General features: G+C 32.1%; 7 protein-coding genes and 2 long non-coding RNA genes across 22 annotated transcripts in view; 2 read left to right on the forward strand and 7 right to left on the reverse strand.

The window, feature by feature from the left end:
* LOC105434384 (lupeol synthase) overlaps window positions 1-10164 on the reverse strand; it is a 17813-nt gene extending 7649 nt beyond the window's left edge. The window contains exons 1-14 of one of the 2 annotated variants that reach the window (XM_031885555.1): window positions 9854-10164; window positions 9493-9696; window positions 9278-9367; window positions 6291-6479; window positions 5949-6200; window positions 2807-2995; window positions 2568-2681; window positions 2331-2450; window positions 2130-2252; window positions 1933-2040; window positions 1779-1838; window positions 1485-1531; window positions 987-1389; window positions 802-885 (exon numbers count right to left, since the gene is read on the reverse strand). In XM_031885555.1, the coding sequence (XP_031741415.1) occupies window positions 802-885; window positions 987-1389; window positions 1485-1531; window positions 1779-1838; window positions 1933-2040; window positions 2130-2252; window positions 2331-2450; window positions 2568-2681; window positions 2807-2995; window positions 5949-6200; window positions 6291-6479; window positions 9278-9367; window positions 9493-9696; window positions 9854-10054 (2184 nt within the window). In that variant the 5' untranslated portion in view covers window positions 10055-10164. The remainder of the gene's footprint in view (window positions 1-801; window positions 886-986; window positions 1390-1484; window positions 1532-1778; window positions 1839-1932; window positions 2041-2129; window positions 2253-2330; window positions 2451-2567; window positions 2682-2806; window positions 2996-5948; window positions 6201-6290; window positions 6480-9277; window positions 9368-9492; window positions 9697-9853) is intronic. The other variant, XM_011657927.2, reaches the window with a different exon arrangement.
* An 8949-nt stretch (window positions 10165-19113) lies between these two features.
* LOC105435682 lies at window positions 19114-22951 on the reverse strand. The gene is made up of 3 exons (XM_011657928.2): window positions 22567-22951; window positions 19521-19600; window positions 19114-19167 (listed from the first exon to the last, which is right to left on the reverse strand). The coding sequence occupies exons 1-3, from the start codon at window positions 22949-22951 to the stop codon at window positions 19114-19116; spliced, it is 519 nt and encodes a 172-aa protein (XP_011656230.1).
* A 1407-nt stretch (window positions 22952-24358) lies between these two features.
* On the reverse strand, window positions 24359-35782 carry LOC101207746 (beta-amyrin synthase). 3 transcript variants are annotated; one of them, XM_011656990.2, is made up of 15 exons: window positions 35371-35782; window positions 33486-33671; window positions 33277-33366; window positions 32816-33004; window positions 32163-32417; window positions 31798-31983; window positions 31591-31704; window positions 28306-28425; window positions 28068-28190; window positions 27753-27851; window positions 27486-27545; window positions 27332-27378; window positions 25245-25647; window positions 24875-24958; window positions 24359-24779 (listed from the first exon to the last, which is right to left on the reverse strand). In XM_011656990.2, the coding sequence occupies exons 1-15, from the start codon at window positions 35569-35571 to the stop codon at window positions 24669-24671; spliced, it is 2268 nt and encodes a 755-aa protein (XP_011655292.1). In that variant the 5' UTR covers window positions 35572-35782; the 3' UTR covers window positions 24359-24668. The 3 variants fall into 3 exon arrangements, with proteins under 3 accessions (XP_011655292.1, XP_031741417.1, XP_011655291.1); XM_031885557.1 differs by having other exon boundaries at window positions 24359-24784; window positions 24879-24958; window positions 31798-31986; XM_011656989.2 differs by having other exon boundaries at window positions 31798-31986.
* A 622-nt stretch (window positions 35783-36404) lies between these two features.
* Window positions 36405-46943, reverse strand: LOC116403845. 6 transcript variants are annotated; one of them, XR_004216740.1, is made up of 6 exons: window positions 46842-46943; window positions 44971-45119; window positions 43805-44884; window positions 42200-42306; window positions 36911-36931; window positions 36405-36757 (listed from the first exon to the last, which is right to left on the reverse strand). XR_004216740.1 is itself a non-coding variant. In XM_031885559.1 (6 exons), the coding sequence occupies exon 6, from the start codon at window positions 39246-39248 to the stop codon at window positions 37959-37961; it is 1290 nt and encodes a 429-aa protein (XP_031741419.1). In that variant the 5' UTR covers window positions 39249-39281; window positions 42200-42306; window positions 43805-43875; window positions 44192-44884; window positions 44971-45119; window positions 46842-46943; the 3' UTR covers window positions 37018-37958. The 6 variants fall into 6 exon arrangements, 2 of the variants coding, with proteins under 2 accessions (XP_031741419.1, XP_031741418.1); XR_004216738.1 differs by having other exon boundaries at window positions 36911-36994; XR_004216737.1 differs by having other exon boundaries at window positions 36911-37011.
* A 2365-nt stretch (window positions 46944-49308) lies between these two features.
* On the forward strand, window positions 49309-51909 carry LOC116403846. Of its 4 annotated transcripts, none has more exons than XR_004216743.1 (4): window positions 49309-49428; window positions 50039-50183; window positions 50335-51099; window positions 51670-51902. It is a non-coding gene; the product is annotated as an uncharacterized LOC116403846 (long non-coding RNA). The 4 variants fall into 4 exon arrangements; XR_004216744.1 differs by having other exon boundaries at window positions 51678-51902; XR_004216742.1 differs by having other exon boundaries at window positions 50039-50209; window positions 50335-51909.
* Window positions 51910-64581: 12672 nt separating this feature from the next.
* LOC105435683 (beta-amyrin synthase-like) lies at window positions 64582-72610 on the reverse strand. Its single transcript, XM_031885556.1, has 15 exons — window positions 72233-72610; window positions 71270-71473; window positions 71082-71171; window positions 70811-70999; window positions 69723-69977; window positions 68724-68912; window positions 68116-68229; window positions 67887-68006; window positions 67627-67749; window positions 67436-67534; window positions 67172-67231; window positions 66843-66889; window positions 65593-65995; window positions 65285-65368; window positions 64582-65086 (listed from the first exon to the last, which is right to left on the reverse strand). Exons 1-15 carry the CDS (start codon window positions 72431-72433, stop codon window positions 64976-64978), a joined length of 2289 nt encoding a protein of 762 aa, XP_031741416.1. The 5' UTR covers window positions 72434-72610; the 3' UTR covers window positions 64582-64975.
* Window positions 72611-74546: 1936 nt separating this feature from the next.
* On the forward strand, window positions 74547-75449 carry LOC116403940. The gene has a single exon (XM_031885884.1). The coding sequence runs from the start codon at window positions 74547-74549 to the stop codon at window positions 75447-75449; it is 903 nt and encodes a 300-aa protein (XP_031741744.1).
* Window positions 75450-79935: 4486 nt separating this feature from the next.
* Window positions 79936-82224, reverse strand: LOC105435513. 2 transcript variants are annotated; one of them, XR_004216576.1, is made up of 3 exons: window positions 81959-82224; window positions 81580-81680; window positions 79936-80604 (listed from the first exon to the last, which is right to left on the reverse strand). It is a non-coding gene; the product is annotated as an uncharacterized LOC105435513 (long non-coding RNA). The 2 variants fall into 2 exon arrangements; XR_969563.2 differs by having other exon boundaries at window positions 79936-81310.
* A 9398-nt stretch (window positions 82225-91622) lies between these two features.
* LOC101207992 lies at window positions 91623-106865 on the reverse strand. 2 transcript variants are annotated; one of them, XM_004143738.3, is made up of 7 exons: window positions 106351-106864; window positions 105781-105923; window positions 105432-105484; window positions 104807-105342; window positions 103868-103948; window positions 102884-102946; window positions 91623-92169 (listed from the first exon to the last, which is right to left on the reverse strand). In XM_004143738.3, the coding sequence occupies exons 1-7, from the start codon at window positions 106402-106404 to the stop codon at window positions 92113-92115; spliced, it is 987 nt and encodes a 328-aa protein (XP_004143786.1). In that variant the 5' UTR covers window positions 106405-106864; the 3' UTR covers window positions 91623-92112. The 2 variants fall into 2 exon arrangements, with proteins under 2 accessions (XP_004143786.1, XP_031741775.1); XM_031885915.1 differs by lacking the exon at window positions 103868-103948 and having other exon boundaries at window positions 106351-106865.
* Window positions 106866-117097: the final 10232 nt, after the last annotated feature.

Here is a 117097-nt window from a genome sequence, read left to right on the forward strand (position 1 = left end):
TCCTACTTGCTACAGTCAGTTACATAGCAAGTTCATGCTAGTCTCTACTATACCACCTTGAGCTTAAGGGGATGTTAATGTAAATGTAATTTGTTCTGATTTGGTAATTTGTTATTATTTGTTACTTTTGTTAATTTGTTGTTAGGTTGTTGGAGTCTTGTGTTAACTGTTGCTCATAAAAACTTCCTTGTACTTTACTCAAAAAAATTCAAGAAAAATACAATAAATGAGTTGAATTCAAATAAATGAAATGTTATTATATGAATTGAATTGATTCACGAGTTCCAACCAACCTAAGTTATTATTTATTTTAGAAAGTATGTATATATATATATATATTACTTATGATTCAATTGTTGATGTGTGCAAATTTAGTTTATTCTATTCTATTTGATGACTTTTAAACACCTTGGAAAGAAAACTTCATAAGGTAAATTGAAATGGAGTCGCTAAATCATATTTCAATAATGGAAAAATAATTAAGAAAACATTTTTACTCATTAACATTACATTCTTCTAAAACAAATATTTAAAAAAAAATGCACCGCCTAACTCTAACTAACCAATACAAATATTGCATGGAGATACGTTGATTTGGTTCATTTATTTTAAACAAAGGTGTATTATGTTTGTGTTGAAAAAATTTACCATCCAAATAACTGGATTTGTTCTAAAAAAAAAAGAAAAATAGTTTTTAACCTTTTTGATCTAGCAAATATGTCAATTCAAAAAAATATCAAACAGATTAAATACTAATTAGACACAAAATCAAAATACCAAATAATCAATTAATTAACCAACCTGTTGAGGGTAATCACCATCATCCAATTGAGAATTGATCAATAACTTTGCAGCACGATGAAGAGGAGTTGGGTCTCTCTTTCCCTATATATATATTATTACATATACAGCCACTTTCTTGATTAATTATATATTGTATATACTCATACTATAATTTAAAAAAAAAAAAAAGTTAAATTACAAACCTGTTGAGAATGGATCAAAGCCATCAAGGCAAATGAAGTTTGAACAAGATTGGAAGCATTGTTTGGAAGATGAGTATGTACTCTTTTAAAACAAGAAATATGGCTTTCTCCCCATCCACCATCTTCACATTGAATTTTAAGTAGAAACTCCACAGCTTTTGATATTTCCAAGCAATTATCATAAGTGTTTCCAGTCGCTACTAATCCTTTAATGGCAAAAAGAGTAGCATAAATGTGACATATTCCCCAATTTCCATACCATGATCCATCTTCTTTCTGTAATTGTTTAATGAAATTTTCTGCCTTTTCTATGAAATTCTCAATCTCCTTCTTCCTGTGACTTGGAAATAGCTTCTTAAATAGAACTAGAGCTTGTATTGCTGATGATGTGCATTCAACGTATCTAATTTTGGTCATTGTTGCACTATTAATCAAATGGGAAATGAAAAGAAAAGATATAGTTTTTGAAATAATATCATTATTGGATTTTATACTTACTCACGCTCCAATAATGTATATTCAAAGAATTCCACTGGATTCAGTTCCTGAAAAGTTTAAGATAAAACAAAATAATTGGATTTTGTCCATTTTTTCTTTCATCTTGCAAGGAATTTGTGAGAAAAAAGAAATCAAACAGTTATAAGACAAAACCTAAGAAAAGTTTTTTTTCTTTCTTTTGTTTCATTTTCTTTTTAAATTTTGTTTCGAATACAAATATATTTTAGAGGGTGAAAGCTCAAATAACTATTATCTAAAATAAGGAGATTTTGTTTTAAAAGAAATAATTATTACCTCAAGCCAAGAGGGCAGAATGCCAGAAGGTTCCCAAGCTGAGACTCCACCATTTTTGGCCTATTTATTGAGTAAAAAAAATTTACCATTTAGTCACTCAGTTGAAAAAAAAAAAAAAGAAAAAACATTAAAAGACAATAATATTCATAATTACAATAATTACTTGGAGGGATAGTATGAAATTCACTGCTTCAAAAAAGCATTGGGGTTCCATGGCTTCTCCTACAACGTGTGAAGGCATCGTCGAAAGTTTTAAACAACACTGAGACATCATTTATACATTATAAATGATTAGTAATTCATTAGTGATTTAAATTATTTTATTGAAATTAAAAAAGAAATACAACATACCAATAAATTTTCTGCTGTACAATCAGAAACTCCCCATCCATGATCTCTATCAGAGAATGTCCAACTTCCTTTTGACATATGACGATACATACTTGGAAAATCACCACCAGGGTTTTCTCTAATCTTTTTTAATTATATCACAGTTTATTAAATGAATAAATAAAAGAACAATTGCGTTGACAATTGAGTTAATAATAATACCTGGGATTGTTTAATGAAGTCGTGCCCTTTCTTAAGTGTGTCTGAGAATTCATGGTGGAGATTTGTTGCAATTATGGCTTGCATGGCAAAAGCAGCATCCCATGATTGACTACCAAAACTCTGTTTATGTATACGTTTCAATATATATCAACCCTTTATATATTTCTCAAATAGTTTTGCTATATAGAATAAATCTTGCATAGTCAGGTCAAATAGTTAAGAATGAGTAATACTCACTTGCATCTTCATTCCATCTTCACCAACCCATAAGTAATCTTTAATTCTTGCAAGATGTTTCTTGTAAGTTTCTCCATTAGGATCATCAATCCAACTAATAAGTGTGAACAATGGCTGCATGTTCCAAAATTGGCCTCAAAACAATAACAATCATTAATAAAATATCAAAACCCTCATAAATAATAATAATAATAATATTTTTAAAAAAAGGAAGTTGCATGAAAAATATATAAAGGGACCTTTTCCACACATCCAATGGTAATGAAGTGACTATTTTGGTCTTCATAATGAATATAGCCTTTTACTATTTGGAGTGATCTATCTCTTAATCTGTTAAAGGGCCAACTATTAAAAATGGGTTCTCCAATGTATTGAAAAACATCCCATACTGCCTTCTGAAGTATCGAACGTTCAAAGCATTTGTCTTCCTGCATCATGTTATGTTCAATTTAGGTGAGTTTAATTCTTAATTTTTAAATTGTTTCTAGATAGAGAAAATTATTTTTTAAAAAAGATGAAACATATACAAAGCACTTAAGAAAACATGCCATTAATTTAAAGGCTTTCTTAGATAAAAAAAAAAAAAAAATGATGGGTTTGGTTTTGTTTAGTTTTGAAAATAAGTTATTTTGGAAAAGAAATTTAATTGAGGTGTTTCACAAACTATATATATATTTTTTTATAAAAATACACTTTAAATAAAAATGTATTTTTAGTCCATTTGAGCATACATGAAATAGAAAAGTACTTAGGAGAGAATAAGTTAAATTTATAAAAAGATAAGTTAATAATCATTAAAAAAAAATACACAGCTTTGTACAAAAGTAAGTAGCAATTTTTTAGTAGTGTTAAAGGAAATAGGTTAAATAATCCATTAGACACAAAGTTGTAAATTCAATTTTATGTTTAAGTAAACAGAAGAGTGGTAAAATATTTATCGTTCATAAAACAATTTTAAAAAGTCTATTAAAACTGATTATGTTTTCAGAATTTCATATTTGTCTTTACTCGTTGATAACGATTTTTCAATTTCGATTCTTTCTCTCCTTTTTAGTTTTTTCTGCATCATTCTCTATACTCTCTTATTCATGATGTTCGACAGTGTTAATTTTTTGATCGTCTTTTTTATCCACTTATGCAATTTTTTTTCTTCTTTCCATCGTTTTCTTCTCTTTTTCTACAATTTTTCTTATATTTTTTTTTCAAATCATTATTTGGTTCAAAATCGTGTACCAAATATACGATATTCTTTGTAAAAAAAGACTTTCAAACTGTTATTTGGTTATTTAAATCGTGTGACAAATATAAAAGATTGTGACAAAAGATCTCTAGGATATTGGATAGTCAAATCTAAACGATCGTGTATAGTGAAATTTAAACACCAAACAATTTTTTTTTAAAAAAAATCGTTTAGATTTGATCAGATTTGACTTTTCAGATTTAAATGATCAAATCTAAATGATCGTGTACAAAAATAACCAAATTTAAACGATCGTCTATCAAAGAATATTTAAAAAAATCGTTTAGATTTGGCTGCCCAAATTCAAACGATCAAATCTAAACGATCGTGTAAAAAATAACCAAATTAAAACGATCGTGTACCAAAGTACCTTAAGAAAATCGTTTAGATTTTGCTGTCTCAAATTTAAACGATCAAATTTAAGCGATTGTATACCAAATATAAACTATCATTTTCCACAAAAATCATGAAAAAAAATCATTGAGATTAGGTAACCCAAATTTAAACGATAAATCTAAATGATCGTGCACAACAAAAACTAATTAAAAATTTGTTTAAATTTAGATTTGATCGTTTAGATTTGACTTCCTAAACGATCGTGCTTCCTAAATGATCGTTTTCCAAATACTAAACTATGGTTTTCCAAATATATTACGTATACCAGATACCAATTAATCAGGAGATTTTTAAAATTTTCTATTGTGGCCTATGAGTTTTTTTTTTCGTTTTAAATTATTCTATACAGTGTAAATATTTTGCCGCTTTGTTTTATTTTTGAAAATACCCCTAATATGTTTGTAATTTAAAAAATAAAATCGAATAAATCAAGAGGTTAAATTACCAATCAACCTAAAAGCTTAAGTTGATGGATCATAATAAACTTAATTATATCTACTTATATTCTCTCAAACGTTTACATAAAAGTTACCCAATAATTAAGAATGAATATCAACTAAAAGGATTAGTGTTTAGGATTTAGGGTTTAAACATAGCAAAATAAATTAAAATATTTACAAGCTATAATAAAATTTTAGATTCTATTACTAATAGTCTTTTATCACTGTAGCATATCAATGACAGAATTTGCTATAAGTTATAAATATTTTGTAAAATTTGCTATTTTTAAAAAAATTTCTCCTTAATAAATAACGTAAACATTCCACGTGTCATCCCAAAACACAAAACTTCATGCCTTTGAGAGGTTCCAATTCATTAACCATCTAGATGTGTCCAAAAATAATGCTTTTTTTTGACAAAAACAATTAAAAGTATAAATTAGTAAACGACTTGACTTATGGACACCGACGGATTGTGAGTCTCCCTCAACTTTATCGTCTTTATATAATATATATATAAAAAAACTATTCAATTCTTAATATATAAAGAAAAAACTTTTTTATTTTTAATATCTATAGTTAGCTGAGTGATTAGTGTGCATAACAACCCCTCCCAACTTTCAAATTCAATTGTAATTTATTTATTTTTCTTTTTTTCTTAAATTACAACTCTTCGATTTAAATCTATTTATGTTTTTATAAAACTTCATTTTATTACTTTTTTATTTTTATAAAACTTCTTCCGAGCTTTTTCTTCAATTTATCTCCTAATGTATAAGCTAAGTTTTGTAATCTATTTTCTTCTTTTATCGAGTTTGTTATTTTATCTTTATGCATTTGGTTTTCATATTTCAAATCATTTCTTTTTTTATTAGTTCATTTGTTTTATACCTATTTTATTAATTCTTGTTGAACTCTTTAAGTTATATTTTTGTTATACGACAATATCTTTTTCATCTATTCTCATTTCAATGTTATATTATTGTAGATTTAATTTAAAATATAAATTGAAAAATATTTTAAAAGACAAATCGACAGAGTCATCATCTCTTTTGAAGAAGTAATAATAGTTTATGAGAGGTACTATATTACTAAACTATAAGCTAAAGTTTATAATTTGTGTACATTTCATTTAGTAATCTTTTGATTTCTTAGTTTTCAAAAATCAAACTAAAATAATATCAGCTATAACCGACTTTTAAATTAGGCTTGAAAATCAACTCTTTTACTAAAAAAAATTATAAGAATTAAAAGAAAAAGGAATATGTACTTCTCAACACCAAAAGAATAGAGAAAAAGAAATACCTTTGCACAGAAATTGCGAGCAGGATTCCATTTGATGTCATTGTAAGGTTGGATATAGATTTCATGACGCAGTTGAAGAATGAGAGGAGTGAGGGGTCCCGCAAACCTCTTCGCATATAAATATGACATAGGAAGGAATGTCAATCTTGTGTAGCATAAGAACCCTCCGAGATTCAGAGGAAGTATTTTCCCAAACATCCAAATTTCTGGAGGCATAGGGTTTGTTCCCTCCCACTCGTAAACCCCCAAAATCTACACACATGTATATATCATAATATTTGGTATATACACACCTTTAAATTAGTTAGATTTATATGTAAGAGAGAGACATATAGTACTCACACATAGCCAAATCTTTCCCCAAGAAGGAGTGTAAAGAGCACCTCCATGATCCAGAATCCATTTTCTACCTCTATCACATGCTTCCTTATCAGCTTCTTCTCCCAATAAACGAAGTTCAATATAGTTTAGGACAGTACAGAGCATGCAGCTTTCTCCCACGATGTTTAGTCCCCATCCTCCATCTTCGTTCTAAAATAATCAAACATTCAGACGTTCATCTTACATGGCGTTGTAGATGAAGTGATGCATTCATAAGTAAATCATTCATCTTATTGGGGAAAGGATTCTTCAAGAAAACATTTTTTGTGTTCGAATTAACTCTTTTCAATGTTTCTTTTTTCTAATATAGCTTGCTTTTAAAGAGTGAAAATATTCTATCGTATTTGTTGATATTTATATTTTTATTAGTTTTTTCATGATTTCGATTGAGATAATTTAATACAAATAGAGACATTTTCAAATATAGTAAAATAAATAAAAATTTTACCGATTATAGCAAAATTTTATTTTCTATCCATCATAGAAATTGATAAACTTCTATCAGTGCTTATCAATGTTACTGATATACGTACCAGTATCTGTCGATGTCTATTATTGAAAGAATTTGAAATTTTACTATATTTTGTAAATAGTTTGTTAAATTTTTCATTTTTTAACAACTCTCTTTTAAAATATTGATATGAATAAATATATATAGTTTTATAATTATTAAATTAGATGCAAAAATATTGTAAATATAGTTGAATTTTATTTTTATAAAATAAACAAAAAATTAAAAATAATCAAAACTTGTTTTGGGCTTTGAGAAATAGAAAACCAAAAAAAATGATCAAATAAATGTGATTTTAGTTTTGGATGTTTGAAAACACAAAACCAAAAACAATATAATTACCAACCATGTCTAATTTCTGTTTTTCAAAAACAGCAGATGAAAAGTAAAGTCAAGAGATCAAAAACAAAAGATGAAACAGTTATCAATTATTATAACAACGCTCGTATAAGCTTCCCTTATCAACAAACATATGATCTCTTCAACTATTATTGTATCCTCAAGCTATGGGTCAACGAGCGTTATATTTAAGATAAAATCGGTGAAAAACGGTGTGTGAAGCCTCTAGCTATTATGAAATCAGTATGCTTTGATTCGCTATTGCATTCTCAACCTGATTGTGCACTTCATCCCACATTTGTTTTTCTTTTTCGTAATTTGCTTTGAAGCCAATTTTTTTGTAGGTATAAAATTGTTAAGAGGATTTTATAACAAGAATGTTAGGCTTTGGAGGCTGTATTACTAGACATCATTGTTGGTGCAAATTATTCTTCTTGTACATCTTTTCATTTTTTAGAAAGTTCTTCTGTTTACGCATGAAGATGGATTTATGATTTTGATTTGGTCCTAAACTGTTAGTTATTTGGATTTTCTTTCCATGGTTTGTAAGGTCCCAAGAATTAAGAGTTTTTGGGTGGTTAGATGGTTAAAATGAAGAGATACAGGGGAATGAGTTTATTGGTGGAAGAAAATGAAAGTTGGACGGGAGGTGGAATGTTGAATGGTAGCAGATGGTACGGAAGGGTGAAAGGGAGGGATATAAGGTTAATGAATTTATTTGTGGAAGAAGATGAAAGTTGGCTGTTGCTTTTTTTTATTGTTATATGATTCACATGTGGTATTATCTTATGTTGATATATTGTAATTTGATTGCTTTGTAGATATCCATTAATATGATTTTTAATACTTTGAATATTATTGAGGTTGCAAGTAAACTAAAAATAAGAGAAATGCATGCAGCCAAAAAATAATTAATGGAATAACAATCAGTAGAACAAATATGATAATAACACTAGAAATTCTGATAGTCAAAAACAAAATTTTATTGATTTTTCTTTAAAAAAATTAAGCATATCACAATGGTGAAACTATTTGGATTTTAGTTGCACATATTTAATTTGCCTATGATCATTTCACAACCCAAAGGACTTTTTAATTTTGATTTGATTGCTATTTAATTGCATGATTTTGAGTACCTTATGGTATCATTGCTATCTGATTCATCTTATTTTCATTAGATATTTTGTAGACTTACCATTTAGGATTATACTTTCTAATTTTTGTTTCATTTTCATGTGATTTTTATGAGATGTTTACAGCTATTTTGTGATTTTCTATTTGATTTTCATTTAATGCATTTTTTTTATTTATATTTCAAATTTCAAACTACAAGTTAGGTGAAAAAATATATAAGCTAATTATATAAGAATCAAAAGGTAACTAATTTATCATGATAAAAGGTTTTTAGATGATAACTAACAATCGAACGCGATAAATTCTTTATTTATTTATTTTCTACTAAGCAACGTGAAGGCTTGATAATTAAAATATCCAATTTTTCAAGTCAAACCTTGAGAAAGGGTGATTCAACATTCGATATTGGCAAAAGAAATTGAAGTTATGTAAAGTTAAGAAAACTAAACATGTATATGATTTATATCAAATACAAACAAAACAACCACTATCAAATAAAAACTAAATATACTATAAGAATTAAATAACAATCAATATCAAATAGCATTTAGTTGTGTCACATACAATATAAGCTAATCAAATGACAATTAAAAATTTAGTATGAATTCACTCAAGATCATTCTAATTACAAATACTCCACCTGTCCGACACACTAATTCGAGTCGTTTGAGCCATATAAGAATTTGTGTGACATTATATTGTTTTTCCTTTTCTTTAACTACAATCAAAAGGAAAAACTTTCTTTTTGCTTTTAAAATATAAAAATCAAATTTCTCAACTAATATATAATTATGTTCCTTTTTCATATATATAGGGTAGAAGTGAGAGTTGTAAATTTACCAATGTAACATTGCCTAAAGTAAACAAAATTTAGTGATCCTTCTGAATCATTAACGTACTAATTCTTAACTTAATTAACATTTATAAATGAAATTAATTAGTTATCCAAATCCAACCATTTTACCTGATGACAGTATGCATAGCGAAGGATTTCCTTTCGATACTCTTCTGTGAATATGATGCCAAGATGTCCTGTAATGTACAATGCAAATACCTTTCCCCCCCCCCCAAAAGGTTAATTATTATTTTGATATTGGAAAACAAAAATAATAAATCAGAAAATTTAATATGGATAAGAAGTAAATGAGAAAAATATGAATCAATAGATTAATAGAGTACCAATGGAGGGAAATAAAACAAGGGGCCAGAGTTTTCAGCAGGCCAATGGCCATGGTCACTTTGTAAGGCTGCAAACAAGTTCGTGGCTCTCCTCATTGCATTGCTGGCTGTTTCCTTTGTTATTCTTATTTCCTCATCACCATCTCTTCCTTCATTCACTCTCACTTTGGGAATTGTTTGTCTAAACTTTTTCTCTCTTAGAAACTGCACCCTCCCAACAAAATAAAGAAAATTAATTATTTTACATCCCATATGTTCACATTTTTTAAATTCAAACTAGATTTCTTAACTGTTTACTTTTTTGAGTCACAACCGCAGCAATCAAATTTATTTTATATAGAAGTGAAAAGAGATGTAGAACCTGAAATTGCCAAAGGAAGTCGCTGCTGCATGGGACATTGAGGCGATTCTGGTAATAACTAAGACGTGCTTCTTCTATTTGAGCTTGTTCTTGATGAGTGCCTTCATTAGCCTTGAAGACCCATGTTTGTCTTCCCACAAAGTTATTGGAACTGAATAAGTAACTCTCATTTTCTCCTTTTCCCATCTTAAGTCTCCACATTTTCTTCACTTCTCACACTCTACTCTCTCCCTTTCTGCACCACTTTCTTCTCTCTATTTATAAATACACTATTGCATTTATTTTAAAAGTAACGAAGGATATTGAAAGGTGTACTCAAGTGTTTTATAAAAAATACTGCTACATGACATATTTTGATTGGGTACTAGTCGAATTGCAAAAAGAAAAAAAGACATTTGTATAACATATACTCAATATCTACCAGTCAAAAATTTATTTGAAAGCAACGTATGGTGCAAGAAAATTTATTGTAGGTCTTGATATGTATTATATGATCTGTTTGTGGACTCTAGATTTTTCTTTTCCAAATGATAATTATTTCTAACATGGCCATTTTGATTATTGGATAACTACTTAGACAGCAAAAGTATAGCAATAAATTCACACCCCAAAATCTTGGTTCGTATCTACCAATTTAATTTATGGAATGAAGAGTACTCGGAGTATTTTTTTCCTGTGAAAAATTGTACTGACGTCAATTTTAGTTTAATGCTTTGTTTAGATATGACCAAAAAAACAATTTCAACTCGATCAAGTGATACAATTGATATATCCACTGTGTACTTGATACACTACTTCATATATATTATATACACTTAGTATAACTGATACACCTTATATATATTAAAAAAAATTAATTTAATGACATTCAAGTAAAGGGGTATTTTCAAAAATAGCAAAATAAGTAAAATTATTTATATGTTATAGCAAAATTTTGGATTCTATCACTGATAGTCTTTTATCACTATAGTATATCAATGACTATAGTGATAAAATTTGCTATAGGTTGTAAGTATTTTGTAAAATTTACTATTTTTAAAAAAAAATCTTAAGTAAATATGCCTAATAACATTTTGGTAAGTAAATAAATACGACATTTTTGTAAATAATTTGATCTCTATCAACATTAAGATCAAAAAACGTGAAACACACTTTTAGTAGTTGTTTGAGGCAAGAAGATGATAATTATTGTTTGATGGGTAGATTAATTTAAAGTTAATTTTATAAATATAACAAAACACAAAAATAATTATGACCCGTGTAACAAAATCTAAAAGTTCATAAAGCGTGCTATTTTTTAAAATATTGGAGGTTTGTTCTTTCTGTCCATCTTTCTTCTGCAATTTTTCTTTTTACGTTTTAAATTGTTATTTGGTTTAAGATCGTGTACCAAATATAAAATATCTATTTTTAATTTTTTTTTCAAACTGTTATTTGGTTGTTCAAGATCGTTGCCAAATATAAAAGATTGTGAAAAGTAGTTGAAACATTAGATAGTCAAATCTAAACGATCGTGTACAAAGAATCTTTAAAAAAATATTTTAAATTTGGTACAATCTATACGATCTAATTAATAAAGAATAGTCAAATCTAAACAATCAAATTTTGAAAAAAAAATCGTTTTGATTTGACTACCCAAATTTAAACGATCAAATCTAAACGATCATGTACTAAAAAATCTCTAAATAACAATTGTATACCAAAGAATTTTGAAATAAATCTTTTAGATTTAACTACTCAAATTTAAATGATAAAATTTAAACAATCGTATACTAGAAATTTTGAAAAAAAATATTTAGATTTGGCCACCCAAATTTAAATGATTATATACCAAAGAACTGTGAAATCTAAACGATCGTGTAACAAATAATCTTGAAAACAAATAATTTAGATTTGGCTTAGATTTTGGTAGCCGCCAAATCTAAACAATCAAATTTAAACAATCTCGTCGGAAAAAATAATCAAATCTAAATGTTTGTTTACCAAATATATTATGCGCGTTAGGTGCCAATTAATCACAGGGGCATTTGGTATTTTCCGTTTGTTGACGTGTGCGTTTTGTCGTTTTTGAAATGGTTCTATTTAGTGTAAATATATATTTTGTCACTTTGTAATATTTTTTAAATAACTCCTTAATTTAATTTAGTTTGAAGTATAATAGTATGTGTTCGTGGTTTACTTTTTTACCACAAATATATATTTTTATTGTGTTTTTACCATGGGTAACACATTTCACATAAAATACTAAGAATATTGAAAAATTTTTAACAATTGATAAATATAGTAAACTTTTTATTTCACTTTTATATATTTCTAAAATACTCTAATTTAAATGGTTCTTGCAAAAAAAAAAAAAAAATAGCAAAAAAAACTTATGAAAATAGTATCCATGTCAATACATTTTATAAAAGAAAAATTGTATTAGATGACAAAAGAATTTAGAAAAAAAAAATAGTTTATGACACCTCTTTTTGCATAATGCCAATTTGACAAATATGACGGTAATCTGCTTTCAAATTTGTTATTTTTGTAATTTTGAAAATGTAAGTGACATGTAACCCTGAAACCTCTTTGATAATCATCTGATCTCACTAATTACTTGTCATATTTGTCATATTCACAATATGCAAAAGAAAAGATGTGTCATTGACTATTTTTTCTAAATGTTTTTGTCATCTGATGCAATTTCCCTAATTTAAATGAAAAATATCTCACCCAATTTTCCATTATCATGTGTGATTGTCTTCTCCATCTCTAACACGATTCTTTTCTCCTCTTTACGATCTTCTCCTCATTGTGTGAGATCATTTTCTCCATGTTCTCAAATCAAGCAATATTCCTCCATCTTCACAATTCATCCTCTCCTTTTCCTTTCGCAATTTTGTCTTTGCCTCAAACAAGTGGATTTTTATTTGATTATCTATCTACCTCCAACTACGTTGATAAAGTGGTTGATTATTATACAACCACTTACCCGAGAGCAAAAGAGGTAAAATTATTAAAGGTTCTAGTTCTTTTACTCTTTTTATTACTCTTTTTATTTCAAGAGTATTGGTCAAGTGTATTTGTAATTGAAAATTCTATCTTGATATATTTCTATCAACCCTAGATTATTCTTTATGTGATTTAAGTCTATCAATGATAGGTTTTTATCTATGATAAACTATTCTTAGATCTCAGTTATATTTGTGATTGAAGTCTATAAGTTCTAGGATATTGATAGTTTCTATAATTCTTTTGATTGGTATACTAATACTGATATCTACACAAGATTAAAGATAATGATGAAGAAAAAGACAAACAAAGTGAAAATAAAGGTAAAAAATGGTGCATGACACATCAAACAAAGTGAAGGCATTATAATAATCACATTTGTTGTTTTCTGATCTAGGCTCAATATATATTTATAAACTCTAATTCAATAATCTCATTTCAGTTTGTAAAAAAAAAAAAAAAAAAGGCAAAAATGAAAATTATGGAGATAAAGAAGAATTTCGAAAAATGTTAGGCTGAAAGAAATAACCTAAGCCATCACAAAAATGTTGGAAATGAAAATTAACAAAAAAAAAAAAAGAATGAAATGGTTATCCAAAAAAAATCGAGACATTCTTCTACAATAAAGGATTTTGCTTCTAATTTTTATTTGCAACTCTCTCAGTGAGTAAATGGATACTGTAGTACATTAGTTTTATGGATATTTGTGATAGAAAAGAAGAATGACAAACTTCACATTGACTTTGTACTACATTAGACTGTACATTGTGAATTATGTCTCTTGTGTTCTTAAATATAGTTGTAACTCTTCCATGAATGCTAAAGTTGATAGAGATTATATTTCTGATGGACTTCATAGCTGACATTACCTCTTCATATGCAGTGGATTCTAGATAACTTTTATCCAATAAAGAATTTAAAAAGTGGAAATAATATTTCCGAACTTAGAATAAAATTTGGGATGAAAACCTAAGAGAAAGAAATGTGAATGAATAATAGAGATGAGAAAGAGAAAAAAAAAAAAGTAATGAAAGAATAGGAGAATTTTGAAATGGTGGAGGTGAGAGATGTTGAGAGAGAAATTACAAGTGAATGTGTAGGTTTTACATTTAAATTTAATTTAACAATTAAAAATTCACTCCGTAAATTGACCAAACAACTAAAAATATTACGAAAAAGAATAAAATTTTAGATTTTATCGAGAATAGATTTTTTATCAATGTTCAATCATGACATTTATAGAAATCGATAGACTATCTATTATTGATAATATCTAAATTTTTGCTATATCTTATAAATATTTTGTTTATTTGGTTACATATTAAAAAATGTTCCAATTGTCCAAAACAATCTCTCTTTCTAATTCGCTCTTTGATATATTCAATGAATTGTATTCGTTCATCATAGGAAGGAGCAACCTACATAAATTAATGATGTAGATTATATAAATACTTAACTGTTTTTGGATATACTTTCAACCACTTACTTTGGTTTGCATTGGGGTATTGGTTTTAAATCCGAATCAAACTTCCTTTTAAATCAATCATCTGTTCACCTTTTTTTCAATTTCGTTTTGTTCAACCATATCTATATTCAACAAATCCTCATCCTTTTACGATATGGAGACTAAATCGTTATGAATGGTAAAATATAGAGACTAAATTTGTTATTAATGACTTCAAAAGCTAATTAAATTATTACAAGTTTAAAATTACAAGAACTAAATTGTTATCAACTAAAGTTGAGGGGTGGATGCATAAGAACGATTTTGCCTTCCAATATCACCTGAGATTGAGAACTATCTATGCCTAACAGTGAAGTTGATTTCTTATCATTTTATTATTACGGTAGAAAACGTAAAGTTAGCGTTTTTTAAAGTATTTTCTAATATGTTTCTTACTAGAGTAACTTAACTAAATAAAGAAATTAGATACTTATTCAATAAATATAGTTTCTTCGAAAGAAAGAGAGAATAAACTATGGTGGTGGTAGTATTATCGACAACAAAGTGATTATAGATTATTATCAATAATTTTTCCTATATATGTAATTTTGATAGAAGTGCCAAATTCCCCTTTATTAATATACATATGATTTCTGTGCTGATATGTTTTTGTGGCACAACTTAACTTATTACATAGCAGATATTAAAGAACATTCATACTAAGTATGGAGTCTTTTCCTAAGTGGAATGGTATAAATGAAAACTTTTTAAACTTATTTATTATTTTAAGACTTTAGAAGATAATAACAAATGAATTAATAAAAAAAAAAGACTTATAGGGTTACAAATCAACCCATTAGTACCCATAATGGTCCAAGCCAAATAGGTAGGTCTTAGATCACCTTAAACATTAGGAATCGCTCAACTAGGTAGCCCCATAATTACTATTCCCATGAATATAATTAACGAAAATGGTGATGGGTAGAAAATTTGGGAGAAATTTTGTATTTCTCTATTTTGTACATGTTTGATTATACACCACTGGAAAAAAGTCTGAAAAATGTTATCGTAGATATTTTATAGTGTTTTGCAAAAACCTATAAAATGTATGTTTTAAGGACTTTTGAAAATTGCTTTCCTTATATCTATTCTTTTGCAAGAAGATGTACCTTTTGATAGTAGATGAGAAATGTCGACGAGCTTTTATTTACAGTTGCAAGAACTCTGGGTTTGTTGTACATGTACTATTTTATTAAATATCAATGATGTTTTGTTATTTCAAATGAGTTTCATTCAGTGTTATGTTTGTTGGTTGTGTCTATTCCGCTTACTGGGGTTCTGCGTGCTATCTCGCAGAGAGACTCACGTGGAATGTCTAGGTGGTCACATCTTCATTTGGTTGCATAGAGTGACTTTTGGAATGAGGTGTGACAAGTTGGATGGAGAACAATTGTCCACAACATCCAAAACTTCAAATTTTGGGAAGTAGGAGGTGGCAAGGTTGGACATGTAGAGAGCCCTATAAATAGGTCACTTTCAAACGAGGGTTACTCTCAATTCTCTCATGCATATTATCTCTGAAACTTATCTTAACAATTCATTGAAAGAGTGTAGTTTGTGAAGTGAGGCTACTGAACAAAGGGGACACAAGGAAGATTTTTATCAAGATGAAGACAGAGAGAAAGGTCATTTTTTAAGGGATTCTAAGAAGTGTGGATTTCTTGAAGTTTATAGAACACATCACCTCGAATTTGAAACTGAAATTTTGAGGTAAGTTAGTTATGAAATTTCTAAGCATGTTTGAAGAAGGAACTTTTTTTTTTATTTTGATAGCTAAATGAAAAGTTATAAGCTGTAAAGAATGAATGAAGATTTCTAGAAAATTTTCAGTTTCTTGGTAAAGGTTAAAGGTTGTTCAAGTATCAGAATGCAGGGCTTAGCATGCTTGCGCATTTTGAAAGCTGAAAAGTTATATGGGCTTAGTAGCATGCATGCGGTAGGAATGACAACGAACAACCAAGCACATTGGGGCACACGCCTAGGCCATGTGCATGTAGGATGTTCGAATGTGCTCGCAAAGGGGAGGCACAGCGCATGTCATGCGACAATGAGGTGCGCGACATGCCTAGTGTGCAAGGCTAGCATGTGACCAAACACTCTGAGGGCCTATGCGCACTCGTGTGCTGTCTATTGTCCATGTCTAGTGGCAAACTGTGTCTCGTCATAACACCATTTTTGGGCTATTTGGTTTTTTGAGAATTTTGAGTTAAATTTTGATGTTTTTTGATTTTATAACATTGTATTGGACTTGAATTCTCTAATTTTCCGACAACAAGTGATTGAGAAAATTTATAGGCCAATGAGTTTGTTACCTTTTATGAGGTACAAAAACAAGCTTAAACCTAATTTTTAAACTTGTTTTTATTAAGTTGATGTTTAAACCATGTTTTGAGTTAAATGTTGAGCTAAATTTGATTTAATATACTGATTTCCAAAGCATGAGTTTAAAGTTTAGAAATACTTGAAAATCTTAAAGCATGTTGATAAGTTTACTAATGAGATTGATAAATAAGTATGATAAGCTATGTTTCCACTATGAGTTGAGAATATTTTTAGCAAAGCAGGATCTGTATAAGATATAGAGATTTGCTTATGCAAATAGTTACATAAACACGATGAGTTTGAGTTTGAAATGTTTGTTGAAATCATGAGATATTTTAGCATGTTTTAGTCCAAACACATGAGATATTATGAGATATATATGTTAAAAGGTATATATGTTTTAGTATGTACCGAAAATATTTTACTATATGCACATATGTCCATAGATTAGGGTATTTAGTAGATGCCTAGAGTTCCTAAAAGTTAGAGAATTTATTATGTTCATCCATCCCATTTGATGTTTTGCTAGCTGCTAGACTCTTTAGTTGATGCTAAAAAAAGCTTAAGTTGTCAATTTTATTGATAAAAATATGTGAATGGTTATTTTATCACATCTAAGTATATGTGAATGATTATTTTATCACATCTAAGTATATGTGACTTGCTTTTAAGTAAGTGGATATGAATGTGTGTTTGCTTATTTGTTTCTTAGGAAGATTTCGATATATATGTGACTGGCTCATGGAGTTTTGTTATTTGGTGTCATACTACATTGGGATATGAATCTTCTTGCAATCAAATAACTGTCGAAGGTGATTATTTACTTGCGTCCTTGGTTCACTAGCTTTTAATGTTTAATATATGGATTGGGGATTAGAGATGTAGGTTTTAGCATTGTGCTGTCTAATTGGTTTTTGTAATTCAGTACTGCGGTCTTCCAAAATATGGACAGCTTTGTCATACACATGGGATAATGTTGGGCACTTCATTCCGGTAAGAAGCTATAGGCCTAAATTGCCGCAAGCCAACAATGAATGGTACGTCGATACATGTATGTTTTGACACGAACCCTTCATTCCCTGCAGCACTTTTTTCATTCATGAACCTGAGTACTTGTTGTAATCTTCCTATCCGTTTTAATAATCTAAGAGAATTGGTGCATGATTATTCATAGTTCATCTTTATTTGCGATGATTGCCTAATACAAACTGTTCAACTCTAAGGATTACAAATTGTCATACATGTATTGTCGTAGCTTTTTTGTTCTAAGGACTAGGAACGACCCAAGAAGTTGTTCAATTTGCAGTGGCCATTTGGTTGGACGTTCTTCTTCTCCTTGATCTATTTCTCTTGTGCTTAGGAACTTCATTTTCATTATCAGATTGGATATCCATTACCATATTATGTTTGACATCTGTAATATGAGAATCTGGTTCTTCCACTTCTTCTTGTAGTGGCCATTTGTTTCTTATCATTATCAGCTATATTATTGGTCAAGTGAGAACTCATATGACATCCCAAGGATCTCCCACAAGCAAAACTCTTATTACAGATCTTGCAAACATGTCTTGACCCTAAATTAGCTTCCATTGACGAAAGTCTTTCAACCAGAAGAGAAAAAAAAAACACCAAAGGGAGAGATGAAAAAGCTAATGAAACTTCAAAATTAATCCAAAAGCTTGAATTGATGCTGCAGCTCGTGATCTCATAACACTAAATACAAGATCCAATACACAATGAAAACAGAAAAACAAATCCAACCCATATCAGAATTTCAAGAGGGACCACCATGAGTGGGACGGTTTAGAGAGGGGGGACCATAGTGAGTGGGGGAGTAAAATAAATAGAGAAAGGGAGAGTGAGAGGGGGTATGTTTTTGGTCTGTGTATTCTGGAGAGAAAGAGTAGCAGAGAGACCCTTCAAAGGCATTCCATCACTTGTCCGGTCTTCCAAAATCTGGTATTCCATCATTTATGAATTGCTAAAAAAGTTCTCTTCATCCTTACACTTAAAGAAGAGTGGTAATTTGATGTGACAACTGAGTAGTTGTACTTCTCTGAGAATAGATTTTGAAAATTTGAACAGAGAGCCTTCAAAGGTATCTAAGTTTTCATCATGCCTTTTTAACCACAACCCAATCCATTTTGGTCCATTTTGACCACCCAAAATAGTTGGTAAAGAAGTTCCTTCATCTTGAAACTAAAGGGATGATGCATATGTCCATTTCTTGAAGTTATCTGTTAGTGAAGAGTTGCAAGACACTTGATTATATGATTTCCCACTGTTGCTGGAACAAACAATAAAGATAAAAGTAAAGGGTAAGAAAAGTTAATGGAGCAGAAAGTTCAAATCTCAATGAAAAGAAAAATAAAGTTAATTGATTTCACATTTTCAGAATATATGTTAAACCCCCAATTTATGAGGGAATCGGGCCAGAGACTCAATTTGTTCCCAAATCAAGGACCTTAAGTTTCTTCAATAATTCGAAATGTCTCTACAACATCAAACCGAATTCAGTGTCTTAGATTCAAGCAATTATAGCTCAATACAGAGCAAAATAAAAGGAAAAAAGAAATGTACACTCACAGCTTTATAACATGACCTTCAGATATTTGATCTTTGAAGGATTTAAGAGCCGATCTAAAAGCAAAAACGGAAGCATGATTTTATCAAGTTGCTGATCCTACTACTTCAGTCACTAGAACTCTGCATCACTTCACAACACATGATTTACTCAGAAACTATTATTTCCACTTCAACCGACTATCTTTGATAAGTCAATTCTAAAAGAAAACTAAGCATATCATCTCTTGAATATACCCTTATAAAGAAATTTAGAAAATATACCAACAAAAGATCAAGAATATCAAGCAGAGAAGTCCATCTACCTTCATGCAATGCAAAGGAATCACTAGTCACAATAAGAACTGCAGAGATCAGACAAAAAAATTGGACAGAAGCAAAATATCTCATTCTCTCTCAGTTTTTCGAAAGAAGTTTTGTAGGCTTGTGAAGGTTCACACTTTTTAACATTATGTTTTGTTCATACTTGTTTGGTTTACTTTATTAGTGTCTTAGAAGTTGGTATCTTTAATTTTTGTTCTGACATGGATGGGCTTTAGTTTGGATCTTAGTTTGAATTAGCTCACAAAATAGTGCCATGTATTGAGTAGTGCTAGTTAGGCTTAGACAAAAAAATGGTATGAAACACTGTTTCATCCTTCTTGACTCCTTGTAGCAATGGTTATTTTGCTCTACTTTAAACAATGCGAACTTTTCATTAATGAAATTTGTAACCCTTGGACAATTTTTTTTTTGAAATATTTTTCTTACCATGGACAACAGTGCAGTAAGCCTAGGGAGGAGGGAACTTCTTCTTTGGCCGGTCTCACATTTTTCAATGTAATAGGTTTTAACTTAAGAGTAGAGTATGTACAGATTCTCAGAGCTAGTATTTACAATGGAATGATAAACTAAATTTCATCATACAAGAGTTAACCAAAGAATAGCTAACGTTTGTTACTATATTTAAATTTGAGAGTTTTATTGCAAGAAATAGGGGTGAGACAGTGCTTTGCATTCTTATACTTGAAGCTTCGATCTCATCTCACTTCTTGCTTTTCTGCTTGTCATGCTAAGCTTCGTTCTCATCTCACTTCTTCCATTGTGTACATGTCTGAAGAAACCTCAAACCAAGTAACTAGGAAAAATTAGTTTGTGGGAATTACTTGTGAGAACAAGATTATATATTTCATGTTTGACATTTTGCAATTGACATTTTGCACGTGCAAATGAACACCATCATTTCTATTCATGAAAAATATTCAGGAGTGGTTGTATATATACTGATTTGATGTGCCTTTGTTTATAATGTGTACTTGCTAACCTATCTAGTGCTTTATGCACACATACACACACACTTAAACTCTCTGTATTTGTCTCTTTTTGTCTTCATGAACAATGAGAAGCCAATACAAACAAATGAATTCTATGTTTGGTTCTCTTTCTCTATCTCAATGTTGGGGAAAAGATAAATATTTAAGGCATTGATTTCAGAAATTGGTGCAAGGGTTTGATGAAGAGGTTGCTGCAGATGTTGTGGCAAGACGATTAACTTCTCTTTTTTGGAGATGGAGGTATTCTTAATTGCTTATATCCCTAAAAATGCTTATATCACTTATATTTATTCGTTTACGTCACCAATAATTCTCTTCAAACATTTTAAACTGCATTGCTTTGGCTTCGGAAACTGAAAAAAGAAATTGGAAGACGACTCTAAGGTTTAGGAAATTTTATATAGGATTCCTACCTTTAAAAAGTTTACTTTGTCATGTGTGTTGAAATTCACGCATTCCTCTATTATATTTATTCTAAGGTGTTATTTTACAACATAAGCTCGCTCTTGAATTAGTTTATAGTTTTTGGTTGCTGATATTAAATTCTACAAACGCTCATCAAGTACATGGTTAGGAAATAAGTTCTTGATTAGAAACAAGATTCCTAATATATATAATGGTTCTTTTACATTCAAATTACTACATCGTAGTCCTCCATTTTCTTCTTTGTTGTGGTAATGTTGGTACACAAATGTATGTGTTATGGATGCTTATATTCATGTTGTCTTTGTAGGTTCAACTGGAGTCGACAACTTCATGAGTTTTCTTTCAAAGAACATTCCAAAGACGAACATTCTCGGTTGGTCGTTTATGCTTCTGTAGAAAATCTTGTTAGATGTATTCTAATGCTATTTAAAATATTTTTTGATTAAGGGCTAGGATTCCGTACATGTGGATTGTTGAAACTTGTATGGAAATGTACAAATATTATAAATTGTATTATAGTGTATATATATTAAAGTGTTGGCTATTTTTTTCTACATGGGTGTCAATATTATAAATTCAAAATTGTCATTCTCAGCTACATTATTGTCATTCAAATGGTTCGTGTAATGGTGGAGCGGCAAGGAGAACAGGAAAAAACTGTAGTAAATTGAGAAATGTGCAACAAGAAATAAATGACGTAATAAATGAATTTGTGACAATTATTACTTGTTGTAAATTGGAAAACGATGACATTTATTTAACAAAATAAATTGTCACGATTGCCCTATATGTGACAGGAAAAAAATGTCGTCAATAGATAAACAATGATAATTTTTTTAAAAAAAGAACTGTCACGATTGCAATATATTTGACTGCAAAAAAATGTCATCAATAGCAAAACAATGACATTTAACGTTATCGAAAAACTGTCACAATTGCACAATCGTTGACTGGAAAAAAATGTTGTCAATAACTAAACAATGACATTTAAAAAAAAAAAACTGTCATGAATAACATATTCATGACAATTAAAAAATGTCACAATAAATGAATTTGCGACATTTATTTAACCGTCGTTAATACACAAATGATGATAGTTATTTGTTGTCATAAAATAAAATATGACAGTTATTTGAAATCGTTGAATGCTGATTAACGACATTTATTTGATGTCATAAAATAACCTATTGCGATAGTTTTTAAAAATTGTCGTCGAAGAATTTTCCATGACTCCCGCTTCTATGACTGAAAATAACTGTCGCGAAATTTGTTTACGACAGTAAATAACTGTCGTCGTAGACCACTTTTCTTCTAGTGATAATTTACATTTTCTTCAACTCTATTTCTGCATTCCCAAGAATAATTGCCAAATTTATGACAATTATAACATTCAATCTATCTTTTGTCATACCTCTTGTCCTTATTTGATCTTTCTCCATTTGACCTTGAATAATGTTGTCTTCCACGACCCATTAATGAATTTGAGTTTGAATTACTCTCATCAAATTTTCTTTTACCATAGTTTCTTCAACTACGACCTCTGAAATTATCACGTCCTCTACCTCGATTACCTTTTTCTAGGTTATTTTTCTTGTCTTTTAAATTCAAATTTGACTGAAGAAGTTGCTTAGTTGTCTGCTTGTTCTTCTTAAGAAGCTTCTCTTCGTGGACTTGTAAAGAACCCATAAGTTGATCAATAGACATTGTACTCAAATCCTTTGATTCTTCAATAGCTACAACGATGAAATTTAATTTTTCATCCAATGAGCGAAGTATCTTTTCTACTACTTGCTCATCACTTATTGTCTCACCATATCTTTTCATTTCATTTACTACTCCTAGCAATCTTGAAGTATAATCTGATACCGATTCAGACTCCTTCATATGCAGTGATTCATAATCATCGCTCAATTTTTGAAGGCGAACCTTCTTGACTCGATCTACTCCTTTATACATATTCTCCAAAAATTGTCATGCTTGATGTGCAGTAGTTGCTTCAGAAATTTTCTCAAAATTTGAATCATCAATGGCTTGATGAATGATGGTGAGAGCCTTTCGATCTCTTTTCTTTGTATTTTGTAAATTTTCTCGTTGAGCTTGACTCAAAGGCGTATCACTTTCTGGTTCTTCATAACCATTATTAACAATGTCCCACACATCTTGTGAACCAAGTACAGCTTTCATTCGAATACACCAGCAGCTATAATTTTCTTTCGTAAGTCGAGGTGCTTGGAAGAGAACTAAATTGTTGTTTGCCATTTGCAAAAAAAACAAACAATTTTTTTTATACTCCGAACTCAAGCTCTGATACCACTACGATGAACACCCCAAATAGATAATTACCAAATAGAATACTTAAGAGGAAAAACAAACTTTATTGTAATACTCTAACTTTTTTATGTGTATTCTAATCACACTTGGATGATATAGATTACAACATTTCAATCCTATTTATAGGATTGTCATGAGCATAACTCATACTCACACTCACACTCACACTCGAATGATATAGATTACAATATTTCAATCCTATTTATAGGATTGTCATAAGCATAACTATACCATAAATTAAACACAACAATTTAATACCTACACTTAACTAATATGGAACTCTTACTAAATTAACTCTAAACATTTTAACTCACATCCTTTAACTTTTTCTAACTCTCATGCATCAATTCACATATAACTTATTTTACCTATCAGCCGCTACTTGGGCTTGTTTGATTGTTTCTTTAGCAGCCGTCATCTCGTCCCCAGGCCTCAGAATTTGATGCCCAAAAGGACTATGCAGGTCAGGTTTCAAAGGTTTGTAAATTCCTCGCAGGGAAACCCCTATTGCCTCACCCAAATAAAATTAAAAAACCCACATCAATGAAATCATCAACTTTAGACCAATGATTAAAGAACCTAAAGGTCATCACCCACCGACTAAGCTTCAGATCAGGAAAGAAGAAAAGGGGGCATTGATCACAGATTACCTACCGAATTGCCTAGACCCTAGAAAGCGGTCTAGCAGATAACCAACCTCATTAATCGGACCCTATCAAGTCGCAATAGAATATTCGAACCCTTTAGTTAACTAGTTCAAAGGTACCAGTTCACTTGCACAGTCGCCTCTAATAAATCAAACTCAAAAATAGCTCGGTTAAAATCTTCCATCTCACAGCTATTAGGATTACACCCAAACTTCTTAATGATTCCTGATAGCATTAAAATCACACAGCACCTAAAGAACTCCATTTAGAGTCGATATTGACTAACTGACTCCATAGAAGGCGCTTGTCATTAACATGATTAGACGCATAGTTACACATAACATGCAAACAAACAACCGAGTTAAGCTCATTAAGAGAACAATAATAAATAATTGCTCATCCACCATAGAAGAAACAAAATCAAACAGGGCTCCTTTAGACTATACTAAAATAGCCCAACCATAATTTAAAGTTTCCAAATCCTTGAACTATAAAAATTAAATGGTATATCCACGCAGTGATAGCGAAAGACTTCAAAATTAAAAAAAAAATATATATATATATATATATTATATATATATTTTGTAATTATCTATGCGTGTGACATATTTACAAGCATGTCACCTTATTTTGTACCCATTTTAATTATCCAACACATAAATATTGTTGGCCACGAATGTAGGAGGAAGAGACTTTTAAGGTAAGGAAACAAAGTTATAATACTCTGCAAGTGCCCATAGTGGAAACACATTCCTGTACAATGCATAATTTAGCATGCATGTGTTCATAAAAACTCCCGTTATTTCCTGCCATATAAACAACATTTTTACATAAGAAATATTTTATAACAAAATATTTATTTATCTATTAAATAATTAAAGTTAAGTAATTATCATCCCACCTGTTGAGGGTAATCACCGTCTTCCAACTGAGAGTTAATTAGAAGCTTAGCAGCACGGTGAAGAGGAGTTGGATCCCTCCTTGCCTGCAACCATTATTGTAATCTCATACTTATTTTTATATGCACGTACCCCCAAAATTGTATCCTTTCAAATATTTGTAAATATATCAAATAGTTTGATAAATCATAACGTTAATATGAGTTTCTACGATTTTAGTAGCGAATATATTTTGCTATAGTTGTAGTTCTTTATAAATTTTCTTCTGTACTTAATTACCATCCTTAAAGTACTATGCATGAGAATTACTCTATTACTCTATATATATATTTTTTTTTGTAAAGAATATAAATTCAAGAAAAAGAAACAAACCTGTTGAGAATGGATCAAGGCCATCAATGCAAAAGAAGTATGAACTAGATTGGAAGTATTGGCTGGAAGAGGAGTGTATACTTTTTTTGTACAAGAAATATGGCTCTCTCCCCATCCCCCATCATCACATTGAACTTTAAGTAGAAATTCCACACCTCTTCTAATTGTTGAGCAATTATCATAAGTACTTCCAGCTGCTACTAATCCTTTGACGGCAAAAAAAGTAGCATAAGTGTGACATATTCCCCAATTTCCATACCATGATCCATCCTCTTTCTGTGTTTCTTTGATGTAATTTGTTGCTTTTTCTATAAAATTATTGATCTCTTTCTTCCTCTGGCTTGGAAATAGCTTCTTAAATAGCACTAGGGCTTGTATTGCTGATGATGTGCATTCTACATACCTAAATTTAGTGCTTTCACTCATCAAACAACAATTTTAAAAGAGATAAAATTGAATTCAGCTATTAGAGGTAGAGGGTGTGTTTAGATTGCCTTCAAAAAGTCATACTTATAAAATTTTTAGGGTTTGGGTAACCACTTGAAACGAAGGACTGGACATTTTTTTTAACAATATTATATTAATATTCTATTCCAAGTCGAGATTTCTATATTGGAAAGATAGAAATGGAAGCTCCGTTATAAACTCCTATTTGAAGTTATGAATTTGGGATCTAAGTGAACCCATGTTTTAGATGTAATCGAGATATTGACAAAAGTGGATTTGTCGATATCTTCACACGTGTGGCGCCACCGCTGCCATATGGTTGATGAATGAAATAGTAATATATCTTTATCTTATACGTTTTTTCTTAAACCAAACGTCCAACGATTTTAATTTCAATCGTTCTTTATTTATTCTCCATCATGCGTAAAGCATTATGGATGAGATAATGTGACCTTAGAGGTGTTACAACTCAATATCTATAAAAAGAACTTCTCACAGTAGTGTATTCATATAGAATGTTTGTCTTTACGAAGAAGACTGTTGTTGACATGTTATTCAACAATATATGAGAAGTCAGATTATAGTGTTTAAGTGGAGCCTAATCACATTTTTAGTGTTGGAGTTGAATAATCTAGAGGAAGCCTGGTTTTAGGAAGGAGCATCCAATCAAAGTATTGACTACTTGGGAGGAACCTTAGTGATCAGCTAACTTAATCTTGTCGTACCTCAAGATTGCCTACTAAAGCTAAGTTGAATACTTGTAATCTATTTTATATACTCTAGTGAACATATCTTCTCAATTGGACCTGAATCCCGCCAGACATAAGTGTATCTCACCGAAGTGGTTTACCAAGTGTCTTGTGTTATTTTCTCTATACTCTCGTGTACGTAACTATTAACTGTCTTGTTATACTATTAAATCCAACATTGTTACACTAGTCAACCTCTATTGTTTTGTCCAAGCACCTCACTCTAGACAATAACAACCGCCCACATATCACCTAATCCTTGAAAATGACTCGTAACGATCTTTCTACTAAGCACTAAACATTTTCGACCAGTTATGGTCTTTGACTTACAAATTTAACAACCGCCCACCTATCACCTAATTCTTGAAAATGAGTAGTAACGATCTTTCTTCTAAGTACTAAACGTTGTCGACCAGTTATGGTCTTTGACTTACAAATTTGAAGTTACTAATTGTTTTAAAGTAATTTGACAATTTGTAGAACCATTTTATATGGTAGAACAAATTGTTTTAAGAAAAATCCAAAGGTTGAAACCATTTTGAGTAAAATGTAATCAAGTATAAATGAATTCTTTATTTTAATCCAATTTGTTCAAAAGTAGATACAATTTTAAAAAAGAGTTTTGTTTTTTCAAGTTTTAGCAAAAATCAAAAGTAAAATTCCAAAATCTATGGATGATGAACACTAACATACTTCTATTAATATATATCAATCACATTGATAGACCTTAGTAGATTAGTATACCTATCTTTAATAGATTCTTAAATTTTGTTATATGTTTGTAAATATGTTCATACTATCGTTTGAAATAATGAGAATAATGAGAATGTAAACGGAGGATGTAATATATTTTGTTTTTTTTCAAATAATAACCATGAAATATTTACATACTCTTTCTCCAGTACTGTGTACTCCAAGAATTCCACTGGGTTTAGTTTCTGAAAAATGTAGAATAAAGAAAAAAAAATACTTAAGTTAATATAATATATATATATGTATATGTATCTTCTACATATATATGTATCTCATAAGATTATTTGTTTACCTCTAACCATGCAGGTACAGTACCAGTTGGCTCCCAAGCTGCCATTCCACCATTTTTTGCCTATTTCATTAACAAAAACTTCAAGTTTTGTTTAAGTTGTTAAATTATGTGATAAATAGCTACACGATCGAGTACCAAAGGAAAAAAGATGACATATGTATTATTATTATTATTATGTAGAGCCCAACCATTGAATAATACATATTAAAGTTTAAATTAAACATGTCTATAGAAGTATTTGAAACTATTTTAAATAACAATGAATACCTGTAAGGAAAGAATCAAGTTAACTGCATCAAACAAGCATTGTGGTTCCATAGGATCTCCCACAATTTCTGGACACATTGTTGATAATTTCAAACAACACTGAAACATTATGTATGTTTAAGAATTAGCAAAATCATAAAATACATCTAACGTAACTTTCACAAATCCTTAAAAATCTTTATAAATATAACAAAATATCAGTTAACTATGCTAAACTACTTGTTTATCAAGTTTAATTCAGCACATATTAAAACAATCATATATTATTATAGATGTCTAACAAATTTAATTTAATGAACATTAATAATAAATTACCATTAAATTTTCTGTTGTACAATCAGAAACTTGCCATCCATGATCTTGATCAGAGAATGTCCATCCTCCTTTTGATATGTGACGATACATTTTTTTGAAATCTCCATGAGGATTCTCCTTTATCTTTGTATATATATCGAGAGAGAGAATTTAAAAGAGAAAAAGGAAAAATAAAGTCTACAAATATTTATGGAAATGAATCAAATGCTCATTATTAGGACCATATGTACATATGTACCTGTGATTTTTTTATGAAGTCGTGCCCTTTTTTTAGTACGTCTGAGAATTCATCATGAAGATTAGTAGCAAGAATTGCTTGAATGGCAAAGGCAACATCCCATGATTGGCTTCCAAAGCTCTATATGTGAGAAATATATATGTTTAATTATTTGGGTTTCTTTGTAAATGAATTAAAATAGAACTCAATATTAAATATCACAATATTCATTATTCAATTTTTCTTATTAAATTTATTTTTCTAATTTAATTTGATTATTTATTAATCAAAATTATCCCTATTTTTTTCTATTTTTAAAGTCTTGAGAAATAAAAACACATATATAATATGTTATTAAACAAATTAAAATAATAATAATAATAATGGAGAGCAATTAAAGCTTACTCCAATAATAATAATAGTAATAATAATAATAACAACAATTGAAACCATAAATGCATATTGTTCATGTGGGTAATTGAATAAAAACTTTTAGTATTCATGGTAAAAGTTAAAAAGAAAAAATAAAATCGTAAAATAAACTTGAAAAAAATTATGGTTCGATTTCAAATTAAATTAAAAAAATCTACCCTCATCAAATTAAGAAATTGTTTTGTCTTATTAATATCTTATTAATTTAATCTTATAAAAGTTTTTTTTAAGGAAATTAGTTTTATTTCAAAATTAATAAATTATTATTTTTAGGTAATATAAATAAATATATACACATATGGTGAATAAATTACTCATATATTATGATCTTTTAATTTTTTAAAGTTGACTCAAAAATAAGAAAAGTGACTTTAATTAGCAAAATTCAAAAATAAATATTTAATATATATACAAATAAAGAAAATTTAAAAATGAAAAATTGATATTAATTTTAATAGAAAAATGTAGAATTTAAATATTTAATATATATATATATATAAAAAGAAAACTGAAAAGTTGATATTAATTTTGATAAGAAGATATTTTTAAATTGAAATATTTAATATATATATATATATATATATATATATATATATATAATTAAGTAAGGAAGAAAGTATGGGACCCGCACATATATATGAAATAAAAAATAAAAAGAACAATATGTGGAACCCATATTTAATATAAATAATAAATAAAATAAAAAAGTATAGAACCGACGTGTAATATATATATAAATAATGAAAAAATAAGGTGTGAGAGCTAAAACTACTCTATATTTGTCAATAGTTTGGCTCCAACATTATTTTTGTCATTACTTTCTCCGTTCACCTTATTTGAGAAAAAAGTTCCTCCATATTACACACAAAAGTTAATTAGGAATTTTTGTTTAATATATCAATTATTATGAATGATCTTCCAAAATCCATGAGTTCACATTTGATGTAACTTCTTTTTGGTATTTTTAAAAGAGAAACTTTCACTTATATAAAAAATGTCAAACAATTTATAGAAATAACAAAAGAAAAAAATATATAAATAGATATTTACAGACTTCTATTAATGATAAACGTGTATACGTTTTTTTCACTAATAGTATCAAAATATATTTCTATTAGTGTTTGTTACTATCTATCAATGATAAATTTTTATCAGCTTTTATTACTAATAGACATTAATAGATCACTTCTATATGCGTCTATCCATAATAAACTTGTATTAGTTTTTATTGATGGCAAATTTTTATTAACATCTATATCAGAATTATAAGGAATGTAGAAAAAATTGTTATAACTTGTAACTAGATTGGCCTATTTTTTATAAATTGACGAGTCAATTTCTTCTTAATTATTATAACATTACTCAAAAAGAATATGTTTGGAGACTACTTGTAATATTTTAAAAGTTAAAGGCCTTAACAAACTAGTGTTAATAAAACTATAAGAAACTTAAAATGAATATTTGAAAAAGTTCAAAATATATGGATAAAAGTAAGGGATAATATTTGCAAATATAACAATTAGATTCATAACAATTAAGTGTATATAGCAACATTTTTTAAAAATTGCAAATATAACAAATTCTGTTAAAATATATTAATGTTATGAGTCATCACTTATAGACTATGTAGCAAATATTGATATATTATTGATAAACCATCAGAGTCTATCATATAGAAGTCTATCACAGATAGACTTTCATACATACATTTGCAATTTTGTTTAAAATATTGCTACATACTTAATAGTTATTTTAAAAATTGCTATCCATTATAATATTATATATCCTAAAAATAAATCAAAGAAAAATAGTAGGTGACAATGAGAGTTTAGTGATTTGCATGTTTATCACACACATTTTTTATTTTGTAGATATGACGAAAAAAAAAAGTTTACCCAAAGATACACTTGATATTGATAAACATAATATACCTAGCTAATATACACTTAATACACCTGATATACATCTAATACACATATTTATATATATATACACATGAATGTTGAAAAAGAAAAAATAATATTAAAGGTTTTTAATCTAATGGTAGTTAAGTAAATATGTCTAATGATATTTAAGTAAATAAATCAACATGACGTTTGTTTTTTAAAAAATAAGTTGATCTTTATCAACTTTAGGGCAAAAAGAAAAAAATGAAACACCATTATAGGAGGCGTTTTAGGCGAAGAGTGAGTTATTATAATTGGATTGTAATAATTTGTATATGACGTATAGATTATTTTAGTTTGAGGTATAGATTGTTGACCAATAGTGTTTTATAATTAATTAATGTATCTTTTTTTCTAAAAAAAATAGTTTATATATTCACAATAAAAATATGTTTCTTCTTTCCTCCATCTTTTAACAAAAATTCACAATCTTTTATTATAAATCCAAGTATTTGATATACCAAAGTATGTATAAAGTGTATATCAAGCGTATCAAATGTGTTTCACATGTGTATACAAGTGCATATTACGTGTATCAAATTTGTATGTAGCATATCAAGTATATTTTGGAAGGATATTAAAGTGTATAGCAAAAGTGTATCAAGTGTGTAGCAAAAAAAGGTATATTAAGTATATCCAAGTGGATATCATACTTTATCAAGTGTGTATAAGTAGTATATTGAGTGTATAAGTATGTATTACTAGTATATCAAAGATGGTATATCATATATATACATCTTTGTGTGTACGTAAAGCGTATTGCATGAGTTAGACTTTAATTTGCTCCATTTTCATGTAAAAGCAAATAAGTATGTTGCTTTGAACCTACTTTTTTTAAACTTATTTTTTCAAACATACAAGAAGTTCAAAACCAAGACTATTGCGTGTGAACTAAAATAATAATGAAGGAATGAATTATAATACTAACTTGCATCTTCATTCCATCTTCACCAACCCATAAGTAATCTTTAACTCTAGCAGCATGTTTCTTGTACGCTTCACCATCAGGATTGTCTGCCCAGCAAGCAACCATGCATAATGGCTGCATGTCAATTTAATTCATATTTATTTAACCCTATTTTGAATTGTAAGCCAAATTCTAGAAATAAATTGTGAACAAATAATTTTTACAAACCTTTTCGACACATCCAATTGTGATGTATCGACTACAATAATCTTCATAATCGATGAACTGCTTGTTTATTTGGATAGCACGATCTCGAACTCTTCTAAATGCTCTGCTACTCAGAATAGGCTCTCCAATGTATTGAAGAGCATCCCATGCTAACTTTTGAATCAATGGACGTTCAAAGCATTCATCCTTCTATATATTGTGAGAGTTCCATAAATAACATAATAATATCGAAAATCTCTACACAACATTACCTAGGTCATTGTAGTTTTAGATCCGGTCCATTTTGTTTCCTATATTTTCAACTAATTTGATTTTTCTTCTGTCAAAAGTGAGGCAGTTCGTATTTAAGGCTATTCAATAAATACCTTTGCACAGTAATGTCTCGCTGGATTCCATTTGATGTTGGAGTAAGATTGAGTGTAGATTTCTTGACGAAGTTGTAAAATGAGAGGAGTGAGAGGTCCCACAAAGCGCTTTCCATATAAGTAGGACATTGGAAGGTATGTCAACCTACAATAGCAAAAGAGTGCTCCTAGAATTTTACCCACTTTTTCTGATCCAAACATCCAAACTTCTGGTGGCATTGGGTTTGTCCCCTCCCATTCATACACTCCCAAAATCTATATAATATCCGTATGGAATTACTCCAGTTAATACAAATTTTGAAAAAAAATGATGTAAAACTATCTTATACGTCTCTAAATTTTGATTCGTTTCAATTATAGGTTGCAGCTCTCTTCCATGCTTATTGTATAAGAGAGTCTTGCTTCCCTTTCTCTTCCACAGGTCTTTCAAATATTGTTTCACCTTTTTTAGTGTTAAGCTTTGAGTTTGAGTTATGTTTCATATTTTCCCAAAATAATCATTTTCATTCACTTCTCTTATCCTAACAATTATGATTCTCTTATCCTAACAATTATGATGATGGATCATATCAACCAAAATGTAAAGGTGGAACAAATATTTTTTTAAAAGAAAATAAATAAAATTTTGTAGAAATTAAATATGTAGTACTCACAGCAAGCCAAATCTTTCCCCAAGAAGGTATGTAAAGAGCACCTCCATGATCAAGAATCCAATTTCTAGCTTTAACACACGCATCCTTCTCAGCTTCTTCTCCCAACAAACGCAATGCGATGTAGTTCAGGACAGTGCAAAGCATGCAACTTTCTCCCACAATGTGTAGCCCCCATCCACCATCTTCATTCTACTTCTCGGATCAATTTAAGATTAGCAACAACATAATTAAACAAACAAATGAGGTATTACGTCTTTGATTAGGAAAACAAGCATGAACTAACTGGATAAAGATATCGATTACAAACACAAAGTTCATATACTTGACTATTGACATCAAACATAAACTTATATATACCTCCTATTTTTATATTCTTATGCATTAATTAAGTTTAAGGGAAATTGTTTTAAACAAAAAGCTAACTGTGAAAGCATATGAAAGTAGTTATGTAATAATATCACCTGATGATAATAAGTATAGCGAAGGGTTTCCTTTTGATGCTCTTTTGAAAATATAATATCAAGATCTCCAGTGATGTACAATGCAAATACCTTTTCTCCACAAAAAAAGAAAGAAAAGAAAAAAACATTGGAGGTTGTTAATATAAAAAATATAAAAAGGGAAAGTATAAATTTACAAATGGAATAAAGGTTTTTTTTTTTTAGCTTACGAGAGGAGGTAGATAGAACAAAGGGCCAGCATTTTCTGCAGGCCAGTGGCCATGGTCGCTTTGTAAAGCTACAAAGAAAGTCGCAGCTCTTTTCAATGCAATCTTTACAATTTCCTTCTCATTTTCTTTTCCTTCTTCCACTACCACTTTTGGTATTGTTTGTTTGAAATCTTTCTCTCTTAGAAACTGCCATGGCACCCCTTTAAAATTAGTCTAAATTATGCACCACCTAAATTTAAATTCTACCAATTTTGCTAATAAAAAATCTTCACTAACAAAATACATATGTTTATTGTTGTTAATTTTTTCAACAATAAACATATTTTACTTCACAGGGTTGTTTTCTCTGATTAAGATTAGAAAAATAAATGCAGAGGAACCACGTAATTTTTAAACATTATTCTTCTACTTTAAATTCTCATATAACCTTTTGAAATAATAAGTTGTTTTAAGTTTAATAAAAAATGATAGTCTATTACTAATAGAAATATTTTGAGTAAAAATATATAAATATTTGAAGATTAAAAATATATATATTTTGAAAAGTTATTTTGTTTCATATTTTTAAATAATAAAATATATTATAGTGATTATTAGTACTAACAATTGAAAGAAAAAAGATGGAACGTTTAGGAGAGGAAGTTATATCAATTAAACCAAGTTATTTTCAGTAAGCATTTATTATTTCTTCTTTGGGCATTTATTATATGTTCTTCTGGAAAAGTAGTGCTTTGTACTGACCCAATCTTGTAAGTTATATTTAGGGCTTTCCTTCTTTCTTTTTTTTGAAAAAAAATGAACTTTGTTTTATGTTTTGAGATTCATAGTCTATTTCCAAAAATGGTTTACAAATTATGTGATAGAAACGATATAAAACGAAACCTTGTTTTATGTTTTGAGATTCATAGTAAAGTGCATTTTTAGTCTAAAAAATTTTAAAAGTTGTATCTATTCGGTCTTTGAAATTTCAAAATGGATACTTTCAAGAAACGCTTCCAAATATTACTTGAGTTCATTTTGAGTGAGTAGAAATTTTTATAAATTTTATATCATTTTGATTTTCTTATATGTTTTTATTTTTCTCTCTTTCTTCTTTCTTCTTTCCCTTCTCCATCCTCCTATGCATCTCTCTCTAAACATGTGGCAATCTTGTGTCCATCCAACCAATGTTTGAGGCACAATTTTACGACAAAACAAATTAATACGAACCTTTGTTTTCTCCCGCCGGTAGCATAGTCTCTAAACAAATTCTCAATCTTCATTTCATTTTTCTTTGAGTATGAAAACTCCCCCAGGCCCCAAAACTTACAGCCTAAAAGTCAAGACTACAACAAAAGATGATGGATTTAGGATTTGTTTTCACATAAGGGGGAAAGATTTTGAGCTTGGAGTTAATAGTTCCACGATTAAACAGGTTGAAAAAAAATGGATGATGAAGGAAGCTATGCGGTAAAATACCGAACTCTCATGCGTAAACTTTAAATCTTTGTAAAAGTATATTCAAATAAAATTTTAGTAAGTAGATAATTAATGGTTTAAAATTGAGATACTGAGTTCTCGTTTAAATTTATACAATTATTAATTATTAATTTAAATTAATAAATCTCTAAAATTCAAAATTTAAGTCTATAGAGTTTATTAAAGTTTAAGATTAAAATTGATACAATCGACCGAAAAGAAATATAAATTGAAAGTGTTGCCTAAACAATGAAAAAACAAATTAACAAGAAATGAGAAACACAGATCATCGGTAAAGGTAGTTTTTTAGTTCTGAAGAAGAAAAAGACAGAAAGAGTAAGAGAAAAACTAAGAATGAGAAAGGGAAGCATCATGGAATAGATTTTGAAACCAGGTTGTAATAAAGATGGGAATGAAGGAAGAAAACCTGAAATCTCCAAAGCAAGTCGCTGCTACATTGAACATGATTTCGATTTTGGTAAAAAGATTGACGAGCAGCTTCAACTTGGGCTCGTTCTTGAGGAGTGCCTGCACTTGGATCAAATTCCCATGTTTGTCTTCCAACAAAGTTGTTAGTACTGAACAAATATTCCTCCTTCTCTCCCTTTCCCAACTTAACTTTCCACATCCTTTCGCTATACAGTTAATTAATTTCTCCTCCCAAAAACAGCAACTGAATTGGCTTTTCACACAAAAGCGCCTTGCCTTGCCTTGCCTTGCCTGTGTGTATACAAGTGATAATATAAAACACTGTGAAATCCAACAAAAAAAATAAATAAATAAATAAAAGCAACTCTAAGAGATTTTTTTTGTATGGCTTTATTTCTCTAACTAATTTATCAATGTAAAGAACTATAAATATAGAGGTGTGGTTGAATCAAAATATCTCTTATTCGAGAAGAAAAAGCTATCACTACAAGAAAAGTGGTCTACAATGACAATTATTTTTTGTTGCGAATAAAATCGGTGACAATTATTTACAGTTATAGAAACGGGAGTCATGGAAAGTCATTCGATGACAGTTTTCGAAAACTATCGCAATAAGATTTTTCATGACAGAAAATAAATGTCGTTAATTACTATTTTATGACAACAAATAACTGTCATCATTTACGTATTAACGACAGTTAAAAAATGTAGCAAATTCGTTTATTATGATATTTTTTAAATGTCAAGGTTATGTCAATCGTGGCAGTTTTTTTAGAAATTAAATGTCATTGTTTTGCTATTGACGACATTTTTTTTCTGTCAAATATAGGGCAATCGTGATAGTTTTTCTTATAAAAAAATGTCATTATTTTAATATTGATGAAAATTATGGAATGCAACGAATTCATAAATTATGACATTTATTTTCGGTTGCAAATTCTTCAATTACTATCGTTTTTCCTTGTTCTCCTTGTCGCTCCGCCATTATACGAACTATTTGAATGACAATAATGTTATAATACATAACACCCATATAGAAACAAATTGTCGACACTTTAATATATATACACTATAATACACATTGTAATATTCGTATATTTCCAATCAAATTTGAACAATTTACAAGTATGAAATTACAGCCCTTAATCAAAACTAGCGTAAATACCATCATAATACATATAACATGATTTTTTGTACAAGCATAAACAACCAACCGGTAATCCTTCACCCCTGAAAATATTCTTTGTTGCTTGAACCATGGTCCCTGAAAATATTCTTTGTTGCTTGAACCATGGTCGAATCCTTCATTTCTAAAAAAACCAAAAAGTGTTATATCAATCAATTGCTCCAAGTTGGATTCATTGCTCCAATAGATTCTTCCAAACCTAGTAAGAAAACAAAATCTCATTTTAGAGTATGACTAAAGAACATCTCAACCCGTCATTCCAGCCCCCCTCCCAACACAATAAAAAACAATGAAACCAACTTTCCTCTGCAACTAAACCCCAAAGAGCGAAGGAGAAAGAAAGAACCCGTACTTCCCCCTGCAGCTACTGCAACTGCACAAGGTGGATGAAAACATGGTGGGCTTTGGAAACCGTTGCTCAATTCAGTGCAATACTCTGTAAATAACTTGTGCCTAAATGATAAAATTATAAACATACATAATACATATATATTTCAAAAGAAAGATGTGATTAAAGTACAAACCAAAAGATAGACAATGACCAATTGGTCTAAAGTTTAACAATGGGGGGTCTCAAACATCAAAATCAACAGCTTAACAATTACACTACTATTATACAATCAATATGAACTATAAGTAGATAAAAAAAAAAAAAAAAACAGAAGAAGACAAGAAACATTATTACAAGTTGCAACATGAAGACACTAAAGTCGCATGGCTAACAACATCTAACTTCTCAAAAGAATGAAGATTAATCAAACCAGAGGTCACCCATTCAATCATGTGAAGAATCATTAACCCAATAAAAAGAGTATAAATAGGGTCATTTACCTTACTCCAAATTCCTAACAAAGAATGTAACAATCTAACAACATGAGCATTTACTGGTGAGAAAATGGTGCACAAGTCTTCCATGAAAATTACCATTACCATGAAAACAACTGTCAGCAGCACCATAGTATGTTATTAATATATCCTCAAGTACTTTTAAACTGAAGCACGATGTCATATGTTATTAATATATCCTCCAGTACTTCTAAACCGAAGCACGATTTCATATTTCTATATTAGTACTCAAGGTAAAGCCAACAGTTGAAGAGGAGAAAAAAGAATGAAAGAAGGTGAAAAACAAGTATGCAACAAGAAATTCTATTTATTCTTTTCTTTTTTCTTTCAAAATATAAAAGTAAAAAAAAGGTGTAGTTAAACCTTTGCTTTAGTATAAGTCCAGTTTATTGTGTTATTAATTATTTCATATCACAACTTGTTTGAGAATTGAGATGCTTTTACTTGAAACGTTTACAACGACGAATATTGTTGGAGAGTAACATTGCAATTTCTTACAATTAATGACAAAATTGAACAAGGTTAAAGTAAGTAAACTTGAAATTCCATACTTATTAAAGTATTTGAAGTTTGGTGTTAATTTGTGTCCTCTTACTAAAACCGCATAGATTACCGTATGCTGGAAAATCGTTGATGGTCCATAATAAGACAGCCCGCAGTGTGAAATATTCTTCCTTATATGCATCGAAACAACGAACTCCATCCGTCCACAACGTTTGTATATCATCAATTAAAGGTGCGAAGTACGTATTGATATCGTAGCCCGGTTGCTTTGGACCTGATATTAAGATTTTCAGCATCAAATGTTTTCTTCTCATACACAGCCAAGGTGGAAGGTTGTATATTGTAGTGATGATGGGCCAACAACTGTACGTCGTCGACATATCTCCAAATGAGTTAATTCCATCAATAGACAAACCCAAACGGAGATTTCTCGGTTCTGACCCAAAGGTTGGCCACATGTGGTCTATCAACCTCCATGATGGAGTGTCAGCCGGGTGTCTCAAAATACCATCAACTTGTCTATCTATCGCATGCCAACGCAAGTTCTTAGCATTTTCAGATCTCTTGAACATTCTTATAAATCTTGGAATTATTGGAAAGTACCACATCTGCTTAGCAGCCACACCACTTTTTTCCTTTTTTGAGTTCTTAGCGATCTTCCACCTTGACAAACCACACTTAGGGCACTTGGTCAACTTTTCATATTCTTTTCTGTACAAGCAACAATCATTAGGGCATGCATCAATCTTTTGGTAACTCAGTCCTAGGGCACCAAGTGTTTTTTTTGCTTCGTACAAAGAACATTGAATTTCATTGTTATCAGGTAATAAATCACTTATTATGGACAACAATTCAGAGAAGCTAGTATTCGTCCAACCATACTTAACCTTCAGGTTATACAATCTCACGAGGGCTGATAACTTTGTGAATTTCTTACATCCTGGGTATAAGGGTTTCTTCGCGTCATCAAACATAGTGTCGAAGGTATTTGATGCATTACAAGATTGTTCTTGAACAGATTGAACCATATTAATTGTATTAAATAAATCGTCGTTTTCATCAGTTTCATCCACTGTATTTTCCATCGTGTTGGCAACGTTATCTGAGTTCAATTCTTCACCATGCCAGAACCATACCTTGTAACTCTTATCAATTCCATTGGCATACAGATGATACCGAACTGTTGAGACATCCTTAAGTAAACGATTGCCGCAATTCAAACATGGACATCTAATTGAATTAAGACCTTTGGCATGACTCAACCCAAATTTAATGAACCTTTCGACTCCTAAATCATATTCTCTTGACATCCTATTTTGGGTCATCCATGACTTGTCCATTGTGTAGAGGTCTAAGTTGGCCTCGAAATAAACCTGATTACAAAAGAGATTATAGGCAACAACTTTTAAAACTCAAACTTTCAAAACGGTAGATGATCCTCAAAGTACTTAATAATTTATTTCATACCATTTAGGAATTTTCTAGCTGTATTTGAAACGATTGTGGTAGGAAAAAGCGTCACAGATAGACACACAAAAGTATATTTTCCAAAATAGATAATCAACATCAAAATTATATATACTAAAGAAAATATTGTAACTATATATACGAAGAAAATATCGTAATCCACCTATTAACACTCAAATACCATGAAACATTCTCCTAAGACTTGAGTCAATTCAGACCTCCCCTATTGGATTTTGTCGACTTTGACAGTTTTGAAGACTTTCGTCCCTATTAAACGAATCACTCGAATGCCATGATGAAAAGTAATGAAATTTGTTACATTAATTTGAAAGGTTGTCTCATTACCACATTAGTGATGAAACCATCTTGAAGGAAACTTCTGGACTAGGTTCAACAACCCCCAATTAGCATAAAACATTTGAAGGACAATTTCCTTTACAGACATGATGAATGATGAAGGGAATTAGTTGACAAATAATTATAACAATAGTTTGTCTTTAGTTAGTTGATTAGGGTAGGTTTGTATAAGTAGTTTGGCTTACATTGTACAAGTAATTAGACTAATTTTAGATTGTGCCACAGTACACTGCCAGAAATTAAAATTGAAGAGAAATTAACAGTTAGAAAACAGAAATTGGGCATAACTCAAATTCACAAAATAAGCTCATGTGGTTGCAAGAACGAATTAAGGTCATATAACAGAAAATCAACGATTAATGACTGAAATTGGGAAAAACTGAAACTCATGAAACAATCCAATGGAGACAAAGAAGAACTTCATAGAGAGAGAAAGAGAGAAAGAGATAAGCTTACCGGCGGAGGGGAGGGGTGACGACCGACGCCCACGATTTGAAGCTTCGGGTTGATTGCAGAGGTTTGGAGAAGACGGGGGTGGTGGCGACGGGTTGGTGGAGGAGGTTTGGACGGACGGGCAGGAGGGGGTGGTGGTGGCGACGGGACTTCAGACGGTCGGAATTGGGAAAAAAGCGAACGGTTTCGGAATGGGAGAAATTTTGGGCACAATGCGATTGCGAACGGAGGGACGGCCGGGCAGGAGGGGGGTGTTATTAGGGCACACGGATGGGAGGAAGAAATTGGGGAAGATTTTGGGGAAATTTAGGGCACGCGGATGGGAGGAAGAAATTGGGGAAGATTTTGGGGAAATTTAGGGCACGCGGATGGGAGGAAGAAATTGGGGAAAATTTGGGGGAAATTTAGGGCACGCGGATGGGAGGAAGAATTTGGGGAAAATTTTGGGGAATTTGGGTTTTTTTAAAAATAAAAATATGTAATTTTAATTTTTTAAATATAAAATAATAAATTTTTTAATGGTAACATTCTATGACATTAAATAACTGTCGCGAAAAGTGTTTTCCGAAAAATTCCGTCTTTTCCCACCAAAAACGCGAAATTTTCTATTTTATGACAGTTTTTTTTCCCATTCATTTTTTGAGATATATAACTGTCATAGTAGACCGGTTTTCTTCTAGTGTAAGTAAGAATCAGAGAGATTGAAGAAAAATTGAAATGGATACGTCTTGTTTTCTTCACTTCATTCTCTCTTAATCTTAATCTTAATCACTACCAAATATACTCAAAATAAGAATTGACTTTTGTAAAACGAAGAACAAATAAACTAATTAAATTGAGAATTAAACCTAGAAAAAAAGCCGAAGAGATCCGCCACTTGAGGAACTTCTTCCATCAAATTCGCCAAACACTATCCCAAGAACAAAACAAATCCAAGCAAATGCCGGTAAATGGATAGTAGTTACTAATAAATCCATAAAACACAATTTTTAAAAACTTACATTTTTGAGTTTTCGAAACTTGATTTTTAAATTCGATTTATTTTTCAAGAAACATTTCTTAAAAGTAAGAAACAAATAACAAGAAATAGTTAAAATATGGAAAATGGAGCATGGGCAAAAAGAAAAGTATTATGAAAGTACCATAACTAAATAGATTAAAATTTTAATCCATACAAACTTGAGATTCAAGGCGTAGGATTTATAACTTTTTGAACAAATTCTAAAAACTCCTGAAGTATATGGTGGAAGTTGAAACTATATGAATAAAAATTAAACTCTCAAGTTTATACAATTTATGACCCACAAATTTATAATAATTTTATAAATTCAACCCTTAAATTGTAAAAATTAATCTCTTTAAACAAATTCAAACAACAATATATGAATTCAAATGTCAAATTTTAACTCTTAAATATTGGCTTGGTAGTTTCTTGGGCTTATCTCGAGCCCTTCTTTTTTTTTTTACTTCACTACGTGGTTCTTCATTCTTATCAAATATATTTTGAAGTAGGGATGATAAGACAGTTGTTAAGAGGGATTTGGTGGATGAAAACATGGTGGGATTTGGAAACAGTTGCCCAATTGAGTACAATACTTTGTAAATATAATGTATAGTGGATTGATTTTAGTTAAGAAATAAATAACTTGTGCCTAAATGATAAAATTATAAAAATATAGAACACATATATATTTCAAAAGAAAGATGTGATTAAAGTACATTCCAAAAGATAGACAATGACCAATTGGTCTAAAGATTTACTAATGAGGCTTCAGTGAACTATACCTTGAGGATAAATCCAATGAAAAACGAATCAAAGTATATGGCAAATCTCAACAGAAAATCAACAAATGATAAAAGAAAATGTATATTTTTTCTCCTAGCAGTAAGAACACTAAAATCATGAAATAATTGGCATGTAATTTGGCAATTTGGAGATCATAATGTAATATTTTGCCTAGATCAATTAAACATGAGTCATATATGTGAAATTTGTATAATATTGGCAACTGACCTTAGAGATTGAGAACTAGCAAGGTCACCTCAATGATTGTTACTAAACCAAACTGTGCTATCAACATCAAAGCATACTGCATTTGCACTTCTCCACCGTTCCAACACCTTCAATATTTTAAGAGTAAAGTTTAACATCACTAACCAAAAAAGAGATATGAAAGAATATTTACCAACATTGGGTTAATGAACTCAATGACAATCTAAGAAAAGATATCAACCAAATAATACTTAACAAGTGGAAGAGAGAAAGATAAGATAATTACATTGTTGCAATGGAGATATGCTACAAAAAGGGTCGTATAGAAAGAGATATGCAGTCATTGATGGAGATTTGAGAAAATTTACATGATATACTGCTTATAAATAGAAATGTTATATGCTTAAAAACCTGTTTGTTACAACAATGGCTCTTGCTCAAAATTTATCATTCGTGCATAGTAAGATGGTACTATTACAAAATTTATCACAACTTCAAGTCATTTTCAGTATGTACACTTTAGGATGAAAATATAAAGTGCAAATCTCATACATAAATATATTCCAAATACTAGTTTCCTCACCTCAAAGTTTTTTTCTTCTATATATATCTAGGATCGAATAATATGCAAACTAACTTAAATTTTCCATTTTATGCTTCTTATAAAATAGATATTTATAAAAAAGATAAACAAGGGACATTTCAATATATTAAATAGTAAAAAGAAACCTATCTAAACAAGGGCTCCATAAACTTTTGTACTGTCAAATGATATTAAACAAATTGGTTAGACTTATGCCTCAATAGTTATGCAAAAAGAAGATGAACATTTTATTGTCACCAAGTCTTTGTGAGTTGGACATTAGATATGTATTGAAGAACATTTTGGTAAGCTAATAAACAATAGACACATACATATCTGAGACAAATACAAGAACTTTGGAGAGTGAAGAACATTTTGGTAAGCTAATAAATAATAGACACATACATATCTAAGACAAATACAAGAACTTTGGAGAGTGAAATACATTCAACTCATTTTCTCAAGGCATGAGCTCATTGACTTTTCTATTATTAAGTTCTGTATATCACTATTATTGTTGTTTCATTTTGTCTGATAATTTGCTAAGCTTAAAAAATCAATGACTTCATCACCTTCAACAAATAAAGGTTCACAAAGTCCAAGTATAAGTACCAACTCCAATTGTAAGCCCAATTTCAAGTCCAACCCCACACTCAACTCCACTTTAAAACCCAATTTCAACTTCATGCTCTTCAATTGATGACAATTTGATTGTTGATTATTATGTTGTTCTTGGTGAAAGTATTGGAAGGATCTTTAAAGAAGATATTGACATTGGTTGTTTTGAGATCACCCCCAAGTTGTAAACTCGGGGTAAAGTTCCTTCGAGATGGGGGTAACTTTGTTATGAGTTTCAAAATTAGGGTGATACATTTAGGTTTAATAGAAAATGTCTTACCTCACAAATATCATGCAATTACGATACAACTCAATAGCAACCATAAACAAAAGATCAATAGAAAAGTCAAAAGTACTCAAATTCACTTGAAAAATGCATAGACAAACAAAAAAACCCTATACACCATCAAAGTTTAAAATCTCACATTTCATTTTTCATTCTTTTTTTCTCAAAGCTTCAGCCCATAGCCATGAAATCTCCCTTGGCCTTGATTTCCTAATTCGAACGAACAAAAATAAGTTAAAAATCAACTAAATGCTTCATTGAGGCATTTCATCAAACACATTGTAAGCTAGCAAAATGCTTCATCATATAGGCAACCATAAAGAAAAAATGTAAATTCAAATTAGAAAAATGATCATAAACAACAATATTGAATAGGATGGTAGACAAAACAAACACATATCTAAAACTATGAGGGATGTTTTTCATAAAAAGAACCATCAATATATCACATTGTGGGTCAAATGAAAGCATTTGAAGTTAATATACTGTATAAATACAAACAATAGAAATAATGGCTGAAATTCACCAGTGAGTTTAGTGGTGCAAGGGGTGTTGGGTGGTGGCATCGGCTAAAGGAGAGAATGAGGGAGATTTCGGGTATATTGTTGATGAAAAGTCTCGTCGTTCCCGACGTGTGTGAGAGAGGGAGAGAGATGGTTAGCGGAAGGGAGAAAAAATTGAGAAGGAGGGGCGACGTGTGGATATTCCACAAAGATGAAGAAAAAAAGAAAAAGAAGAGAAGAAGAATAAGAGGAGAAGAAGAAGAAGATGAGGAGGTAGAGAAAAGGGTTTTGGAGATGTTTTATTTTAATAAATAAATTATTTAATGTTTTTAGGATTAGAAAAAAATCTTATTTTAATAAACTTTTTATTTAAAATAAATTTTATTTTAATAAATTAAATAAAATATTTTTTTGTATCTTTCATGACACCAAATAACTATAGCGGAAAGTGAAATCTGAAAAATTTCATCTTTTTCCGCCAAAAACCAGATTTTTTAGCTTTTGTGACAGTTTTTCTTTCCTCCTTTCAATTTGGGATGTATACAACTGTCATAGTAGGTAGATTTTCTTGTAGTGAGAAAGAAAATATTGTATACTCATCTTCAATAAACGTTTGATCCTTCCCCGTAGATGTAGGCTTCTATTTGTCGAACCATGTAAACTGTGTTTTCATCTCATCTCTCCTATCCAAAAACTTCATTTTGTATGTGCATTATCTACTCAAATGGCCATAAAGAAATCTAATTAGGGTTTGAACAATAGAGAATACAAAGAAGAAGAAGAATAAAGAAAAGGTAATTACACTTCTCTTTCTTCATTTCCTTTTTTCTTTTCTTCATCGTAAAGGCTCAAAACCCTATCCTCACGCGTGTATGGTTCTAAAGCCACCAACATGGTTGTCCTCCCTCCAAGCATTCTTTAACAGTTCCTGCACTAAATAGAGGCCTAAAACTTTAATTAGGCCCAACAAGTTGTATTAGAGCAAGGTTCTTGAATTCAAGAAACTAATTCTTGGAGAAAATAAAGAAAGACAAACTTGAAAATGGCTATAGCAAGAGTAGAAATTGCGAAGTTTGATGGAAATGGAGACTTTGCCTTATGGAAAGCAAAGATCAAAACCTTGCTAGGACAGCAAAAGGCTCACAAAGCCCTTTTAGATCCTTTAGAACTTCCAACAACACAAAAAGAAGAAATTGAATTAAATGCCGTGGAACACTAATACTAAAGCTTAGTGACAACATTATTAGGCAAGTACTAGAAGAAGAAACAGCACACAAAGTTTGGAAGAAGTAAGAAAGTCTCTATGCCACTAAAGACCTTCCAAACAAGATGTATCTAAGAGAAATTTTTTTTACATATAAAATGGATTCTTCCAAAAACCTAACAGAAAACTTAGATGAATTCAAGAAAATAGTTTCTGACTTTAAAAGCCTTGAAGACAAGCTCAATGATGAAAATGAGGCATTTGTACTCCTAAATTCCCTACCCGAGGCTTATAAAGAAGTGAAAATGCCTTAAAATATGGAAGGGAATCAGTCAAAACAAATGCTATAATATTAGCCCTCAAAACCAGAGAATTGGTAATACAATCATCACACAAGGAAAATCAAAGTAGTGTTGGTTCTTTGTTAAAGGTAAACCCCAAAATAGTCAAGGTAAAAAGAGTAACAAATCTTTTTCTAGTGAATATAAGAAAGCTAAACAGAAAAAGAAATGCAAATACTGTAAGAAGAAGGGTCACACAATACAAGAGTGTTTTTTCCTTAAAAGAAAGAAACAAGAAAAAGAAAAGGACAATAAAGGAAAACAACCAGAAGCCTCTATAGTAGAAAGCTTCTTTACCTACACTGATATTTTAGCTTCAACCTTAGATCAAGCCAACCATGTAAATCTCCTAGAAAAACATGATTGGGTCCTAGACTCAGGATGCACCTACCATATGACACCTTTTAGAGCATGGTTCAATACCTATAGAGAGATCAGTGGAGAATCTGTGTTCATGGGGAATAATAATAAATGTAACATTGCTGGAATTGGATCAGTTACCATGAAACTAAAAGATGAGACTGTAAAACTCCTTAGAAATGTAAGATATGTTCCTCACCTCAAAAGAAATTTAATCTCCCTAGGAATGCTAGACTCTCTAGAGTGTGAATACAAATGGAAAGATGAAAATTTTCAAGTCTTTATGGGATCTAAGTTAGCCTTGGTTGGGGAAAAGGTAAATGATTTGTTCATAATAAAAGGAGTAGAAATGATAGAGGAGGCAAATGCAGTTCTATCACTAAACCCAACAGAAGCTGATCTTTGGCATAAAAGATTGTCCCATATTAGTCAGAAGGGACTTGAGGCTCTAACTAAACAAGGCTTCTGCCTCAAAACATGTGCAGCAAACTATCTTTCATTGAACACTGTGTTCTAGGCAAAGCAAGAAAGCAAAGTTTTACTAAAGCTCAACACAAAACTAAAAGAATTCTAGATTACATACACTCGGATCTATGGGCTCCAACATCCACTCCAAGCCTAAGTGGCTCAAGGTACTTTCTATCCTTTACTGATGATTTTTCAAGAAAAAACTAGATTTATTTTTTTAAAACAAAGGATCAAGTTTTTGAAAAATTTAAAGATTGTAAACTGATGATAGAAAAGCAAATGAATAAAGAGGTTAAATACCTAAGAACTGCTAATGGTTTGGAGTTTTATGGAGAGATGTTTAATAACTTTTGCAGGCAAAGTGAAATAACAAGAAAAAAAACAGTGACCTACACACCCCAACAAAATAGAGTGGCAGAAAGACTAAACAGAATTATAATATGGAAAGGGTAAGGTGTCTATTATCAGATGCCATCCTAGAAGAAAAGTTATGGGCTGAAGCTGCAGCCTATGTTGTGTACACATTGAATACAAGCCCTCACATCTTCTTAGGTTTCCTAACACCTGAGGAGAAATGGTCCAAACACCCACCAAGTCCAAGTGACCTTAAAGTGTTTGGATGTGTAGGGTATGCTCACCAAAATAAAGGGAAACAAAAGGTCAGGACTGCTAAGTGTATGTTTGTTGGTTTCACATAAGGGGTAAAGGGTTTCAAGTTGTGGCACCCTACTAACAAGAGGTTTATAATAAGTAGGGATGTTTTGTTCAGAGAATCAAAATTGTTTATGCAAGGGAAAAACAACACTTAAAGAAACCCAACTGACACAGAATCCTATGCTACTCATATTGAGGTGGAGAATACAAGAAATTGTGTCCAATCTACTGAGGAACCTACAACTACTGAACAAGAACAAGATGAGAACTTCAGTGAAGAACAAGCTGATTTGACAATTCCTCACGCGTGTATGATTCTAAAGCCACCAACATGGTTGTCCTCCCTCCTAGCATTCTTTAACCGTTCCTGCACTAAATAGAGGCCCAAAACTTTAATTAGGCCCAACAGATAATCGCACTTCTTTAAATCGTAAAGATAAGAGTCTTCTTTTGTATAATATTTTGACCTGACTAATAAGCTTTATTTTAAAATTTGTGTCATGATCACTTTCTCTGCCCATCATCAGGAAGTTCTTTAAATTCATGAAACTATTATACATAGGGTCGTTGGAAGGTAGTGGAAAGTAACAGAAAGTAGAGATTTTTATAAGATGCCAAAAATAATAATTATTATTCTTTTATTTTGAAAAAAAGCTAAATAGAAAAATAGAAAAATTCTCGTAGATGTAAAAACGGAAACTATTTACAAAAGATAGAAAAAAAAAAAGAAACCAATTGGAAAACATTGTATAGTTTTGAAAATTTTTAAATACCCAAATTGTCCCCAATTTCAATTGAACTTCGCCAGCTAATTTCTTCATCCTCACAAGTAGAAAAACAATGATGCTACTCATCCTTCTTTTTTTCTCTCTGTCAGATTCCTTCATCTCTTTCACCGTTTACGATCATTGAAGATCTACATCGTTGATTTTAAGAAAAATGAGATAAAAGACGAACTCAATCGCTGAATTAAAGGGTTAGGCTGGAAAGTACTAAAATAATAATATACCATCATCGACAAATTTGAGGTGAAGTCCTCAACTATGGCGCGTTTGTAATCTTCTTAGTTTTCTAGGTTTTTTCTTACTCATAAAATAAAGGGCAATTGAAAATCACCCATTGAATTGGAAGCTTGTTTAATAAGGAATTGAAGCAAAATTCATCTGAGCAATTTGGAAGAAATGAAAAAATTAAAAGATAGAAGAAAAAGAAATTAGGAGAAAAGTAGCAGAAGAAGAACACAATAAAAATGTCAAATCTTTATAATCAATCCACTACTAGTACAAATTTCTATTATTGCTTTAAAATGGGGGCAACTATGAAGGCGAAGTTTGAGACGTAGAGTGAGTTATTATAGTCTGTGGTTAATATAGTCTGTGGGTTATTATAGTCTATGTTTGGAATGCAAATTATTATAATTTGAGTTATTATAATCTATGTTTGGAGAAGTGAGGAATAGTGAAAGGGAGGAGTGAGGAGTAATGTCATAGGAGAGATGGAGGGTGAGAAATAGTGAAATGGGTGACACTACAAGAAAATGGGGGTTTCCGACGTCGGAAAAAACGTCGAAAAATAGAACATTGCAAAACAGAAGAAACTCCGACTTTGAGATATCCACGTTGGTATAGAGAGGCAAGGCCGACACCACCATAAACAACGTCAGTGATAGATCGTAATTGATTTTTTTTCTTAACCTTTCCCCAACACCAACACAAAGCACGTCGGGGAAAGTTAGACATTAAAATTTTAGGTTTGGCTTTTTCCAACGTATGATACAACGCGTCGTGAAATGTGTCGGTAAAGGTCGACATCCTTACACACCACGTCGGCAAAAGGCTAAATAATATATAATATTAAATTTAAACATTTCCCAACATCAGCGTTGACCACTTTGGCAAAAGTCTAGGAATTAAAATAGTATTATATCTTCACCGACATGTAAGTGAAATGACATCGAAGAAAGTACAACATTTAATTATTACAGTTAGATTTTCTCTGACGCCATTAGTTAAACTTCAGCAAAATGTGTAGAAAGGCCCACGTGTTCAAGCTGTGTCATACTTTCCTCTCTCTATTTGTTATGTAATTATAAGACATAGAACCCCGTAAAACGAAAGAGAAGAAAAGAAAAAGATAAAGAGGGGAAGAAGAAGAAGCATTTGTCGTCTGCCACTGCTCGTCCGTTGCCTATCGCTCTGTGCTCCTCTCTCGTCCTTCGTCGTCAATTTGCTTGGTATAAGATTTTGTCCATTTTTTATTTTGTTTTGAAACTATGAAAATGCATGTATATATTGTTTTATGTATGTAGTACACAAATGTAATCGTATTGTGCATATTGACATTATATGTAGTTTGAAATTCATTGTATGTTTGGTAATTTTGTATGTGTAATCCATGCAAGATATGTATATATGTGTAATATATTATGTATTATTTTATGTGAAAATGTATGAGTTTTTATTGTAAGTTTGAGATTGGATGTGTAAATTTGAGATTGTATGTTGATATTATGTAATCTATGTGTAATCTATGTTTTTTAAAGATTTGAATACGAACTAGATATTGAATTTGATAATTAATTTAAATTTGAGTTTGAATATGAATTTTTGTTCAATATGAATTCTAATACGAATTTGAATTTAAACTTAATTGAATACGAATGTGAATTTTATGATTATCTTGCAGTTATGGTAGCCTATTTCACTACTACAAAAACAACATTACTTGTCACCTGCATTTTTTATATACTTGACAAGTTAAAACCTTGTATCAGTTTGTATGTATATTTTTACGTTGAAGATCCAAGTGATGCTAGATGATAAATTGTGCTTACTCTACCACAGAGAGATTGTGAAGATCAATCAAATGACGAGGAACTTGGAGATATCATGTTACATAGTCAAGGAGTACCTAGTGATATGCCAAATATAGATGATAGTATTGATTTAGATGAGAATATCTCAACATATGTACGATCAGACTGTGAAGGTACATGGGTTCGTAAATAACACAATGTGGGTAGCTTTCTACTTGTTATATATGTACTTATAATATGATATGTTTTATTTTGAATATGCCTAAACCCTAAACCCTAATATAATCTACACTAACAAATTTCTTTTTAATGTTGCTTTGACAGGATATTCTCCTTACACATGGAGCTAAATATAGTAAGTGATGATCAAGACAAGGAGGTTAGTAGATTAGTGGTTGGAGGAGTTGATGACCAAATTATAGAGAAGCCCAAGAAACAAGGAAGTGGGAACCTACTATTATGTTTGATGTGACTCGGGTTAGAAGTGAAGGTAAGAGGAAAGTGTAGTGGAATATAATCAAGATGGTGTACATATTGGAGAAAACGAAACTCATTTATTGGATCGTGTGTACACTACCACATCCCCATTAACTATCCATCATGGATCGATGTGCCTACTGAATTGAAGGACAATATCTATACTATAGTTGAGGTAAAATTGCTTATGGTTTTTGTACAAGTTTATTTCAATTGACAATGTGACACTAACCGATATTAAATCTCAGACTGCATTTATAATTGACAGTAGATCTAGAAAGAGTGTTCTTAAGAATGCAGGGACAACATTCCATCAATTCAAGCATTGGTTGACGAAAAAGCATATCTTGGTGTTCAGGAATGAACCTGAACTTTTGAGACGACCTCCAGATATGTATTCTTACATTAACCAAGGACACTGGGAAGAATTTGTTAGATCCAGACTTTGTCCACATTTTGAGGTATCAATGCATTTAAGTTTGGAAGTGAATGTATTTTGATTGACAAAATATGCAAGAAATAGGGACATGACAGTGGAGGGCAGAGCAGTTGTTTTGGTTTCAACCTTATAATTGAGAATTGACTATCAACATGACTTTATCTAATCTTGAGGTAAGAGATTCTACTATTAGACCTTCAACAATAGATTAAAGAGCATGTATGTTTTCCTCATTATGCATTAATGTAGCTATGATGCATAATGTGACTGTTAGGGCTGACTGATAGTGATGACTACATAGATAATTGTTATGTATGACTGAGATATGTATGACTCAGATATGTATGACTGAGAGATGTTATGATTGAGATATGGTATGACTGAGTTATGATACTTATGATATGCTACATGTCTAGGCTATGATGTTCTGTTAGCTTTGTCTATTAAAGTCTTACCTATATAGGTGTCCCTCGGGATCACCACCAGTATATGTTTTAGGAATGGTTCGATAGGATCACTTAGAGCCTGATTCTTTTAGGTGCCTTCGGATCACCGAAGACCAGTTTCTCTCAGGTGTTCCTTTGGTATCACCAAAGATCACATTAGAAGCATGTGTTCGGGAGCACGATAGTTATGGTGTACTTCCTTTCAGGACCCTAATGGAAATTTAACAGACACCTAATGGGACTAGTAGTGGGTCTCTTACTAAGTTATATGTTTATACTCACACTTTCTATGTTTAGTTTTTCAGGCAAAGGTAGAGGTAGATGAAAGCTGATGAATGATATGAAGTGGCCGTGGTTCGCCATAGAAGAAAGTTTATGTGCTTCCGCCTTTATGTTTTTAGTATTTTAATTTATAGTATTTTATTTAAAATTTCAAAACTCATGCTATGATATTTCATATTATTTTAAATAGGACCCGAATTGGAATTTGATATTTTACTTTTATTTCTACTTAATTTACTTACTATTTATAAATGAGTATTTGATGTTTGCATTGAAAGTTTTATGTCTTATTTTAGAAAATTTTTATTTAATTTAAAGTAATGACCATTGAGGACATGACAGTAATTTTAAGAAAGACTTAAAATAATTAATTAATAGTTAATACCTATACCAATAAAGTGTACCTTCCTTTTTGGTGGCTCGATCATAGAAACTCCAAAGTTAAATGTGTTTAGCTTGAAACAATTCTATGTTGGATGGCCTCTTGAGAATTTTCCTAGGATGCATGTGAGTGAGGACAAAACATGCTGAACGGACCCATGTTGGTTTGTAGGGATGACTTTCACTTTTATAAGCCTTTGAGATAGTAAGGATGATGTTGCTAGGTTGCAGGGGATGTAGGGGAATGTTGGGGATCCGAATTCCTGGACATGGGGTATTACAAGTGTCTAGTGAGTAAAGTTTTTCACCAACACATTTAGTGAATAACATTTCAACCATAACATATTGCAATTCTATTTGCAAAATCATGCAATATAAACAGTCATGCATTTCCATAGTAAAATTTTGAGTTCAATTCATATCATCTCAATACATTAGGTGATTTACACAATTCAAATCTCATTAACAATATGCATATAAATAATATGGAAATCATTTCCTTTCAAATCATGCATAAAAGCTCATGTCGCGTAGGAGCGCATTACTTATAACACATTATATCATATCAAAGAACACATCTTTGTACCCTTCCTCAACTCAAACGTTTATCACACTCTTTTTCTAAGTAGTGACTATACAAACTAAGCTCAATGCAATGACAAATTACCATCAATTCCATCATGCATAACACATCTTCCAATAGCATATCACATAGCAAGTGAAAAACATCTCATACCATATCACAAGCAAATATGAGGCATCCTATTCCAAATCATACAGCAATAATAGGGCATCCTAACTTAGATCACATAAAAAGGATAAGGCATCCTACACAATAATTTTGAGACCTGCATTCTTGAATAGAAAGGATTTTGTAGAACGCACTTTGATGATTTTCATTTAATCCATGTTACATGATGAAGGAAGTTGCGTTCAAGAGAAAATAGACGTTTTGAGGTCTTAATGTGATATGAAGATAGGCGTTGAGAGTTAGGAAAGTTCTGGAAAATTTTCTAGGTATGATTAATTAGTGGACTACATGTAAGGGTTTAATGTCATGTCCCCTCCTGGATCACCTACTCTTCACCCGAGAGATGACGTAAAGTCAACTGATATCGTTTCTCTTTTGAATGACACTAGTTGACCCTAACTACTGAACCTTTTGAAATGTTAAACAACTTAAACAATGAACCAACACAATAACTCATAAATTTAACAAATTTCATTACATAGCTTCTGAGAAAAGGTTAAGGCTAAATGCCATTAATTATAGACACCACTTTAAACCAAACCGGAAAATAAACATCTTGACTAACTTAATAGGTATAGTCTAAAACGTGATAAATCGTTCATCATCTCAAATGCTTTGAAAACTCAACTTAAACATACTTGCTTATAAATCTCATGCTGTGAAATCATAATTTCAAATCAATTATCAAGCTTTAACATACCTTTGCTTAAACATAACTTGATAAATACATGTATCATGCTAACATGAGCTTAGCTCAATTGGTACCTATATGTACCCGTAGACAAGAGGTTCCCGGATCAACTCCCCACCCCTGTATTTATTACAATACATTCATTGATAAAATTCAATTAATTGGCTTGAAACTTGGTAATTGTTTCGTTTATATTACAATAGTTGTATTTTGAATGGAGAAACAAGTTTGTAAGAACTATCACTTTTTTTTTTTTTTTTTTACAAATTCTAAATTGATAAGAGAGTTTTTTTCTTTTGTCTAATTGATAAATATAGGTAATAGTTAAATTGTTTTTTAGTCCTATATATTTCATTATTTTGTGCTAGAAGACTCTTTTATGATAATTGGACAGAAAATTATTGTCAGGTTATGAAGATGGGTAACATTATTCATAACCAGCAATCAGGAAGTTAGAAAAAAGTGAGCAGTTAGGGTTCAGGATCACAGTATTAAATGTAGAAAGAAATAATGTAATGTACGAAGGCACATCACCCAACCAGCTGTAGTTTTATTGCATTAAATTCCAACTGACAACACATCAAAAACTTATATTAACTTCGATCAATTAAATTGCATAATCTAAAGCTGCAAAATCAATTCACACCCGTACTGCCATCTTTTCTATTTTACTCCAAACTTTAAAGCCAGCTGCCTCCAATCTCACACTATTTTTCATTACCGACAATAATACTAACTTTTTCTATGACATGTCACCTTCTCTACCATCTATAATTTTCATATTCTAAATTAATTTTCATTGTTTTTCATCTCTTTGCACTGAAATTTTAGTGAATGCATGGTTAACTTTTCAATAGTAGTGAATAGGTTGAATTGTGATTATAGTTTTCTTTATGGTATTTTTATGGTGTTACCGTAAAGTTTAATTTAAGATGGATCGAATCGAGGAAATCTACTCAGCTTTTGATAATGAACCTTGTTTATTTAATAAATTTATGAATGAAACTGATAAGTTGTTCGACCATTTCTAAACTAGTTTGGCAGTTTCTTGATTATCTCCCTTCTCTTTATTTTCCTACAATGTTATTTTTGGTTATTAAGCTGTTAAAACTTGTCTGAAATTGCCACTGAAATTTTCTAAAGTTTAAGGTATATATATATGTACAGAAGATATAAAATTCCATGCACTATATATTTTTATTCTTGTATAAATCTATGCCCCATAAGTCCATAACATGACTTCTCATTACCTTGTGTACGAAGTCCCTCCTGCGATATATATCTACACCATGGTTTGTTAATCTCTTGATTGTATCCCTTATTCTTTCATCCTTATCTTTACTTTCCTGCAGTTTTATTTCTCGTCTTTAATCTATCAGAACTTTTTTTAATTTACCACTAAAATTCTTTATAAAGTTTATGCTTAAGAAATATATAGACAAATTTAAATTTTCATGCACTATATATATAATTTTATCTTCTTGAATCGGCCACTAAGATTTTCCCTCTTGAGGGTACAAATTTGTAATTGCTAAATTAATTTAGTAGCGCTTTCCTTACAAACAAATTAAGTTAACAACAGTGATAATTCAATAGATTAATCACTTGCCATTGATACCAAATTTAGACATCAAACTGTGTATTTTAAATGTGTGTGTTACTATGAAGTGTGACTGGTAAATATATAAAGTGGAACCATAACGATGAAGGGAGTAAGGGAGAAAGAAATATATGTTTAGTGAATGAATTATGAATAGAAAATTTGTACTCTATACCATTCTAGCATTATGAGAATATGTGATAGCAAATGTAGCAGACTGTTTTAAACTTTTTCAAATATGATAAAGTTCTCATTTTGTAAAATACTCTCAATCTCAAATTTGTTATTATTTCCAAACTATCATTCAATAACTATTTTTTTTTCCTTTTTTAATGCCCTAATCATCCTGGATTTCTTCCGCTAATTTTTAAGACATCAATCATTTCTCTCTTACGAAAAAACAGTTTGTTTTTTCACTAGCATGCACATTTCTTCTTTTCTTTTCAAGGCCTCAATCATCCTTTCTTATACGGAATTTTTTTTTCCTATCTTAATCTTGATTTTAGGATATCCATGACACATTATTTTCAATATGAAATATAATGGTTGTTAATCAAAGTACTTTAACTTCATTTGTGATCTTTCTCCACTTTCTTTGATGTGTATTTTAAGTTAAATTTATTTTAAATGATTTTGTTTTATATTTTTACATTGGTTTTGTTTTGATTTTACTTTGTATCAGTTTTGTATATCAATCTTATGATGTACTCATATTATATGTATTAGTTGGTTTATATACTTACTACTTGATTTTCATTTTGACAAATTTTATGTAGTTTTATGTAGTTTATTGGTTAAATAAATATATGAACAATATAACTTATGTAGTTTATTGATTAAATAAATATATGAACGATATAACTTAGTGTATCAATGCAAACTATATCAACAAATATATTATTAAAGTATATCAACTAAATCATTATCAAGTTTACAAGTGTATCGAGTGTATAAGTAGGACTTGAAGCATATCAAGTGTATTTAATTAATTAAGTGTATTAGTACAGAATATTACGTGTATCTCTGCAATCAAGTGTATCAAACATATCACAATCAAGTGTATCAAATTTGTTGAGTATATCAATGAAGCATAACAAGTTTATTAGTCGAACATCAAGTGTATTAAACTTATTAGTGAAACATTTAAGTGTATATACCAAGGTTGAAAGGGTAAGAATAAATGTAACATGGAATATTAAGGTATATCAAGGTTTTTCAAGTATATCAAAAGGTGTCAAGTGTATCAAAGAGTATCATGGTTCATCATATGTATTAAGGTCCAAACGTTTTCAATAAATATCAAATGTACTAAGGAGTATCAAGTGTATCAAGGGATAATAGGTATATTAAGTGTTATCAAGTGTGTTTTAAATGTATCAGATGTATCAAATGTATATTAGTAATGATGACATTTTATATCTTGTATATGTAGGTATTTGGTTTTGTCTTCTGTCCAAACAATAAGTGTGTGCACTATAGACTTTAACTATTATAACTTATTTTAGCTTTTCTACTAGTGTAGTTTATAAATATCTATAAAGAATGTGTTTATAAATGTGTGCGCTACTCTCCCGTATGATAAGCAACTACCATCCACCACCTCTGTGTATTGCATTAATTTTTATCATCACCTTCTTCAATGCTTTTTGTGGCTGTCCATAAAAAGAAATGTGTTTATGTGGTTGTCATCACCTTCTTAAATGTTTTTTGTAGCTGGTCCTTCGTAAAAAGAAAAGTGTTTATGTGGTTGACATCATCTTCTTAAAATGCTTTTTGTGGCTGGTCCCTTCATAAAAGCAAAAGTGTTTATGTGGTTAACATTAATGACAAAGTTACCAATCCCATCTAATAGTGACATTAGAAGTTTGAAAATTCCTTCTTTTCTTTTTAATTCAACACGTAATATAGATTGACATTCAATGCACATGATTTCCCTATAAAATTTTCATATTTTTCTTTTTTGTCCAATCAACTACATGTTTAAATGAGACTTTATCATCTTCACTAGTGACAGCGTAGGATGAGACGGCCAGGTAGTGACAATCACATTCAAGCTTGGATTTGCTTTTGAGAGATTTCAAGAAGGCAGTCATCTTTGCTTTCCATGCGCATAGTTTATCCCATTAAGAATAGGAGGATGGGTGGTAGAACCACCATTTTTAAAGCCTTCCATGATCAAAGCACTTAGATAAAGGTAATTGTCTATGTTACCAATTAAAATTTTGGAATAAGGTTGAAAGAGAATTTTTTGGTAGGATGGTTTAAATGATCAAGACAGGTGGTAAGAAATATCATTATTATTGCATATGTGGATTCATATGGCATAAGAAAGAAACAAGCATGCAATTCTGCAAACAATATAAAGCAAAGAGTTTGTAAAAGTAATTTTTACCTAGTTAGATAGGTAGAATAGAATAAGTAGCGAATCTTAAGAGAATTCGAGGCTGGGCAAATCAAGAAACCAAAGATGGTTAAAGAAAAGAATTCAATAATTAAGTATTATAGTAATATGGGGTTGATGGTAAACAAGAAAATAAATCAAATATATATATATATATATTTTAATAATGTGTTTTCCATTAAGAATCCAAGGAGTACAAAAATATAGTTTCTCTTAAGAATCAAAAGGAGGGAATTGGGTGTTTTGGTGTAATTCTCTTCATTCAATCAAAGAGATAATTGCAAACAACATGTTGATCCTAAATCAATTGGCCCTTAGATGACAAGCTGCCCTAAGTTAATGAACAAGTGACAAACATCAAAATTCATAAAGATCAAACAATCATTTATCGAAGTGGTTCTCACATAATCAACAAAAGTTGCAAAAGAACAAAGATTATTTCAAATTAAGACTTCTAGGGATAGCCTCTTGTTAATTTCGTGTGTGTCACACAAGTGCAATACATCACTAAGTTAGGTCATTGCACGCAAGGCGCTCACCGTAATTCTCTGTACAGCATGCTTTGATTCTAGGCGATGAGTCATGGATCACGATCATAACATGTGAAATGCTCACTATGTACCTCTTAATTGCATAATACTTAAGTCCTCGTTGAGTACAAGTTTTCCTACTGTATGCCCAAATGCAAGTGAAACAGTAGGTTTACCTGGATGATCCAGAGTCAAACACTTGAAATTATTGATAGACATTAGTTCTAGCTAATTACTCATTAGTTGGACATTATGAGAATTGACTACAAAGACATAAAAGAATTCGAATTAGGATTAAAATACTTATGCGCACCTAGAGAATTTGTAAGGAGAGGAAATGGATGCAAAATGGAATTGTATGTGAACTAAATTATAAGCAAGAAAGAGGGACATAAGGTCTACGCGCCATTAGGCGATTAAGCAATGCAAGGGCTTGCTACGATTTAATTTACTCAATTAGCTTATGATTAAAGTGTGCTCCTCTTAGAGTCATTGAACGCACACAGTCTCCTTTCGGGATCTACATGACTAAGTCGAATTAGGTGAGCTATATCTAGAAGTATTCACTTATAACGCTTATAGAACTTTGCGATTAAGGACAACAACCTCACAACACCTAATGTCCATATACTTGCTCGCCTTTCGGGATACAAATGTTGGAAGTTATCTCACCAAGGTAAAGTTTATTATCCAAACTCCTCCTTGCGTGCATTAGTCCTATCCTTGCAACTTGCCCTCTCGAGTAGTTGGCAATTGACACTGGCCAAGCGATGAATATAGCTTAACTAATGCGATAAGAATTATAAGCTAGACTCCTTATCAAGAACTTATGATTGACTTACTCTACTTATAACACTTTGACAAATGAAAAGTAAAGAAATGATGGATTGAAAAGGTATAAAGATGTAATATATATAAAGAATGTAGACCTTAGGCCATTGTACAATATGAACAACTTATATTACAAAGAAGTGAAAAAATGGGGGAAGAAGAGAGTGGAAGAATTATTACAAGTTATGAGACAATGGAAATATGGATTCTTCCATTCTCAGCAATTAAGCTTTCGCTTTTACAACTGATCGAAGAACAAAAAGAAAACAATTACAGACGACGGAAAGACTATTCCTTTCCGCCTCTCTCTCTAGGATTTTTGGTCAGTTCAAGCCTCTTGTGCCCATTCAGGCCTCTTTTGTAGGTTGATGGAGATGGCTTTATATAGGTCACATTTGGGAGGAAAACTTCTATCTTCTGAACTTGTCATCGTCGTTCGCCCAAAAAGTGTCTGTCACATGTCACATCATCTCCAACTGTTCCTCTTTTCTTCTAGCGACCCTTCTTTGCGTGATAACTTTGTTCCTCGTCTAGATACATTAATCGCCAAATGAGTTCCTGATTGTTGTCCTTGCACGAAATGCTTCATGCGGTTCACTAGTTTCTTTATTTATTCAATATCCTACGTTTAGACATTAAAATTGTATGAAACACACATAACTCTTATGGAAGTATATTTCCAAGTACTTATGTGTTTACAACACAAGTTACACGTTCTGATTATCTTCTTATGCGTTTTAACCTCATTATTCTAATAAAAGGAGCTATAATAATGAGTATTTATACACGCTATCACACCTCCAAATTTAGAATGATGTTTATCCTCAAGCATTGCTCCATATTATGTTTGTCCTCAAGCATAATTCCTCCTTAAAGACACACATTTCCCTCTGTGTTTCAACACTTTTCAAAACGCAAGCAAGTTTTATACGTTATTCAAGATTGACTCCCATTGCATACTTCTTGCTATGAAAATATTTCTAAGTTCAGAATGCGGCAAGCTTAATACTCAAAATACGTTTGTTCATTCCCCACAGTAAATCTTATTTTCTACTTCAGAAATGACTAAAATTTTGAAAAAGTTTCGAATCCTTTTATTTCGTGAAAGAATACTTTTTATTATATTTTCATTGGATTTGGCGTTGAGTGAAAAATCATTGGTACTCTATGAGTCCGTTTCTCTCCTCAATTGTAACTCTTATCGCCTCTTATTACTCGCTCTCTGACTTTTTATTTTTAAAGTTTTGCTTCTTTATTTTTGTGAGAGGAGGCAACATAGGAGTTGTTATTAAGATTGAAAACATAATACCAAAAATTTAAAATTTTCACATTCTTGACTTTGTTCAACTTTTGTTAAAACACCTTATTTTTTTTATCGGGTTAAGAGGGTGTCCTCATTGCTAAAAGTGAATGATAAGATAATTATTCGTTGAAAAAATTTACAAAAGAGGTTTGAGGTAAAACTTACTCGCCTACTAAAGTCTAGAGATCTTTTCTAAGTTGGGTTCCTTAACAAGTTAAACACGTAAATAACAAATGAAACTTTATTTCGCATAATTTATTTCATTGAAGTGTTATTGAATCACGAAGATAAATTAGAATGCCAAAAACTAGGGAGCTAAGCTTGCGACAAGAAAGATTAAATGCACAAAAAATTAAATCAAAAGTTATAATTTTCATTGCAGACATCACAAGTACAAACAAATACAAATTACATAAATCAAGAATTAAAAATTACAAAATGTAAGACCCAAAACACATCAGCCATTTCCTAAGTTTATTGTTGAGGCGGCGATTGAGAGGATTCTGCTTCGCCACATACCGCAACGTCATTTCGTGTTAAGGTCGTTGTCACCTATTGGAAAACTTCAAGCACTGGGATGATGTTGCAGATCGTCGCATGAAGATATCTCAATGTTGCTCTGAACTACACATCATTGTGTTTGGCTGATTGTTTATCATCCTCATGATTGCTTGATTTTGTACCTTAAGCTCTATATTTTTCGTTATGAGCTCTTACACTATTGCCTTGAGTCCTTCAATTTCAGCCAGATTTTTTTATAAGTTATATGTATTTTCCGCTGTTGATCTTTGTTTTATGAGTTAATGTTAAGGTTAAGTTAAGGGTCAGCTGGTGTGTTCTTGAAGTGGACGATATTGATTGGCTTCACGCCACGTCTCGAGCAAAACAAGCAGACGCCCGAGACGGGATGTGACATTAACTACCAACTCCTTAAACACGAGATAGAATGACACGACTTGCACGCCCAAAAGTTTCTATAACTACCCTCCTTCCCTTTGATTACTTGGCTTCTATATCTGACGGTCATTTCTTACTTAGCTTCAATACCTAACAATGTGGGGAGGGGAAAACTTAAAACGTAAGTCAAAGACTTAGTGAGTGATGAGTATAGGAAATGCCTTTTTGGAGAATACAACATTTCATATATAATAATAATATCAAGTCAAAACACAAGAATAATATAAATAATTCAATGCATCAATTCTTGAACACAACTTTTATCACAACACAGCCACAACCAACACAATAAATTTTCATAAGATTCAAGTCAGCACGTAATCACTATTTATCATTGGGACTTGGAATTCTTCTCTCGCTTGAATCTGAGATTCACTTTCAGCAGCATCTCATTATTTAAACCCCATGATTCTCTTAAACAAGTGTCACGAGATAAACCTAAGATTCACTTTCACCACCGTCTCACACATCATTTCTCGCCTAGATTTGGGATTCACATTCATCAACATGTTTTATAATGAACACATCTCAACTCGATCAAACCCAGGATTCTCCCCTTATCTGAACTTGGGATTTACCTCTACCACCGTCTTGTGACAAATCTCAAAACCACCAAAAAATTAAGGAAACTTATTATAGGTGTTACATTCATTGGAACTAAAAGTTAAGAAATTTATTTGATGTTAGATTAATTAAAATTAGAAGTTAAGGAATTTGATTGGGTAATGTGTTGGATTAATTAAATATATATACATGGGTATGTGTATTTAATTAAAGATTTTGGAACTTGGTAGAAAATATTATTAATTATGACATAAGAGCCCAGTATCTCGAGTTATTAGGGGATTAGAACTTTCAAGGACAAAAGTTTCTCAAAAGAGGGAAGAATGTAACGATCCAAAAATTAAGGTAATTTTGAATTTCATTATCTTAATTTTATTAAGTTGGAATTATTGGACGATAATTTGAAATATTTGATTTATGATCGATGGTTTAATGGAATTAGAATTAATTAAATATTTGTTGGTTGAATATTTAATTAATTAATAAAATTAGATTTTTGGTGTCATTGAGATTGAATTTAATTAAATAATTTGGGTGTCTATTTAATTAAATTGAAGAGTGAAATTTTTGTTAGAGATTTGATAATTATATATATGTGTGGTTATATATATAATTGTTATGGAAAAGAGTAAAGATAATTATAATTGTGAAAAATTAATTATTATGGAGAATAAATAATTGTTTGGGAAAAGATAAATATTGATTAGGGAGAGAAGTTGATATGATTAGGTAAATAACAAAAGAGAAAGAATTAGATTTATTAAAACAAATTGATAATTATATATTGGAATAATATTATTGGAAAAAGAAATGTGATTCCAAATCTTTAAGAAGATTTTATTAATTATCTTAAATTATTTGGGTGTTGTATTAAGGATTGGAGATAAAATTTAATTACTAGATTAAGATAATTTATGATATTTTAAAATAAGTGATTTATTGGAGAAGGTTTGGTTTGTTAAAAGAATTAAAGATTTGAGTTAACTTGAGATCTTGAGAGCAAAAGTTGGTTCTAGTGGTATTGGAATTAATTAAAGGGGCACTTGTAGAAATGACAAAGTAAGTTGTAATAATTAAGTGCATAGTACACACATTTTATTATTTGCGAAAATGACAAAAATGAAGCACAGCCCACACACCAAGAGGTAAAATGTCACAAATGTTCTCGTTGCTAATATACGTTTGATACACTCGATACATTTAATTGATACACTCGATACTGAAACATACTAATATCTGTTTGATACACTTGATACACTACATATACATTTAGTATTATTCACTTATACAATTGATGGATTAAATACACTTGATATGCTTGAAGTCCTACATATACACTTGATATACTATTGATATACACTTGTAAACTCGATTCATATACTACATAATAATACATTGAGTTACATCATTTATATACTTAATAAGACTCTAATGAACTGAATAAAATTTGAAAAAATGAAAATCACGTAGTAAGTATATTAACCAACTAATACATATAATATAAGTATATCACAACACTAACATACGAAACTGAGACAAAGTAAAACCAATTAATGTAGAAAAATAAAACAAAATCATTTGGAATCAAATTCAACTTAAAATATACATCGAAGAAAGTAAAAAAAAAAAATCACAAATGAAGTTAAATTACTCTGATCAACAACCATTATATTATATTTCATATTAAAATTACTGTACTATTGATATTTTAAAATTAAGATTAAGACAGAAAGAATAAATAATTTTTCTAGTATAAGAATAAACAAATAATTAGGGTCTTAAAAAGTGAAAGCATAAATAAATAATGAGTAGGACATTAAAAAGAGAATGATAAATAAGTTATTGAATGGTAGTTTAGGAATAATATTAAATTTAAGATGGAAAAGTGAAAATTTTATCATATTTGCAAAATTCTAAAACAAGATGCTATGTCATATTCTCGCAATGTTATCCTATGCAATTTCCTTAATTAAATGTATATATATAAATAGATAGATATATATATATTTGTCTGTATATTTATTTAATTAAGAATTTTGGATTTTAGTAGAATATGATATTAATTATTTAATTTTATATAAATAATTAATATGAAAAGTAAGATAAGTTATCCGATAGAATATAATTATAATTGTTGAAAAATAAGATAAATAATAAAAAGAAAAAGATATTTGATTTGATTGGACGAGAAAGAATGATGTATTTAGATGAGAGATAAAATAAAGTTTTAAATAAATACATATGTTTATTATATATTTTTGTGAGATAATAATAATAATATTATTATTATTATTAATAGTTATAAATGTGTAAGATTTGGTGGATTAAGGATCAGGAAAGATAATGAAAATAAAAATATATGTATTATATATAAATCCTAAAAGAAATGAAAATAATAATTATAAATATTATTATTATTTAGGTTTGTAAATAGAATTGAAAAGCAAATGAAAAAGAAAAGATTCTTGAACTTCCTCACTAACATAATCATTTGATGGTGGGTTAAGATTGGTGATTTAGGTAAGTGTTTTGGATGTTTGGTGTGGAATTTTTAATACTCGTTAAAGGTTTTAATTAATTGAGACTTTAAATTAAGTTATTATTGAAATTGATTTTGGTTGCATGACTTTGAAAGGTTCCTTTAGCCAATCTTAAAGATTTAAATGATAATTTTTTTCTATCAAAGTTGAATTGATTTCAACCTCAATTTTGGAATAGAATTAATTGGATAATTTTTACTATCAATTAAGGAGTATTTTATTTGACTAATTTCTCAGGTAAGAGATTCTACTACTGTACTTTTGAACATAAATTAAAGAGTTTGCATGTATTTACGATTATGCATTGATTGTAGCTAAAATACATAATACGACATTGATGATGATGACTGATATTATGTTGATGATGATGACCGATATGTTTATGATGTTTATGATACATGATATATTAATACATGATTAAAAACGCTATACACTACGAAGAGATCCTCTAGTTTAAATTGGGAGCACATAATACTATCCCACATTTATCCAAAATATGTTCGTAGTACGAAAGTTGATGACATTTATTTACCAAACCCTCATGCGAACAAGGTCATCTCCGTCTGACCATCTTCATCCAACCATCTATATCCGACCATCTTCCGGTGACGTCACCGCCACTGTTCCCTCATGCCCATCTCTTCACTTCAAACCCTCACAAAATAGCTTTGGTGTCGTATTGATTATTATTATGTCAACTAGTTTTGTAATGCGTTACAATTATCGAACACATAAATATTGTTTTGCCTACAAAATCTAAGAGGTAAAGACTTCAAGGAATGGAAACAAAATTATAATATTCTGCAAGTGCCCATAGTGGAAATACATTCCTGTATAATGCATAATGTAGCATGCAAGTGTCCGCAAAAACTCCCGCTATTTCCTGCCATATAAACATACTTTTTAAATAACACATTATAAAAACAAAACAATGAGGTATTGAAATTAGTTTTTTATATAGTGGACAAAATGAATCTACCACTGTATATGTCTATCAAACGGTAACATTTTGTTACCATTTACAGATATTTTTCGAAAAATTATCATTTTAAAATATAAGGTTAATTAATCATTAGCACACCTGTTGAGGGTAATCACCATCTTCCAGTTGAGAGTTAATCAGTAGTTTAGCAGCACGGTGGAGAGGAGTTGGATCTCTCCTTGCCTGCAATCATTATTAATGCCATATTGGTAGTATCTTTAGATCTAATAATTGAGTTTTAACAATATTTTTAGAAAATTGTAAGTACAGACAATTTTAGATTCAACTATTAGAGTCTATGGTTGATGTTTTTAAAATTCTACAATTACCTACGTTTATTGTGATGTACATATTTCTGAATGATGTGATTCATGAAAAAGTACTAGACGAAAGAAAAATAATCAAACCTGTTGAGAATGGATCAGAGCCATTAAAGCAAATGAAGTTTGAACAAGATTGGAAGCATTGTCTGGAAGATGAGTATGTACTTTTTTAGAACAAGAAATATGGCTTTCTCCCCATCCACCATCTTCACATTGAATTTTAAGTAGAAACTCCACAGCTTTTGATATTTCCAAGCAATTATTATAAGTGTTTCCAGCTGCTACTAATCCTTTAATGGCAAAAAAAGTAGCATAAATGTGACATATTCCCCAATTTCCATACCATGATCCATCCTCTTTCTGTGTCTGCTTAATGAAATTTGCTGCGTTTTCTATAAAATTCTCGATCTCCTTCCTTCTGTGACTTGGAAATAGATTCTTAAATAGAACTAGGGCTTGTATTGCTGATGATGTGCATTCTACATATCTAATTTTAGTGATTTCATTCATCAAACAACAGCTTTAAAAGAGAGATAAAAATTGAATTCTATTTGAGGTAATGTAGGGTAGATTACGGTTTGTTTAGATTGCCTTTTCATGGATTTACTTTTGAAAAGACAAAAAGTCATATCATAAGATTTGTAGGGTTAGACAACCACGACTTGTTAAAGAATAAGTTTGATAGTCTTACAAAAATTGGTAAATAACAGCTTTAGTTTGACTCAAACACCTACATATCATACTTTAAAAGTGCTTTTTAATGTTTAGTTGAGCATTCTCCCAAAAACTTCATACAAATAAAAATGACCAAAATACTCTCACACCTCACTTCTTTATGGTCGCCTCTGTTGCTGGTGATCATTACCACCTCATCGTCCACAACGGCCACCACTATCACCTCATCATCGAAAAACCACTAGTGACGACTACACCGTCGGTTGGCCAGTTATAGTAATCTTTTCAATACAAATCTTAAAGTTACAAATTTATAATATTTTATTGTTGTTTTTATAGTAAATGTTAGCACGATAGAAAAAAATTGTATGTAAACACATTTATGAAAAAATGTGTCAAGAATTATTGAGAATATTTTGTATAAATCATAGAATTTGATATATACACCCACAGAAGTTTAGTCTACTTTTGAAAATTTTGAAATTTTAGTATATTTTGTAAATATATCTAGGTTGATTTTATTATATTTAAAAAAAGTTCATTTTAATTTTAAAATATTTATGAAGAAATACAGTAAAAAAACAAACAATATTTCCCGAGGAATATAAACAAACCCGTAATTTTCCTTTTCAAATAATAACCATTAACTATATACATACTCATGCTCCAGTACTGTGTACTCTAAGAATTCCACTGGATTTAGTTGCTGAAAAAAGTAGATGAAAAAAAAAAAAAGAATTAATCAACAATCTCTTTCTTCTTTCTTTTTTGGGTTTTTTTTCAAAAATAATAATATAAAAAACAAACAAACTAAACCCTAAACCCTAAAAAAAAATGGACAAAAAGAGTAAAATGTACATTTTTTTTTTGTCCATTATACTATTTGTCAATTTTGTTTTCTTGTTTCATCATTCTTTTATGTTTTTCTTCCATTTATGTGAGAAGATTTTGAAGAAATTTCGTATATATAACAAATTATTTGTTTTACCTCCAACCATGAAGGTACAGTGCCAGTTGGCTCCCAAGCTGCCATTCCTCCATTTTTTGCCTATTTAATGAACAGCAAAGAACTTACTTTTGTTTAAGTTGTTAAATTATGTGATAAATAACAACACGATAGAATTAAAGGAAAAAAAGTTACATATGTATTAATATATACACATTAAAGCTTAATTTAAACACACATATATATATTGAAGTATTTGAAAAAGAAAGTATAATTATTGAAACTATTTTAAATAACAATTAATACCTGTAAGGAAAGAATTAAGTTGACTGCATCATAAAAACATTGTGGTTCCATAGGATCTCCCACAATTTCTGGAGACATCGTTGATAATATCAAACAACACTGAGTCAGAATGAATTAGCAAATTAGATCATTTAAATTTTAAAAAGTTTACAAGATGTTAAAGAGAATAATATATACTGCACATTGATTACCACTAAATTTTCTGATGTACAATCAGAAACTTGCCATCCATGATCTTGATCAGAGAATGTCCATCCTCCTTTTGATATGTGACGATACATTCTTTTGAAATCTCCATGAGGATTCTCCTTTATCTTTATATATATATATATATATATATATATATATATATAACAAAATGAGAAAAAAAAAAAGGCAAAATAAAATTTATAAACATTTCACTAAATTAGTCATGCTTATTATAATTAAGTGCCATGTATATGTATGTGACCTGTGATTTTTTTATGAAGTCGTGTCCTTTTTTTAGTGTGTTTGCAAATTCATCATGAAGTTTAGTAGCAAGAATTGCTTGAATGGCAAAGGCAGCATCCCAAGATTGGCTGCCAAAACTCTGCTCAAATAAGAGTGATTTATATGTATGAAGTGAGAAATATTCATATATGTTTAATTTATAACATGCTTGAAAATAGAATAATTAAGGAATGAATTATAATACTAACTTGCATCTTCATTCCATCTTCACCAACCCATAAGTAATCTTTAACTCTTGCCACATGTTTCTTGTATGCTTCACCATTAGGATTGTCTGCCCAGCAAGCAACCATGCATAATGGCTGCATGTCAATGTAATTCATATTTATTTACATTCCATTTCATAATCATTTTTCAATTTTTACACATATTTTCTCTCAATTTCTTTCCCATAATTTTGAGTATTCTAAGGAAAACATTTGAATACTTATCAAAATTATTACATAACTTTTTTTTTTTTTTTTATTTCATTTATCAAAACAATGCTTTGCTGTTAAAAGATGTCATAAAAAGGAGATGGAAAATGAAAGAAACCAAAACATGTAAATAAATAGTATTTACAAACTCAGTTTTAAATATATATATATATAAATTAGAACTTGAGTAGTTTTGAAAGGAAGATTTATTAAATCAAATATTAAGGAGTCAACCAACAAGTTCACAACTTCAGTAACCGAGAGCAAAGCTAGAGTGAATTTAGGTCATGGATAATTGGCATGATTTTTAATCTTAAAAGTGAGAGGTTGGACCCGATTCCCACACAGTAGAGAGAAAGGAAAGTAATGAGAGCTAAAACCTTCTCGACACATCCAATTGTGATGTACCGACTACAATGATCTTCATAATCAATGTGGAGCTTATTTATTTGGAGAGCTCGATTTCTAACTCTTTTAAATGCCCTGCTGTTCAAAATTGGCTCTCCAAAGTATTGAAGAGCATCCCATGCTAACTTTTGAATCAATGGACGTTCAAAGCATTTATCCTCCTATTTTAGCAATAGTGCAAAATCAACATAACATATTGTGAGAGCCCCATAAATAACATATAATATTGTTGAATAAGTTAAAAGTTCCTCGGTTGATCACTTGTTAGTGTTGTTGAATTTCTTTTAGTTGGAACATTGAAGTGAGACATTCTTTGAATATTCAAAGATAAGAAATGAATTTAATGATGTAAATTTATAAAATTATGGTTACAAAATATCAAAATTAGACTGAAGCCATCAGATTGAATGACATTTCAATTGTATTTTCTTTTATTTGAACAAGCTAGGTTTGATTTGATCAAATAAAAATTCAATTACATTAATATTGTATATATTAATTGAACATTTGACATTTTTTTATGTAGGGTTACTAAGTTCCTAATCTATAAAATAACAACTTGCCTCTTGATCATTTAGAATATCCCTATAACACTTACTTTGGTTTTATATTTAATTGAGAGCAAATATTCAATTGTTCGAGCACACATGAAATATATTTCAAATTATAGTTCTACTAGAATTAGTCATTGTTGAGTGATTGCTATAGTCTGTTTGCAACACCACGAATCATCACCTTACCTTTAGAACAATACTTCCATGATCTTAATTTTCACACAATATACATTCAGGTTTTTATTTTAATAAGTGAGTGGTTATTCAGCTTCTACATTTATGTAATAGTACCATAATCAATGAAGCTAATAAACTAACTTCCAGTTTCTCCGACAATAAGCAATCAAAGATTCACAACTATGATTAAGTCTCACCACCTTTATTGTTAAATTTTGCACAAATAAATGAATGTAGTACCTTTGCACAGTAATGTCTTGCTGGATTCCAATTGATATCAGTGTAAGATTGAGTGTAGATTTCTTGGCGAAGTTGTAAAATGAGAGGAGTGAGAGGACCCACGAAGCGCTTTCCATATAAGTATGACATTGGAAGGAACGTGAGTCTACAATAGCAATAGAGTGCTCCTGGATTTACACCAACTTTTTCTGATCCAAACATCCATACTTCTGGTGGCATTGGGTTTGTTCCCTCCCACTCGTACACCCCTAATATCTATATAATATATCAAAATTACCCATTTAATATCATATAACGTTCAATATCATTTGGCGAGTTTTTCTTCATATTTCAAGTCCATGAGTAGGAAGGAAGATTAAATATTTAAATTTATCCATACACATCTATCAATTTAAGCTTTTGGATCCTTTATGATATTACACTTTTAATTTTTGAGTTTTTTTAGTTTGATTTCAATTTACTCCCTAAATTTTATTGTGAGCTACAACTTTAACATTAATATTTGAGTTTTTTTAGTAAAACTTAATAAATGATAGTTCTTTTAATTCTATTAAATTAATTAATAGACATTAATAGCAAGAAAAAAAAGATTGTTTTACTGATCCAGGATAAAAGTGTAAATCTTGAAACGTATGAATCCAGTTGAAACAAATCTTCTCTATAGTAAGAAAATTGTAACGTGCATTTTAAAACTTTGAGGGTTCACAACTCTATTATAATTTATAGATAATTTTCAATGTTTGAGGATGTAGGCTATGTTAGTTTTATTAGTAAGAAAAAGTGAAACCCTATAATAAAAGAAAAGAAGATGATGAGTAAGAAATAATAAACGCTTAGAAAAGATGTTTAAAATAATGATATATATAGTTAATTATAGGCTATAATGGTAAGAAAAAACAACAACTGCTATAATTTGAGCCTCAAATCTGAGGTGCGTTATAATAACTTACGCCACTCAAAACCAAATTGAAACAAAACTTAACATTTTGAACTATGATGATGAAATAGAAAGGACCTGTAAAGACGTTTATAAAAATGTATTTTTGTTTTATTCTTAAAGGTAGAAAAAATAAAATAATAATACTCACAGCAAGCCAAATCTTTCCCCAAGAAGGTATGTAAAGAGCAGTTCCATGATCAAGAATCCATTTTCGAGCTCTAAAACAAGCCTCCTTATCAGCTTCTTCACCCAAAATACGAAGTTGAATATAATTTAGAACAGTACAAAGCATGCAACTTTCTCCCACAATGTGTAATCCCCATCCACCATCTTCATTCTGTTTCGGTTCATTTAGTGGATAGAGACAAACGTCATGAAGTGCCAATTCAAAAGATGTTAAACAAGAAGTGATTTATCACCTGATGATTATAAGTATAACGAAGAATTTCCTTTTGATGTTCTTGTGAAAATATAGTTTTAAGATCTCTTGTGATGTACAAAGCAAATACCTTTCCTCGCGAAGAAAAATGCAAGTTAGTATATGAACGAAGAACATATATAACACATAGAGATAATATGAATAATTAAATGAGTTAAGTTAAGTTACCAAAGGAGGAAAATAGTACAAAGGGCCAGCATTTTCAGCAGGCCAATGGCCATGGTCGCTTTGTAAGGCTACAAAGAAAGTGGCAGCTCTTCTTAATGCAATCTTTACGGTTTCGGTGTCCATCAATACTTCCTTCTCATTTCCTTTTCCCTCTTCCACGAACACTTTTGGAATTGTTTGTTTGAAATTTTTCTCTCTTAGAAACTGGAAAGCTTCCAAAATTAGTGATCATCTTCACTTTTTTCAGTTATCTTAAAAAGAAAATCATAATTTCACATGCCACACTTTTTTTTTAATCCAATTGGGTTAAATAATAATAAAAACAATCGTTTTCATGGAATAAAATACAAGTATGTTTTAAAATTTTATATTAAAAATACTAATAAATAATTTTTAAATTTTTTAAAAAAAGAATCAAACCATGTAAATTAGTACTATATTCTAAATATAAGATTTATTTAACATATATATTAAAATTGTATATTCAAAGTAGATGGATTCAAATTGAACAAACTTTCCAGAAGGTGAATTAAGGATAAACTTTCTTTAGGATAAAATTAAGGGACATTTTTTAAAATAACGAAATAAATTAAAATATTTACATGCTATAACAAAATTTCGGATTCTATTATTTATAGTCTTCTATTACTATGAATGACTATAAGTGATAGAATTTGCTATAAGTTGTAAATATTTTATAAAATCTACTATTTTTAAAAATTCTTCTAAAATTAATGTATTTAGTTATGTTATGAGAAAAATTAAACCTGAAAAATAAATTATAAATTAGGACATTTTTAAAAATAACAAAATATTATAATTAAACTTTGGTTTGCAATTGAGTGATGTATCAATGAAGAAAAATATTGAGATTTTTTAGATAAACCAACAAACTAATTAATACAAAAGTTTAGATCATCTAACAAGTTGTAATAAACATGCATGGGAATGAAGGAAGAAAACCTGAAATCTCCAAAGCAAGTCACTGCTACATTGAACATGATTTCGATTTTGATAAAAAGATTGACGAGCAGCTTCAACTTGAGCTCGTTCTTGAGGAGTGCCTGCACTTGGATCAAATTCCCATGTTTGTCTTCCTACAAAGTTGTTTGTACTGAACATATATTCCTCCTTCTCTTCCTTTCCCAACTTAAGTCTCCACATCCTTTCACTATATGTAATTAGCTAATAATGTCTCCTCCCAACAACAGCAACTTAATTGGGCTATCGACTCAAAACCCTTCCCTTTATACTTCCCAAAAAGTTGTCTTCATGATTCAGGGTGTCTAATAAGTGGTTCAAATTGAAAAAGTTAATGTGTCCCTTTAAATAAATTCTCTGTTCTTCCAATCTTCCAACTTAAAAGTTTTGTAGACAAATTAAATTATAGTTAAAACATTGAGCTACGCAATAAACTACTTGATATCTTTAATCCACTACTAATATACATTTGATATATTACTCAATATACATCATGTAGTACATTCAAAAGTGTGATATCTTTGAGTCTCGAAGTTTCTGACACTTTACAAATATCTTATTCTTAATTTGCAAATCTCTACAGACTTAATGAATTAATATCATTCATAGTGATCTGGATTAGACATAAAGCAAGCAGTTAAGATTCACAATCACACAATTAAATACAAAGAGAAATAGTGTGAGAGGCACAATTCAAACAACCTGCTACCTGTGGTTTATTGTATTAAATTGCCAACGTACGACAACCCACACAAAAAGTTAGTGGTTGGTTTACTATGATAAGTTTCAACAATTGGGTGAGCCTACTAAATTCGAAAAAGTAAGCTCCACAATCAGTTCCCTTCTATTTTACTCTCAACTTTAAAGCCAGCTGCCTCCATTCTCACTGTTTTAACTATCAACAATACAATCTTTTTCTAGTGTTATCAGTTTCTGTATGGTATCAATAAATTTCTACTTAACTAATTTCATTGTTTTTCATGTGTTTTGATCGAAGCTTTTGTGAATGCATGCTATTTAATTTGAATAGTGAAAAGATATCGAGTTATGAATATGCATGGTTTGATTTCTGCCGTTTTCTATGGTTATAGTAATTCAAAGGACTATTTGGCATACCATATAAATTATTACGCACAGTTTTGCAAATATTACAAGGATAAATAGTTAAACACATATAAAAGAATACTAGAAGAGAGAACATAAGGTTTGGTAACCAATTTTGTGTGTATCACCTACTTCTAGTGACAGTATGTCCAGCAAAGATAAGTTTAGTAATATAAAGTCGAATGGTTGTAATGATGTTACTTATTTGTAAATAAATGCAATTATAGCAACACTCAAATAGTCCAACTTAGTAAAAGATCACTTAGGCTTCTTCTAGGTGTGAGATTATCTCTCAATAAAATTTAGGCTCCTCTAAGTGTGAGACTTTTCCTCAACAATAACTTCTACCGTTTCAACGTAATATGAAGACAGCTTCACTTATGCGATACTTAGGCTCTCCTTAACTATCAGAATATCCTTAACTATCAGAATATTTATTCAAAAGATACACATGGAATGATTCAATATGATCAAGAGAGACCACCTCGAAATCCACAACAACAAACACTTCACAATCAAAAGGACTGACACCTACGATGTGGGCTATTAATTTGCCATGATCTTCCTAAATAGGTGGAAGAATTAAGTTATTTTTCTATTTATTGTTTTGGTTATTTATTTTCTTAATTATCTCCAAAGTTTTAGCAAGCACTAAGTTAGTGGGTTACTAATTTTTGCTTCCTTTTAGACTATAAACATTAGTCCATCAAATTGAATAAATGCAAGAAGTTCCATTTAATTTTCTCTCCATCTTGGCAATATATCTTACAAAGTATTTATCTTTTGTTTTCTTCAAGAAGAGTGCGTGAGATTTTACAGATCTTTTGTTGTAAAACCAACATTTGGTATCAGAGCAGGTTGTCTTCTCATTGCATATTGCAACGAAGATGGCAAGCATCTCGCAGCAAACAAAGGAGAATGGTGGAATGCAGATTCTCTACTCGATGTTAACTCCACACAACTACACGGTGTGGATGATAAAGGCAGAAGCAATCCTCGATGCCCAAGGAGTTTGGGAAGCAATAGAGCCAGCGAGAGGAGCCGAAGTGGATGTGAAGAAAGACAAGAAGGCGCGTGCATACATTTCCAATGCATCCCGGAAGATGTACTTCTACAAATCGCTAAGAAGAAGACCGCAAAGGAAATATGGGATAGTCTCAAGACAAGGTACTTGGGCAGTGAGCGGGTGAAGATGGCGAGAGTTCAAACCTTGAAGATTGAGTTTAATGTTCTTTGGATGAAGGAAACCGAGACGATCGATGAGTTCGCAGGAAAAATCAGCGGATTAGCAAGCAAGTTCACCACCCTCGGGGTTGCACTTGAGGATTCATCATTGGTCAAGAAGCTCCTCGATTCCGTCCCCGACAAATATCTTCCCTTTGTCGCCGGAATCGAGCAATTCCAAGATCTCGAAACCATGTCGTTTGAAGAAGCAATTGGACGGATGAAGGCGTACAAGGAACGAACAACACGACTCCGAGAAAACAATAACAACACCGATAGACAACTCCTACTTACCCATGCAGAATGGAAAGCTAGACAAAAAGGACATAGTGGTGACAACTCCTCAATGAACAAAGGGCGCGGATTTAGTGGTACCGATCGAGGAAGATGGCGAGGACGTGGTCGTGGCACTGAGCGTCAAAATAGTGCGGGAGGCACTACCAACACTGGAAATGGCACTCGTGATAAAAGTCATATTAAGTGTTTCACTTGCAACAAGATGGGACATTACGCGTCGGAATGTTGTGGAAAAGGTCGTGACGACGAAGCTCATCTAACTTGTGTCGTCGAAGAAGAACCGTCTTTGATGATGGCCATGTCCCAGGAGGGGACACGCACTAGATGTGATCAGGAGGATGCCATATTACTCAGCAAAGAGCGGTTGTTGCCAGAGATGTATTGCAATGACAATAATGGAGAAAATAATGATGTTTGGTATCTTGACAACGGTGCTAGTAACCACATAACTGGTCATCGTGAGAAGTTCCAAGAATTAGATGAAAGCTTCACTGGCAGGGTGAAGTTTGGCGATGGATCAACCATTCAGATTCATGGAAAAAAGAACAGTCATGTTCGAGTGCAAGAACGGTGATCAAAAGGCTCTCCAAGAGGTGTATTACATTCCAAATTTATGTAGTAACATCATAAGCCTCGGACAAATGACAGAAAACGGAAACAAGGTGCAAATGATAGAAGATATCATGAAAGTGTCTGATAGGAGTGGGAAGCTTTTGATGTCGATGAAGCGAACTCAAAATCGTTTGTATAAGATACCTTTGAAGACACTCAAGCAAGTCTGCCTTTTGACAAGACTAGAAGATCCAACATGGTTATGGCACGTGAGACTTGGCCATGTAAGTTTTCATGACTTGAAGATCATGGGGGAGAAGAAATTGGTAGTTGAAGTACCACTAGTGACTCAACCGAACAAGTTATGTGAAGCGTGCGTGATTACCAAACAAGCCAGATTGCCCTTCCCCCGTCAATCAACATATAGAGCAGAGAAGTCATTAGAACTCCTCCATGTTGATATATACGGATCGATTTCACCACGTACTCTTGCTAGAAACAAATATTTTCTGTTGATCGTTGACGATTCCACGAGATGGATGTGGCTATATATGTTGGAGGCAAAAAGTGACGCATTTGAAGCATTCAAGAAATTCAAACTCTTAATGGAGAACAAGACGGAGTACAAGATCAGAACGCTCCGGACGGATCGAGGTGGTGAGTTCTTATCTACAGAGTTCACCAATTTTGCAAAAAAGAAGGAAACGAACGACACCTCACCGCTCCATATTCACCCCAACAAAATGGCATTGTAGAACGTCGTAACCGCACCGTAATGGCGATGACGAGATCACTCCTCAAAAGCATGCATGTGCCTGCAAAATTTTGGGGAGAGGCAGTGAGACACGCGGTTTATTTGTTAAACCGTCTTCCAACGAAGGCCCTTGGAGAACGCACACCATTTGAAGCTTGGATGGAGAGAAAGCCGCATCTTGCACATTTGAGAGTCTTTGGTTGTGTGGCATATGTAAAGAACACAACCCCTCACCTCAAGAAACTCGACGATCGAAGCTCACCAATGGTATATTTTGGTGTCGAAGAAGGATGCAAAGCTCATCGCTTATATGACCCAGGCCCGCTGAAAAACTACAAATTAGTAGAGATGTTGTTTTTCAAGAGAATCTTGAATGGGCTTGGAACAAAGTTGTTAGTGATGGTAAGAAGATTACAGAGTTTCAGGTGATGGACCAATTTTATTCTGACGAGTTCAAAAACTTGGAGGATGCAGAAACTGGGTTTGAAAATGCCTTACCACATGCAACTGAGATACCTGCGATTGGAGAGACCAGTCCATCTCCTCCATCGACGAACACACCGATTCGTCTAAGATCTCTCAGTGACATCTACACCAACACAGAGGAAGTTGTAGGTGGTGATGAATAAGAGAATGAGGTGATGATGGTAGTGTCCGAAGAACCGACTTGTTACCAAGAAGTTGTTACAGAGGCTCGCTGGTACGAAGCAATGGAGAACGAATTAAAATCCATTGAGAAAAACAACACATGGAGTCTGACCGAGCTTCCACTAGGACACAAACCCATTGGTCTAAAATGGGTGTTCAAATTGAAGAAAGACCCTAATGGAGAAGTTGTCAAGCACAAAGCAAGATTGATTGCTAAAGGCTATGTACAAAGACAAGGCATTGACTTTGAAGAAGTTTTTGCACCGGTTGCAAGACTTGACACCATTCGAGTCATTCTTGCACTCGCTGCAAACCAAAGTTGGGAGGTACACCATCCAGATGTGAAGTCGGCATTTCTCGATGGAGAATTGGAAGAGGAAGTATATGTTACTCAACCGAAGGGTTTTGAGGTTCCAAATGAAAAACACAAGGTGTATAGATTGTCAAAGGCTCTCTACGGATTGAGGCAAGCTCCACGAGCTTGGAACATTCGACTTGATAGGAGTCTCAAAGATCTTGGTTTTGGAAAATGCACTCAAGAGCAAGCTGTCGACACAAGAAGAGAAGGAGAAGAATGTGTTCTTGTTGGAGTGTATGTTGACGATCTCATTGTAACAGGAAGTAGCACTGAAAAGGTCAATAAGTTCAAGCAACAAATGATGGCAGAATTTGAAATGAGCGACTTAGGCCTTCTCTCTTACTACTTAGGAATTGAAGTTGAACAACAGAAGGGTCGAATCCTGCTCAAACAACCAACTTATGCCAAAAGAATTTTGTCCCAGTTTGGAATGGCTGATTGCAATGCCACAAAGTACCCGATGGAACCCAAGGCACAACTTCACAAAGACATGCAATGAGCACCAATTGATGCTACGGAGTATAGAAGCATCGTTGGTTGTCTTAGATACTTACAGAACACAAGGCCAAATCTTTCATATACTGTTGGGATGGCGAGTAGGTATATGGAAAGGCCTACAACCATGCATTACAAGGTGGTCAAGCAAATACTTAGGTATTTGAGAGGGACAATTCATTTTGGGCTCACTTATACGAAAGGTCCCAGAGAATTCAATATATTCGGTTACTCTGGCAGTGATTTAGCTGGTGATCTCGACGAGAGGAAAAGCACAAGTGGAATGACATTCTACTTAAACGAAAGCTTGGTTTCATGGAATTCGCAAAAGCAAAAGACGGTGGCACTCTCATCTTGTGAAGCCGAGTTCATTGTAGCCACTACCGCAGCTTGCCAAGCATTGTGGTTAAGATGCCTTGTTAGCGAGATAGTCGGAATGGAGCCAAGGTCGGTAACATTATTTGTGGACAACAAATCCGCAATAGCTCTCATGAAGAATCCCGTATTTCATGGTCGCAACAAGCACATAGATACACGTTTTCATTTCATTCGAGACTGTGTCGAGAATGGACAAATTATCGTTGAATTTGTCAACACTGGAGAACAACGAGCCGATGTTCTGACTAAAGCATTGACAGGAGTAAAGTTAGTTGCTATGCGTCAACTACTTGGTGTCCGTAACTTAGAATCATGTCAGAATTAGGGGGTAGTGTGGGCTATTAATTTGCCATGATCTTCCTAAATAGGTGAAAGAATTAAGTTATTTTTCTATTTATTGTTTTGGTTATTTATTTTCGTAATTATCTCCAAAGTTTTAGCAAGCACTAAGTTAGTGGGTTACTAATTTTTGCTTCCTTTTATACTATAAATATTAGTCCATCAAATTGAATAAATGCAAGAAGTTCTATTTAATTTTCTCTCCATCTTGGCAATATATCTTACAAAGTATTTATCTTTTGTTTTCTTCAAGAAGAGTGCGCGAGATTTTACAGATCCTTTGTTGTAAAACCAACATACGAAAAATTCCTCTTTGGATAACCTCACAAAAGTGGCACAAAAAGTCTCCAAAACGAACCCCTAAAACAAGAATAGCTCAGCCAAGTAAACACGGACATAAAGAAAAATAACCAAACCCAGAAACTTCATTATTCTCAACTTTGCAAAGGAAAGAATCTTTGAGTAAAACATATTGATATTTTGAAAATATATGTCACACCTCGTTCCAGATTACTGCTTTAAGGTCGAGGCATGACAATTACTTTGTGAAAACATTTTTCTAATCCAAATAAAGATTGGCAAAACACGTTTTTATAAAATTCTATAAAAAAGTTTGTAGAGTTTCCTTTGAAAAACGAACTAACCACACCTAAAAAGAGAAAAGAAAATGCATTTATAAGTTTTTACCATCTTCAGAATAAATACTGAGTGTCTCACCACACACTCACCGGTTTCAACAAAATTTTCAAACCAATTTTAAGTACAATAACGAAAAATAGATACAATGAAGACCATAAAATTGATCAGCAAATTTCGTTGTCCAAATCCATATCAATAAAATGTTTGACTGAATCTACAGTACACCAAAATCTAGTCCTAGTGGCAAATTCAGGTCAAACACTAATGGCAAGTCTTAGTCAACTATAATACCCAACAAAAAATTAAAGTAATTTCTTACCTAATTATCTTAATTTTTTTAAAAGATTGACTTTTGTTATGTGTTATTTGGTTATTGTACTTAAAATTGGTTTTGAAATTTTTCGTTATTGGAATGTTGGTTTAATATATATTTTTCGTTATTGTACTTTGTTGAGATTTGATTTTTGTCAAATATATGATTCTCCTGTACTAATTTCAAATCTCTCTAAAATCTAGGGAGGATTAGTTAATATTGTATCCTAAGAATAAGGAGAGGAGAATCTAAATGAAAGAAAAGATGGATATATATGAGTAATGAGTGTGAAGTAGAAGACTGGCGAAAAAAACAGGCTGAGGTATTTTTTTTTTTTTTTTTTTGAAGATACACAAACTACTCAACTGATAGAAAAACCAGAAGGAAGCGTAAAAGAAAAAGGTGGTTACTTATGCACTATCTATTTGTTGTATATATGGAATGATGTAGTTCCTATGGTTAAAAATTTCGTTGAACGGATAAGGAGTATTTACAAGAAGCATTGACATGAGATTTGATCTCACAGATTCAGGGGGAGTCTGACACCATTAATTACTAGTTACACATTCTGTTCAGAGGGAGCCTGAAGTTAATTGAATCATAGTTATGACTATTGATGTAACAAGAGTAATATGTTATTCAAAATGTTCTTTAATAATATTCCTGATCTGAGCAAGAAAGCTCCCCAGATGTAAGTTATATTTATCGAATTGGGTTAACAAAGTGTTGTGCATTTACTTATCTAATTATGTCTTTAGTTAATTCTGAAGTCAACAACATGTAGTATAACTAGGTGGTGCATAACAGTGTTTCATTTTTCATACTTGAAATTGGTTTGGAAATTTGTCTGATAGTGATGAGTGTGTGGTGAGACACACTCAGTGTGTGTTTATTTTGGAGATGGTAAAAATTTAGTTGTCCGTCTACCGTTCCTATCATGCAACCCGAGCCTCATGCTTTATCCACGAACAGTTTTGTTTTCACACACAACTTCGTTTCACACAGATCTCCATCTCCAGCAGCCATTGAACCAACCCAAGCCCAATTCAAGTCGATCTTCCTTCCAACCGTGCATCTAAGCCAACTTGAGCACCTTCCCCATCTCTAAGCCACACCATCTGCTTTCTTCCTCATCGAGAGACACGGTTAATCTGAGTCGTTGTCACACCTCCTCCTGGACTACCTGCTAGCTTAGACCAAAAGACGGCATGAAGTCAACCGACAACGCTTTTCTCTATATGTATCTGTCGACACTGTTGAAAACTTTGATCATGATAAACTTGTTAATCTAGTATATAAACTATTGTACATGTAACATAACACAGCGGATCCTAGACTAATCATATACATACATGAAGTGTAGCCCGAAAATAACTGATTTCACGAGTAAACTTGGAGACACCTTAACCAAAACCTAACCAACAAAGGTTTATACAACCGCAGCTTATAAAGCTTACACAAACTGTAGACTATCTATATCATACTAAGATATATACATCATAACACAACAAACTCTATGCACAACTCTAACCACGTACTAGCAATCGATATCGGAGCTTCAACAGACTAAGTCAGTACATCAGGCACAAGAAACTCAATCTTTACCTAGAAAGTGGGTAAAATATTTTGGAAGGGTAAGCTATAAAGCTTAGTGAGTGACTCAGTTTAAAACTAGAATTTTAAAGGTAAGAGCACGTGAAAGCTTCCCACGTATAAATCTGTTTATACAAGTCGTAAACATAGATATATAATAGTAAGAATAGCTTCCTCAAATACTCAGTATATACGTCATTGAAATCTAACAAGACATATCAACTATATCAAAATATTTAAACCAACACAAAAAATCTACGTTGTGTAGAGCACACCCAGTACAACAAACGTTTACAAGATCTATGATGTAGTGGGGTCCGCCCAACAGTACTCCCGATATGTAAATTCGACCTATTTCCTCTTGGCCTGTCAAACAACTAGAACCCAGTATTAGAAACCTAAATATTATGATCTTCAAATGCTATGTTTGACATGACTCACTAAGGATAATGCTAAAGAAGTCTATCCTTAAAAAACAAAAAAAAACAAAAAAACAATAAACCATACTCGACACATTTCTCAGAATTTTCCACATACACAATACAAAATTCAAATGATCATAACTCTTTCACTACTTAACCAAAAATAGATTTCTTTATGTCAAAATCTTCATTTTGAGGTCCTCTAAGACTTACCTCACGATATATAAATCTGATTCCATGTGTATAATTTCAGGTATCCCTCAAAACTGAACCACTCCAACAATCGCGCGTACCACGACCCCTTTAACTTGTCCCTACAATTTAACTTATTTTTAGTCGTTTTTGGTTCATAATTTCTTCATGAAAGTTGTAGTAAATTGAATAATATTTCTAACCATACTAAATAGAGATCCTAAGTCCATCGGTACACCCTAAAATACAAAAAAAAAACAAAGATCTTATGATTCCGCGTGAAAACCACCTGCCCTATTTTCTTTGTCAAAATTTAGCCAATGAACATCAGAATTTGTTGAAGCTTTCTTCATAAAATTTGTTTGAAAAAGAATCAGGTTTCAGGAAATTTAAACCTCACCTCTTAATTCTGTTTTTGTAGCTCAGAATCAATAAAAAGCCAGAGATGTGCTTAGTGAACTATAGTGAAGTTGGTCTTGCAAACTCCTTGTCTTCTTCAACAAACATTTCTTGAACTTCTTCTTCTTCCTTTCTCAGCCTTCTTCCCTTTGAAGTCCCTCTAAAATTTGGCGCAAAAATGATGAAGAAATGTTTGAAAAAAAATTGGCGGTGGGAGGTTTCTTTTATAGGCAAAGCACCGAATGTACAAATTCTCTTCTATTTTTCTTTTCTTTTCTCTTTATTTTATTTAATAAAAAACATTAAATATAATATATATATATATATACTTAATTTTCATTTTTCTTTTATTCCTTTCACATAAAAATAAAAATAAAATAGACCAAGAAAATATCGGGTTAGTCGTCCCTCTCTGTCCCAATCTATGTGCGCTGGTCATTAGCTAGTTTGAGTTGTCGCCTCCACCTTGTCATGAAATATTTGGTTTTGTGGTAAGGATGAAATTATGAGTTTTGTGGTTGTCTATTTCATAGTTAATGTTGATTGTAATGTTGGTTTAATTGGTTGGATTAACATTCGATCCTTGAAGATGCCATTGTGGAAATAGCGCTCGAATTCTTGGGTTCACGACAAGTTTGAGTTGGAGTTCAATTCTCCATTACTTGGGTAAGTTTGTGGAATTCGCATTTGGAAAATTGAATGAAGAAATTTGTTTGCAAAAGTGTTTGATTTTTCATTTAGGTTGTTTCATTTGGACTTTACATCGACTGAGGAACTTAGCCAAGTTTAAGGTAAGAGATTTCTACTACCATACTCCAAATAAAATTGAGATATGTCGTATGAGAAGATTTGATTGATTGTGTGTAGTGTGATATTTCATATCTTGACGGGTTATGCATAAGTTTGGATGTATTTATGACTCGATAAACTGATGATTGAATATGTATTAGTATACTTAAGAGTAAAACTAAAATATTGTTCATAGGCTCGAATGTATTTTTCTAGTTGAGATTATTTGAGAGGAAACTATTAGCTTTATCTATAGGGTAGTGTACCTTGCAAGCACAATATCGTACGAGATCATGACATATTGTGCATCTTTTGGCATCACTAGACTGATATGTGCTTCCATCGGGATCATTAGACTCATATGCGCATCCTTCGAGATCACTAGACTGATTGACGTGTGTATCCTACGATATCACAATATTGTTATGATGCAGGGTACCTCATAATAGAAAGTTAATAGTTATACCCCTAATGAGACCAATTGTGGGTCTCTTACTAGGTATATTTTTATACCAACTCTTTCCATATTTAACTTTTTCAAGCAAAGGTAATACGAGAGGACCGATGAGGGAAAAGAGGGACTCATGAACATCATATGAAAATATTTTAAGAACACTTCCGCTTAACGTTTTGATTTTAAAGTTCTGATGATTGAAATGAGTTTATTCTGCGGAACGACTGTTGTTTCTGGATAGCTCAAAACCTAAATATTTTTTAGCTTTTATTTTGTTTGAAACAAGGTCCAAATTAAATTTTTCTTTGATGTTTATTTTTGAAATAGATTTTTCTTTTAATCTTGTGTGTAGATACCGTATTTTGTCCTGCATTTTTTTTATTTTTTTCATTTATTTTTTTTTTAAGAAATTGAATTTAAATTTAAATTTAAATTTAAATTTAAATTTTAAATTTTAAATCTTAATTCTTAATTTTAAATTTATGTTTTAAAACCAAAAAATAAAAACAAAAACATATTTAAAAATAAAAATAAAAATAAAAAGGTTGTTTCCCTCTTCTTTTTCTTATCCTTTCTTTTCTTGACCATCTCCTATTTTTGTTTTCCTTCGTTACCAAGCTCGTACTTTTCCACTCTCTCACTTTCTTCCACCTTCTCCCACTTTCTCTTTGTAGTCTTTCACTCCACTTCGCTTACTAAAAAATGAACGATCAACCTTGCCCAATAAAAAGAGAAGGAGAAGTTTTTTATGGGAGGAGATTTTTTAGAGGAAAGGTATATGTAAAAAATGATATCTTTTCATCTGTTTGTGACTTGGGAAGAGATTGAGAGGATCAATACATAAGCCTTGCAGACCTGTTGGCAATTTCTTTTTTTAATTCATAGTTGATGATTGTGCTTTAATTATTGACACCATTTTTGTTGTGTTAATTAATTAGTGTTTTGCGTCATGGGTTAATTATTTGACACCCATTTCGATGCTATGTTAATTATTCTTTGAATCACTCATTTGGTCCTATGTTAATTATTTCATTTGATTAATTAATTAGTGGTATGTTGTGTTAATTATTTAGGTGTTGTTTTAATTATTTGCATCTCCTTAACTATTTGACACTCATTTGGCATCTGTTAATTATTTACTCTTGTGTTAATTATTGACATGTATTAATTAATTAATTACTATTTTGCGTCCTGCAATAATTATTTGTCTATTGTGTTAATATTTTCATTTGTATTTTCATGACCTGCATTAATTAATTAGCATGTTGTCTACTTTAATCACTCAGCACCAATTTGGCATTCTAAATTAATTATTTACATCTCAAATCTATTTGGTTGTTGTGTTATTTGTTTGCAGCTTGCATTAATTAATTAGCATGGTGGATTTGGCCTTCTATTCTGAATTAATTGTTTGCATCTGTATTAATTAATTCGCCTCCTTTTAATTATTTGGCACTCATTTGACATCCAGTGTTAATAATTATTCATCTGGCATTTGCATTAATTAATTAGTCTAACATCATGAGTTAGTTAACCGGCATGTCTTAATTAATTATTTTGCAAATTTTGCATTTTTGTCGTGTTAATTAATTATTTTGCATCCTGTAATCTTGCATTATTTTTGCATCCTTTTTATTTATTTTATCTGTATTATTTTATCTCAACATATTACCTTAAAATATTTCTTTTTTCACAATGTTTTGTCATCATTTTTATTTATTTTTCAATTTAAATACAAAAATGTAAATTGGAGAAAAAGTATTATTTTTTTATGAATTTTATAATTTAAATTCCATGAATACATGAAATTTCTATATTTAATATTTAATTAATAGATTGTTTTTAAATAAACACAATTCATATTTTAAATGGGACTGAGTAGTGTTTTCTATGAATTTATTAATTCTTAGATACATTGAATTTCTCATTAGACACCGGGATGGAAATTAAAATATCAAAGTTTTGGTATTTTAATATTCCTGAGGTGAATATAAAAAAATATATTTTGAAAAAAAAAAAAATTCATTTTTCTAATGGCTTCTATGTCACCCATAATTATCAATTCATGCTTAGGTTTTATTTTCTTCGATGTGAATTGATAAACATGGGACATTTAAACAAGACCTAAATAAAAAAATTTTGTTTTGTGAATCCATATAATTTAGTTTAAAAGATAAAATTGGGTAACCATTTTATAAGTGTTGTAGGATGCTAACACCTTCTCTACACACAACTGACTTCCGAACTTAAATCTCGTGAATTTACGTAGGCCATCTTTTTTTATTTATTTTTTCTTTGGGTGACCAATCACACCTTAATTTGGTTGGTGGCGACTCCAAAACTATTTATTTATTCAAATTAAATAAACGAGACGGTCAGCCGCTCTACGTAGCGATCACGTCGCGACAGCTTGGCGACTCCGTTGGGATATTGCAATGTGTAAGAGAGTCGAGCCAGTACATTTTTATCTTTTATTCTTATTATATTATAATATGTTGGTTCACTTAATCATTTGTTTTTTATTTGATTCATATGTAACATTTTGTACTATGTTATTGATACATTTTTTTATATGTCATCATGCATTTACACACTCACAAGCCCTCTACCCGGGCTACAACCTTATAGGACTAGAATTGAGGATGAAGTAGTGCTGACCTTCGAGGAGTTCCGACTTTCGTGCAGGCACATGAAAAATCTTCGCTCAGATTAATTATTTTGTTATTTCTTAAATAATATTAGAATAAGTTTGAGGACCTTTTCCTTCTAAGAGTTTAGATGATACTAACACCATGTCATTTTTCTTTTCTAAAAGTCAAAGTGTTCAAAAAAAAATTTTTTTAAACAAAGATTCACATTTGAAATCATACATGTTTCCTTTTTTAAAAAAAAAAAAAAAAGTGGCTTTAATCATAGTATTTTCTACAATAATTTTTTTTTACTTTTTAATTTAATTTTTGTTTTTTTTATTTTTGATTTTTGATTTTTGATTTTTTTAAAAAAAAAAATCTTTTTCTCTCTTTCTTCCTTTCTCTTTGGTCTTCAAAGTTTTCAAAATAATCAAAGGAAATCATAGCTCACCCTACTCCAATTCGTCATCCTTACAATACAAGGCACAAAAGTCGAACCATGGAAGTGATAAAGACATGGATAAAATGAGACAGGATATTAATAATCTTGGGGAACAAGTTTCAAAAATACTGGAATTGCTTTCAGAAGGAAAAGGGAAAGTTGAAACAGCACAATCAAGCAATCATGTTCAAGACACTAATGATCCCATTCATCCCCCAGGATTTATGCCACGCCACATGAATGTTCCACAGTCTCAAACCACTCAACACTATGTTGCTATGAATCCACTTTTTGATATTCCACCTTATGTCCCAGATATAGAACAATTGGAAGCTCAAGCTAAAATTCAAGACATGGGACAAAATGTGAACACTCCAGCTAAACAAAAACTAGATGTTCTGGAAGAAATATTGTGAGCAATTGAAGGGACTGGCGTTTATGGAAATATAGATGCAACACAGTTGTGCTTAGTCTTAGGCTTGATCATTCCAGCAAAGTTTAAAGTTCCCGAATTTGACAAATATGATGGATCATCGTCTCCAAGGAGTGTTCTTATAATGTATTGTAGAAAGATGGCAGCGCATATTGGTAATGATAAATTGTTGATCCATTGCTTTCAGGACAATTTAACTGGTCTAGCTACTCGATGATATATTTAATTAGATAATGCACACATTCATGTTTGGAAGGATTTAGCTTATGCATTTCTAAAGCAATACAAACATAATATTGATATGACTCCATATCGTTTAGACCTACAACGGATGGAAAAGAAGAGTTCAGAAAGCTTTAAAGAATATGTTCAATGATGGAGAGATATGGCCGCAGAGGTTCAGCCACCATTAACACAGACAAATAAATGACATTTATGTTTATGAATACTTTGCGGGCGTCGTTCTATGATCGAATGATTGGTAATGCTACTACCAATTTTTCTGACATTATTGTTATTGGTGAAAGAATTGAATATGGGATAAAGCACGAAAGGTTAACTGAGACTTCAGCTGAGTATGGTGGATTAAAAAAAGGAGCAACACCTAAGAAGAAAGAATGTGAGGTTCATGCAATTGGTTTTCCTAATTCAGGGAACCACAAATTGACTTGTTGTCAAAGAAAACATTACCAAAAATTTTCTTCATATATAAGCAATGTTACTCATATCTCTTATAACAACTATGTACCAGCTCACTCTCTCTCTAGAGCCCCAAAACCTGTTAATTCAAACTTTTCTCGACCATTTGTACAAAGTTAGGGTAGCAAGAACAACTCAAATACATGGCGATTTGATCCAATTTCCATGACATATACAGAGCTTTTACCTCAGCTAATTCAGAATCGACAATTAGCTCATATCCTAATAAATCCTATACAACCTCCTTATCCAAAATGGTATGATTCAAATGCTTGATGTGATTATCATGCCGGAGGAGTGGGACACTCAACTGAAAATTGTTTAGCTTTGGAAAGGAATGTGCAATCTTTAATTAATTCTGGATGGTTAAGCTTTAAAAAAGCTGGTGAGAAGCTGGATGTCAACAACAATTCACTTCCTAATCATGAAAATTCAAAAGTGAATGTTGTAGATTGTTTTGTTGAAAAGTGTAAAAATGAAGTTCATGAGATAGTGATGCCTATGGAAACACTTTTTGAGAAATGTTAGTTTAGAATATTTGGACCCCAATATAAGATATGAATGATACGATGAAAGCAAACATTGTATATTTCATCAAGGAGTTGCAGGCCATGTTATCCAACAATGTTGTAAATTTAGATCTAAAGTATAATAATTTATGGATTCAAGATACTCACGGCATACGGAGAACAAGGAAAAGATGAGATGAAAGACAATAAAATATGTACATTAATAGGTGAAGTTTCAAAAAAAGGAAAATTCCTTTTTACCAAGGCCTTTGACAGTCTTTTATCAAGAAAGTCGTAATAAGTCAACTTCCTGCAATCCTAAACAACTCACTATCTATGTACCGAGTCATTTCAAATTTAAGGATTTGAAAGCAGTGCCATGGCGATATGATTGTCAAGTCATTACAGGTTCTTCAGTTGATAATACTACAGGAATCAGCGGGATAACTCGAAATGGAAGATGTTGTAAACCAGATAATTTAACAGCTAGCTCCTTCAGATAGTTTGACACTGAGGCAAGGGAGGAAAAATGAGAAAAGAAATGTGAATGAACATGACAAAGAGCAGGATGTAGAGATGCTTGTCATAGCAAAAGATATAGAATGCAAAAAACCTGTTACGGATGAGGAAGCAAACAAATTTTTGAAAATAGTAAAACAAAGTGAGTATAAGATCATAGAGCAAATGCATCATACTCCAACTCGAATTTCTTTATTATCTTTGTTTTTGAATTCAGAGCCTCATCGCAAAGTGCTATTAGAAATTTTAAACAAGGCACGTGTTGGACATGACATTTTAGTGAAAAAGTTCAACAAAATTATTAGAAATATTACGTCTTCAAATTCCATAGTCGTCATGGATGATGAAATTCCTCCTGAAGGTTTAGGCCATATAAAAGCACTGCATATTTAAGTGAAGTGCAAGGACTATGTCATAGCAAGAGTTTTAGTGGATAGCGGTTCAACTCTTAATATAATGCCTAAATCTACACTATTGAACATTCAAGTGGACATGTCATCAATAAAATCAAGCACTATGGTTGTGAGAGCTTTCGATGGGTCACGAAGAGAAGTAATTGGTGACATTGAATTACCAATCAAAATTGGCTCATGTACTTTCAATATAGCTTTCAAGTAATGGAAATAACACCTACTTACAGTTTTTTGTTAGGACGTCCTTGGATTCACTCTGTAGAAGTGGTGCCGTCCACATTGCATAAAAAATTGAAATTTATTGTTGGGAGTAAGATGATTTGTTTAATGGGAGAGGAAGATTTTCTGATAACAAAACTGATACCAACCCCATATGTTGAGGCAACAGAGGAAGCATTAGAGTGTTCTTTTCGTTCTTTTGAAATTGCTCATGCAACTATGATGAAGCAGCTGCAGATGAAGTAATAAAGTCACACATGCCTAAAATGGAAGTTATGACCAATAGGGTGATGAGAGGTGGAAGATATTCTTTGAATCAAAGCTTAGAAACACTTCTAAACACACCAAGCAATGACGGGAGAATTGGTTTGGGCTATATGTCATCCGTATATGATAAGATTAGGCTTCAAGAAGAAAAGAAGAAAAAGCGTTTGGCAAAGCAAGAGATGAGGGAGTTTGATCCAAGTCTAAAATTTATACCAGCATGATATGATACTTTCAAGAGTGTTGGTATAAGTTACTCATCACATTACTCTGATTCAAAGGATTATTTGTTAACGAAGATGGAGAGTTTATCAATTGCAGCAATGGCACAAGAAGCATCATTTGAAGGCGAAATTGTATTGCCTACTAGTTTGTAATACATGTTGTATGTCGCATGGTCAAGATTATGTGTATTAACCGAAACACCTAAGGATCAGCTTGTGGAATCAAAATCCCTATTGCAAAATAGAATAATGGTTAAAAAAGGCGTAGTCACATATCTCACTTTCTTTAAAATGTTTTTTAGCTCTGCTTCTTTGTGCAAACAAATTTATATAGTTTTGTCTTCTTCAGGATAAAACAATCGTGTTCTTCAACCAGGATTGCACCGAAAACTAATTGAAATAGCAATAATCAAATTAGACAATTTGATTACTCGAAAAACTCACAAAAAGATAATTTTTTTAAAAATGTTTTTCTTGTTTTTCCCACATCTCAAAATAAAGAAGAAAAAGTGTTTATGAAGTGGAGACTAAAAGATATGTTGGTAATTAAATAGAAATGTTTGTAGTTAAAGGAGGATAACATTGGAAATTAAATATAAAACGGAATTAAGACGTTTGATTCTTTATGACGTGAAACTGTCATAAATATTTTACTAAAAAAACAAAGATAATATCATTATTACATCTTATCTCACCTAACCATCTCGCTTAGGATGGTGACATGTGCATGAAGATTATAGCAAATCGCTTAACCATCTCACCTTAAATGGCAACTTGCACGTGGAGATTAAAAGATTTAATCACCTAGTCATCTCACCTTGAATGGCAGCACTTAACTTATTTACGTATCTTTTCTCAATTCCAAACTCACAATGAATGTTTGGTAATAATGACATTTAAAAAAAATTCATTTTTCATCGACATGGCTAATTAGAAAATAGTGAGTTTTAAAAAAATTAGGGAAAAGGGACGGTAGTTTTGTTTTGTTTGGAGAGTCTCTAAAAACCAAATAGAAACTGAATTCAAACCTCAATAGAAACTGAATTCAAACCTCTATAGTAAAATTAGTAAAATTGTAACATGGTAAAATCTTGAAACCAAATTCAAATGTAATATATTCAAAATTATTTATTTTTTTATTAGAAATATCATTTTAAAACCTATGAATAAATTAGACTCAAAATAGAAAAAATAGAAAATACATTTAATCACAAAAATAATATTAATATTTTGGAATTTCGATACTAAAATAGAAAAATACAATTTAAAAGGAAAAGAAACAACCAAACAAATTAATAAAAATTAGAAAGGAAAATGGAAAGAAAAGAAGAAGAAGAAGAAGAAGAAGAAGGTTAACAGCAGTTGTGATTGAAATAAAAAAGAAGAAAAAAACAAAAACAAAGAGTGGTGGAGTGTGTGTTTTCCACATCTTACTCCTAATCTGTTTTGGAGCAATCGTTTTCTCATGATGTTCTTCAAAAACTACACATATGGTTGCCATTAAATAGGTTAATCAATTGAGTTAATATCAGAAGTTATCAACCGCTTCGATAACAACCGCCATCTTTCCATATTCCTTTATTTTAATAGCTAGCGGTGGTCTTTAAATGCATACCATTTTGGCACTTCACATCATGTATTTGGATTAATGTAGAAGCAATGTATTTTCATGTAACTACCTCATAAAATGTGGTATAAACAGCAAAATTATAATTTTATGTTGTCCATTGAAACATTTATTCACTACTAGACCATGAAATTTCATATCTACGATCTATATTCCATCCATGCATGAAAAGATACACAATTTCTACATGTAAACATTTTGACAAGAAGGTAAGTTCTCTAGCTTTGGCCTTAGGTAATTTCTATGTGCTGATATGATTATTATTAATTCTATTTGACAACGTGTTAATTGTCTTAATTAGTAATTGAGAGCACTTTCTAGGTTAAAATGTAATCAATTATAATAGTCTAGAATTTTTTTAAAAGAAAAGAAATAAATCAATAGGGATGAAGGTAAAGAAAGTTTATTATACAGTAAGAAGAAAAACTAATGGTTAAACCCAATTGCACAAACCAAGATTTTACATGTTCAGAATGCAATAAAGTAGTTTTAGAAACAAATCCTCTTCCGCATAGACTCGGTGATCTAAAGTCCAAGCTCACATCAGAATTAGCTAAAATTTTGAATGGCTTTTTCCTTCACTAGGAGAGTGTAAATTAATCATTTGGAAATATACAAATCTCTCTGAACTTAAAACCTCGCTGTAATTCGAGACACTATTTTTATACCAGACTATCATATATCGGTATTTTGGGACTGCAAAAATGTATCTGAATGGGAGTGAAAACAAAAGTTATGCCCCCAGCAATATATAAGAATGTTGTTGGATTGTTAAGGGAAAAGAAAAAAAAAAAGAAAAAGAACAAGATAGGACAGATCCAAGAACCATTCTCTTACCACTAACATCTAAAGAACATATGGTATCGAGTCTCAAGAGTCTTCAAAATATCAGGGTCAGAACTAAACCAGCCAAATCAAAGAGATGCTTTATCGTCAAGGTTGTCGCTTGGATCGTGGAGCAATAGCAAGAAGTATTTTCTTTCTAGGTCCCTGAAATCAACAAATAAGCTCCAGGGTGACTAAATTATGTGGCAAACAAGAGAACAAAATGAAAGGTAGAAATATTAACAAATAGATAAAATAAAATAAACCAAAGCGACCATATGCCTCGTGCCCAATAAAAATAATTTTGAACAAAATGAAATGGATAGCTACAGACCGTTTCTAGCCAAGGAGTTGATTGAAACACAAAAAGACAGCCAAACGAGGTCTCTGGAATGTTAATAACATCAAAGCTAGTGCTACTCAACCACTTCTCGATCTCTTAAATTTTCTGTAGACAGAATGTCATCGTTACTGGAAAGAATCCTTCACTAAACCTCCCTTCCATAAGAGACGTCAGAAACAAATGCATTGGGTGTAAACAAAATTGTGGGAAGGCACGAGCTCCAAAACTCTTATTAAACGTTAGTTACATTCAAACAATTCTTAGACCACCTTGTACAAGCTGGAAAACGCACATTTGAGGGGTTGCAAGTGTCTTGAGCAGGCTTGTCAAGGATGAGCTTGCCTATGGCCGCATGCCCACAACTATCTACAACTATCTACAACTATCAACCACCTTACGCTTAGGTACTTAGTTTAGCATGTACATTTCATTTCGTTCTTGTTTTTCCTTCAAGTGACCACTCACTATCTTCCATATGCTAGTTATTCAAAATTTAAATTGTTTAGAATGTACTATATGGGGAACCCAGTAGTCAAACCCCAACTATGCTTTGTTGCACTCTTTGCAAACCAAGATTTCTTGTTATTGTCAGTCTCCGATGCTCTTTAATGATGTTTTCAATGCTTCTCTCTCTCACGTTATACAAAACCATTTTCACACAAATCGTGGGTGGAGACTATCCCTCCGGAAAATTTTTGGATTGATCTTAGATATTCCACCCCCTCGGGGGAGAATGAATCATAAACTCCTCCATCTTTTAAAGCCTAGTTTAGTCTATGTAGGTCAATGGGTTTGAAAATTCCTCAAATGATAAATGGCCCTTGGTTAATGGAGGCTCAATCTGTTCAAAATCACCGAGTAAGAAAAAATTCCCTCGGTTGAAGTTTGTTATTTCTCATGTAGCTGGTACAAAACCACATTGGTTTCCTTTACTTGAATCTTTGCTTCAAAAACATTCAGTAGATCAAGCGTTTCAGAAGTGATATTTTCCAGACCTCCAAAATGATCTCCAATAACTTTGAACGTCCGATTGCTCCAATAATCAAAAGGGAGGTTTTTTTATTTTAATTCATCCTCTATAGCCTTCAATAACTAATGGTCTGCTGTGTTTACTTTTGCTCCATTCAAACTTTAAAGGAAAAGGACCCATTACTTGTCATAACTCTTCTTTTCCAATGAACTCGTCGAAAGAACCTTCAGCCAATTTAATCAAAGCATTCTTTGCAAATAATGGATTAATGATTATTTTTTATTGAAAAAGATCCTCCAAGATTTTTCTAATTTCCTTTCAATCATCAAAGCAAATAATCTTGAAATAATCTATTGATTATCGAAGTCTTCTTTTAAAACTATCGGGTTTTTCAACACCCAATGCTGAGTGGCACTCTTGAATTTTTGAGATCAGAACAGGGGAAGAAGTGCTTTATGTTTACCAATTCCGGAACGGACGATCCATTAACTTGTCCCTGGTGACACGAAAGGAAGCCGCAAGGAGGTCGGGAGATGTTTTCTATACTAGTTTGAATAATCATGCTTCATCAAGAAAGTTTCCAACATTTTGTGAAAGGATTTCCAACCCTATGGAGAGACACCAGAACAAATATGGATGGAGGAAACCATTCTCAAGGCCATGCAAAAATTCTGAAATCTCCTTCAAGAACCATTTGAGGTGAGTGTCTAATAATGTCAAGATCTTCCGAACGTTTTCTATATGGAAATATTCTTTGTCGAACCAAATACAGTAAAGGGTGTTCACTACTTTGCAAGTTTGCATCTTTCTACTTCCATTATCACCAAAACCAGACTGCCACTAACCAAGGATGGACAAGAAGAATAGGCTCTAGGGGACTTACTAGAGAAGAAGGATGAGAAATGTCGGAGAAGAAAAGGGAGCCGGAGTGTGGTTAGGGACGAAAGGAAGGGCGGGGAAAGGAGAGAGGAGGTACTAACTCATGTTTTTTTGTTAAGCCCTTTGAGCTTGGCATCTCAGTAAAATGACTTTTTCAATTACCGATTTTTTCCACCCATATATCATATTCATCCAACCAAGACCTGATGAAGAACTTTTGATTCAAAGGAGCTTCAATCAAGTTAAATAAGGTTGAGTGAAACCACATGAGGGATTCTTTCTAATAGAGTGAAAGACTTGTCCCTAAATGTTTTAGTGATCCTAATTCCATGGGAGATTATTAGCCCTCGAAAAGTCCTAAATTCCCTAGCTTAATCCAGGCTCGTTCTTAGATATTGTGTGTTTATTATTGTATTTTATAGGTTGTGAGCAACTAGAAGGCAGAATAGACCACCGGAGCCAAAACAGGGCGAAAATGAATCGAAACGGAGCTCTAGAGCATCAATTGTGGAATAACCCGAAATGCAGGTGCTTGATTAATATGGACGCTTATTGGACTAATTAGTTGAGCATCTAGGTTTATTAAGTCATTAAATGACATATTACGGTGAGGTACTTGGGGCTTCTTGAGTTCATGAGCTAAGAACTAAATCAGCAAAGCATCGCATGTTTTAGAAGTCTATGATCAACCATATCAATGGGTGGATTCTGAATCTCTAAGCTAGACCTTTTTATTCAAATCAATCATTTCAATCCTGCTTTCTCTCATACAATCTAAGTTCAACCATTTAAATTTGTTACAAACTCAAACACAACCCCTGTGACATCTTTGAATTCAAGTGTTGCTAGAATTGTCCTAGCCTGTGAAGACAACCCGATCATGCCACTTATACAACATTGTAGTGTAGGTAGCACATATTGGAGTTGTAGAAATTTATTTAATTAGTGGTCTTTTGGGAGCAATGCCAAAAAGCTGCAGTCAGATTGTTGGTGATATATAATTAAATTTGCCTTCAACCACTAGCTTAAGCTTTTGGATGAATTGATGGTTTAATATGGTATCAGAGCAGGTGGTCCAGCGAGGTCCTATGTTCAAGCCCTGCATTGTCGTTTCCTCCCCAATTAAAATCAATTTCCACTTGTTGGGCCTTTCAAATATTTCAAACCCAAAAGTGAGGTAAAATTGATTCCACTTGTTGGGCCTTTCTAATATTTCAAGCCCACAAGTGAGGGGGAGTGTTGGTGATATATAATTAAAGTTACTTTCAACCACCAGCTGTTGGATGAATTGGTGGTTGAATACAGATATTTCTAAAGAGAAGGTTTTTCTATCAATGTTGGAGGGCAGGGGAGGAAGATGAGATAATAGTTTTGTGTGCAAATCTTGTATCAATGTTAATTATTGAAAGACAAACACAAGGTATACGCAGAAAACTCTAATACGAGGAAAAAACACGATAAAAGTTGCTCTTATCATTTTCTTATAATCCAAAGAATGAAAAGAGAGAATATATAGGCTACAACAAGCCCTACCATGGAAATAAAATTAGGGTACAATAAATTACAAAAATATCCTTGGGACTATAAACTATCAACTAGTCCCCCTATTTCCAACATATTCAAAACTACCTCTCAAATTGGAGCGTAGATATCAATTAGACCCAACTTACTAACACAAGTGTCAAAGTTCTGTCTGAGTAATTCTTTGGTGAGAACATCAGCAATTTGTTGATTGGACGAAATGTACAGAATACAGATACTGTCATTAACAAGTTTCTCCTTTATAAAATGTATGTCAGTCTCCCATGTTTCGTTTTGTCATGTTGAAATGGGTCATTAGCTATGCTCATAGCAGCTTCATTATCACATAGGTAACTCACTGTCCTGTTGAAGATCAGGCAAAACTTTCTGTAGCCAGATCTCTTCACAGATTTCCCAAACTTATAGCACAGTAATCAGCTGGAACACTACTCCTAGTGACAACACCTCCAATAACAAGATTACCCCACACAAAGGTACAGTATCTTGAAGTGGACCTTTTGTTAGTAACTAATCTTGCCCAATCAGGGTCAATATAATCCTCAATACATTTTTTTGCCAGTTTTCCTGAACATATGACCTTTACTTGGAGTAATTTTCAAATACCTCAAAATACGATTCATAGCTTCCATGTGTTCTTCGTAAGGTGCCTGCACAAACTGACTCATAGTATTAACCGCATAGGAGATATTTGGTCTAGTGTAGGATAGATAAATCAACTTTTCCACTAAACACCGATACTTCTCTTAATCAACAGGAACTTTTCCAACAGAATTTCCCAGCTTCGCATTGAATTCCATAGGAGTATCAACAAGTCTGCATCCAGTTACTACCTTTTCTTTAACAGGTGAAGGATATATTTCCTTTGTGAAACAGAGCTTCCTTCCCTTGATCTCGTCACCTCCATCCCAAGGAACTACTTCAGATTTCCTAGGTCTTTGATTTCAAGTTCATCACCCATCTTCTTTTTTGGCCTGGTAATCTCAACAATACCATCTCCTGACGGAACAATATCAATGACATACACAATCAAATCAGCAATTTTCCTAGAATCGAACCTTTTTGTAAACGATGTGTGATCAGAATGTCTCGGAGGGAAGCCTTCAGATAACAAAGGTGGTAAATTCATTGAAACACGCCTTGGGGATTGTTTCAGACCATAAAGTGATTTTCGAAGCTTACAAACTTGGTAACTAAATTGAACTTCAAAACTTGGAAGAGGACTCGTGTATACCTTTTTTTTTTTTAATAGAGAGTGGAAATTACTACAGCGAAGATGAAGATTTCAATTTCAAATGATGTATTTTTACACTCCGCTTCAGATTTTGACAATGGCCTTGATGCAAGTGATATCTTTTCTAACTTTGTTTTGCATTGTCCATTGGTGGATGTTTCGTTTGTTGATAATCTAGTTACCACTTTTTCTGAGCATAGCACATTGACTTCTAGTCTTTCAGTGAAAATACTTCAACCTCTTTCCATCCTTTTAAAGATAAGCATTGTTTACATCAAGTTGATGGAAAGACCTCTCTATTGAATGCAACATAGAGAAGAACCCTGACTGTGTTTTAACTTGGCCACAAGAGAAAAAGTCTAAATAATATACCCCATAAGCGTGAGTGGACCCTTTTGCAACAAGTCTGGCCTTGTATTGTCTAAGGGCTCATTTGATTTGTATTTCTGAATAAATACCCATTTGCATCCCACAGAATTGTGAGTTGTGCCCATTAGGAAAAGTGCAAAGATTCCATGTTATATTCTTCTCTAGCGCTCTCATTTCTTCCATGACAACAGTCTTCCACTCAACCTCCATAGCTTCAAGTATGTTCTTTGGTATTGTTGCAGTATCAAGGCTTGCAATGAACGTCCTGAACTTAGGCGATGGATTACTTTAAGACATGTAATTAGACACAGTGTGCTTCGTACAAGACCTAGTAGCCTTTCTCAAAGCAACGGGCATGTCAAGAGAGGGATCATAACTTCTTATTTTGCCTGAGTCATACTAGCTGGTCTCACCACTTGTTTTTCTGCTAGAGTTTTCATCACTACTAGCAACCCTGTTTTCTTCTAGAGCTATCATATTAGTCTTGTCCTCCTCAACCACATCAACAATATCATCATCAACACACAAATTAATATGATTAAGTTCCATCACACCTTGAGCTTGTGTTGGTTCAAATTCATGGACCGAAGCCGACAGAGCAATAGGTCATACCATTTACTTCCTAAGATTCTTTCTGTAGTCAGAGGACTTGATAGGTGGGTAAAACGGTGTCATGAAGGATGGGTTCAGGAGGCTCAGTAGAAGCTAAAGGAATGAAGAGAATGGGTTAGTTAGCTTCTTCACTCACTCACTCCCCCTACAAAGGGTCATAAGAAAAAAGGGTTTGTCCTCAAGGAAAGTGACATCCATGGACACAAAATACTTTCAAGAAAGAGGATGCTAACACTTATAACCTTTCTGGTGCAGAGGTGCCCCACGAAAACACATGACTAAGCACGAAGAGCAAACTTAGTATGGTTAGAGGCATTACTGAACGGAGGCAGTGCACCCGAACACACGGAGAGGAACATCAGAAACAAGCCATGTGGTAGGGTAGAACTCCTTGAGACATTCAAGAGATGTTTGGGGGTGGAGGGAGCAAGATGACATTCTATTGATAAGATGAGCAATCGTAAGGACTGCATCCCCCCATAAGTAGAAGGGAAGAGAAGTAGACAGCATAAAGAGCGAGCAACCTCGAGGAGGTGACAGTTTTTTCGCTCAACCACCACGTTCCATTGAGGAGTATAGGCACGAGAAGTTTGATGGATAATCCCTTTAGAGGAAAAAAATTCATGAAAGATATTATTCAGGAACTAACGACCATTATCACTATGCAAAATAGCAATTTTGGCATTGAACTATGTCTTAATGGTTGTGTAAAATTGTTGAAATATTGATGAGACCTCAAATTTATCAGTACGGAGAAAGAGTCTTGTGAGATAGATATGATCATCAATAAAGGTTACAAACCAGCGTTTCCTCGAAGCGATGGTGATTTGCAATGGCCCCCAAATATCACTATGAATAAGGGTAAAAGACTAAGTAGGCCTATAGGGCTGGAACAAAAACGAGAATCTATGTTGTTTTGCACGAATACACGTCACAAGACAAAGAAGTGACGTCCACTTTAGAAAATAATTGAGGAAATATATATTTATATGTTTAAAATTTGAGTGGCCAAGACGAAAGTGCCACAAAATACAATATTTTTCATAAGTAGAAAAATAAAATGACAACAAACTAGTCCTATAACAATCCCTAGAGGAAGCATCATTGTCAAGGAAATATAGTCCCCTACTATGTCGGGCAGTGTCAATCATTTTCACCAAGCCCAAGTCCTGAAAAGAAACAGTTCAGGTGAGAAGACAGCTTGACAATGTAGATCCTTCGTTATCTTACTAATAAACAGTAAATTGTAAGATATCTTAGGCACATGTAGCACATTATGTAAAGTGAGACCCTCAAAAGGACCCATCTACAATTCTAATTTTTTCATTGCTAGGATAGGGAAGATATGAAATAAAATGTCCCGAGGATCCAGTTAAATGGCCTGTAGCACCTAAATCAAGTATCCAAGGTTTCTTCCCATCGATGCTGATAAGATTGAAGGATTGAGAGTTACCTGATTGTGCAATAGATCTAAGAGAAGAAGTATCAGGATCACGTTGATTCCTTGAAGGGGTTGAGGTGTGTGACATTCCGACAAATTCACTCCTAAACATCCTACCACAATTATGCTTGTCATTTAGCAAAGGTTTCTTACCATTTGGTAGTTGACCATGTAACTTCCAATAGTTGTCTTTCTATGCCAAGGTTTCTTGCAATGTTTGCACAACAGAATAAGCTTCCCATTTTGCAGTTCGCTGTCAGAACTAGAGGACTTGGCACTAAGGGTTGCAGAATCAGTAGCAGGAACAATCTTGATGTCTATTGCACTTGTGCAATCTTCCTCTAGACAGACCTCAAAACACACCTCCATCAATGAAGGAAATCATACACAATCAACTTCCTCAATTTTGGAGTATTGAACACCTCCACAAAGACAGTCCCAAACAATCTCTCGACACAAATCCATCTCTTGCCAAATCAGGAACAATTTGTCAAAATATGAAGTAACATCCATTGTCCCCTGCTTGCCTCTCCTTCCCATATTTGCTCTTGGGGTCTCCTAGTCTAGGTCTCAGTACCTCTCATGTTGGGTACTCAAATTTGTGAAGCCCTTCAAGGGCCATCTTGATGAATTGAGACCACGAGAAATAAATTTGGCCATTCAATTTCTCCCTTCAATTACTCCTATGAAATTTTCTATGAAGCCAGATAAATAACTTGTAGCAGCTAAAGGTAGGGAAAGAGGTTACTGAGTTCTCCGAATATATTGGTAAGACTGAAGGAGGGGCAGAGTTAGTGGAATTTGAGGAAGCACCAAGAGCTGCCCTAAGAGCAGCAATTTATTGTTGAAAACTTGTCTAAAGATTAACCAACTATAGTTGAACCATTGTCGAAGATAAACCAACTCAACCTTGATGATCATAACAAGGCAACGCATGATGAGGAAACCCCGATTCCTAAGAGAAGCTTGTTGCCGCAGCAAGGAATTTACCTCTGTGATAGGAAAACGACTCACTAATCTTGTTTTCAGGATGTATGTTTTGGCTAGGGTTTTCATCGAAGGATTGTGGCAGCGCTATAGTTGAATGGATATGCAAAGACTGAAGATAACAATCAACGGCAGCTTGGACAGCAGCGGCAATATCGACAACGGGAAAAACGAAGGCGACAGCAGTGGTCGGCAACGGTTGTGGCTCAAGTCGGGCAAACTAAGGTTATCTTGCACCAATTGGTTTTTGCAAATGGTGGCTAGGTCTTTGTTAGCACGCTCCAATACCATAGTGAAAAGAAGAAGACAAACTCAAGGTATACAGAAAACCCTAATTTAGGGAGAAAAAACCACAATAGAAGCCACTCTTATTATTTTCTAATAATTCAAAGAATACAAGGGGGAAGAATATATATAGGCATCATCAAGCCCTAACAAATATGGAAATAAAAATAGGATAGAGTAAATTACAAAAATACCCTTGAGACTAAAAACAATCAACTGGCCCCTTATTTCCAACATTAACTTATCTGTCATAATATTTTTAAACACTTGCAAGTATACATTTGTTTTTTTTCTTTTCTATCCTTTAAGCATTAAGCATTCAACTAGAAATCAAATTTAGGTCTCAAGGGTGCTCTTTCTTGTGCATATCTGAAGTGTTATTTCACAACAAGAAATCAAGCAAGTCTCAACTTCTACTTGGCTTGCAAAGTAAGCATAGGATTAGCAAGGAAGTGAACACAAAAACTCTACCCTAATATGGAGAGCATCACCTTTTGACTTTATTATTATTCTATTTTTAGCTTTGTTTTGCAAACAAGTTTCTCAAGAAGGATAAAGGATTGGGTGATGATAGAGTTAGTAGAGAAGCCTTATCTCAAGAATCACCCAATTTACCTAAAATCTAGACCACATAACTGAATCCCTACAAAGACTGAAGACAAGGGTTCGAAGCCTTGAAAAACCTAACCAAACACCATCTCCCCAAAAGCCAAATTCATCCATAAACTCAAAGAGGTCAATGGTACTTCAAGCATGAAAGAAGAAGAAGAATGGCATCAAACTAACTGTACCATCAATACATAGGATATCAACCTAATAATTTGAATTTTTGCGGGATAGAGAAAAATTCAAGACCCAATACGATTCTAAGAGAGAGGAAACTGCCATGGGAGGGAAGAAAGAGGCTTAGGAGGCATCACACACAAAATTGCCAAGTTGAATTCCGACTAGTTTTGGATTGGGAAAGAGTTAAACTTGTCTTTACTAGAAATAGCATTAGTTATGATAAGGAAGCTATTAGCCATTACATGTTTCAAAGATTATGAAACTAAGAGGTGAGAAAATAATGTTAAGTAGAAGGTACAATGAAGATCCTGTAGAGTCATGGCTTGAACTCAAAGAGCTCTTGAGAAAAAGGTTTGTGCCTAGACTCAATCAAAGAGAAGCATCCTTCTTACGACACTGAGGATCTCCTTCAGATAGCCATCAAAATTCAGATCAAGAAATCAAAGCACAAAATCTTCTCCTAAGACTACTTTACCTTGGAAAGAAGAGAGTTCCACTAGCAAGTCTAAGTTTAAATCTAAAGTTGCTAGTCAAAAACCTCACAATCTCACAACTATAAAGCATGTAATCCAAGTCTTCCCCCACCTTCTAACCAAGAATACAAAATAATGGACCAACTGACAAAGGAAACTTTCTCAAAAGCTGATTCATAGGGTTCAATCGACCGAGTAAAATTTTTCAGTGAAGCTTCAAAATCTCAATCCTCCGCAAAGCATCAAAGATAGTTTCACTAGTGGGAGAGGTTTACCAAAAGAAGATTTACAAATAGTCCCTCTAAAGGGTCAAGACTCCAAACATGAACGACCCTTCTCTCAAACATAAGATCGAACTCACCTATCGAACACAAAAGAGAAATGAGTTCAATAACTTCCATCATTCCCCTATCGGTCAACAAATGATGGACACCAAACAAAATGAAACCACTTGAAGCTAACCATTAGAAAGGAGAGGTAGAAAAGAGAAGAAGAAAATGGAAAAGACAAAACTTGTGAGAAGTAAAAGGAAAAATGAAAATTAGTAAATTAGTCTTTTTAAGAAAAATATCACTTAGGGAAGAATGAACTTCTAGTCTTCCCAAGAAGCCAAATGTTGCATCAACAGCAACGTTAGTGTTCAGCATTGCACACAACCTTTTGGCTTTCTTCTTTTTTTTCTGAATTTCTACTACTTTCAATGGGGTTTGAGCCCTTATTGGGCTTGCCAACCAACCTTAACCAACATATACCTTTAAACTGACTGACAGAAATCAAATTCAACTAGTTTGAGCCAATAGGCTCGATTTTTCAATCTGTGATGCTCACTCCTAGAAATCCACTACAATCAACAAAAACTTTGAGATCAAATAAACCCTAGATATAAGATGAAGAACACGAACAACAGACATACAATAGAAACCCAAGATATAAGATGAGGAACATGAAACAGCAGACATACCATAGGTATTCCAAGCTCTTTGAGATCATTCTCCCCCATTTGCTTCAAGGCAGTCATATCAACCTGCATCATAAATCCCATAAACCAGAGATTTGCAGAAAGATATAGTATACCATTGAAAACATTTAGAGTCAACAAATGTGAAGATTTGAACTTCAACTTACACAACTTTGATTACAAAAAAATATCATATATATGATGGTGACAACAAAAGGCTGAGGCTATATTCAAAGATCAAAAACTTTATAAACAACTCAATTACGCATATATTGAGAACCTCTTTACTTTTATGAAAGCCATTATAAACATCTTGAGAGAGAGAGCATGTGAGAGTGCTACAAAAAGTGATACTATTGTTGATGAAAAAGAAGAACTAATTGAAACACCACATCTTTGAGATATCAGTAGGAGACAATCAATCTTCTTTCGAAAGGGACAGTATTTTACATAAATTGGATTGTGATGTGATAGGATAGATAATTTGTAAAGGGGGTTCTGTACTGAATTAACCAGATAAGAACGAGGATAATAAAAAATTCATATATTTCTCAAGAGGTCTGAGTCTTGCTCTAACGCCGGTCAAAAATCACAAACAAAAAGCAATGGTGAAAATAATCTAGGGAAGTAAGCATTTAAGTTTCAATGCAGCAGACTCCTTGACAGAGAAATTCTCAGGCAACATTTTTCAGTAATCACAGCAACTCAAGTTCTAACATAGAAAGCTTGCTGTCAAAGTACGAAAGTAATTTGTAATTTTGTATGATAGACATCAGGTCATAGTAGAACATTTTACAGGTAAAATGTCCTCGTCTTGTGATTCATGATGCTAGATTCCACATAAAAAATAAGAAAACAACTGTGGCACCAAAGTTACAAGATATAACTGAAAAATTAAGATAGAAATTGATGTGTGTTAGAACAAAACAAATCCTATGACATGTGTAGCTCAAGAAAATTTGCAACAAAAAGAGAATTTTAACATACTTCCTCAGCCTTAAAAAGAATGGAATATTTTCCCAATTCTAGAGACTGCAACAAGCCATCTATAGTTTGAAGTTCGTTGCCCTGTAAATAACAAGTTAATAGAAAACAGGAAAGCTTAACATTAAACACTTCATCTGTTAACTTTGGGAACTAAAAATAAAATAGGAAAGTACTTCCAGTGAGCAGTCCAACAAAGTTAAAATATATCTTTCTTTCAATAAGCCATTATTTTCACCAGAAAGATTAATAAAATCCAATACAAGCAGAACTCCATGAAAAGGAAGGAAAAATTAATAGTATCAGGTATTTCACTACTTATAATGCATACACAACTAAGATTAGGAAAACCAAATAATACCATTTATTACTTTGAAAAGTTACTCTTTGATAAGTTATTTACCATTTTTATAATTTGCTAACTAAATATCCCTAGGGAGTCAATGATTCAAACCATATAGAAGACAGAACGTACTAAATTGATGCCAATGTGGGTACTTGCATCCTTGCATACTACACCCACTTAGCAAAGAAGAACACCACAAGTTAAGAAGTTGGCTTGAACATAATACAACTTGAGCTTAAGCTCCAGACAACTGTTGCACCATACTACACCTTGAGCTATGAAAACACTGTACAGTCATCAAACTACTGAAATCTAACTCTAGTAACTACAATTTGCTTCTCAAAAACAATTCAGAAGTTCAATAATAAGTTCAATAATATAGTTTATGGAAGTTATGTTAAACTTTCTTATAAAATGAACAGCCTACAATGACATACAACAATTCAAGTAGTTAAAATGTACAACACAACCCAATGTCAATCAAAATATGCAGCAGCTACTTCAAATCAAGTTCGGAAAAATCAAGTCACAGAAAAGAGAAAACCCAAAAGCCATAAGATTGTAATAATGGTAAGAAGAATAAAAGTAAATCATACGGGATAGAGAGTTTTGTGTGCAATGCCACTTGGGGGAGGATGTAAAGGTACAATCGGTGCCACAGGCTTTGCAGATGTAGGGGGCAATAGAGAGTTCGTCACATACGTTGCAGTACTAACAGAACCTGAAGTATTGTGAACATCTTTGGCTACATACCCCACTGATCTTGCATTCTCAAATGACAGGTTAGCTGGCCTTCTCTGAAGTTTCTCATCATCTCTTTGTAGAGAGTAGTGCCTTGAGGATTCTACAATTCTAGCGGGTGATCTTTGTCTCAAATTATCCATGGTCCATGGGGAATAAGAACTGCCTAACGAGTCCTTCTGAGGTAGGTCATCTGCACTTCTGGTTGAAGGGGTTCGGCGTAAGATATTTGTATTGTGCAATGGTGAATTACGATGTCGTATAGGAGCTTGATCTGCCTTAGGTAGCTTCTCCCGAAGATCTAAACACTTCTTATTATCGCTTTGAGCACGTTTGAATGCACCTTTTTGCAAGAGTTTATACCGAAGGTCGTCTTTACCAATATGTGGCACTGATTTAATAAAGAAAAGAAAAATCAAGGGTGTATTAGACCGTCATTAACATGAAGAAGAACAACATTCAGCTGATTATGTTCAATACCATCTAACCCGCCATTAGAACTCCAATTTGACATCCCATCATCTCCTCGAAATCTGCTAAGAAAATAATACACATAAATTTTGAATGGGAGCCAAAAAACATGAAGATAATAGATGAAACAAGAAAATAGAACCAAAAGAAATTAATCCAGACCCCAAAAACTAAGGACGTCATATAAATTGCTTGCGCCACATCTCTGTTAATGACCAACAATTTAAAGTATTTTGCAATTAATATATTTTTTTCAAATGCAATTAACGTCCTTTTTTCAAGCATCCATTCAAAATACAGCAGAATTCTAAGTTAACTTAAGGCAGCAGATAAAAAGTAAAAGGAAAGAACAACATACCGTTTGTTATTGAGTTGGCTTCCATAAAACAGATCACTATCAGAGCTACTTCCCAACCTATCTCTTACAGACCGCTTGGTTCCAGATACAGGCCAAGAATCAGAGACGGAAACATCAGTCCCTGGGCCGGCCTTTTTTACTACCTGCAATGTGATAGATAAAGGGTATTTATAGAAACAAAATATGACCAGAAAAACGACTTTCAACAACGTTACCAGATTCAATCAGCAAGAAAAGAGTAATTGGTACAAAAGAGATGACGCATTTGAACTATGGAACTCTTGGTCCTCAACACATACTGATGCCACTTGAGATGAGCTTTTCTCAGCACAGAAAGGAACAATTAGAAAAACAAAGAAAATGTTCTTTCCATTCTGCGCCCGACTTCTTGGTAACAACAGTATGCAATGAAGCTTATACAGATTACTCTTATAAAGCAATAAACGAGAATCACGTTCATGTTCCATTAAGAGAAACCATTCCCAGCAAAAACTGAAACAACATATGTCAACTATGAACACGACCAACCAAAAAATAACCGAAGAACAGTCGAACAAAGTGACAGCCAACCTGTCCGCTACGGCCAAGTGTAATGGTAACTCTACCCCTTGAAGCTGCTGACATGTTGAAATCAGAAACCCCAGGAGAAAAATATGCCCTTATGCTGTCAAGAACTCGCTAATTCGTTGAAGCGCATGGCCGATGCGCAATTACAGAATCCCTAAACTGAACACAACGAATTGGCAGAAGAACAGCAGGCAGATTAACCTGTTTTGATAGCTCCCAAATCTCGGAAGAAAATCTAGACCCCCCAAGGACCCTAGCAGGAAAAATGTTGGCTCACATAGACATGAGAACACAGTGCGATGGCTTCGGATCGAAATGAAAATACGAATAAGAGAGAGAGTGGGGTTAGGATCGAATTGGAATGGTTGAATAGGAACACCCAATAACAGCGCTGCCGTTTACCTCCCAAATTGTACTGAAGATGGCTTTATGGACAACGGAATGAAAAGCGAGGACGACGAAGAAGAAAGGAATGGGAAATTGAATTTTGTTTAAGGGAAAAGAATAGGGAAACTCAAAGGTGCTTTTTTTTTTTAAGATATAACTAAATATTACACTCAAATTGGGATCGAATGTAGAAACATTCAGAAAAAGAAGTCTATAACACATTTTTTTTCATATTAAGAATAGTAGGCTATTTATCGATTTTTAAATTTGCTATTTTTACAATTTAGAAAATGTAGTGACGTAGACGTTAAACCCTAAACCACGTGGTTGGAAATTTGGCTAGGTGATCCTATATCCTCTTTTATATTCGTTTTGGCTATGGATTACTTTAGTAGGTTGCTAGCACACTTGCAAAAGAGACAGGCAATCAAAGGGGTTTCTCTTAATAGTGAATGTTGTCTAACTCATATCCTCTTTGCGGATGACTTTCTTTTATTTATTGAGGATGATGATTCTACATCAAGAATCTACAAATTGCTGTAAACCTTTTTGAGAAAGAATTCGGCCTCAACATAAATCTTGCTAAGCCAATTATCAACCTACCAATGTTTCAACAATTAGGGCAAAAACAGTTATTGCAAATTAGGATATTTTTTCCAACAATTTCCTTTGACATACTTAGGAGTTCCTTTAACAACCTCGATCTAAAGCTTTCTAGGAAAATATAGAGGAAAACTTCATAAAAAGCTCAGTAATTGAAAGTATTCTCATATCTCAAGGGGTGGTTAGTTAACTCTTATTAAATCTACCATTTACAATCTTTTCACCTATCAGTTTCCAGTCTTCAAAGCACTTATGTCTGTCTATACAACAATTGAAAATCATTGGAGGAACTACTTATGGAAAGGAAACGGTAGTGAATCTATAGGTGCTCACCTTGTTGGATGGTCGAAAATCACAAAACCAAAAGAAATGGGAGGGCTTAGAATAACTTCTTTGAAAGATACAAACTTTGCTCTCATCTGAAAATAGTTTTGGAGATACCTAGATGAGCCAAATGCATTGTGGAGAAAAATCATACATGCAAAATATAAAGGGAGTTACATTGGCAAAATCCCAACTGAAAGCAAATTCAGTAGTACAAATGCTCCATGGAGATCCACTATAAAAGGACTCTCTTGGTTTGAAAACAATTATACTTGGGATGTGAATTATAATGGTGAACGTATTTGATTATGGCATTAAATCATACCAATCTTAGCTCACTTTCCACCTATTTTTCGAGACTCTATGCTCTTTCACAAAAACAAGATGCTTCAGCTAAAGACAGTTGAGACAACAGTATAAGAGATTGGAATATCTACTCTAGAAGGCTTCTCAATGAAAGGAAAAATCAAATTTGGAACCAAGCTAAATGTCGCGTCCCGCGAAATGGCCCCACTTTTTGCACATAAACGTGCCTAAGGCTCCTAAAGCAAAGCCAAAGAGGAGCCAACCACACTCGATCAACAACCCAACATGGCCATGTGACGGCCCACATGTGCCCACGACACATGCCCCATGGCATTGGCATGTGCCCACGAAAGGCAGCCCATGAGCCTTGCATGCATGTCATGACACATGCCCCTGACATTCCCATGTGCTTGTACAGAAGCACACCCCATGGGCACGACCATCAGACAGACGTCAAGCACCAACGCCATCCAGACAGCCCATGTGCATGGACAGCTGCACATGGCATGGCGACCAGCCCCACAAGCGCACACACAAGTGCCCACACCCACAAGATGGCCGCCCACGCACGCCCAAGCATGGCATGACATCTCATGCAGGCACACGATGCGCGCGACACCTTGCGTGTGTCCCTGCATGCGTGTGGCCATGTGCACGCACCCCATCTTGCGTGTGGCAGTGTGCCCCCCTCCGACCACACACGAGCATGGCCCCTACATGTGTGCCCAACGTTCAAATGCCCCGAAAACCTTGAAGCTTCTAGGAGGCCCATGTACGTGCTGCATCACCCATGCTCCGCCAAAACAGCCCCAAAAGCCTCTAGAATGCCTGAGACAGTGCTAGAATGTGCTGGAATGGCTTGGACACACTCAAGAAGCCTCTGAAACGTGTTGGACAAGGCTAGAACATGCTAGAAGGCTACAATGACGATCAGGTAGTGTCATGAAAAGTCTAGTCCTCTCTAGAATGTTCTAGGCTTACTTGTAATGGACAAAACTCTCTTGTATCATCTAGAATCATACTTGACCGACCTTGTGAGACCCTAGGTCAGTTGAGAGTGTCTATAAATATTTGAAGAGCCCTCATTTATAACCAACTTGTATGGAAAGCAAGCAAACTTGTATGCAAGCTAAGAAATACATGTCATACACATTTCCATGAGCTCTCTCAACTTCTCACTCACTCTCTTGATATTCCATTCGTGAATAATAGTGCCTTTGGTGCACTGATCATCTTCGGTTGCCATATTCATCAAGGTTAACTCATAGTGTTTGGTGCACTAACCTCTCTTAAGGCTTACTTGACTACATGGGCGACATAGTCAAGCCAAGTGTTGCACGGTTGGTTAGTTGAAAACTCTAACCACGTGACATAAAGCTACCTTCCCCAGTCCTTGCCCAATTAAAGGAATAAGTGAGCCCCTATGGAGAAACAACAATAAGATCTTCTCAACGACATTAGCAAAACAAGCAACCATGGCAGAACAACAAGGAACCAACCATGAAGTTGACGAAAATTTATTCAAAAGCCTATGGAAAGCGACAATTACAAAAAAATAAATGTAAGTTTTTCATTTGATTCATTATCCATGAAGGCCTAAACACTTTGGAGAATTTACAAAAAAAAAGTTGTCAAATGTTTGTCTCAACCCAAACTAGTGTATTCTCTGCAAAGCAAATATTGAAACTAGGGATCACCTATTTATCCATTGAAATGTAGCAAAATAACTTTGGAGAAGATTTCAAGCTCAGACGGATCAAATTATTGCAGATAATAATGTCAAATCTTTTTACCTCTCTCTATGTCAAATAAACCAAAGAAGCAGGAAAAGTGTCATAATCTTCAATATAGAGATTGCTATTCTTTGGTTCTTGTGGCTCAAGAGAAATAACAGAATCTTCAACAACAACCATAAAAGCATATTAAACCTATGAGAAGATTTTTGTAATTTATTAGGTCTTTGGTGTAGTAGACACCCTCTATTCAAAGATTATAGGCCTAACGTTATAGCACTAAATTTTAGAGCTTTGGTGAACTAAATTCTTCTTGAGCTCATCTCCAGCTCCGCTTGGTACCTTGAAAGTGCTTTTTATTAATAAAAAATTATTTGTGTTTCAATGACAACTTCAATGAAATAAACAGTGTGAAGTAAAGTTTCATTTGTTATCTAGGCGTTTAACTTGCTTAGGAAACTTACTTAGGAAACCTTTCTATAGTTAATTAGACAAGCAAACTTTATCTCAAACCTCTTTTGTAAGATTTTTAGCAATGAGGACATTGTTACACTCTAAATTTGAAGGTGTGCAAGCTAAGGTCCCAGCTAAACCTTTTGAAACTCTTTGAAAAACCTATTAAGGCGTTTTAATAAAAGTTAAAGCAAAGCAAATAAGGACAAAAAAATTCAAAATTTTTTATTATTTATTCAATTAAAATAATAACTCCTATGTTGTCTCCTCTCGCAAAAATAAGAAGCATAGCTTCAGAAGTAAAAAGTAGATAGTTGAGTAATAAGAGGCAATAAAAGTTATAGTTGAGAAGAAACAAATTCATAGAGTGCCTATGATTTTTCACTCAACACCAAATGCCAAGTAATTAAATAAATAAAAAGTATTCTTTTGCCAAATAAAAGGATTCAAAATTCTTTGAGAACTTTAGCCATTTCTAAAACTTGAAAATAAAATTCTTGTGGAGAATGAACATGGGTATTTTGAGTATTAAGCTTGCCGCGTTTTGAACTTAGAAATGTTTTCAAAGTGAGAAGTACGCGATGTATATAACGAATAAAACTAGCTCGCATTTTGAGAAGTTTAGAAATGCAAAGAGGAAGGTAAATCTTTAAGAAGGAATTGTGCTTGAGGGCAAACATGATATAAAATGATGCTTAAGGATAAGCATTATTTTAAATTTGGGGGTGAGATAACTTGTAGAAATTCAAGTTATTATGGCCTTTTAGATAAAATAATGGGACCAAAATGCATATGAAATTTGTCAAAACAAGTAACTTGTGTTGTAAATTCATAAATATTTAGAAATACACTTTACATAAGCATTCATGTCTGTTTCACCCTATTGTGAGTATCTTAACGTAGGTTATGAATAAAAGAAGAAGTTAGAGAATCGCAGAGGAACTCGCCTGAAGATTAAGCAAGAAAACCTTATTAGCAGGTGAGAAGAGGTTTGCTAGAAGACAAAAGTAGTAGATAGAGTTAATGTGACTTGATACAGGTAGCTTTCGTTGCTGACATGCTCAGAAGATTAAGACTAAATGTGCCTATAAAAGGACTCCATCTCCATCAAGAAAAGAGCTAGATGTCTGAATGGACCAACCACAAGGGAGGCCCGAATAGGCCACAAGCGTTGCTTGAATAGGCCAAAGCCCTAGAGAGTTGGTGGAAAAGCTACCTTTCCACCGTCTGTAAATCATTTCTTTCTCTTCTTCGGTCAGTCAATGAGTGAAAGATTGAGGTTTAAGTGAAGAAGAGCCCATTTTCCATCTCTCTTAACTTGTAATGTTATTTTATATTCTTTTCATTTTTTGTATTTATCTACATTGTATTTGTTCATATTGTACAGGGGCTGAAGACCTTGTTCTTTAATACAATGTATATTTATACCTTTTTCAATTCAACACATCTTTATTGTTCATCTGTCCCTTGTGTTATTTGTAGTTTAGGATCTACGATAGATCTTAATAAGAAGCTTAGCTTATAATTCTTATCGTGTTAGCTAAGCTATTTTCATCACTTGGCTAGTGTATATTGTGAACTACCTAAGAGGACTAGCAAGGATATGGCTAACTTACGCAAGGAGAAGTTTGGAGACAAACTTCATCTTGGCGAGATAACTTCCATCATTTGTGTTCCAAAAGAAGAACAAGTGTAGATACTAAGTGCTGAGAGGTTGTCATCCTTAAACTGAAAGCTCTATAAGTTTTGTAGGTGAACACTTCTAGATATACCTTGCTTAACTAGGCTTAGTCATTTGAATCATGAGAGGTGCTTGCCTTAATCATAAGCTAGTTAGCTAAGTTATATCACATCAGGGCTTTCGTACGACTTAATCGTCCGGTAATGCATTGATTTTTCTTCACTCTTTTCTTAATTAATTCAAGTTAGTTCACGTTTGCATTTTATTTTCGCAACCACCTTCATTATTCCACCTCTACAAATTCTCTAGTGTAGATAAGTAGATATAGTATAAACTTATACTCATTTACACTGTATAGTTTATTTTTTTATACCACCTAATTGAAGAGTATACCCTAAAACTAAGCTTTAATATCAATTTCTTGTGTCGACTTTAGATCATCTACGAAAACCTATTGTTTCGCTTACACTTGAGCAACCAAGAAGAAAACTTGTACTCAATGAGAACTTAGCAATTATATGATGAAGAGATACGTATCGAGCATTTTGCATGCAATGATTTTGATCAATGACTCATCATATTATAGAATTAAATACCAACATAAGCAACAAAACTATTTCCTAAGTCCAAATGGAGTTAACTCATACATCAAGCAAGTCTTTGGCACCGTTGAGCTGATTTCCACAAGCAAAAACATTACTTCAAATTAAGTGGAAGGTGGTTTAAACTTATCTTCAGTATTGGTTGAATTTGATTTTCTTGTTGCAAAATTGAGTCAAGTTCGTTGTCCTTGAATGATGACCAATCCATTTTTGTGTTTTTGAAATATAACAGATGTCCAACTACTCTTTTGCAAGAGGATAAACCTTTCAACTTTGCAACAATCTCTTTACCTTTATTTATGATTTTGTAAAGATTCTTTATACACGATGGTTTAGATTTGGCTATTTTGGAAAATGATCATTTATAGAGGATAAATCCAAGTTATTTAGATTTGGCACACGACCGCTTATATTTGGATCACGATTGTTTAGATTTGATCGTCTAAATTTTGTTATCCAAATCTAAATGATTTTGTAAAGATTCTTTATACACGATCGTTTAGATTTGGCTATTTTGTTACATAATCGTTTAGATTTTGCTATCCAATATCCAACCATTTTTTTCACGATTTTTTATATTTGAAACAACCAAATAACCGTTTCAAAATATATATATATATATGTACACAATCTTGAATCAAATAATAGTTTGAAAAGAAAAACTCCAGAAGAAGAAAAGAAAAAGACGATGGAAAGAAAAAAAATCAGCGAAGAGGAAAAGATGAAAGATGATGAAAAGGAATGATAAATCTGAAATATATAAAAAAAAATTGCCAGTTTCATGGATTTTTTTTATTTAGTTACACAGATCGTAAATATTTTGCTGATTTTTTATATTTATGAAAATTAACCTTTAAAATATCTCTAATATATATATATAGGAAAATTATATAGGATATCATTTTGAGAATATAATATAGCAAATATAGTACATTGTTTTAGAATTTTGCAAATATGACAAAATTTTCACTTATAACAATACTCTTCATCTTATATTTGTTATTATTCATAAACTACCATTCAATAACTTATTTCTCTTCTTCTTTTTAATGTCATAATCATTATTTATTTATTCTTCCATTTTTAAGGTCCTAATTATTTGTTTATTTTTATACTAGAAAAATTATTTATCATTTCTATCTTAATCTTTATTTTAAAATATCAATAGTATAATAATTGCAATATGAAATATAATGGTTGTTGATCGGAGTAATTTAACTTCAGTTGTGATTTTTTTTTTTACTTTTTTCGATGTGTATTTTGAATTAAATCTTATTTCAAATGATTTTATTTTGTTTTCTATATTGATTTTGTTTTGGTTTTACTTTGTCTCACTTTTGTATATCAATATTGTGATATACTTATATTATATATATTAGTTGGTTAATATACTTACTACGTTATTTTTGTTTTTTCAAATTTTATGCAGTTAATTAAAGTATTATTAAGTATATGAATGATGTAACTCAGTATATCATTATCAAGTATATCAATAATATATTGTTAAAACATATCAGTAAAGTAAATCATTATCAAGTATATGAATCAAGTTTACAAGAGTATATCAAGTGTATAAGTAGGACTCCAAGCATATCAAGTGTATTTAATCAATCAAATGTATAAGTGAAGAATATTAAGTGTATCTGCAGTACATCAGGTGTAATAAACATATAATGTACATCAAACGTATCAAATTTGTTGAGTGTGCCATCAATGAAGCATAACAAGTTTATTAGTGGTGTATCAAACTTATAAGTGAAGTATTTAAGTGTATCAAACTATATCAAGGCCTAAGGGGTATCAAGAAGAATAAAGTGTAACGAGGAGTATTCTAATGTGTATCAAGATGTTTCAGGTGTATATCAAAAGATATCAGGTGTATCAAAAAGTATCAGACGTATCAAATGTATCAATCAAATGTATCAGATATATCAAGAAATATCAGGTGTATCGAAGGGTATTAGGTGTATCAAACTATATTAGTAATAAGGACATTTGTGACATTTTATCTTTTAATGTGTGTGCTGAGCTTTGTTTTTGCTATTTTCGTAAATAATAAAGTGTGCACTATGGACTTAATTATTATAACTTATTTTGTCATTTCTCCAAGTGTTCCATATATATATATACACACTCCAAGAACACGTTGCATGATATTTTGTCAAAATAAAAAATAAGTCATATAGTATAAACAACATGGAATTGAGTCTTTAATTTGCACCTTATAAAAACGGACTTAACTTTTTCCCTTATTGCAAGTTGACTGCGCTTTGGTATTGATGGTTAATTTGAAATAAATTTTAATTAAGAAACCAACCAAATATGTTGAAGCAAAAAGAATATTGGAAATATGGAGGCAGAAAGCTAAGAGACTAAATAAATAACATGCATTCTAATTTTACCATCTATCCCCTTGGACTACCTCTTAGCTTGGATGAGTTAACAAACCAATTGATAATAGGAGTATTAAAAGCAACCACCACATATAAACAAACACATAACACACCAATAATTTCAACGTGTAGTCAATAATACAATAAAAAGGTACACATACAACACATAGATATCAATTGACAATGGCCATCTCCTCTCTTAGAAAAACAATATCACTTGAAGGGAAATATGAAAAAACAGAAAATTCTCTGTTAAGGGTGAAACCTATGATCAATATATCATCTCATGCATTTTACTTTATGCTTTGGGTAAATCTCTTTCCTTCTTCCACATGTGCCTCTGTTATTATACAGCAGCTCATAACGGCTTCTCCTCCCTTTATTTTCAAGCAGGTTTTTAAAAGCACTTTTAAAAAGAAACAAAAAACCAATCTAAATCATCCTTCAATTTCAAATTTTCAATGTTAGAGACGTAGGGTAATATTTAAAGAACAATAACATGTCATATATTTCAAACCCTTTGACAAATACTCCAATTTCGAAATGTCCCGAAGACGAAGTGTGTGAAGATTGGGAAGTTCTTTCCAGTACAGTATGCTATCATCTTTCATTTAATTTGTAAATTTTCGCAACTGTGTATGCTAAGAATCTCAAGATGTTTCATACTGCAGAAGAACTCCTCTGGCAAGAACTCAAGATCAATATTTCCAATTTCAAGAGAAGATAATTTAGACAAATTTGAAGAAGAATCCACAACAGGGTTTGTAGCCATAACTTAGCCATGTTATGGATACTTAATTAGTTTCTCAAGGGATGAAAAGAAGTTAGTTGGTGAAGAAATATAACCATCATTATCAATTATGTATTGGATATTGGGTAAGTTTATAAAACGAAGATCCTTGAGATATGAAAATTGAGCAACTTGAGGGAGATACTGCAATTTTTCACAATGTAAACCTCTATGCTAACCAAACCACTCAAGAAATTAGAAGATAGCCAATCACATAACTTCATTCCTCTATATCCTTTTATAATCATTTTGCGAACATTTGGGTGTGGTTTTAAGCACTCCAAAATCACTTCATCTGATGCATCATCAATTTTGAACCTCTTATATTTATATGTGTCCCAATGCAATTCCAACTCTTGAACTCTAGACTTCTCATCAAAGTATTTCACATATTTTAAATCAGTAATGCTGCAAAATTGTAATTCTCGAATGCATAATGATCCTCTCAAGCTTTTAAGTCCATTCAACTCACTCAAATCACCACCTTTATCTTTTCCTAATACAAATAAATTCATAATTTGAAGGTCACTCATACCACCTAACCCTTTTGGCATGTGAGTCACCCATGATATATATCAAGATGCCTGAGATTGATCAAATTGTTAATATCTCTCGAAGGTTCTCTTACCCAAATACAGTGGAGAAGGATAAATGTTTTCAAATTATACAATTTGAAAAAAGTTCTGAATGATTTTGGTACAATTAGTTCCCTTGATATTGACCCTTTGTTGTTGGAAAATAAGACGTGTCTTGTCCTTTCGTTTTCTACTATCGAACACGCAAGATCGTGGATGAAGTCATGCATCTTGCACCCCTTGATATCTCCCCATTCATTTTTTTATCATGTCTTGAAAGAATGATCTCCCCAATAGTTCTTTAAAATAATTGTCACCAACATCTTCAATCGTAATACTCTTTTTATCGTGGTTGTTCAATGAAACCATGTGCCATCCATTGTAATATCAATTCATCCTTTTGAATCTTATGGTCTTTTGGAAACAAATCACAATCCGTAAAACATTGCTTCAAATTAGATGGGAGATCATTAAAACTCATCCTTAGTATTGATTGAATCTCGTTTTGTTGTTGCATGATTGTGATAAGTTCGTTATCCTTGAATGACAACCAATTTGTATATGTGTTTTTAAAATATAGATGACGTCCAATGAATTTTATTGCAAGAGGAGAGCCTTTCAACTTTGCTGCTATCTCTCTACTGATAGTTATCTTCGTTCGAGAATGTCATTTTTCTAAATAATGTCCAAGAGTTGTCATTGTCAAGTTCTTTTAAACGATGCAATGAAACTGTGTTAGAAGCATGTGCAACTTTCTGGCTGCATGTTGTTATCAAAATCCTACTTTCCTTGTCACCACCTACTAGAAATCTTTTTAGAGAAATTCATTTCTTATGGCTTTTGTTCCACACATCATCCATGATCAACAAGTACTTTTTTTCATTAATTTTTTCTCGAAGCATA

The sequence above is a fragment of the Cucumis sativus genome, chromosome 5 (genome assembly GCF_000004075.3).
Source record: "Cucumis sativus cultivar 9930 chromosome 5, Cucumber_9930_V3, whole genome shotgun sequence".
Classification (NCBI taxonomy): Eukaryota; Viridiplantae; Streptophyta; class Magnoliopsida; order Cucurbitales; family Cucurbitaceae; genus Cucumis; species Cucumis sativus.

What these genes read in the sequence shown, in the direction of transcription:
- LOC116403845 (XM_031885559.1), bottom strand. Translation starts at nt 39,248, where the DNA reads ATGGACAAGTCATGGATGACCCAAAATAGGATGTCAAGAGAATATGAT.
- LOC116403940 (XM_031885884.1), top strand. Translation starts at nt 74,547, where the DNA reads ATGGCGAGAGTTCAAACCTTGAAGATTGAGTTTAATGTTCTTTGGATG.
- LOC101207992 (XM_004143738.3), bottom strand. Translation starts at nt 106,404, where the DNA reads ATGTCAGCAGCTTCAAGGGGTAGAGTTACCATTACACTTGGCCGTAGC. An exon ending in AGCCAACTCAATAACAAACG is followed by an intron (nt 105,485 to 105,780) that starts GTATGTTGTTCT and finishes TTTTCTTAGCAG; the next exon opens with ATTTCGAGGAGATGATGGGA. An exon ending in TTCTAATGGCGGGTTAGATG is followed by an intron (nt 105,343 to 105,431) that starts GTATTGAACATA and finishes TTATTAAATCAG; the next exon opens with TGCCACATATTGGTAAAGAC.
- LOC105435682 (XM_011657928.2), bottom strand. Translation starts at nt 22,951, where the DNA reads ATGTATAAAGGAGTAGATCGAGTCAAGAAGGTTCGCCTTCAAAAATTG. An exon ending in GAAAAATAACCTAGAAAAAG is followed by an intron (nt 19,601 to 22,566) that starts GTAATCGAGGTA and finishes TGATCTCTGCAG; the next exon opens with TTCTTATTGTGACTAGTGAT. An exon ending in ATATTCTTGATCTTTTGTTG is followed by an intron (nt 19,168 to 19,520) that starts GTATATTTTCTA and finishes TTGATGTTGTAG; the next exon opens with AGACATTTCGAATTATTGAA.
- LOC101207746 (XM_011656989.2), bottom strand. Translation starts at nt 35,571, where the DNA reads ATGTGGAAAGTTAAGTTGGGAAAGGGAGAGAAGGAGGAATATTTGTTC. An exon ending in CGAGACATTACTGTGCAAAG is followed by an intron (nt 31,987 to 32,162) that starts GTATTTATTGAA and finishes CACAATATATAG; the next exon opens with AAGGATGAATGCTTTGAACG. An exon ending in ACGGTGATTACCCTCAACAG is followed by an intron (nt 24,780 to 24,874) that starts GTGGGATGATAA and finishes TTTATATGGCAG; the next exon opens with GAAATAACGGGAGTTTTTAT.
- LOC105435683 (XM_031885556.1), bottom strand. Translation starts at nt 72,433, where the DNA reads ATGTGGAGACTTAAGTTGGGAAAGGAAGAGAAGGAGGAATATATGTTC. An exon ending in GGGGAAAGATTTGGCTTGCT is followed by an intron (nt 69,978 to 70,810) that starts GTGAGTATTATT and finishes TATATTATATAG; the next exon opens with ATATTAGGGGTGTACGAGTG. An exon ending in ATGGTGATTACCCTCAACAG is followed by an intron (nt 65,087 to 65,284) that starts GTGTGCTAATGA and finishes TTTATATGGCAG; the next exon opens with GAAATAGCGGGAGTTTTTGC.